General features: G+C 42.6%; 2 protein-coding genes and 1 long non-coding RNA gene across 3 annotated transcripts; 1 reads left to right on the forward strand and 2 right to left on the reverse strand.

Moving 5' to 3' along the window:
- Positions 1-2,041: 2,041 nt before the first annotated feature.
- On the reverse strand, positions 2,042-11,337 carry TMEM150A (transmembrane protein 150A). The gene is made up of 7 exons (XM_066323957.1): positions 11,146-11,337; positions 9,272-9,319; positions 7,067-7,138; positions 6,861-6,928; positions 6,613-6,740; positions 5,593-5,770; positions 2,042-3,827 (listed from the first exon to the last, which is right to left on the reverse strand). The coding sequence occupies exons 1-7, from the start codon at positions 11,223-11,225 to the stop codon at positions 3,583-3,585; spliced, it is 819 nt and encodes a 272-aa protein (XP_066180054.1). The 5' UTR covers positions 11,226-11,337; the 3' UTR covers positions 2,042-3,582.
- Positions 11,338-14,887: 3,550 nt separating this feature from the next.
- Positions 14,888-115,537, reverse strand: GBF1 (golgi brefeldin A resistant guanine nucleotide exchange factor 1). The gene is given in 53 exon segments (XM_066323958.1): positions 14,888-16,522; positions 16,839-16,976; positions 17,178-17,355; positions 17,588-17,701; positions 18,275-18,376; positions 18,729-18,859; positions 19,206-19,356; positions 20,306-20,500; positions 20,873-21,124; positions 21,444-21,607; positions 22,829-22,920; positions 22,922-23,049; positions 23,268-23,421; positions 23,865-23,959; positions 24,843-24,914; positions 25,477-25,580; positions 25,583-25,599; positions 25,696-25,760; positions 26,096-26,102; positions 26,261-26,364; positions 26,366-26,402; positions 26,404-26,429; positions 29,033-29,126; positions 30,038-30,274; positions 32,490-32,572; positions 33,157-33,282; positions 33,578-33,701; positions 34,112-34,314; positions 37,405-37,493; positions 38,051-38,203; positions 38,685-38,711; positions 38,714-38,801; positions 38,804-38,860; positions 39,178-39,263; positions 39,266-39,371; positions 39,773-39,871; positions 40,517-40,674; positions 40,677-40,720; positions 40,897-41,091; positions 41,497-41,649; positions 41,651-41,705; positions 42,923-43,016; positions 43,018-43,059; positions 46,855-46,890; positions 48,241-48,315; positions 49,762-49,816; positions 51,481-51,541; positions 51,903-52,011; positions 52,639-52,757; positions 57,761-57,892; positions 108,344-108,410; positions 109,712-109,817; positions 115,287-115,537. Coding segments are annotated over 53 exon segments (5,694 nt in total). The 5' UTR covers positions 115,295-115,537; the 3' UTR covers positions 14,888-16,235.
- Positions 38,808-52,766, forward strand: LOC136364233 (uncharacterized). The gene is made up of 3 exons (XR_010744115.1): positions 38,808-38,874; positions 50,580-50,639; positions 52,645-52,766. It is a non-coding gene; the product is annotated as an uncharacterized lncRNA (long non-coding RNA).
- Positions 115,538-115,865: the final 328 nt, after the last annotated feature.

Here is a 115,865-nt window from a genome sequence, read left to right on the forward strand (position 1 = left end):
ACCTCCCAGAAGGGAACACATCTCTCCTTCCTCCATCAGTAGCATGCCCTGCTCTGTTACCCAACACATCTGCCCTGCATCATGGGCTTGAACTGCAGACCTCATTTGCTTGGCTAATTCCTCCTCATCTTCACACATTCCTAGGGTTCAGGAAGGATCCTCTGAGCATCGCTGGGAATGGCAGAAAAGAGCCGCAATCCAGCTGCAAGGCACTGCCTAGGGCAGCACCAGCTTCCTGCCCTGGAGTGCAGCACTGCCACAGCACTCTTGCCAGATGGCACAGCCTCCCTGTGCCAGCCAGATGGCTTCAGTTAAGGGCCAGCTCTTGGCTAACAGTGTGAGTTAAAACCATTCTTCCATGCCTGCAGCTCCTTGAACGTGACCTAGTAATGCAGGTGCTATTTTCTTTCCTCCCATGACAGTCGGCTGACTTGCAGAGCTGATGCCCTGCAGGCAGGAGGGAAACATACGTCAACCTATCTGAGGTAGGAGTGTTTAGTAGCCATGGGAAAGGGTGCTCCACAAACGCAGGAGGCAGCATGAGTGCAGCTCTGAACTGCTCTAGTGTACAGCTGACATGTTCCAGCCACTCAGCTGGCTGCTCCGCTAATATACTCTTCCCGTCGCATTTTGATTTCCCTGGGGTCTGCTAACACCGGTAAACAATGGCCCTGAACACTTGGCCATGCTTTCTGCACAAATCCTGTGCTCTGCTTCATTCCTGGAGTCCCAACAGCTACTGGCAAGAGGCCACTGAGTCTCTCCCATATCACAGTCAAAGTTACTTTGCTCTGAGGCCCTTCCTGAAACCAAGTCCTTGACCAGCAAGTATGGCAGAGAGAAATCCCCTCTCCCTGAAAACCTTCTAAGCCTTCCCCTTCTGACAGCCTGCCTTTGAGCACTGAAGCCGTTTGTCTATCTCTGCGAAAAATGCCTTTACTCCCATTGTGGCTATCAAGTTGGTTTCGGCAAACCCCAGCCACCCACTGATCTTCTGGTTTTCTGCTCTAAGGACCTGTAAATCAGCTCCTCTGCCGTTATGAACTATTAATCCAGCTGTATGCCCTCAGAGAACCCCTCCCAGCGTCAGCCCTGCGTTTGCTGTCTCTCACTCTCGCCAGTTTCCACTCTGCCCACAGTACCGCTGCCGTGTTGGTGCTCACGGCTCCATTTGGGCTAGAGCTCGCCGAGCCGGCGGGCACGGATCTGCCTCGGAGCTGGCAGCGAGCCAGCCCTGCTCCAGCGCAGGCAGGGCTCAAGGACGAAAGAGGGAAAGCTGCAGGATGGGGCAGAACCCACTGGCAAAATAGAGAATACGGGACTTCCCCACCAGCAGGGAAAAGGGTGTAAACGCCAGCGCTGGGACTTGCTGTCTCCTCTCCCCTCCAAGACAGCAACTGCCTCAACCTGGATCTTCCCAACATCACCTACCCCAGCTGGCCTCATGGACGGCCCAGAGGCAACCGGGGACCGGCGCAGCTGCTGGAGCGACAGAGAGCCCAGGACCCTTGCGCTGGCACGGGTAGCCCAAGCACAGGAACTTTATACCTCTGAGCCGCTCAACTTCCCTTTCCCTGGGAACCGACCCCCGCTGGCGCGGGTAGCCCTGCCCGCCGCCGCTCGGGCGGGTCCCCCCGGCACCCCCAGGACCCACACCCGCCCCGGACACTTACCTTCATCCCAGCCTCAGGCCGCCCGCCGCGCCCCGGCCGCGGAACCGGGAAAGTCCCGACCCGACTCCGCCTCCCGGGGCTTCCCGGACCCGGCTCCGCCCGGCGGAGACTGCGGGAGGGCGGGCCAGGGGTCCCCCGAAGGGACGGGCATCTCCGGGCTGCTGCGTTCCGCCGACATGGCGTGTCCGCCACCTGGCTGGCAGTCGGGGCAGGGAAACGAGCCCCGGGCTCATGGCTGTCCTGGACATGGCTCATGGCTGTCACGGACAGCTCATGGCTGTCCTCCGAGGGGTGGACAGGACCCTTCATCCCATTCCCAAAGCCAGCTGCCACTCCAGTAGGGAAGGACCATGTGCCTCACCCATGGCTGATTTTCACTTTTATTATTGTAAATTCACTGTTGTCTTTATATATACTTTTTAAAAAATATATTAGATACAAAAATCAGAAAGGCTCCTCTTTGAACTACATATACTGGTGAACTTACAGGCCAGTTTGGAAAAGGTGGGCAAATAGGAAAGCCCAACTTGATCAATGCACACAGCAGCAGCAGCAGCAGCAGCAGCAAATGCCCCTCTCCAGTGACAAGGGGATTATATATATATACATATATATATATATATTTGTAGATCTATACATACACACACATGTATGCACACACAGCACTCATACTCCTCCACACCCCACCCCCTGCCCAGGACACTCTGGGCTGCACCTCAGCCCAGGATGCTGCGGCTGAACGGGGTGGGCTCCCTCCAGGCAGGCACTGGCCAAGGCACCAAAGGACGGATTCGGGAGTCCCAGAAGAACAGGGCACATGCTTCCTCTGTTCCTACAGAAGTGCTTCCCTTTTCCATGGCTGTACTCTCTGGGACAGCTTCAGCTGCAGTGGCGCAAGAGCAGAAGTCCACTGCTCTGCAGGCACAGTGCCTCAGGACACCCCCCATATGATGGTAAATTTGGAGACTCATTTCCCAAAAGAGCTGGAAGCAGGGGAATGCTGCGAGCAGGGAGGTGAAACCTGCCTCAGCAATTCTCAAAGCTGAAAAAATGTGGGGAAAGTCACTCACTGATGGCATAGAAGGCCCTGAGCAGTGAGAGCCCTGGTGCAGGGAGGTCAGCACAGTCCAGCTGGGACTGCTGGTGTCATCCTGCAGCAGAGTGACACACTACCCCCACTGGGAAGGCAGGCAGGGAGAGATCCCCTGCTGCCATCCTTACTGGGGCTGCAGACAGACTGGCAGTGCAGTCACTTCCCAAGGAAGGGAAAAGGCACTCGGCGTTTTTTGGCTGCTCTGACAGTCACAGTGGCCAGCTGGAAGGCTTGTTTCGCTGAACCTTACCCCTGTGGAGGAGGGAAGAAGAGAGAGCTCATCTCCACAAGCACATCAGGCTTGTGTGGTGAAGGAAGGGTGAGCCCCCTGTTTCCCCCATGGCCCTTACATGAGGAAGCCTCTGTATGATTGCCTTCAGCAGCCCAACTCAGACCAGGCTACCCCAGAGGCTCACTGACAGATCCTGGCTCTGCTGATAGCACCAGATTGGCATCCCCACACCGCAGCAGTGACCCCAAACCCTGTGGGCAGGGAGGGGACAGCTCTTGCAGGGGCAGCAGCTGCCAGAGGAGCACTGGACACAGCTCCTGCTGAGAGTAGAGGGCACCGCAGGCCCACATGGACACACACACACACACACACACAGACACAGACACATACACACAGACACACACAGACACACAAACACACACAGACACACACACACACACAAACACACACACACAGGACACATACATAGACACACACACACACAGACACACACACGGCAGCGGGGTTTTCAGAGATATTCAAGGTGGGGAGGAACTGTCAGAGCCCAATTTGGGGTCTCTGCTGTGGGCTGCCTCCTGTGGGGGTCAGGCCATAGCCAGGCCCTCCACGTGGCTGTGGATGTGGGCTGTACTGGACATGCTGCTCTCGCCTTTGTAACTTTTTGGGGCCCGGCTGGCTTTCAGCAGGACCAGGAAGGTGTCTGTGGAGATGGCCCCAAACTCAAAGGTGAACGTGCCGTAGAAAACCAGGACATCAATGATGAACATCCACTCACACAAGGCAGCCACGTGCTGTAGCACGAAGCTCTCCTGGATAAAGAACACACCACCTGAGGGTATCCCAGTCAAGGAAAGTACAGCTGAACCCCAACCACTGCATGAAGGACCACATCCCACTGTTACTACATGCTGGGGTGGACGTGAGTACCCATCCTCTGCAGGAAACACATCACCACTCCTAACACTGAAAAACCCCCCCATTCTCCCAGCACTAGGAGGGCCCTGGCATGGGTGAGACTGTGGCACACGTGCCCAAACCAGCCTTGGTAAATCATGGCGCTGGTGCCAGGCTGGGCTTATCTGAAGAGGCCAGGGCAGGAGGAGCTCAGGCTGCAGGTGTCAGTGCAAGCCAGGTACCCAGATGCCTCAACTTCCCCACACTCCCTGCTGCTTCCTCAAGCCCAGCTGGTGGTCCCCATGCTCCCCTTTGACAGGATGAAGTCAAAGATGATAAAACTCAACCTTGGAAACAGGGTTAGGACTGTTGCATCCCAGTCCTACAGCACCTCCTGTCCTTTTGTGCTGCAGGCTGGCCCACCCTAGAGAGAGGGCCTGCTCCCACTTCTCCAGATCCTATCACTACTGAAATGTCTTTATCCTCCGCTCATCCCCACCAAAAATCTCCAGGGAAACCTACTGCAAGAGCTACTGTGGGTGAGGGGAAGAGGCATGTATATCCCTCCAGCTGAAGCCTCCAGCAGTACCATGCCTTCTGCAAGTGAGACCAAGATCTGGGAGAGCTGCAAAAGCAGGGACCTGACCTGTACAGTGTAGAGCCCTCTGCTCCTTTCCCCCATCCCATCAGGAAAGATCCCAGCCTTTTCCCCACACTGCCCTCACCACAGCTCACTGCTTGGCCACTGCCAGTCCCCAGAGCTTACAGAGCATGATGGCCACAGCAGATGGACACCAGTCTTGTCTTCCCTGTCCTTACATGCCCTTCCTGTCCCTCCCAGCTGGCATGGCCCTGCAGCAGTCCTGCCCTTCCCAGCTCCCTGCCTGCTGTGGTGACAGAGCAGGACCCCCCTGATATGTGCCAGGCCCACCAGCACCCCCAGGCTCATCCTGGGCTGCTCACCTCAGCCAGACCCCAGCCAACCTCTTTGGGACCCATGAACACTGCATGCTTTTTCCCCTTCCTGTCCAATAACCATTACCTTGTTTCCCAATTTATCCCTAACTTCAGTCCCAAATAAGCTACTCACTCCCCAGCCACACACTTGGGACCATTCTTTGAGCTCCAGCCCACCTGATGCCATGCCCTCTCCCTGGTAAAGTATTTGCAGATCCCAGTACCTGCTCACGAAGCCCTTTCTTGTCCCATGAGCAGGTTGGCTGCCAAGTGGCTGGAAGTTCTGGCTGGCAGGAGTGCTACCATGCATCCACCTGGCACCTGCACACAGTGCTTTTGTATTCAGCTTCAGTCAGCTTCTGCATTGCCAAGGGCTCAAAATACCTTTGTCCCATTAACAAAACCCAACAATTAACCAGACCTGAGTGGTGTGTGACTGGAGCCCGCAGTGGTAGCTGGGCTGCAGCAGCCAGGGCGGGGCTGGTTTGGGGCATCCCAGCACCCGAAGAGACACCCACCAGCATCCCTTCCCCTGCTCAGCCCCTGCCCAGCCCTGGTACTGCTGCTCCTCCAGCCTACACCTGCAGGGAGCTGCTCACCCTCAGTGCCCTGCCCAGCTCCTCTCCTGGCACCATGCCTCACTGGCAGACCAAAGGGTAGAGAACATGGGGCACATACCCCACTGTGAGGACCACCTTTTACCAAGCCTCTTCCCAGTCTTCTTCCCACACCCTGCAGGATACTGAAGACAAGGGTGAAGAAGGCCACAGCGGTGAGGATGCTGCGTAAGTGGCCGGTCCAGTACTGCCCTCGGGTTTTGGCCATGCGGTAGGTGAGGATGGACTGCAGGAGCAGGAACAGCATGCTGGTGGGAAAGGCCACCCCTGCCCCAATGTAGTGTAGCACCTTGGCGTGGTCCACCTGTGGGGAAGAGACCATCAGTGCCAACACCCCGGGACACTGCCTATCACAGCATGACTCTGCCCCAGGAGTTGGACTCCTGCCCAGGAATGGGTGCAGACAGTGCTGGGAGCAGGTCCAGGCAACTCACCCTGTGCCTGACTCCTGGCTGAAGAGCAGACTTGGATCCAACATCTACTGCTGGGATCTCAAAGAATTCTGTTTCTTTTCTCCATGGGCCAGCAGCTCTGCTGGCCTCTGCCCTAAGCAACATCAGGGACTTCCTGCACCCCTCCCGAGGGTCACAGCCCAGCGCCACTCACCGCGGCTGGCGCACAAGGGGGATTGGGGCCTGCAAAGCTCCTCCCCGGGCTGGCGTGGGCAGCAGCCTCCTGCCAAGCAGGAGAGCCTGGCTGTCCCAGGAGCTGCTGGGAGGCCGATGCTGGCAGTGCAGGCAGGGGCTGAGCAGCGCCGTGTGCTGCCAAGCCCGGGCCCGCTCCGGTCCCTGTGAGCACAGGCTCTGCCCCAGCAGTTTCCTGGCGTCACCCCCTGGGCAGGGCCAGGAGCAGCCTCAACAGCATGTCCCTGCCCCTGCACGTGCCCATGGAGCAGCCAGACTGTACAGAGGGGGCTCGGCTCAGGCAAGGGTTAAACCAAACCAAAATGGACTCGAACCATGAATACACAAAGAAGACTTACAGCACCCTGGGAAGCACAGCACTGACTCAGGGGAAGGGAAGGCTGGGGCACTGGACCAAAACAACTACCCCAAACCCTACTCTGCTAAGCACAGCAATCCCTCTGCTTCAGCCAAGGCTCTCTCCTGCCCTCCTACCGCAGGGACTCCTGAGGAGATGCGTTACCTGAAAGTTGCCAACCATGGTGAGGCCAGCAGCGCAGACCCAGCCAGCGGCCAGCCCCAGGGTGTTGAGGAGGGATGGCCCCAGGCGCTCCAGGAGGTGGGCGTAGCGCAGCAGTCCCACCAGGATGACTGCGGGAGGGAAACACAGCCCGTCTGTGTCTTCAGCCCCCTCATCCCACTGCTGCCCCATGCCAGGCTGGGTGCAGGGCAGCCTCTCCCAGCCCTGCTTCCCCGACAGCAGGCACTTACCCATGAAGGAGCCCAGGCTGCAGATGAGGCTGAAGAAGCAGCTCTCGGGAGGCAGGGTGCCACACTTACTGTGGGGACAAACAAGACCCACGGAGTCCTCAGCGCGGGGGCACTGTGTGCTTGGCTCCCTGCTCAGGACACCCTCCTGGGTTGCCCTGCAGGGGTCAGAGCAGCTCTGCCCGTGCTCCCACCCTGAGGCCGCTCACCTGACGAGGGGGATGTGATCCAGCGTGCAGCAGGAGCTGGGGCCATCCACATCGCATGACTGGTTGTAACTCCTGCCAGCAGCAAAGGGACGGGTTAGGAGAGCTGAACTGCTGCCCGGGACCCTCCTGTCTCCTGCCCACAGGCCCTGCAAGGGCGGCCCAGTTGCTCTGCCGTGAGTGCCGCCCAGACCCAGAGATGTGCCCACACCGTCCAGGGAGTGACCCACTGCCCAACAGGTCGCATCACACCTGTGTTTCCACAGCCTGTTCCCTGCCTGCTGGCTCTGCTGCTCACCCAGAGCCCCAGCCTGTGAGGGAGAGACCATGGCAGGGCAGAGGTTGCACGGGCTGGGGTGTGGGCTCAGGGAGTTCGGGCAGCCCCACATCCAGAAAGGAGCAGGAGCACCCACCTACCAGCCCCCTCACAGATTCCTGGGATGGAAGCACCAGCAAAGCTAGGGACGCAGCCACTGACAGCTCCAGGTTTGCAGGGGATGGGTTGGAACGCTGAGCTGTGTAGGAAATGGCCCCCACAGCCACAGGCACCCCCGAGGCAGTGCCACCGAACCTGGGAGGGAGCTGGGAGGCACTGCCTGAGGGACAACATGACCAGAGCCAGCCCCCAGGCTGCCCTGGAGCCAGGCACACCAGCAGTGCACCTGGGGTAGTCCCAGCACAGCACAGCCGGGCAGGGCTCTGTGCCCTGGGAGCCCACAGACCCCATGAGTCCAGGCACCCCAAGCTCTTATCAACCCTTCCTGTACCACAGCTGCTCCTGCAACCCAAACCAACCCCCCACCACAGGGGCTCATGCACTCTCACCCTCACAGCTCTCCCAGGAGCTGGCACACATTGGAAGTGGGTTTTTGGCTGCCTCTTTGCTGCAGCATCACGCAGGCACAGAGTACCTCTGCCTGGCATGGCCTAGTGGGACCCGTGCTCACACTACAGGCAGTGAGTGCGAAGTTCTCTGCCCCAAAGGGCCTCCTCTGACACCCGCAGTCCCACGCTGTGGGGGGACTGAGGGGAGACAAGGCTGTGTGGGGAGCTGCGAGGGGACAGTGCTGCCCTGTCCCTCACCCAGGCTGTCCATCCACCACCTCTGGCTATACAGCAAGAAAATGGTTAAAAAAGCCGCTTTGGAAAGGGCTGGGCTCTAATGTTTTTTCAGTCTCCTCAGTTTACTGGTAGCTTTGTTTTCCAACCACTAAACCCAGGCGAGCTGTGGAGCCTCACGGCCTCCTCAAAGGCTGCTCTTGGGGTCGTGTTTGGTTTGGGAGGGGTTTTTTTATTATTATTTTGTTTAAAGCAAGCAGCCTAAGGCTGGGAAGCATTATTCGTCATTAAGGGCTGGCTGTGAGGCAGAGACAACCCGAGACACATATTCTTCCCAGGGCAGAATCAGCCATCAGGCAGGAAATGGCAGCACGGTTGTTTTTCTTTTTTTTTTCACTTCTTCAAACACTCCAGCAAGAATTAAACTAACATGGATCATTCTGGGCAGATTTTTAAGGCAACACTACAAGCCAAAATCCCTGCAGAAGGAGTTGCCAAGAGACCAAACAGTGTTTCTTTTCCCAGCCCTTGTCTCTTCCATGCCTCATCCCCCATCTGGGGGTGTTGCAGGCAGCTCTGCCCAAGGGTGTCTGGGTGCTGCAGGACCATCCCATTCCCCTGGCATTGCCAGATTTAGCCTCAAGCAAGCGAGTCACAACCTTTTCCATGGAGACACATAGCCCTCTGTAATTCCTGACCACTTATTTTCATACTTTCTTCATGCTGTGTTTTTTCAATGGCCTCCTTCTCCCTGCCTGGTTTGGAGTGAGGCTGGACTGTTCACCAGAGCAGCCCTTACCACAGGCGAGCCAGGGCAGGGGAGGGAGGGCAGCCCAGCCCTGACAGCAGCTCGTCCCCAAGCTGTTCTGCTCCCAAAATCGACTGGGCAGCCCTGTGGCATTTGCACCCCATCATCACCATGTCTGCTGGGGGAGAAGGTGTGTCTGTGCCCCTTTAATGCTTCCACCTCTCCCATCATCCTCAACCCCCTTTCAGCACAGTCATAGTGCAGGGAGTGCCTCAGCTGCTCAGTGGTCTGGCACAGCCTGGCATACTTCATGTGCCACAGGTGTGGAGAGACTTGGCATTATGAGGTGTTGAATCAAGCCAGGATGTTCCAAAAAGCCCCTGCTTCCCCCCAGGCCTTACCAGTTGTGGACAGGACAGATGTGGTTGTTGGACAGTGCCATGGCATATCTGGAGGTGAGACAACACAGGGTTACCATAGTCACCCGCCTCCCTGCATCCCCATTCCCTGCCAGCACCCAGAGCAGCCCCAGGGACTGGCTGCCAGAGCAGAGGATACAGGCCTTTACTGCCTGCCAGGGGCCAGCACTCATCCTGTGGCACCTCCCGGCTTTACAAAGCAGGAAAAAGTAAAACAAGTCCATGAGCACGTGCTCTGTGAAACTCTCACTGCTGGGGACCAGGTTCCCCTACCTTGTACCCTCATCCCTGCTGAGAGCCACCTCCTGCTCCAGTTCAGTGCAGCTGCTTCTGTGCAGCCTCTTCTCCATCGTGCTGCTGTGCTCCACAGGCTCTGGGGCACTGCTCTGTCACAGAGCCTCCTTGGCATGCCTTGGCATCGGAGCTGTCCGCCAGCCTACACCTGTGCCGGGTGCCACCCACGGGCACTGGCTCTGCCCGGCCGCCCCCGGCCCCTGGCTGGCCAGTATGGAGCTAAAAGGAGTCTGGAAAAGTAGCCAGAGCATTGGGAGGGCATTACGGGCAGATCAGCTCCACCAAGCAATTCCCTAACGAGTCACCCTTGCGTCTCAGTCAGTGTAACAAGGGGTTCATGACATGCATCCTGCTCCACTCCGATGGAGACGCAGCCTCATGGCCCCCACCCCAGCCGTGGAGGAGCCCTCCTGCCCGGCAGCCACAGCAGTGGGCAGCACCCTGCTGTTCAAATCACAGGCAGCTGTGAACAGCTCAGGTTAAAAATAGGCCTCAACACCAGTATGAAAACTCCTCTCCTTCCCGAGCTGGCCGAGTAAGAGCTGGGCTGCAAAAAGGATGATCCCAGAAGAGAGGCAAAGAGCAGGGCAGGTGGGGAAACCAAGGAACAGCACTCCCAGCCACCAAGGAGCAGACCCCTCACCGAGCCATCTCCCACCACAGGTCTCCAAAAGGGCCACTCAGGGTAGCTCAGGCTGTGAGACCATAAGCAACGACTCCCACTTGTGCTGCTTTGGTCTGGAAGGGCATCTGCCCCTCAGCATCACTCATAGGTGACAGCCCGTGCTTTGCAAGGTGTCTAAGGAAAAAACTTGGAGCATAAGTTCCTAGCACCAGGTTCAACATTCAGCTTTGTTGTGAAGTAGGACAGGCAATACCTCAGGGGGAAGCTCTTGGATGAACCCGCATGCATATGTGGTGTATTTGCTCCATCGCACTTCCCTAGGAAGTCCCACCAGCTACACTGAACTTCTTGGTGCCTTTGAGAAAAGTCCTTCATCCACTGCTCACCTGAGCTAAGGCCTGAGAAAGAGACTGCTGGGGTGGACTAGTACTGTTCACCCAAGTGACACAGTCACTCCTCACACAAGGCCTTTCCATCCATCCACCACATGGGATGGGTGCCCGTGTAGGGACTACAGTACCTGTAGTACTGTAGGTACGCTGCAGTACCTGGGCGGGTGGCGAGGCTCCCGATGCCGTTCCCGTGCCACCTGAGCGCCAGCCGCACTCACGCCGGGACAGGGGCACGCCATTCCGCAGCGTGTCAGGGATGTAAGGACAGGGAGGCACATGCCAGCGCTGCTGCAGGGGACGCGGGGACCACGCAGGGCGGCTTGAGGGTTTCAGGGAGGTGCGGGAGCCCCTGAGTGTCCAGAAGTACCCCAACACGACCGGGAACAGCGGCTCCCTGCAACCTCCTGCCCGCTGCATCCCACCTCGCAGCATTCCACTCTAGAGCATCCTCCAAGCCCCGGCCCTCCGTTATCCCGCAGCATCCGGCCCGGCCCCGGCCCCAGCGCCCGTGGGTGGGGGGCAGGCGGCGACCCCGCGGCACTCACACGATCCACATGCCGGTGATGGTGAAGGCAGGCAGCGTGACGGGCAGGATCCCCCAGGCCGGCATCCTGGGGCCGGGCATGCCCCGCCGGGCTACGGGCGAGCGGGGCCGCCAGGGAAACCCCCCCGCTGCCTCCTGTTGCCGGGCCGCCGCCGGGCCGCGCTCTCCATGGGCGACGGGGCCGGGGCCGGGCGGGCGGAGCGGGTCCGGCCGTGCCGAGCGGCGCCGGGACAGCGCAGGCCGGCCCCGCCCCGGGGCAGCGCGGGTCCCGCTCGGCGGCAGGGCCGGGCCCGCCCCGTCCGGCGGCGGCGGGGAGCGGGACGGGCCCGGCGCGGCCCCCGGCGCCACGTGGCGGCCGCGCTGCCGGCCCGGGGCAGCGGACGGTGCCGGGGAGGGCAGCCGCGGAGCGGGACGGCACGGAGCCGGGAACGCCGGGCCCCGCGGGGCGGCCGGCCCCACAGCGCGCACAGGGTCCCGCAGAGCGCAGGGGAGGGCAGGCACAGCTCAGCAGCGAACACCCTTCCCGGGAGCTGGGGACACGAACAGCCTTTGCCAAGGCATCGACAGCCGGCTGCCGGGCTGGGGGCCTCACCGCCCTCGGCTCCGGGCGATGCTGTCTCTGCCCGAACACCAGCTCTGGGCCCACGTCTCCAGAAGTGTGGGCTCCTGTAAGCGTGGCCCAGACGGCACTGTCAGTAGACGAGGCAGGAGCTACTACGACAGGGAGGGGCCAGGCAGAGAGGACCTTGTTCAGTTCACTCTTCTTCCATGGGGCTCAGCGCTCCGTCCTGAGGACAAGGCTCTGGTTTGCACCCCAGGAGTGACTGACCCTGTGCTCTCACTAAATGGCTGCAGCCACACTGCCAGCCACTGCCTGCTCATGCTCCTGACCCCGTTACCTTGTTCTCTGATGCCAGACGCTTTCTACAACTAGGGATTAAGTTTAGCAGCCAACCACCAACCCTGCTGCGCAAAGAAATTTCCATTTTTCCTTTACAGAAAATGTGAGGAAAGGAAGCACAACTTCCCCTGGCAGAGAAGCAGGGCTGTGGTAAGGCCACAGCCGTCCTGTTTTCCTATTGGGAACTCAGCAGTAACTTGCCCTCTTGCCCCCTGGCTGCTTGTAGGGATCCCAATGTGTTTTCAATTCCCAACACATCCTGTGTCACCAACGGGTGTGCACATCCCTCGAGCATCTGGTGCTCATAAAGCCTGCACTTTGCCTCTGCCTTCTGCACAGAGGAGATGCCGGGCACAGCTCTGACCCTGGCCCGTGTCGGGGAGAAGCCCTGGCTGCCCACCACCTCCGCCGGGCCAGGGTGCTGGTTACACAACCGCAGGAGCAGTACTGCACACTGGGACGTGTAGTCTTGGGGGATCTCATCATCCTCTGCGTTGAATCGCGCTCCAAGCAGCCTCCTCACAGGCCCGGGTCTCTCCTTGCTGTTCGGGCAAGAGTTGCACTCCAGAACTTGGCTCCCGAGGCGGTCGCGCTCCCAAAGCTGCCCCCGTGCATTCCTGTCCGCCAGCAGGCAGCCGGCCTGGCCCTCCCTCTCCCGGCAGCCTCCACAGCGCACGGACAGTGGGAACAGTGCCCGCCGCGCCGGGACTGCTGCCCCCAGCAGCCTCGGCAGGGCTCGGAGCGCTCCACGGCCACCGGCCAGAAGCACAAGCTCCGCCGGGCTGCCTTCCGCGCAGCTGGGCAGAAAATGTCGGGCACAGGCGCTTCAGAACACATCAGCCTCTGTCACAGGTAAAATATTTTCCGGAGGAATTCAACAGCTGGCATTTATAGGACTGAGGGTAACTTCTAAAAAGCCAGCTCACTGTTGATGCTTCCTGGAAATCTTTCTTACAGACCTTTTGAGGTTCAATTTTTAAATTGAAACTAAAAGCAGCAGTGCTTCTGTTTCACAAGTTTCAGTGCCAAATCTATGTTTTCCAGCCAGGGCTTATCATTCCATAGGACTTCTGACACTAGTAAGCTTCATACCAACAAGGAAAACACCAGCTCCACAGTAAAGTGTTCTACAGGCACATGCTAAATCCCAGTACATATTTTCATTCTGTTTTAACAGTAGAAGTCCTTGATGTAAATGGGAACAGAAGAGGCAGGTAAATCCAAAACACAGTGATGTCTGTTCAGCCTCCTCTGAATACTTAGTCAGACCCTGAGTAAAAATGAGAGAGTCCAAGACTAGGAAAAGTATATGCTAGGACAGATCTAAGGGGTACTGTTGTAAACACCACTCCTCACCAGCAGCCATTAGTATGACCTGCTACCTGTCACTTGATTATGATCTCCTTTCAATTCAATACTTTCCCTGATTTTTTTTTTCCTCTGTAACACTAAACCTCACTCCTGCAAAATCCAAACATACAAAAAAATTCTTTTTCTGGTTTTCCAGTCCATTCCTATTTACAGTCTGGTGAAAACTGTTTAAAAGTGCAATTCTGTGTTTCCAGTCAACATTCCTTCCATTCTAGTCCCACTTCCTGGAGTTCTCTTGGGTGGCTTTTGCTTTGCACCGTAATTGTCTGAGTTAAGACGTATTGCTCTCAGTAGAAGCTGGGTTTGCACACACAGGTTAAAATACAACATATGCCCAAAACAGCCATCTAAAGGCAGCTGGCAAAATGGAGCTTTGCTATTAGCCGACACCACCCCCAAAAGTCAGAGGACCATCTGGGGATCGCCTGACATTGAGGCCCTTGACAACTGAGCAATGGTTTACAAAGAGTTAATAATCTAAAGCTTTCAACAAGTAGAAAAACAGAGCTGTAAATAGAAGTGAATGCTCAGAAAGAAAAGACAGAGAGGAGGCTGGATACAGAAGCACTATGAGAAGTGCAAGGACTCAAATACATTAATGAAAATATCTAAGGGCTGGAAAGACACAATCTACAGGCAGTGGAGTGTGAGGAAGAACAGCTGCAGCAAAATATTCCAGGAATGGTACAAATGGGCTTAGGGAACCAGGATTTATTAACAGGACTTTCCTACTATGCACATTACTTTTCCATTATGCAATATTTAGACCTTTTCTCACGCAATTCAAACAAACTCCCAAGTTTTTAAACCCCTTACCAAATCTGTAGGAGTTGCTTGGAACAGAGAAGGCACTGGTGTCTCTCACAGCTCTGAGGACACTGTGGCACTGTGATCTCGCCATGAAACAAAGCAGAGAATACCAGGAAGTGTAGTCGTTCAAATCCATAGCAAGCATTAGCCCTGGAAGAGCCCACCATCTCTATTGCACTTTCCAACTCTTAAATCCTGTTCATGGAAATGGATTTCTTCTCCGTCAGGGAATCATCCGGGGTCAGCTGAGTTGTCACTGAGGTCTATGTTCTGCCACCATGACCACATGAACAGAGCGCCCGCTCCTCAGCCCTCATCTCTGCCCTCAGTCCTGGTAGTGCATGAGCATACACTAATGTAACACCAGAAATTTTGTAGCCCAGGTGAAACTATCACCTTCTGAAAGATCCAATCTCACTATTACAGTTCTGGTTCTCCTTTGTCCATGATGGGAACCATTACTGGTTAGCCCTTGACAGCTAACCACCATTGCAGACCCCTCCCTGAGCTGACAAGTCCCCCTGTGCTCCCTCCAGACAGAACATTCTCTTGAAGGATCTTGGTGTATGAAGCCAGGGCTCAACACCTTGATGAGCAAGCTCCCTTTTCCAAAGCTCTGAGCCACATTTCCATAACAGAAAAGGAGTGCAACACCAGAACATTCATTTACAGGATGTATTTATTACACTGTAAAAAGTCCATTGGATTTGTAGCCATTTACTCTGTATGTACACTGGTTGTATTCCCACAACAACTGCAGATTCCTCTCCATACAGGATACACTGGGTTGGAGTCCCACCCATGCCCTCCCAGTCACCAGGGGGATTTCCAAGATTGAAATTATTGAGAATCTAGCCAACTAGTTGAGGGAGGAGGAGGATCAGCGATGCAGCACTTGCCAGGCAGCCAGCTCTGCTCTGGACATGAGCAGCAGGAAGAGTGGGATCTCCTTGCGGCAAGATGGAAGCACAAGAATCACTGCCAGGGCCTCAGCTGCAGGGGCCTTCTGGGGGTAGGAGATGGGGTCCCAACAAGAAGATGCAGAAGGGTGTGATCTCTTCAGAGCTTCCAAGAGAAACCACTGCAGACCTGCTGGGCATCTGTCTGCAGGTGCCACAGACCCCTACATCTGTAGCTGAAGAGGATGCTCCCCTAAGGAAGGGGCTGGTCACCAAGAGACCAATGTGTAGCGAGTGGCAAACAACACAACGCACAGTGGCCCCACAAGTGCTGTGTGAGACATGGCCATGGTGTTCTGTTCTCAGCATTTCCTTCTCATCTACTCAGCTACGCAGAGCCTTCTGGATTTGTCTTCTTCAAACAGAAAGCCTGATTACATTTACAGGAACAGGGATGAAAGCCCCTATCAGACTTGCCTGTTGCTTAATCTGTATCTGGCTTAGGGATTGCTGTCATCCGTGTTGCAGGAAGGAAAGCATGTGCCAGCAGGCAAGAAGCCCTATGTAGCAATCTGGGAGCTGCACTGTAAGCAATCCACGCTTCTAATAAAATACTCTACCTGCTGAACCCAGGTGCGTCCAGATCTTAAAGAAAGCAGTGCAACCAGAAGAGTCAGCATGAAAGCTAGGGAATGGCTGGGGAATTGCCCAGGGACTGGACTGAGTAATCTTGAGAGGCAGTCCTGTACTGCAGCACTCTCTGGTGTCACATCAACAAGTCTTCCCTCTTTACCAAATGAACTGGTGGCAGCTTGGTCCCAGGCTGCTGGGCACGGGCATTGCCTGGCCCCTGAGATTGCAAAGGCAGGAAGGAGACTGGTCAGTGGAACTGGGCACTCCTCCATGGACACAAGGATTTTTGGGCAGATTTCTAGGTGATGCCACAAGAAGGGAGCAGGATGGGACATGCTCCAGAGGACTGTAGCAACAGCCCTTCTGCTCAGGTTAGGATCACCTTTTAAAACAAACATGCCTGCTACCAGAGAACATTTGGCCAGCATCCTCCACCCACAGAGCCTCCTCAGCAGACAGTTCTCTGACACCCTCCAACTAGTTGACTTCAGAGCTTGTCATAGGGTCAGTGGGCCGTGGAGTAGCTAAGAGGGGAACAGGAGAGGTGGCTTCAATTAGGGCTGGGTTGAGAATGATTGGAAGAGTCATAGGTGGCACCCCAACCTGCAGGGGAGAGGCAAGAGGCTGCAGAATGAGTGGTGGCTGTGCTGTCGTAGGAGGTATGTCTGTAACAGGGCTTGACTTTGTTGAAGCTGATGCTGGGAAGGAAGGAGAGGCAGAGGTGCTGATGGTGGGTGAGGCAGGTGCACTGGGTCTCTCAGAATCTAGAAGAAGGAAGAGACAAAATAGATCCTTACACAGGTCCTGACAAAGTCACCTATTAGCTCAAAACTAAGCAGGGCTGAAAATGAACTCAGGGGGCTTTTCAGACTTGCTCCTTCATTACAAGGCCCTGAAGACCAGGGGTCCATAGGCATTCTGCCCACCCCAATAACCTCAGCAACAACTTATCCATATGGAAGCACAATATTTTACAACACTAGAGGCCTGGTCACCAGAGATCATGCTAAAGCAAGGAAAAGAAGATCTATGCCACCATGCTGGGAAAGTGATTCCAGAAAAAAGGAAAACAGGACTCACCACTGACACCCAGTTCACAAGGCTTCTCCAAAGAAGCCACATGGGTGGATGGTCTCACATCCCCCACAGGAGAAGGCGGCAGGGCAGACACTATTGTTTTCTGATGCTGCTGCTCCATTGGTATGTTGGGTACAGGATCTGGGAAGACAAAACATGTAGTGAGACCGCACACCAGTTTGCTCACTCCTTTCACCCTCCCTCAATTTGCCCTTGTGCCAAGTTCCCACAGCCTCCTACAACTCTTTTCATCAGCATCAAGGCGTTATGGCAGCTGGGTGCTGGACAAGATGCGAGCACTGGTCCAAACCTGTGTTCTTAAGGTTTCCCAGGCTCTTGTACCTTGGATGACGGTCTGTTTGAAGAGCTCATCCCGCAGCCGAGGTAAGAAACAGTCAATGCGCTCCCAGGTGATCTCCCAGAGATCTGAGTATCCTGTCCGTGAGTCAGCACTGTGGAATATCCCAGCTGTATCCATTACGAGCAGCATATTCTTCAGAGACTCTGGAATGGCTTCCAGCTATAATCACAGACAGGACACAGAATGAACAGATAGCAATGAACCAAAGCTCAAAACAGCTGATGGGCTGCCTTGGAAACTGTGGCCAGGGCAAGAAACCATGCAACAAAATGGTTTGGAAAGGAATAAAATTTAACAACTCCCAAAACCCACACTAAATCAAATACCTTTCAACTTTAGAAGGTTAAAATGCAATGAATGGTTGTCCAAAGGACTGCATCCAGCACCTTACCAGTAAGTCACTGGAGCCAGCATGCATGTATTTGTCCATAAAATCCAGGATTGTGAGCCACAGGGCAGCAAAGGTGGTCAGTGAGAGCAGTGGGGACAGATGCTGTAGGAACACCTGGGGAAAAACACAACTACTGTGAACAAGTAGTATGAGGGCTGCTGTTCACTGACAAGCCAGTCTCACAAATCTGGATTCCCCCTCCTTGTGGCAAGCTGGGAACATGCACAGGACTGGCCTGAGGATGCCACAGCCCTCTACTCTTCTGAATTGCATATGTGAAAGAGTGGATCTTGTCTCCTTTGTGGAAGGCCTCTGCAGTCTGCATCACCATGTCTTCTAGACCTTCCAGACCTCTGCTTCAGGTCAAGACTATCAGCTTGTGACACACATCATTTCGCCCAAAGAACAGATTATCTTCAACTGATGTTAAGTGAAATACTTTCCTCTGTCATGAAGCCACAAACCTCTTCCTGACAACTTTCCCACTAGAATCATGGAGACAATTCTGGAAAGAAGGCATGTCCCAGCAGCAGAAGCTGGTGGAGAAGCCCAGCATTGAAGACAGTCAAACTAGCACCCCGACACCTGTCCAGGTCAGAGATGCCGAGAAGCGAATACAGCAAACAGTTTGGTTTTCTTGAGGAACATGGTTTCCTCTAAGCTTTCAGGCAGCAGAGGTGTGCTCACCTTGGAGAGTAGTGTTGAGGCTCTCATCCTAGTTTCTTCCATCCCACCAACATCAGCTGGACTGATGTTCTCAAGTAGCTTAGTTAGCAGAGGGAACAGCACCTGTTGGATCAGACACATGGATATTTTAGAGCTGAAAAATGACATAATATTTCCACACACAGCCTTACAAAAAGGCACTGGCTTTTGGGACTGGTGGCTTCTAGGCAAAGGACATGACAGAAGCAATGGGACGTGCATATGAGTGGATTCACTTCAATACTCCAAAAGGCCCTGTCAGAAGCCTAAGGAGAGAGTAGCTTTTCACAGCACCAGGATAGGGAACATCTTGTCTGTTGCAGTGAACATGCTGCTCAAGAAGACAGTGCTGCAGTAGGACAACACTCCTGCACACAGCTTTGCCCTTCATGACAATGCTGCCCTGCTCTCATGCCTATCCCAGCCAGGTGGTTACCTTGTTGAAGCAGGACTCCCATTCCAGGGCATCCAGGGCCTGCAGGTCGTGTACTAGGAGGGCCCGCTGCAAGTAAGTGAGTGCCTGCATTCGTATCTGGCGTCGGGCATCACAGCACAGCCAGGCAATACCTGCAAGAGAAGAATTCAGGGCTAAGCCCACAGGGAGAGTGTCACATCCCTTCTTCCCCAGTCTAGAATAAAAAGTCTAGTGAAGATCAAAAACTCTCAGTAAAAGGAAAGGATTATACTTGTTCCAGGCCACAGACTGGCAGTCTACTACCAGATCCAGAAAAATGCTGGCAGCTAACTCATCCTAAAGATGTTTTTCCAAATCTGATACCAGTTCTTTTTCAATTACAACAGACCCTAAAAACAACCTATGCCTGCTTTCTGCAGTTAATTCTTGGCTCCTCAAATTTCCTGCCACTACATTAGGAGTGTCTCTGCTCATTCTCATCACCAGGGATGGCTTTACCCTGTAGCAAAGGACACCAGCAGTTGGACCACAGCGTTCGGGAATCCGCTGTGATTTTCCTGGCCGCTGTCTCCAGGTGTCGCTGCTCCTCCGCCCAGGAGCTGTAGATGCCAGCTGCTCGCGTGTGCAAGGTATGCATGAGGTCCAGGAGCTGCAAGTACACGGCACAGTAAGAAACGCACAGGACTTTAATTTTGAAGCAGCTCTGATCTCTGGTGTTCTCCAAACGAGGCTAAAAGCTTCAAGCTACTCAAGCCCGTTTTCTATATATACACAGCCATGCGCAGTTATAGAGATGGTGTCAGGCCCTGCTGTCTATGGCCTCCTTAAGTGGTAAAGTCCCAGGTATCTTCAACAAGATTTTTGTCAGTTCAGTAGCCATGCAAATCCCATCTTTGAGGAACACCATTCCAGTTCTGTCTAAAGGAAGAATGGGCTCTTTCCTGCACAGAGCATTGACTCTCCCAGGCAGAGGGATAAACCCAATGATTCAGCTCTGCCATCCAGAACAACTCTACATCTTTTTTTTCTTAACAAAAAAAGCATGTGAAGCACGTGTCAAGTTCCCTTGCTGTATGGGCACATGACAGCACTCTAGTCAGTTTACCACTGAACTGAGACCCAACATCCTGGCAGTCAGCAGGCCTGTGCCTTCCCACCTTTGAAGTACCAGCTGGGGAGAAATTACTCCCTTAGCCCAGTCCTTGGTACTTGAAATTCCAGTGCCTCAGCCAAGAGGGCTTTCCCCTTTCCTCAAGCTCAGATGCCCTGTCACACTCCTTGCTAATCCTACAGGAACCTCATGTCTCCAAATGACCTTAATCCATTTTACCTACTATAGTGACTCACAGCTTCCAACCTCCTCCTTGCTTTTCAGAGGACCTCTCTCTCCATTGCTATTCTGCTTTTGCCAGTACAAATTGCAGCCTTCCTCTTTCGCTCTTGAACCACATACTGCCTGCCCCCCACAGACACCCTCTGTCATCCAGTGCCCACTTATCCAGGATGCAGCTCTCCCTTGCCCCATAAAGAATTCCAGTGATTACCTAGCCAGACCCTAAGAATGGGAAAGGAGAGGAGGAAATCCGTGCTATACTTACGTCCTGACTAACCTGTAAAGACACAGTGTGGTAGCTGGCAGGGATGCTCTCGTCCTCGTCCTCATCACTGTGTGTGTGCGCCTGGTGCTGGCTCAAGACCCGGGATCGCCGTGTGGAACTGTCTTTTGGCTTTTTTTTTAACCGACTGGATTTACTGTCATACCTGTGGCTCTTCCCCCTCTTCTCCTGGGACTTGTAGCCTAGAACGTAAAAGACAACAGTCCACTACAAAATGTTCTGCTTTTCAACACATGGGCAGCCACCTTTTGATATCCCCATTGAAGAGCTCTGTCCTCTGAAATGACCACTACCTGCTTGAAGGGGACCCAGGGCCCCTCAAGAACAACTTTCTACAAAGGGCTGATACTGCTGTCTCCATATCAACTCCGGACCTCTCCTTCATTCCAGGGAGGAGGATAAGAATAAGATCCCTGCTGCTCGCAGGAGACAGGACGCTTTTCTCCTAGTAGACCTTTTTCTTTGGGCTGGGGACTCAATATATGACAGTATACTTCACACTGCTTGATGACTGGCCACCCCAAGCCGAATCCTGGTTGCCAAGTGAAGTCTTACCCCATTCAAGCTGGCCTCCACGAAGATACGTATTGTTTTGACACAGAGCTCAAAGTTCTCAGGTGTAACATGGGCAGCATCTCGCACGATGAAGGACAGAGACTCGACACATTTCATGAGAGACTTTGTGTCATGTGGGCCCAAATCCAGCCCCACTGTCAGGCTGTACTGGTTGACGAGAGGTGATGGACCCAGCCTGCTGAGCCCAGCAGTGGATCTGGAGTTGTCGATGTCATCTTTCCCCACCTGCAGGCCACAGCAAGCAGGTAAGCAGGAGAGGGTAGCATAAAAAGAAGCATGTCATACACACACTGAAAGAGCCTTTCTTCAGAAGCCAACAGGTAATGCTTCTGTATGGTCCATTGCCCTTTCTTCCTCATTTGCCTCAAAGATTTTTCTTTCCATCTGTGTCTCTCCCCATCCTGCTTTTACATTATCAGCTCATCTTAGCTGTCTTTTCTACTGTCTTATTCTTTCTCCTGCTACCACACCCTCTGCTCACTCACTACCACAACCATAGTAGGAATAGTCTTCTTTGGGCACTGGAAGCCCACTGGCTACTCACCACTAGCCAGCCACTGTTCATGACGTCCACATCTGTGACCGAGCGGTGCATCTTGCCTGGCTTCCCGTGGTCTGCGTACACCTCCGAGTCAGAGGTGTAGCCGCGGTCCAGGCTCATGTCACTTGGATGGTAGGAGGACGACACCTCGCTGTCTGATTGAGCACCTTTAAGACAAAACACATGGGTTTAGATCAAGGCAAATTGAGAATTTGCAAGAGTAGATGTGGATAATGGAGAAACAATCCAGATTAGTCAGATTAGCATCAACCAGAAACCACAAGTGGTTATTAGTATGTTCTACACCTGTCAGATCTACTTGCCCTGACATTTAGGATAACCTTAAATTTCACATATCCCAAGAGATTCCTTGCGAAATTTAAGTTACTGATACGTTATTAGAGGTAAAAACTTGTTCTCTCGTTGTTCAACACCATCTAGAAACTCATCAACAGACAGGCAAACTTGCTATGAACAGAGTGCACCAAACATTTTCAGAAGGAGATGGAGAACTAATGTTTGATGTGTCAAGTGAAGCAGTTTGCTCTATCAGCAAAGACAGAAGCAGTAAAAGAAAAAAGAAAGGAGATAGATAAGAGGACACAGCTCAGCATTAATCCAGAGGGCAAAGTCCATAAGTGTTAAAAAAAAATGATACTTCTCCCATCTGTCTAGCACAAAGCATCAGGACCAATCAAAGAAATTCTAAAAAAGCAAAGAGAAAAACAAAGCTTTCTGGAAAAGACCTTTATTGCTCTTTGCTTTAGAAGTCTGAAGACATCAGCCTCATATATATTGACAGCTGGCTAAAGCAAAACAGAGCAATTTGGTGAAAAGATCACCTTTCTAACACAGCCAAGAGAAGTGAGAAATAGTGCATTGGTCTTGTGGGAAGGGACTATCCCCAAGCGGATCTGGGAATATAATTTTAAAGAACAACTCATTTTATGAGAACCTTAAAATGGGGACAGAGAAGAACCACTCCCACAAAAGAAGCAAGTATGACAGGAGCAGCAGCTGGGTTTATATTACGTGCCCAGATAAGAGATTACGGTACCCAAGGCACCGAACCACAACCAGCAGAAAATGCTTCTTGGGTAGAGCAAAGACCTCCTACAGCTGCCAGAACTGATATCAGTTTTCCTCCCACTGCTCCCCAGGGACTAGCACCTGGATTGCTGCTCACTGAGTAGGAAGAGATGGCAGAATAGAGACAGGAACAGACCATGAGGAGTGAACAGCAGGTGCTGGTCTTTAATCTTGCTAATGTAGTTTAATATCAGCTTTGTTTTCTTGCAGTCCCCTTTGCTAATTGAAAAGCTTTAGGAAGCAGCTGCTTATCTGGCAGGCTGGCATCAGATTTCCTAGCAAAAGCTGGCCTGTCTTACCTGTGTCGTTATCTGCCCTTGCTGTAACCTGCAGGGCAGCGGGCGGCTTCACCCCAGACCCAATGCACTCCAGGAGAGTGAAGAGCGTTACCAGTCATCCCAGAGTGAATGTTGGCAGCATTGGTCTTCAGGAGTTCATGGAGGCCATAGGCAACCTCATGGCTAACTCTGGACAGCACATTTGGCTTCATCATAAGTAAGATACGTAATGAGAGGAGAACCTGGCCAGAGCAGGAGACAAGAATAACAGACCCAATTACTTACACTCTATTCTCTGGCGATGTACTCCCTTCATCTATTAGAGCTGGTTTAAAACTGCTGTTTGTTGTTACCTGCAGCACAGACAGGTTAAATATGGGTCCATCCAACAGTAACTGGTTTTCTATGTCACTGGGTATAGTCACAAAATCCCAGTAATTGCCTGTCCAAACTCCTTTACCTGTGCACTGATCTCATCTCGACGGAGCAGTCGAATGGCCAGTCTCAGCAGCCCCACCACTGCCCTCTCCACCAAGAAGCAGAACTCCATTGCATGGACACAGAGATGATAAAGGTGGTCTCGGACAGTTTGCCAGACACAGGTCACACGGTCCCTAGCCACAACAAGGATGAGAGAAAGGACACAATGAAAGGATGTGAGACAAGCAGGATCCAGCCACCTCTCCCGAAACTCCAGACAATCATTACTTCTTAACTTCAATTAAAAATTCCAGTTGGGATATACAAGAACAGACACATAGAAACAACAAAGCCATCAAACTTCTTACTCATTACTTGCAAAGCAATCAGGTGGGAGAATTCTCCCTCTGGAGTTTAGTTTATATTTTTCAGATTTCAGGGTATCAAGTACTAATTCATGAGCTAATAGCCTTTCTGTTTGCACATGCCAGAGTGGAATTGTTAAGCCTTGAAATTACAGCCACGTGCTGCTTCAGCGGGCAAATCCCAGACATAAGGAAGACATTCCCTGGACCAGGCAGCAGCTGCAGTAAAGCAGGGACATTGCAGTGAACGTGCATATATTTCAAGGTCATACCTATTCTCTAGGACAATCCGCAGAAGCATCTCCAAGCAGAAGGCTGCATCTTCTTCATCGTAAGTCTCTTCATCAGGAGTCACAGAGATTAGAGCCTGGAAGAACCATGATATTTTTATGAATCACAAGGTCCCAAAAATGGGGAAGCAACAGAATGCTTTGAGTCTGGCCAAAACTGTTCTCCACAGCCTAGTGAGGTCATGCATGATCAAAGGCATTGGATAGGGAGGCCAAGCTGAATCTATGGGAAAAATAATATTTTTTTATTATGCAAATGCAATATGAACTTAGAAGATGTTAAACTCTGTCAAAGTGTCTCAGATGAAGAGGAACTCAGATATCCAGCAGCTTCTTACTAATAATATGTGAAGTACAGAAAAAGCAAGCATACCTAAGAATGACTACACATACTGGAGTTTTCTTCTCAAGCCATCAGCTTGCACATGAAGGGAGAAGTCCTGACATAATGGAGTACGAGCACAATGTTTTCCTGGAACTGAGATGACACTTCCCCAGGGAGATGAGCTTTTCTAGCCCCAAAGCTAATGAGTCCAGCCTTATTATATCTCCCACAGCAGCCAGGTACCATACCACTTAGGGACACACTGTCAAATATTCTGTACAGCCCTTGCCTCTATAGTAGCCTCTTAGAATGCATACTCAGCACGCCTGAAATGATGAAAATCTTTAAACTCTGACACAGAACTATAAGTACTTTCAAACGTTTGCTAAGAGTTTTCAAGGCTTTTAGAATGCATTCCTCAATTTAATGTTATCTTCTACTGCCAGAGCAATTTGTGTCTGCCAGCACAGAAGTTACTTTTAACAGGTGAACTAAAGAATAGCTTCACATCCCAAATTGTTCCAAGATCTCCTCTGAGGACAGAGGAGTTACGTGAGTACACAGCACATATCCACTATTATGCATAGCATATTTGTTCCACTACCATCCAGTCCCTTGCCCAATATCTCTCTCACCTTCATAAGCTCCTGGAGGGATTCGAGTTGGAGAAATTTGCTTTCTGTGATCAGCTTCTCAGGATCACATTGCTGCAAAATACAGAAGAGAGAACTGTGTATCTGGAGGCTGTGGAAGGCATACAACAGATCCTCCAGAAACCCATCATGTTCAAAGGAAAGACACAGATGTTATTATCTGGAGAAAAATGCCTTCCAACTACTTCGCTCTTAAAACATCAATTACTTCTAATAGACCTGATCTGTGCTAGACAGATTTATCAGATAACTCCAGATAGCAGTGATCAAACCCCAGGTTCAGAATTTGTTGGCACCATATACCTTTACACTGTCTTGGAAAGATTAGTTGTTTGAGAATTCATTAATGTGTCTTTAAATATAGGACTGTGACACCCAGGGCAGATCCTAGCCTGAGGAATCATTCCTGTTTTGATGTGTAGTTGTGCACAGCAGCACAAAAGACTGTTTAGCTGTCAATCCAGATAGGCTCCTCTGTAGTTTCTTTCAGTTCTCAAGTCTCCTGTTACCTGCAATACTGCCAAAGTAGCATGCATATATATGCTTCTGTTGCCTGTTACCCACACAGTATTGTCACCAAGAAAAAAAACAGGTTCTTCTACAGCCTGTAGGTTACCTTTATGCATTCCAAAGCCGCTCGCTTTGCCTCCTGTGTTTCCGTAGATGGTCCTCTCATACCAGATTGCTCTGTCCCACTGAGGGTAAGCCAACTAACAAACTCAGTACTGTTGATTCACCACTGCAATCAGAAGACACCAGCATCAGTAGAAAACAAGAAATCATGTTATTTTCCAGCCTTAGTATTCAAGAGTGCTGGGACATCTATGCCACTCACCGGTTAGATGGTGTCTCCTCACGCTGCAGATAGATTTTGCCATTTGGATCCACAAAGTCTTCAACCTGGAACACAGACCAGGACATGCATATGACCAATTGTCCACTTCTTTACAGCCCCCTTCCCCAGCCCCATTATATTGTCTTAGTGATGAAACACTACACCAAACAGCCCATATGTGTGCAGTCAAATCCAGCTCTTCACCCCACAATCCTGTCAGCAAAGTGCCATTCTCATCTGGTAACACCAATGTGCTCTAGTACTTCCATGCCCTTAAGCATGTCCCTCTTCTGCACAACATTCAAATCTGTCAAGTAAAATAAATGCTGCAATTCCTCATATCTAACAAGAAATAAAATGAGACAAAATGAAACAAGCTACAAAAGAAGCTGCACATAACTTGAACACTATACCTTTCACAGGCTTCTAAGTTCTGTATACACTTATCCAAAGCCAGGCCTTTGCAAGAGAGCTCTCTTACTTTTGGAGCTGGATCTAGGAAAAGCCAGCTTCTCACTCCCCTAACTCATCAGTTATCCACCAGACAGCTAATTATTACCTCCACCATGGCCTGGGCAGCAGCTCTGCTCGGAAAAGCTGTAGCATGGCCTCCATGATGTTTTTCCAGCCCTCTCGCAGAATGTCACCATGGCGATGGGCCAAGTGAAACCACTGTCTTTGCTGCAATATGGGCCTTGGGATTACTTCAAAACAGTGGGCAGGTTCTCAATAGACTGCAAGAAAGAAGAGGCGGTGGCAATCAGTCAGAAAGAAATGTTTTCTTTTCAACAGAAATTAGGCGATGCTTCAGAACTGGTTATGGGAAAGATAACAATTCTCTGTACAATGCTTGGATAACTCCTCAGCTCACATTCACTTTGCACAACAACAAGGAAAAGGTAGCTTACCTGATACAAGCTGAATCACTGAACACCTAGATATGAACTCCCAAGAATGACAACTCAACATTTGAAAGTGCATGCTGAAAACCCACTAATTTATCCTGCTACAGGAACTCAGCTCAGGATCAAAGCCTTCTACAAAAAGTACACTTCTCCTCTGGAAACAGCAATTAACTCTGCCATGCCGTTAGAGAGAAGGAAACTATGGCCAAAACCATTACTGACATGTAAAATTACTCCTACCACTACCTACAACAAGATTCAAAGTAATTTAATCCTACGTGAAGTCTCTGCCAATGATTGCTGGATCTCAAACCCTCATAACCCATTCAACGCACTCACAGCTTTTCAAAACATAAAAAGTGTGCTAAGTCATCGAAACCAACCAAACATATGCTGCCCAAAACAAGGAAAAAACCAGCAACTGTGTGAGCTAATAGCAAACAGTGTAACATGTTCCACGATTCTGCACTTACTTAAGGTCATTGCAGTCTTCCTTTTGTGAAGAGATGGGCTTTACCATTCTTTGGTTTATGTGGACAAAATCCATACTTAGCCTTCACCAAGAATGGAAGAGAAGACAAGGGATTGAAGGAGGCAGTGTATCCTATCTCAGATTTGAAGTTCAGAAAATTGTCCCCTGCTTCCGCCAAACTGATGGCAAAACTGTTATCAAAATGGGTCACTGATTTAGAAGCAAACTCCATTAGAAGTGCCAATCTGAAATCTGGCAGAAATGCAACTACCAATTTGGGTTTTTTCTGTTGCTATGTTGTTGCTATGGGGAAACTACATGAATACATGCATCTCTGAAGTGTTATGGTGCAAACAGCAATATGCCTGATACTGCTCTGTGGCAAGAAGCCACATCACTGAAAACCACACACACAGGTTTTGCTACTACATACTGAGTCAGTATGAGTCTTGACTATGGATCATGAAGTAGGCACCCATTCCTCTAATCACTTAATGCCCCTCCATGTTCCATTCCATCCCTTCTTTCAATCAAAGTGGCCATGCATAGCATTGCAGTGCATGGAGAGGACGCCTGCTTTGACCTCTTCAGTCCTCTGAAGATGGCCCCACCTTCTCTCCTTCCTCCAGATATTAAGTATTTGTTCAGTTGTCTTATTCCACTACTGTCTCCAAGCCTTACAGGAATTTCGGACAGCAGAAAGTAATCTATGTGCTTGGAATCTGGCCAAAGGTAAGAATTCAGCCTTCTTCAAATCTGTAAGTCCTGATTCTATGTCCTCACCAAGAGACATGCTACTTAATTAACTCAGACCTCAGACTGCTCCAGATTCCAGGCTCACAACTAGATGGGATGCAGCTGGCAATAGCTGGTGCATCTGAGGGCTTAGTCTAGTCTAGCTGCTTCTGCTGTGTAAATCTGTGTCGAACTGTTTCATGGCAGACATTCCTCTGCTTGTGTTTCCTACTGGCAGTCTCGAGCTCTGGTGGTGCCTGAGAACGATCAAATACTGCATCTTTACTGTTATGAGCTGTGGAGGAAGAGGGAATCTAAGCAAACCCTCTGCTTGGTATTTCTTCATCTTTTAAAAATTAGTGGGTTTTCAACCTGTCTTGGCTCTTCTACTCCCATGCTTTCAGTCTTGAATCATCTTGTTTCCCTTGCCTGTATGTGTGACAATTCTGTTCTGCTCACTGTGGGTCTTGCACTGGTTCTGAGATCAATACTGTGAGATTCTCTGGGAGTTCTGACCCTTTACAGGAATTGCTGTCAACTATCCTTAATACACAGCATAGTCTGCCACACACTGCCTATCAAACACTTTGAGGAGAAACAGGCAGATGCTGTAACACACAGATAGATTTTGGGCAATAAAGCTTAAACTAAGCACAGCACCTTGAATTTATTCTCATGGTACACCCCAAAGAAAGTCTTCAGGGCTTGTCAAATGTGGGGCTAAAAGCTGATCTTATTACCAGACTCCACACCCCAACTGACAACTCAAAGCATTTGTTTTTCTAACCCCTTTATGCTTAGGCTGTGCATCTACATAGCTCCTACACTTCAGAAGTACATCTCACAAAACAGATTCCCTTGGCACGGCATAAACTCTGTAATAGAATATTCAGTATCTGAAATGTATGCACTTGCTAGGGATCACAGAGATCTAAGTCTCTTCAGATCAAACAGGTGAATAAACAATTTTACATCAAGGCATTCTGCACAAACTGATACTTGTGAGTAAAAGAAAATTTGCATATTTTCTAACTAATGAATCTAACTGATGGAAGTCCCACTCCACTACACATTTCCCATTACTTCCTCCAGAAAACTCTGGGCAGGGGCTGGTAGATATCTCAGATACAATGATAACTAAAATAAGCAAATATTGCTGCTTAACAGAGGAAGAGAACTCCAGTGTAGCAGAAGTCATGCTTTTTTCCCCTCTTTGCAAACTTACCTCACTGCTGAGAGCTGTAAACTTGCAGAGAGAAATTATGAGATTGTCAAACACATCACTAAGGCCATAGTGAGCAGAAATCATTGCACATTTTCTGGGAAAAGAAGAAACAGAAAATAATGTACTAAGTCAGCACAGACAAGCCTGTCTACAGAACAGCAAATCTGAGACCCTCTCTGTTGACATTTTAGACCTTTTTTCTCCACCCATCATAACGAATGCTTATGTATAGAAGTCTACTATTATTGCTTAATAAACTCAATCCTTATCCACAGATACTGATATTTTTTTTTATGCTGATGCAAAGATCAATTTAAAGGAGTGGGTCTAAACAGACAGATCACTTGCACCTGAACATTATATCCAGCCTCCTGTCCTGACATAAGAGAGTTGCCGAGATTGGTGGTAGTGTTGAAGTCCAGTTCCAGGACATCGTGGCTAAGGCAGTGTACTGACAAAGTTTTAAAACTATGCTCTAAGCATCATTTGGTCTGATCTAAGCATGACCAAAGATCATTCCAGTAGAGTTGCTCACAGATGGCAAGTTTTTTAACTACCGGCCATCTGGGAAGGAATAAAAAAAACCCCCATCCCATTCAGTCACATCCATGGACTCATACACATGAAAGGTTTTGTTCCTACGTGCAGATTTTGCCAGCATCACTGTACAAGCTGAGTGACTTTTCCCCCTCACTTCTAAATAGCCTAGCTATGTCAGTAGGTCCTTTAAATGTAACCAGGTTGGAATTTAAAAATATGTACCCTGGGCACTTTGATTTATTAAAACAGCAGTCAAGCTGAACAGTGACTGACAAGCCAGAGGGGCCAAGATGGGATGAATTGATACAAATGACAGAACACTAGAGGATTGTAGGTGATAAAAAGTGCTTTTCAATTGCTATGAAAAGAAACATTTGATATTGACTGTGATGCCTCTCTAGCAGATAAACAGGAGCCAATGGTCCCACTTTTACTCTTCTGGGTCTTTATGAAGGTAAGAGTTACCTGAAGCCAGAGATGGCTTTCTGGATTATTGTTTCCTCTAAGCTTTTGTCAAACACATAAGAAAGTGCTGCAATGGTGGGCCCCCATGTCATGGTGAAGAGGTCATGGTCATAGCTTCCAGGAGGCACGTGGAGAAATATTCCCTCGTCAGTGGCACCACGATGCAGCAGGACATTCCAGATATAGTTTTCCTTCACCAGACCCGTCTGTTCTTCTGGCATCACTATCTCATCATTTCTACAAGGGAGGAAAGTGAAAAGATTGAATTTTTCATTCTGAGCCAAACCTAACATTTACACAGTGCCTTTCATTACGTAGTCCCAGAGCTATGCAATACCTGTTCTGGAATGATTTTGCCAGCTCCTGAAACATTCTGTTTTCCTAGGCCTCCCTGCTTCGCTTGCCCTTCTTAGATATCCTGAATATAAAGTCTGGTGGTTCTCAGAATTACACAGCAGCAGCTGTGTAAGGTCAGTATTGAAGAAGCAGGTACCTACTGCTACAAGTGCAAAATACAACACATACTGCCATTAAATGATGGGAAATTCTGGACAGCACACTGGCAAAGCTTCAACCTCCATTCAGCTCTCAACCTGTTAGAGTACTCTCTTTGTCTCATTATTCCCAGTTAAATTTAAATAGTTACATTGCTGCAGTCACCAGTAGGCAAGAGTATCTTTGCGTAAGAATAATCGAAATATTCATATTATGCCAAAATCAAATATTAGAAAGGATAGTATTATAAAATTAAAACAAGAAACCAAAAGTATGATGGGTGATTTATAACCAGGGTACCATAGCTCCTACTCTAACTTGGATGAAGCTATACAGTATAAAACAATTATGATTAATGTCAAGTACTGCTTGCAATCCTAGACTAAAACATATAAGCCTGAGTACATACTCTCTAGACTTGAGTATCAATGCACAAGAGAAAATCCTCTGCAAATGACAACTAAATGAACAAGAGCCTCAAAGTCACTACGAACAGCAGATACAGCCAATCTGAAGAGTTCTTTCTGCAACAATCAAGAACAACATACTTCAATTGCCAAAGAGACAATTTTCATGTGCTAACAACAACTGTAAAAACTGCTCTTGATTCATGAATAAGAAATAAGCTCTTCTCAGTTTCAGGTGCTGGCATATTTTGACAAGAGCTGTTATTACTGGGATAATATAGGAAAGTAAGTTTGCAGTAAACAGTGCATTATTTTTAAAATTTCATATATGATTGAAATTAACAGAAGCAAATGAATGGGTTTACTTGGAAGGTTTCAGGAAATGAACATGTGGTCAAAAGTGAAATGCTAAACCCTGAAGAGGATCATATACTACTTCATACAGATTGCAGTCTTATTTTTTTTTTCCCATAATAAGACAAATAAACAAATAGTTCCTCAATCTCACCTATGACACTGGGGCAATCTATCTGACATGGAGCAGTACTGAAATGATACATCAATTATTCTAATCCTAGAACATACTGGAAAAGCTGAAATATCTGGTGAAGGGGGGGAGAAAGGGAAATTGACTGAGGGGCACTGGGTAACAAAGGTATGTGTATATTTGTACTCAGCTGTACTATTCAAACATTAAGAGCACCTTCAGGGGAGAAGGCCCAATCAAAACTAGAGCTCTGTTTGAAAGGTAGAGCTATGCCTTGAAGAGCTTCCAGATATTCAGACAGGTATCACCCCACCTTCCGGAGAAGGCTCAGAAGGGAGGGTCAGCCTAATCACAGTGCCCTGCTTCCAGCACCAGCTATTGCCTGTCACTGCAGATGGAAATCAGCTGAGACTCAGTTACATCCTGTCTCCTCAGAGATGTAATGCTCTCAGCTTCAAATTGGCTGGACCTGGATTTTTCCGATTTTTTTTAGCTATTATTAAAATTCCCCACCCAAACCTAGCTTGTGCACTCAAGGGACTCAGCCACCAGGAACTCTCCTCAAATACTGTCTGTGTTCCACGAGTTTCAATGCTAGCAGAAGAGGCTGGTACAGACAGCAGCTTCATCTGAAGAGCTCAAAAACAAAATACATTAAACAGAGACCTGGACACATTGTGTCAGGGCACCAGTGCTGCTGTGTGGATGAGATTATCTCTTGAACTACATAAAAGTTCAAAAAAGTTTAAAGGCCTGGTCTAGAGAACAGAGCCTTCTTAAATACAGCATTTCACATGTGCTGGTCTTGCTCAGCCATATTCACAGAAATAACATATTTTTCAAAATTTAAGATCTGAATTAAACTACCATAGCAAAAATCCAAGATACAAATCCAATGTAACTACTGTGACAGGCTTGTTTACTACAGCTCCACAAGATGGAATTTGGTCTGAGGCAAACAGGCACATGGTGATGAGTCTCTCTCCATATTCTCCAGATATCTCACTGACCCAACAACTCTACTTTGCTCTCTGAATACATGGAGATGGCAGGTGAGTCTTACTTGATGGCATGATACATGTCTTCCAGGATGTCCTGTTCAAAGTCTTTGCCTCCATTCACACCTTTCAGGTTCTTCCGAAACTCCTGCAAAAAGTTACACCAACATTAATTCCTATTATCTCCAACTTCAGCTATTTGGCTAGGATCAGTACTCCACTGTTTTCATGGGGCCAGAAGGAGATTTTCCTACATTCCTCAACATGCAGACTCAAAATTCAAAGGTAACTGCTATTCTTAGTGGAAGTAGTGTGCACCGTCTCCTGTCTACACTACACAGAAAGAGCAGAGACATGACACGTGCGTAGCTGAGGCTGGACATCAGAATGGCAGCCTGTACCTCTGCACTGGCACTCACATAACCTGAACTCTCTAGAAGCCCACAGCATTACAACAGTCTTCTCCATGTCACTGGGTCTGAGGATACAGATTGCTCACACACACACAAGCCACTTTAAGAATTTGCTACGTTTTCTGGCAAGCTCCTATTTCTTCTGTCTCTTGCCTACAGCTACTCTCTCAAATTGTACTCAGCTGTGGTGCTGCACTCCAGCCTACTGTGTACATGAGTGAAGAAGGCCAAAGGAAAGAGACAATGCCATTGAGATAAAAGAGGTACTACATCATTTTCACAACCACAGAAGACAGATGCCTGCACTGGAAACACCCACCTCCAGAGTCATGGGGACATTCTGCTTGCGGACATTGTGGTTGTGCTGGTCAGTGTTCAGCATAATAACTGCATAGGCCAGGGCAAAGCAGGCATCACTATTAGCAAACGGAGACCCATTTGATTTCTGAAGGCAAATACATGCACAAATTAATCCTACAGGAACAGTGATAGCAGTGCCAAAAAAGCCATTTTCCTAACCACAGTACTGAATCATCTCTGGGACAAACAAAACCCCAGGTTCTGGCTCTGGCTTCTAAAAAGCAGCCCAAGGAATCTATTTACCACTGCCAGCTCCTACAAAACAACAGCTGCTGCTTGCAGAGCACAGTTATATAGGCCATTTGATCTGACATGTCCGTCATGGCAAGCAGATGGACAAGAAAGAACACAGTTTAGAGCTTTCTGCCACAAATACACACCCTCCAATGTTCTGTGAAAGCTTCTAACAATCTCTGAATTACAGGTGCCTCTCCTGGTAATCTGAAGGCCTCTAGATAAAGTCGTAAAGCTTCATCCAGCCTTAAACCTTGGAAGCTGAAAGTCCTGCAAAAACAATGAAATGCAAAGAGAAGCTGAAACAGGATGGAAAGGCAGGATAAACTTAATAACTACAATCTTGTTTGCTTAGACAGTACAGAGGAGGGTGAGAAGAAAAGAAATACACCATGAACAGCCAAGAAACAATAAAAGAGAGTCAATAATCTTAGAAGTGATATGTATGTAATTATCTCTCCAGTCTTCATGGAGTCAGGCCCTGCTGAAAGGCGCTTGAGTATCATACATCTAAGGTGTTACCATATCCAAGAGATGCACAGAATTAAGGCATGGCAGTACAGAGAGAACCAAGTGATAGAAATCCAATGCCTCAGGAATTACCATTCTACTGCATTTTTAATTACTAAACTCTTAACTTTCACTGTTTCTCGACTAAAGAGATACAGAAACACACTCACCCAACAAAGCTTTCCAGCAGGTCTATGTTCTTACGGTCACTCACAAATTCCCCAATCATCTTTTTGTCCAGGCGAGGATTTTCCCGTAACCACCTGGCCACTTCATTGTTGTCAATGGGTGTGGCAAGAAGGTTTTTCTCCTGCAGAAATTGTATCCCTTTCTTTGGCTTTTGGTTGAACTGCTCTGTGCCCGTTATCAGGAGCTGTAGGAGACATTCAGATAATTACAGCTTGAAGTGTATTTCTTACTTTAGATTGGTCCTTGGCATTTGAACCAAAAAGAAAACAGAAGAAAGATCAACCTCAGCATAATCAAGTTTACTGTACTGTGTAATCCAGGAAAAAGGCTAATGAAGGACAGAAAACCTGCATTCATCTGATGGTTTCACCATCAAATAGTACTGGACAGAGTAAGCATGAGCTGCCATCTCTGAAAAGTTTTAATGTCTAACCAAGCAATAAGCTCTGCTGCTTCAAATTCCTCACCTGCTCTCATTTGTAAACAGAGCAGATAAACCCCAGGCATGTGGCAAGATCAGCCTTACCAATTACAACAGCAGCACTGCTGCTCTGTTGTCCTCTTCCGTCCCTTTGGCTCCAGGTCTCCTAACTACCTCACCATCAGGCGACAGGCAGCAAGAATCCTCAGCACTTATTCAGCAGGTGTAAGGAAGTAATGCTGCAAAAGCTAAAACTAAGAACGAGCAAACATTCTCCTAGTGAGAGATGGTCCCAGGAACATCTGGTATTCCAGCCTGACAAGGTTACCTGTAGGCTGGGAAGAGCAGCTACCTATTTGGTTCTGAAAGGAGGTGTTGAAATGCATGAAGTCACCTAATCTGCCCTCCTAGAAAACTAGACGGTACCAGTCACAGCGTAATAAAACAATAAGAAAGGGTTAACTGAATGTTCTTGGTGGTGTTCAGAAAAACCAAAAGCACAAACAGTGGTATGAACTTTACTAAGGAACCAGAATAAATGTCAGTTCCCTGTTAGCTCCTATCACGATCAGACTGCTAGCAATGACCTAGTGAACTAAATTCGTGACCATCATGATTACTAGCTCCCCTGGGTTTCTCAGTATCTCAGAAGCCACCAGCCCTCTGGTCTCTGCTTCCCCTGCCTGTGTGAGCATCCTCAAAATTGCAGTGAAACAAAGAACCCTAAAATAGGACGGAGTGTACACAGACTCAGTGAGGCCAGAACAAAAGAATAGCCATGCACTGCCCTGGTCAACAGCCATGAAGGGCCGGTATACACTAGCAACATTTTATTAGCTGTAAATCCTGAAACCCAAAAGGAAGGATATTCTATGGACTAGTTGAGTCCACAGACTTCTTAAAAACCACTTGAAAGGAGACTGGACTGCTAGCAGTTTGCACGGCATTTACAATCATGTCAGTCTTGTGCTTCTGAACTTCTGGTCACCGCCTTTGGAAACATCAAAGGAAACTTCTGTTTGATGCACAATTTGTTTCTGCTTTTTATTTAGCTTTTTTCCTTCCGTCCAACTGTGGTAATATTTAGTACTTCAGAGGTTAAAGGAAGTAGAACGTGCTGGTGGCCAGATTAGCATCAACAAAACTAAAGCTGAATGTTTGGTATGCCCTTTTTATGTGATTAGGATGAAACCACTAGGAGATTTAGAGTCAGAAAACAATTTTCCCTGGGCAAACCCAGAGATCTATGAACATCTTCCTGGCCTCTACTCTTGATTTCTTCTAAACTTGTTTTCAGCAGAGCAAAGCCAGCGCATTACCAAAGGTTTTCAGTTAGAACAGACAAAGCACTATGCAAGCTCCCTTCTCAACAATGGACTTTCACAGAGTCCATCAAGCAAGCTGCTATGAAAGCAAGATTTAAGGTCAAACTTGGCGGTTCCTTTGAAGACTGTGCTGATGATCACTTCCCCCCACTGTCCTTGTGGCTGGAGAAGCCAGTTACCATTACCCCACTGCAGCACTGTGGTTCCAGGTAAAGAAAAAAGTTTCCAAGTACTGCAATAAACTTCCTAGAGAGAAACCAATGCTATGAATTACACTCAGATTCAGAGACTGCCAGAGTGGATCACAAGGCACAGATTAGTATGGCAGTGGAAAGAGATGTACTGTATTTTCTTCTATTTTGATTAGTAAGTTTAAACAAATATGACCATCAATTCCTTATAAAATGTAAAATAAAACCACCTATGCTGGAGAGAGAAGCCAGAAGCCTTTTAGTCAGATACAAATAAAAAACCCAACCTTTCTCTTTTACCACCAGTGAATCCTTCAAAGACATTAATTACTTTTCCAATATACCATCTCCTTACACAACAAAGCCAGCGCATTACCAAAGGTTTTCAGTTAGAACAGACAAAGCACAGCCACTGGTGTTTCATCCAGAACATGCATTATTTTCATATTGAAATTTAGTAATCTCTCACATCTGAAATGAGCCTACTTCATGCATGTGTTGTGCAAAGAGAACAAAATGCGTACAAAGAACACAAGTGAATGGAAATATTCTCAAGAAACCCACAACAAAAAAACCCGAACAGTCCCATGTAACCCCTGGGGACTTAAGATATATTCATCCACTGTCTCTGGAGGTGAAAGAGCAGGTCAGTACCAGATATCTGACACAAGACAGCAGATAAATACAAAGCCATTACATGGAGTACCTTTATCAACACTGGGCCTAGACCAGACCCACTCAGGGAATGGAAAAGTTGTATAAACTTTAGACTATAACTTGGATTAATGAAGTTCAGGAAACAGACTCTGAAAACAAAGAATGGCTTTACCACAATCAAGACAATCTTTCTGGTCATCCTTATGACAAAGCAAACATATGATTACCAAATCAGAATAACAGACCAGCTAGTTTCTACTACAGGCCTCTTGGTATGCTCCCCAATTTACATCTTTGATAAGATGTAAATTTACATCTTCCTTATCTTTGATAAGAGTAGGGAAGCTACCCTTTTTGATCAAAGTACCTGATTATCTCTATAAACTAAAAACTAATCCAGAGATTTTCCCACCCAGAAATCCAATGGACCTAGTTTACAGACTGTACTACAAAATTTCCCCAACACCTGTTGCAACCTTCAGCACAACTAAGCCAGAACAGGTAATAATCACTGCTATCTCTGCAGTGTAGCAGGATTTTCAGTGGCTGACTTTTTTAATTCTGATCAGCAGAAACGAGAACTCAAAATTTCTGAGGTAAGACCAGTCATGCAAAGCCCATATGGGATGGGAAATGAGGAGAACACTCAAAAACTAGCTGTAGCATATTTCAAACCATACCTTCTTTTTGTTCTTAATCTGCATAAGTTCCTGAGGACTTGGAAGGATACAAGAAAATCGAGTGGGTTTCCTGGGGATCCTCTTCTCAGCTAGAATGACAAAGCATCATTACAGTCAAACCTATCCCCAGAGTAGCACTCAGGCATGAGAGTGTCCCATAATAACTTTCAGTCATGGAGTTTTTGCTGCAATATGCTGTCCTGCAAATGGCAGTCACACTTCAGTTGAATTACTACATTCCTCCCACCCACATTTTCTTCAAGCATAATTGCATAGTAGCTTCTTGTCCCCAGAGAATTTCACACAGCCACAAGATTTGGTTTTCTGGCAATTTTGGCTACGTACATTACTGATTCCCTGAAGAGTCCCAAACTTCCTTCAAAAACTCTAAGCACTGCTATGAATTCACACACTTTTGACCCAAAGTGACCCACCAGATCTAATTGCTCCCAGAAGCAATGAGACACCTAGTAGGCATAAACAGCACACATAAAATAAACATACATTCACCATATACCTCCTTCCAATTTTGAATGCAGTACCTACAGTGGTCCACACTGTAGCAGGACCTGTCAGCAAATGTCAGGACATTTCTTAGGATATAGACACCCGAGATACTGTGTCAGGGTACTGCCAAGGCCCTTACCTGCTTCACTTCCTCCTTCCAATTCCACGCAGCTCTCCTTCATTTGGTCAGCCATAAGGCATCCACTGGTGGGAGGACATGCTCCAGCTGGCTCTGAGACTACACTGGAAGATTTTCCCTCACTGAATACTCTCTCAGCATCTGTAGAAGTTTAAAACAAACAAGAAGCTAACGAAACCACAAAAAATCCCAACCAAACAACTACATGGAGACAAACCCCTAAGCAAGAAAAAAAGGCACAACAGAGAAATAATGAACTGATCACACTAAATTGAACTTGTTTATTCAATTGAATGTGCTTATTCAAGGAGCTCCTTCTAGGAACCATGATTTTGCAGTATCCTCAGTATTTTGTCTACATGAATTCCATGGTATACCCTCATTCTGTTGTGATTGCCAGTCTTCACAAGGCCTTTATATAAAGCTTTATGTAAGACAAATTTTAATATCTGCAAATTTTACAAATAGCAGGTTATTAACATCAGTGTGTAGTTATAAAACATGCAACAAAAAGACTGAAAACATTTATTTAAGGAGTTTACTGTGTCAGCAACCAAAACGAGATCTCCAAGTTTAGCACAAGACTAAGTTTAATATTAAAATATCAAAGAAAGGGGTCTTACTATTGCTTGTTTCTTTGTGCTGTTGATGGTTTCTGGCTGGGTTTGACAACTTCCTTCTCTTGTTGATGCATGTTACTCAGCACTTTGGCCTGGCAGTGTGCCTCAGTGCTATCTATCACTGTGCAGCAGTGCTGTCCAGAGACAGCAGATGGACAGTGTACAGCTGTCCAGAAACTGGAAAGGCATTCTGGGAAGTAACATGTAAGTATTAGTCAACTTCACGTGTCTCTTGTCATAACAGGGGAAGTAAATTTTTTCCCCCAGAGCTCAGGGAAGGCAAGAAACTAGAATAGAACGCCCTAAGCTTTCTAGCTTATATTTAAGTTTATTTGCTCTGATTTATTAAAGCATTATGACTGCTCTTTTTCTCTTCTGCTTCCAAGTGTTAAATGGCCTTCCTCATCTCTACAGCACACTCAACCCGGACCCCTTTAACCGCTCCCCCCTTTAAGTTCTGCCCTGAGTCACTGGCTGCCCCTCCACGTCCCCGCCACGGTTCAGCACCTTGGAGAGCAGCTTGGTGAGCTCCTCGAAGAGGTTGGCACAGTAGTAGTCACAGTCGTAGTTTATGTACAGCTCGGTCACAAAACTGGAATCCTCCACAGCTGAACAATGGCTTCCAAAGCCATCTCCTTCATTTCATAGGGCATCTTTGGGTTTTCCACAGTGATTATTTCCATCAGCTTCTTGATATACATCTGGCAGAAACACAGGGTAGCTCAGTTTAAGGAAAGAAAAAAAGCAGGAAAGTGAATAGCTTTGAGGACTGCAGAGCGAGATTTAAGCTTCACCTTCCCCCATAATATTTCATCTTTAATGATGGCTCATTCTGAAGGAGGCTGTAAAAAGTTTTCAAATAGTTCTACCGTTTGGTGCACCTGGATCTACAGTTCTAAAAAAACAGTCTGAAGGCAGGCAGCATAGTACACCAGTCTCAAAGACATTTGATTTTCCAACAGAAAAAGGCCTACACAGGCTACCCATAACACTGAGTCATTCATACAAACATAATTTGACACTTAGACTCTATTTTACTGTCCAGATATATGCATTTAACTGAAGGCCAATGAGGCACCTAGTGATACTCAAAAAACCTCACCTCCAGCTGGAATTTCAGATGCTCCCTCATGCTCTCAAAGAGAAGAAAACACACCCTGAGGGAGGCTGCATACAGATTGAGCCGTTCAACACTCAGTAGCTGAACAAGAAACAAAAAACCCTTTAAGAATTACAAAGGCAAGTCATTATGTGCTATAAGTAGCAGTACTATGGCACTACAACCAACCAAAGAGCCACACGCTGCCCTCCATAGCAATATTTTAAAAAACAATCCCTTGTTGAACCTCCTGGTCCCTATTTTTGCTAGTGAGGATGAATATACTTAATTCTCATCTGTATGTGGTAACACTTTACCTGCTACAACTTCGTTCTTTCACCAAGTCCACAGAGGCTCTTAGTGGTGAAGGGAACATAGGAAAAAGACCTGCCTCTGAGATGATCCCAGTGCAATTAACAACTTGATATCCCTCAAAGGTTCTGTCTACTATGAAGCTGGTAACTTGCATGCATAATTTCCTCAAAACCAATTATATCAAACCAATGTTACCAGTTCATTCAAATCATGCTCAGCCTTCTTGGCCCTGGTCTGCTGAAAACAGCATGACAACCTCTCTGGCTTTGCAATCACACTATTTGGTGCAATACAGCATTTTCACTGCAGTGCAGGAGAGAGTTTGTTTGCAGACCGGCAACCTCATAATACTAAAATTCAATACACTCTTCAATAGAAATTCATATCTGACTCCCCAGTGCCATATTCCATGTGAGCATAAGCCAGACTCACTTGAAATAGGTGCCGGCACAACTCCTCCTTCACGAGTCCCAAGAGGGACTGACAGTTTGCAATGGGTGCTGACTCCAGGGCAACAGTCAGCAGCTGCAGTCCCATGTGGATCATCACCTCAGAGTTGTGGCGGTCATGAGGGTTGGTGAGTGAGATGAGAAGCGGAACAGTTCTCTAATACACGGCAACCCATATGGGACAGAGCTGCTCCTAAAGAAAAAAGAGATTAGTGATCTCAATTTTCTTTTTGCAGGTGCCTAGCAAAGGTTAAAAATTTAATTGTTACAGACCCGCTAAGGAATATGAGCTTATCAGCCTCTTAGCAAGAAGTGAAACAAAACAATAGACATGAGACAGGAACTTTGAGCAGCATTGCCCACCTCTCACCTTCTTTTTGAGAAGACTGAGTAAAACGTACTCCCCGGGGATTTACATAGTCCATGTCATGAACTGAGGCAGAGTCAGAATGTTCTGCTACAGATGTGCACTCCTCTAGGCCCTCAGGGATAGACTCAACAGAGGCTGACTGAACCTTCTCCTCCCTCAGAGTTTCATTCTTCATTGAAATGTCATTTGAGAATGAAGAAGCAAAGAAGAGTTAACAAACGCCAGACAAGTGGAAAGAAAGTCTCATCTGTTTGCAGTTAATCTGTAACTATTAAAACAACACAGGTCCTAACGGATGAGTATCAGGAAAACAAAATTTAAGAGAAAAGAGAGCTTCTACATAAGCTTTCTATAACTCTAGGTTGTGAGACTAAGGACTTTACCTCAAAATACTCCTATAACTAGTTCTTACTGCCTCTGAGGGCAAAATTTGCCTTTTTTTTGTTAGTTTTAAATGCTACCAACTTCCGCACGCTACTTCTGTTTAAGTCTTCCTTACCATTCAAATATCTGCAGCTCTATGATCCTCTCAATAGCATTACTGTCGGAACTTTTCTTTGCAATATATTCATGTACCTGGAGTTCAGCTGATTTGATTTTCAGTGACTTTGGCCTCATTTGAAGGTGCGACTGCATTAAGTCCCAAAGAAGTGACTTGGTCCAAATCTGTCAGGTCTTCCTTGGATGTTGTCTGTGAGGACAACTCCAACCCACTGTCTGTAACAGGGCTGACTGCTGATGAACATTTTCTGAGCTCCCAGGGAGGTGGGAGAAGGAGCATCTATGAAAGCAACTCCGCTTGCTGAGGAGAAACAGAAGCAAAATTATTAGGTATTGCTCTGTCCCTCACCACAATTCTACATTAAACAGAGCAAATTCTTTCATTACTACTTCACACAACAAATAGTCCTCAGTGGTACGCTAACATGAGAGAACATAAGTAAACTAAGATCTCTCCTGCTAGGGGATAATGAATTAAACAGATGAACACCGGAGATACTAGCAGTTCTCCAAATTTAACAACAGTTGGAGTCTAACTGACTCAGCAATTAGGTAACTTATATAATTAGATAAAGTGCAGAGGATTTACATAAGAAGGAATCTGAAAAGAGTATAAAAGGTGTATTTACTCTTAATACAATGGCACAACCACTTTAAATACTTGCATCAAGAATTAATCATTCATTCAAAGTGAGAATTTTGACTTGATTCTAAAGCAGGACTGATTTCTTTATTCTCCCTAAACAAATGAAATAGCATTACAATTCAAATGGATCTGAAATATGAGCAGCAAAGAATTTTTACTATTTCTATATATGAGACAGTGCTCCAAGAATCTAAGCATTCCTTACAGAATCACCGAATCAGTAGGTTGGAAAAGACCTCTGAGATCGAGTCCAGCCTATGACCCTAACACCACCATGTCAGCCAGACCATGGCACTGAGTGCCACATCCAGTCTTCCCCTTAAAACCACTAGGGACTGTGACTCCATCACCTCCTGGGAAATACATTTCAACGTTTAATCACCCTTTCTGTGAAGAAATTCTTCCTAATGTCAAAGCCAGCGCTCCCCTGGAGCAGCTTAAGACTATGTCCCTTTGTCCTGTCACTAGCTGCCCTTGGCTCTCCTCTTGTCAGTGTTCCTGTCTCAGTCTTCTCTATCTTATCTGCTGCATCCTCCAGCTCCTTATACACCACATGGCTGTCCATAACCCCAACCACTTCTCCAGGTGTCGATTCTCCTTTGTCCAAACTACCCCTATGAGGCATGCTGAAGGCAGAGGAATGCTGTCAAGTTATCTGCAGGACCATGCCTTTCTCATCAACATGTATTCCATTTCCTGAAAACTCATTCCCTGGACCTGAAAGCTATGACATCTTTTATTGTTACAGTCACTGAGAACTAATATGAAAAGAATTAATGCAAAATAATATATTAGGAGAAATTAAATAAAGACATATTCAAATAGCTCTAGCATGGATGCTGTCTGGTCTCTTGAAACAGATTTCAACTTACCTGTGGTATTAGTAGCATTGCCTGCTGACTGTTCTGTCCCAGGAGAGACCTTAGTTACATGTCGAGGAGGCCTAGGTGATCTCTTCTGCTTTTTTCCATTTTGATGATTCACTCATTCCTCCAGCTCTCATTTTCAACTGAAAACCAATAATCATTAATATCAGTATTGCCAAAACCATACAGCATAATGGATTACACAAGCCAACTCACAAAGGCTACCTCAAAAACTTTAAAGTCAGGCAATAGCACTTAAATACATCACACCAATTAATCAGCATCTCAAAATCATGCAAACTATCCCTTGACTCCCCACATATTAGCCCAACACTCCACACCTAAATCAAAGGACAATTAATTGCAGTTATTCTGCTATAATATATACTTAACAGTTCAATTATCTCAGCACTCTCTATTCCTATCCATACCTCCGAACTTTAAATTAGGATTAAAATTCTCTTAGAACCTACACATCTCAAATCTCTTTGCTTTTACCAAAGCTCCTGGACTTCCAAAGGCCATCAATTAAAGTATCTAAGTAAGCATTAGTTAGGTTTGACATGAAACTAAAATTTCACCATCTATCAAGCTGGGAATGAAGCGTGAGCATGCTGCAGCTCTGTCACTGATCTCTCGCCTCAATTCACTCTTCACCTTTGTAGCAATGCCATGCTCACTTTCCTCCATGCCCACTAGTAACAAGGATTTCAAACACTGCACTTGCTACTGATGCATGTTCCATTGCAAATACCACCCTGGTGATTTAGAAACAAACTTCATTCTCCTTTCACCTGCCTTCTGTCATTACTTCTCCTCAGATCTAAATCTAACCTTAACTCTTCATAACCTTGTTGACCAAGACTCTACTTCTAGTTTGTACACAGGACTTCGTTTGGGAAAACAAGAACAAAGTGGGAGCAGGGCAGACTGTGTGGCACTTGCTGCACAGCACTGCTATTTCAGGCATGCAGAAATGCTCCAAAACTTCCTAAAAACAGTATGAGATATAGTCACGTAGCTAATGGCCCTGGCCAGCATGAAAACCAGTTCCTTACAACCTAAGTTTCTCCAGGTGCAGGATTGCATCTACTCTGGTGCTTGCTGGCTGCAGTCAGCTTTTCTGATGTTGCCACCTCCTCAGTTGGGTGCAAAATTTAAGCACCGAACAGGTACCTTATATGTCATGGAAACTATTCAGCAAGTTTCAGTACCAGCCCCTATTCAGTATTCTTCTTTGTAAATTTATCACAGTTAAGTAATATTCCTTAGTTCTTATATAGCAATGGATTTAACTTATGTAGAAGACAGCTATATTCTTTAGTCTCTTCCTCTTTCTGCAACTTACCTCCTTCCAGATACTGCTACTCTTAAATACCAATAAATCATCTAGGTTCCACCACTGGTTTTCCTTCTCTTTCCATTTTCCAGGTAGAATTCTAACTCCCTGTATATAGCCTCAGCCTGTACTTCTTCCCATTTAAACAAAGCTTGTGAAAATGTTATATCCCAGTGCAAGTAAACCATTTTGTGTAACTTTTCTTCACACCGCAAGTTGCATTTGTTGATGATGAATCCCCAGGTTTTAGCTGTGCTACAGTTTCCTTGAGTGTGTTAATGAATAGATTCAGAATTACTTTGCTCCTTGTTATTTCTTTCAAATGTTGCAGCAAGGATCTTCTAAATCACAGCTTCTGGCAAGTACTTACATGACAAGCACACAGCTAAAAATAAAATTTTGCAGATTTCAAAATGTTTAACAATGTTTATGGATCAGGATTCTTTCATGTCAAAATTATCAGCTCTCATCTTTCCTATCTACTGTTTCATAGGGCTATATAAAATATGTGTTATTTTGATTCTTGCCAATTTCTAAAATCTGACCCTTAAATACTACCAATAGGTGCATTTATTAAAGGCTTAAGCTACAAATTAGATCAGATAATTTTACCTACCAGCTATTATAGAAATAGCTGTATTTTTTTCCTCCTTTTTCAGTAACTTATTGTATAAGATCCAAAGACTTATGGTTCATTGTAGTGAACTACTTTCATTAGGAAGGAAACGTGGAAGCATTAAACCAAATAAAGTCTGTTTCACACAATTTTGAAATAGACTTTACTTCTGGCTAATAAATCCAGTTGTTATTATTTGCCAGGTTAAAAGTTACTTGCAGCAGGATGCAAAATTGAATTAGCAAAATAGAGCTGAGACACTGATACAGGCTAATCATGTACCACTCCTTTTGCCCTTAGTCACGCTCCTGAGAAACACTTAACGTTTGAAACATTCTATCGGACAATGCAATCTGACAATTGAATTACTATTTCTAATCTCCCCTTTCATACAACACCAAATATCACCTCAATTCAACACTAGCCCTTTCAACAAAGCACTTTTCCTCAGGCACAAAATCTACCCTCTGCAACTGTCCTCTGTTTCGTTTTGACTTGGAAGATTCTATCTTGAGGGTCATGAGATACAGGCCCATACGTAATCATTTTATGAACCTGTGCCATCTTTCAGAGACTGAGTCACAACAGCTTCATATGGATGGGAAACAGTGTAGTCAGGCAAGCAAGAAGACTTACTTGACTTTTAAAGATTCTAAACATTTAATCAGACTATAAATCATTTAGACCTGAATCTAAATTTATTTGAGATTTTAGGGGGCTTTTTGTTGCCGTATTTTTTAGGATTTTGGTTGGGGTGGCTTTTTGTGGGTTTTATTTTTTGTGGTTTTCGTTTTGGTTTGATTTTTTTATGGTTTGTTCGGGGGATGGTTGAGGCAGGGGGTTGTGGGTTTTGTGCTTTGTTTGGTTGGTTTTGGTTTTTTTAGGGGAGGTGTTTGGGGCAGGGGAGGTTTTTCTGTTTGGTTTATTTTTTGCAGGAAGTGGAGGGGTGGTTGGGGTGAGATGAAATTACCCAGTAGGTCTTTTCCATCTCATACCATCCAATCTCCACATCCTACACAAACAGGTGTCCTTTTATTAGAATTACCCAGTAGGACTACATAGGACTATTTCCCACATAATTTTGCCCTCTCTTATTTTCTTTTGGTATCTCCTTTGCTTCAATGAAGCAAACTATTGCACAGCTTTTCAAATTTGCAGAAGCAAACAGAAATGCTTAACAAAAACGTTCACCAGAGTCAAGAGACTAAATGCTGTTTTAATAAACAAACACTGTTCGGGAATTCTAAAACAATACATGTATCAAAGGACAGCAAAGTAACATCATTCCTTCTGGATTTTCTTTGAATTAGAAAGTAACAACCTCACAACTCCTTGCTTTTAATGTTAGTATAAAAAAATGTAAAAACACTTGTACAGTTTGCCTTTGACTAAAGGAACTATTTCTAAATCTTGTTTTTACCTCCAATTCCAAGGCATTTCCCAGTTTCTCTAGAAAGCTTCATTGTATGTTAACACACTGATATTTTAACCCTAACGTTGCCTTTTTGACTAAATGCAGTGGCTAAATGGCATTTAATAGATCATTAATATATCCTGAATCTTACACATTACCTAAAACTCTCCTTCCCTCTTCCACGCTCAGTGATATTACAGTTACATTAGTTTTCTAATTATCAACATCCTTGAGACTACATTAAGCTTGTACTTTTGACGGTAAAAACCATTTAATGTTAGTATTTAAGAAAATATTCTTTAGAAATGAGAGAGAGCTCAGAGGTACTGTTCATTCATCTGGGAGTTCTGTACAGATTCAATTACATTTATCTGAGTTACCTTTGCATAAAAAAAAGTCCACTAAATTATAGAAGAAAAAAAGCTACCAGACTCCAAATGCTTCCTTTGATAGATGAGGTTTTATGAATAAAACCCTAGCTAAGGTCTAGGAAGGTGAAGAAAAATGTAATACTACAAGATTCTTTTTAAAGGGTCCATGAGATCTCATTTTTCTACAAGCCACCTTACCTGTACTCGTTTGTTTTTCCATAAGATACTGTAAGCCTCAAGAGAAAAGGGCAGGGGCCAATGATTAGTAATTAAAGTGATTGTACTAAACACGAGCTCATTCTAGATGCAGCATGGAACTGGTCAGCACACCAAGTAGCGTTCAAGACACAAAAGCATGCAGAGAGAACGCAGTCCACGATCCGAGTCCTGGAGACACCGAGGCAATCCAGTCATCTCATTTACGTACCTGCCTGTGCTGCAACAACTGATGAAGGTTATTTGGTGAAATGCATTTATGCATCTTAGGCAACTATGAACAAAATCCACCCCAAAAATCTGTGAAAATTCAGATTTATCTTCCTCCTAACTCCCACAGCAGAACCCAACATTTACCTAGAACACTTTCTATTGCAAAAGGAAACATTTCTTAGTCTTCTTTTCTGTGTACCTCTGCATAAATCTGCAAGTCTTGAGCCACTGCCTTTCAAACTATCCTCTTTGTATAACTATTTTGTCTTAGACACAGGACAAAAGAGTGGCATTTCTAAATGTTCCGTTCAGCTCTGTTTGGACTAAGTAATGGCAGACAAAAAATAAAACTACATTAAGTTTATGAACCAACATGGAAAACTGAGAACAGTCCTGTCTAAGTTAGTTTTTCAGGGTTACTATGATTGATCAAACCAAATAATCTGCATGCCTACAGTGTTTCTTTAGAAATATCTTCTAGGGGAATTAGCAGGGACTAACATGTTTTATAAATCAGGTTTGGCCCCACTGATCTCTCATTAGCATATACTGTGCTGGACACCTAATTAATTTCAGTAGAACATGAACAAAGATGTTGAAAATATACAGCAGTCTCCTTCAAAAAGACTTAGAAAGCATTGAACTCTGTGCCCCTGTACCAAGTAACAAAGCTCAGAAATTCACCTTGACTATAAAAAATTTAAGGCGTGCTGAGTCAAAAGACTCCTCAGATATAAAGAGGAGCTATGTCTATAATTGAGATCAACAGGCAAGACACACAACACTTCAGAGACAAATCTACACTTTTTATATTTCTTTTTGGGTTTTCACTGTCAAATCTTACTCATGCTCTCCCACTCCCTTCCTCCAGAGGATGCTGTGATGGTGTCTTAGGCAGCACTGACCAAGACACTCAGTACTGCAGTAAAACAAGGGTCTCTCCCTCCCAAGCCTGCCCCAGCTGCAGCCACAACACTGCAAAGCAACCATGGCATGCACTGTCTCCAAAAGCCATGCTGTGTCAAATGAGTGGAGGGAGATTCGCTGCACACAACATAACTATCTCTCAGGTGGTGTTTACAAGAGAAGGAAGAGGGGAGTAAGGTAAGAAGGGAGAAGGGAGAGAGAGACCTTCAGGTTCTTAAAGATCAATACCCTCTCTAATTGGTTCAGGGCTTTGGGCTGTTCCCCACTACTTAGCTCCAGTTTGTTGAGGAGACCTGAAGAAATCTGTGAAAGATAGGCAAATGCACGGTTTAAAACAAAGCAAAATAAACCCAAAGAGAAGAATAACCTGGCAGAGTGCAATGCTGCAGGGCACACTCCTGGCATGCACAGCAGAGAGACAGTACAGGGTAACTGCACAGATTGGACACAAGACAGAGCATCACTTAACCCAGCTGGGAGCAGCCATCACTTGGTAAGGGCAGCCTTCCTAAATTCAGTCACCTTCACTTTACACCTTCTGTACACAGACCATGACAAAACCTCACACCTGCCATACATTAGCCTGATCTCTTTTAGCTTTCCATACACCAGCCTACCATCATCACAAATCCTGTGACTTCTCCCACAGCAAGGGAAACAAGCAGTAATTAGTTTACTATACAAAAAGTAAAGCCCTAAGCTTTACTAGGTTTCAGATTCCTACAACCAAGCATTCAGTCTCTCAAAACACTGCTATACTGGCTCTGAAATGTATGCTTGCTTACCCTATACTGTTCCTTCTCTCAACTCATTGAAATAATAATGAAGTGGAAGTTATAAATTGTATATTTAGTGTTAAGTTGAAAGGTGGTTATTTCTTCTCTAGCACTTTTCCCCATCCTGTTGCTCTTTACAGCAGACTCTATTACCTTTATTGACAATCCTCATATGGAATATAAGAACATAGAAGTATATATGCAGTTCCTCAATAGGATATCTCTTTTATAAAAAATTACTAGATTAATAATCATATAAGGTCACATCATGGTATTTGAAATACTAAATCCAGCTGCTAAAAACTTTACTGTATTGATCAGGATGGTGGCATTGAACAATTCCAGAATTTCCATGCTCAGAAAACTGTACATTTAGGGAAAGGGAGATTAAAAAAAACTCTACTTTGATTTGACTGCTAATAGAGATGGCATTGATCATGTGAGCTAAGGTGTTCACCACAGAATGACGTCCCTTCTAGAAGTCAACAAAGCTTTTTCTACAGAAACCAATTTCATGCTTTCATGCTGTTTCACCAGCCTCAAAAAGTTTCCCTTCTACACAGGAGGAACTGGACAAAAATATATCCAAAGAGCTCAGTATTAGACTTGTGGTGAATAAAAAATGATGAAAAAGAAGCTGGAGAAAGAGCAGGAGACAGCAAATTACCAGACAATGACACCATCAGGTCCCAGAACTTGCTGGGGTTTTCTAGCCCACAGCAGCTGATGGCTGTTCCCAGAATCCAGACTGTCTCATTTAGGCAGCAGTATCATCAAAAAGACTTGCTACTGGACCATGTGGACTTAGATTCATTAATTCTGTGGGACTATGTCCACTTATGCGGTTAAACATGCTCTTTCAGTGAACCGGGACTTGTAGAAACGAAGAAATACAAGTGTGAAAACAAACAAAATAGAAATGAACACAAGCCAAAGACAGTAGCAGAACAGTCAACACGGTGCTGAGTCTTACCTTCTTCATGTTCGTTCCCATGTAGCTTTTAGGCTCTTCTTTAAACTGAGGCAACCTGAAATACAAAGAACAAGCCAAAATACATAAGCTTACATGGATTAACAAGAAGGGGAAAGAAACAGGCTGCTCTTTCCAGTCATGCTGCAGATACCAAAAACCCAAATTAGGTTTTCTTCACAAAGAGAGACTCTTCTAATTTCTTTTCCTGGCAAAATCTGCCACAGGAAAAAACCCGTACAAGTATAGATGAGAGGTGCTTTGCATGCTATTACTACAAATGGCTATTTTTCTATAATGATTTTCCTGCCATGTAAAGACCATCTCTTCTCCTTCAGTGTATGTTTTCAGCAGTGGACTATTTACATTTGTTCAAAACAGGTTTCTCTGATGCTGCTAAAAACAGCTGCTGAGTCAGTGTCCACACCAGGACTCTTGCAGTGTACTTATTATTACTAGTCATGGCAATTCTTCTCTTTGAATTTGTAGAAACCACAGCAGTTATCCTGTGTTCTGCATCATATAAACAGAATCGTGGAGGGCAGCAGAGGTACATTAAGTTGAATCTTTGGAGAAATGCAGTTCCTGTCTCAGAATGAGGTAGACTGCTCTCACCTGTGCTACCAAACGAGAGCAGGTACAGCTCTACAATTCCACACACCCTGCTCTCCTGTTTCTTTACTACAGTTCTGTCTTTACTTGATGAGGGTATAAAAGCCTTGGAGCACAGCTTTGGCTGTTTCTTTTTCTGGAAAACAAGACGGCCGAACCACCCCAGCCGTTGCTGCCTTTGCCTTGCCCCTCTATCCCAATGTCCACAGGCACAGATGGTGATGGTGTCTCTAAGTCTTATCAAGAAGGACAGAGGAGAGGATTACACAGTAAGTAATGAAAAAGCACCAAGTAAAATTCACACATGCATATGCACATATGCATTTGGAGAAAAAGTAACGTGATCGCTCCTCCTTGAGGAGATTGATTCTGACTTTGCCCACTGCACGATGCAGGGCACAGAGAGGAGAAAAAACTGAGATCCCACTGGAACTGTGACAAATGATGCAAAATGTGATGCAACTGTGTTTCATAAGCTGTCAGTTTTACCAAATCCTTTTCTACTAGAAGTATATCAGTACCTATAAAAAACTTCCTTTTTACAATACCCAGAGAAAGTCTGTGATTACTTCACTATTCGGAGAAACAGTTCTGAAGTTAATTAACTTACTTGAGTTTTAAAGAAGTCATCTTAATCACCTGAAGGCGCTGAAAAGGGCAGGACATTTGTCCAAGACACACGATTTCCAGAGTTTTAAATGTTCCTTGATGTGTGAGGTCAAAGCTCTCAGCTTGAAATCAATGTGTGGCTATTCAACACCATTTCTGTTCTCTCTGCTAAAGAGAGCTATATTTTTCAGAGCACCTATTTTACAGTGAAGTTTGCATTCTCTGTCCTGAAACTGGTTCTCTATCCTAAAGCTCTTCATTACTTGGCTGTCCATCTCTCCTCAAAGGACACCTTAAACCAGGCAACCTCCCCTACCTCTGTCTCCTTGCAGTCTGACAGGGTCAGCCCTAGAGAAAAGTGCCAAATCCTTCACCCCCTTCCACTTCTAAATAATGACCATTTTGGATGATTTTTCTGAAGGCCCTTAAGTGGAAGTGTGGAATCTTTCTGTCCTTAGAGGGCCATCTCAGCAGTGCTGAGGCAAACACAAGCAGGTTTACCTTGTGAAGAGCAGCTGCACCATGTCGACCAGAGTGTGCTCTGCAGATTTTCTCAATAACTCTGCGAAGACAAAAACAAATAACACAGGTGTCATTACTCAGTGTGATATTATCAAGAGGCTTCTTCAAGCAGACTCCCCTCCGAGTCTTGTTTACAGAGATTACGGCAAATTTATTAAAACCAGCTCCAACCTCGCGTTACTGCAAACGGTCACAGCATCACACGGTGGCGCTACACAGCTGGGGAAAACAGCAGTCCAAACTTGTACAGTGAACACCCAACAAATTTTCCATGAAGTTGTAGAAAGACACAGTAATATAAAGCTCAGCAGCTTTCCATGGATGCATGCTCTACAACAGAACTAGGTAATGCTGAGGAAACCGGATCAGTTCCTTAACGGGAGAAGTATGAACAAACCTACCACTGAGCCTCATCTCGAAGCATATGCGGAAACAAGACTGCATGATCTCACACACCGATTCATTGGTGAGGTGGGCTCCCACTGGGGTGAGCAGCAACGTCCTCAACACCTGCAAACAACAGCACCCATATGTACCACACTGCAATGATACTTGCATGCATTCCCAAGAGGAGGTTGGTTTCCTCAAGAAAGACTGCCATGAACAGAAAACCTAAGGAGGTTTCTCCTGGAGTCATTTCAAACTGAATGCTGTGCTCAAGAAGCCAATTAGGAGACAAGAAAGATCTCTTGATACACTTCTAAAAGAGGCCTGATACACTGCATGCTACCCAATATTCAATAATTATTCAGGAACTAGATATCTGCTTAGAAGTACACAGACCAAAGAGGTATACACTGCATAGTTTTGTCTCTATGAAGAATTTTTCTCAAAAAGAAGTTTGAGAGCTCCATATTGTTAATTAACCCCCCAACACAGATCATGCACAATGTAGGCTTATCAACATTACCACATTATCAAGTTCATTTTTTTAAAATCATTTAATTTAAGCTTTTAACTATTTTCATTTGGAAAAGCTTTTACCACAGGTATATGAGCCATCTGTTTAAAAATACAGTCTATCACTAAGCTCCTACAGAGTCAAAACATTGCTCCCTCCTCTTCATCTCTATGTAACAAGATATGTTTCACAACAGGCAGCAACCATTATGGTAATTACCATTTCTCTCCTCTTACCTGTAGGATTTTCATCAAGACAACCTCATCGCTCGCATGATCTGTGCCCACAAATCGAGCATGAGTGACAGCATCTGCCATGTTCTCCATCCCCTCTGCTGTGCCCTCATGGCTGGGATCTGAGTAACAGAATAAAAATATGTGTCAGGGAACAGCCATCTACAGTCTACCACCTCTGTGGGGAGACATCTACATGGAGATTGTGTGACCTTCAGCTTCCTCCATTTATGTGACTTGCAGTGAGTTGACCCAACAAGAACGTAACTCACCTCCCACTAACATAAAAGCTCTATAGCTGGGAACTTTCAGAAAGATGTATCAAGAATCTACTTACATTTGCAAAAATATATAACTTAATGAAGAAAATAATTACGTTGTCACCAGTTCTCTGTGTTTTAGAAGTTAACTTCTAAGACTGTGTCTGTTCCCTGCAATACAGCATCATCAGCTATTAAATGCATTGAGTTCCTCCTTGGGAATAAAGAAAAAAACAGCTCTTAAACATTGGGAACCTAAAACTTACTCTCATGAGAAGAAAATGCCAAACAGGTTCCACTAAATTGAGAAGGTAAAATTGTCTCTTGTTCTACATCTCTCTCAAGGAACGAGAGCCGGGAAGGAAAAGACCAGTAGCTTTCCCCAGAGAAAACAGCAGACAGACATGATCACAGTTTAAGTATCAGAGTTGCAGGCCTCCCACTCCAATCATTCATCAAGGCTCCTTCTCTCTATTTCAGTCTTTTGCAGCTACAAACAATGGTGCAGTTGAGAGAATGTTTAGGATGAGATTGTTGCTAGTAACTGTATCTCATGCTACATTACAGTGGCTTCAGAAAAGCTGCCTCTGGCTTTGATTTCATTCTCACTTAGACAATATGGCACTGGGCAAGAATCTTGATACCCTTCTACCTAAACAGTCATTAGGAAAGAAAGGAGACAACCTAAACATTGCTTAATACCTCATTAATTGGCAATGGGGCCTCTTGAACTCCTGCAAGAATGATGCTGACAGAGGAACCACACAAGACCTTGTATGTTTTGCAGAGAAGCTTCACAGATTCCCTCTTTGACTCCAGTAATGCTCACATCTAGGAAGGGCTATAAGCCTTTGGTGTTAAAGAAAGCTGCCCTTATTGTGGCCCAGAGACAGCAGCCTCTACCACACTCTTATCCTGAGTGGCTGAAGGACAAGAAATTTCTCATAGCTGCATAAAACTGAAATGGCATCAGTGTACTTTGGAATCACATAAATTTGCACAGAAACAGCCCTTTGCCATTGTCATCTCTTACACATTCCTATTAAGAACAGAACTTGCTTACTTTTGACATTGTTCTTACACACACACAGAAATCTTGCATAGTTTAGAGCAAGTTCCTCTCCTGGTTTGCCAGGGAAACTTCACTGAGCTATCCAGAAGGCTGTTCTAAAACCAGTCAGTCACTTTTCACCTAGTTTAGCAGCAGCACACAACAGGATACAAAACTGATAAAGGGAAGCATTAGGTAAGAGGCCTGGCTGTCAAAAGCAGTCCTCTGTATACTTCCAATAATGGCTTATAATCCAGGGAGAAGCTACTACTCTTCTACCAGAAGCAATAAAATCAGTAGGTTTGTGTCTCATGCACTCTTATTCATGGAGGTAATAGCTTAAATCACGATTGGTGATGTAGGCTCATTCTGAATTTTCTTAATTAAATTAGGCAAAGACCAGTGGTGTTATAATGCCAGCACTTACATTAGCATTACTGTTAACCAACCTCAATAACCACAATGGAAAGCAGCCCAGTGGGAATCAACACAAAAAAGCAACTTGTTGCAGAAAAGGCTCCCACAGGCAGGACACAATGAAGATTCACTTCATTGTTACCTTTTCCAGTAGATGTGAGTTACTCTAGTCTTAGGGATATATTTAATTATAGTTACAGATAAACAGTCTGTGTGAAAAGGAAATGCAAGCAAGCTGTGCACATGCTTTTTTAACAGATCTAAGAGTAGTGCTTCGCTGTTCTAGCCCCTACCTTCAACACCTCTCTTCCAACACACATCACGCCTGACTACTTCAGTTCTGGCTCCCTGGAACAGCACTACAAATTCAGGTCAATTTATAAAGCCTCTTGAGTTCAATTAAAAGCACAGATATTCCTACTTTGCAGAAACAAGATACAGGAAAAAAAATCTTTGTTCCCTTGTGAGAAAACAGTACAGAAAGATGTATCCATGCCTGCTCAGAATCACTAACAAGAAGTTTGAGTGAGCACAATAACACTTTGAAAATTGCCATCTACAATGCAAAGATCTAGATACTCCATCTAGAGACACATATTTCATACTGGGTACAGTCTTACAACAGGTGGGCAAAAGAACAAACAGAAATCAGAAACTCCAGGCTCTGAACCAGAGGGAATTCAGGAAAGGCAGAAGCCTGCTCAGTAACACCTTTAATGGAACTGAAATCACCAAGGAGACAGAAAACGTAGAGGAGAGAACAAGCTTTAAACTCCTTAAACAGCAAGTCCTCTCACTGGAAGCTGAGCAACAGTTACTTACAGATATGTAGTTTTGAAGAACATCAGGGAAAGCTAACTTTAGAAATGGAGCCAGAAGCTGCTGTGGACAATGAAAAGAGCACATACTTTTTCTGAGGGGAAAACCCAATTCTGAAATTTAGCCACTAGCCTTCCTACAGCTAAGGTTTGAGCTCATCTAGTAGGCTGACAGCTCACTAGCTACTGCAAAACTGCTGAGCAAGGAAATAACTAATCTGAGGGATAAAAATCAATGCGAGTTTAGTATTGTCACACAGTTTTCTAGTACTTTAAAAGTTATTGTGTAATTTATCAACTAAAACTTTTGTAGAAGTACTTACAGCAAAGGATAATCACTGTTAGGCTAACTCTTCCTGCTAAAATACACACATGGTGGATATCAAGTAATTTTATCTGAGCTGTGATTGCACACTATACCATTAGTGAATTTGTGATTCCAACTAATAAAGATCAGAAGTCTTAAACTCTACTCAAGAATTATTCTTTTCTAACTGGTTTTAAAACATACTCCTCAGCAATACTGGCTGAAAAAAGAGACAGATAACCACCTTCTGACATGTGACAGAATAAAAAAACAATGAGACTGCACAAGGATTAGCAATGAAATACTTTGGAAATGGGAAAAGAAAGCCATTTTAAACAAAGATATTTATCAGAGGAGTTTGGCCCTTTCACTGCACCCTGGTTTTCAACCCAGTGTGTACAGCAAAAACCAACCACTCACAGGACAGACAAAGCTAATGTCACTTTTTTAAAAAGTGTTGGCTTCACCTGTCATTATGCATCCCCAAAACACGCTATAAATATCTGTCACACTGCCATTTCCCTACCATGGTTACGCCAGCATCCTTCTCTCTTGCTCTGTATAGTTTGAAACATTTGTACATTAAGAACAGTTTTAAGCATTTCCTATGTTTAGGGAAACAGTCTTCAGACAACCTTTAGTCTCATATTACAAAAAGAAATTATAATACCAAAAAGCTTTCATTTAACAACACGACCCAGCCAGATGTTCAGCCAGCACCACTAATCCCAGTCTAACTGGTATCTGGAGCAGCACAAAGGACAAGGCTGCTCTGAATGTCACCTGAAGCAACAACTAAGGTCTTAGATTACAGGTTCTGCCCCAGAAAAAAAGCCAGGCAGAGAGTCTTCCAATGTCTACTACAAAGACACACAATCACTAACAGTTACAGGGATACACTCTTGTTGGAGTGACCCAATTAATATTCTAAACAAGTAGCTAGAGAAAGGCTACAGATTCTTAACCCCATTTTTTCCTCTTTCTGCCTCAAATGAAGTGTTTGTAGTCAAGTTGCCTGTACAGACATTTGCCTGGACACGTGACAGAGATCATAAAAGCTCAGAAGAAGAGTGCACCCCTCACTATAATGCTGAAAGTCATATATTTTGCATTATTGCCTGATTCATCAGGGGCACATGTTTTACAGGCTGATTTTTTAAGATTTCTTTATTGTCCTAGAAATTTATGTCATTATGGCATCATTCTAGTTATATTTTTGCCACTTAATTATATCAAATACTACCCACTAACTGAAGTCTTCATACGCTAGATTTTCATCCAACACTTAAATCTTTTTTCCTGCAAGTCTCTATTTTTGCTCATTTTAGTTTTGTCTTTCCCACAAAAGTGATTTGCACCGACATAAAGCCCGCTTTCTCTAACTGCCTTCATGCTATCTCCAAAGAACTAAATATTTAAAACAACAGTACCAAAAATTAAAAGCGTTCCCTTACAATGCAAAGGAGAAAGAACTGAAAAATCTGAACTCAGGGAGAGGGAAGACTGATAAAATTATTTTCCTCAAGTGAGACTTTGTATAAATGAACACAGATAACAGGTTTTGTAATTTGCACAGGTACGATCACAAAGTACTTACAGAACTTACAGAGAAAACCCGAGTACCACTAACAGCGAGATGACACATTGATGGCAGACAGAAAGCCAGCTAATGAGTTACAAGCCAGCTGAGCCACGGGAACTGACCACATGCACATTATTAGTTTTTCACAGATACAAAGTGAATGTGCAAATTTGAAAGTTTGGGCAGCAGCAGTATGGTCTCTGCCATGACAGCTGTGGAAAGTGAAGATTACTGGCACACCACTGGACAAGGGCTGGGACTGGGCAAAAAATCATCCCCGCTCTAGCGCAGAAATATTAGTCCACAAAACTAAATAAATCCTGCTGTATTTCTACATGTTACAACATTGTAATCCAAGCTTGTATTCTTCCCTCTCTGGCCCTTTTGCTTGGAGGGCATTAAAAAGCAGATGGTGACCAGCACAGTCCTCCAGCAGGCCCTAAGCACACACAGCAGTCAGAGCAGACCAGAGGCTTTGGCTCTGTCTCCACACACTGCTGTAGTGCCATCAAAGATCAGCCAGTAAGATATTAAGAAACTGCAGATGCTGATTTCCCCAGTGTTAAAGACAATTTTCTTATTTCCCCAATCTCCACATTAAGACTGCAAGCATGTATCTTGGCCAAAGACAGCTCACAGAGATGCATTTGGCTGGCATTTTGGTAAATCCCACCAAGTCACATAACATACCTATTAGTGCATATGAGAGGAACTTATTCACAGAGGTGAGTGCCAATCCAGTTATGGGGCCGGTAGTGTCTTCAGAACGGATTACTTCCAGAAAAGGTCGAAGAAAGACATTAGGTTCAATTTCAGATAGCTCTGTAAAATAAAAAGAATTTCAAAAAGACAATTAGACAGGATTCATTAGGATTCATTTTCTCTTTAAGAATATACAGCAGGTTTCATCTCAGAGGAAAAAAAGCCTGCTCTAGGTTAGTTTCAGAAGGCTGGCTGGAAGGTCAGGGTTGCTTTTACATACACACACACACACATACACACAGAGGTATATGTGTATATTTTAAAAGCAATGCTTTGTAAAGTTCACTTTCTTGCAATCTTCAAAACAGCTTTCTGGAGCCTTCTAAAATCTGACTGTAGAAACACTCTGTAAACACCACAGAGGCCACTGCTGCCTAAATTAATGCTTTAACACACTGGCAGATTTAGTTGCATTTTTCTATTACTCTTGGAATTATGTGACCCCATGAACTGTCCCACCTTACAGACCCTGTCCCACCTTCTGCCACCCCTGTAACATCCTACTACAGATAAAACACCATGCTAATCACATGCAGAGTACAAACATACAATCAGGTTCATTGGACCTCTTGCAGCTCTTTGCCTGAATACAAATTGCATTTCTGCAACACTAAATGTTTGTTTGGCAAAGACACAAACCCCACAAGATAGTCTAACTTTAAAACTCCTCTGTCTTGCTCTCAAAACAACTGTATAAGCCTCTCAACCAAACAATTAAAAAAGGGCACTCTTCTCTACTTGCTGTTTTGGTCAGCAAGGATCCCCTCTAAAGCTGCAGTACAAGAAGGCACCGAGCTATTGAGCTGGAGAAAAAACAACTAACAAGCTTCCTGAACTTTCCAAAATGATCAAGGGACGCTTTGGGAATGGAAAAGAAATACAAAAGAGAATAACCAGAACTAGGGAAATTGACCAAGAAAAACAAACAAAAAACCCAAACCAAAACAAAAACCAAACGCAACCAAATAAAACAGGAGGAATCAAGAAAAGAAGAGCCCTGAGGGGGATTTAGGAGAAAAAGCATTAAAAAGCAGGTGAAGGCAACCACAACACAGCCAGTACATAGGCACAGAAGAATGCATCAAAAGTAACTTGAATAATTTTGAGACCAGAAATATTTAAGTACAACACTTGGCTCAACTTGCTGAAACCTACTTTTTAGTCCTAATAGAAGTTAAGAAGTCTAATGGCCAATAGTGTCACAGGATCACTGGCATTTATACCCTTAATCAAATAATCAAATATTCAACTGATGTGTCATATGAGCTTCTTTGAGGCAGGGAGAAAAAAAGACTGCAATTCCTGAATCCTTAGACAAGCTGCTGCTTTTCTATTTACCAACATAATTCAATTATTTTGCTGAGGGAAAAAACCCAAGCCCCTTACTCTGAGATAAGTGAAATTCCATTTTATCACAGCTCCTATTGAGAAGCCTTAAGTATCAGAGCAAAAAAGTCTGTCAGAAAGTATGTTAACATAACTGTCAAATTATGGCAAGGAAGCAAAGGAGGAAAAACTATACAGAGGCTGATGTTTTAAAAGTTAAGAGCATAGAGAAAAACACCACAATTCTGTTAACTAAAGCAAAACTGCAATTAAAAAGGGACTTTGGGAATCATTATGCCATCTCTCACATTTCAGCCACCAGTTCAAATAAGGCCAACACCACTAACTTGTGAGGGGTTAAAAGGAACATGATGATTCAACCTTTTTGGCCTAAGAACAACTCCCCCAATTTGTCAGATAATACGCTGGTGTAACATTACAATTGTGTCACCTCTCAATAGCACATGGAAATCCAGATGATCATAAGACATCCCTGCATTAATGCTTATTTTAAGTGTGCTTTATAGAACACTTGACGGGTTACAAGCACTTGGACAGCATTACATATAGCAAGACTACTAGGGATCAAAACTCAAATTCTTCTTTCCCTAAACTGATCCCTTCTACAGACCAGACTATCATCCTGTCAATTCCTCCAGCCTCATTCACACCAGTGGGTTCCAGGAGGAAAACACTGCACTTGATTAGTAAGAAAAATGGGACTTCAGCAGATGCACATTACTGCGCAATAGAATGAGACTATGCAAACACACTTGGTAGCAGAGGGTGTATAGGGCATCACACTTTCCATCAATACATCTTTTGGGACAACAAATAGATATTTTCTTTACAAGAGATGGGGAAGTATCAAGTTTTCCCTTTCAATTAGAATTGTTAATCTTAATGTTGTTCAAGATCAGATACTCTTGCAGTCTAACTGAAATTCACAACTTACATGAAGATCACAAAACACCTTGTCATAATTAGGTTTTAACTTAGGCACATATTGTTGATTACAGAGCAACTTCGGCCAGTTTCCCTAACATTTAGAGATTCCAGACTTTACAGTAACAAAGCACTTTACATTAAGCTCTCTGAAACTGAGAGTTTATGATGTAAAACTCTTTATACTGGGTAGTTGTACTGTGGTATTAAAAAAAAATAAAAGCATGCCAGTCAAAAAGAGAGCATGTTCAGTGCAGGGTTCACCCACTGTCTGAAATATCTAAATGTCAGTGAAACACCAATTTCATTGCTCACACCTGAGGAGTATTCAGTTAATCACTACAATGAGCTCTTCTTATCATTTGCAAGCATTGAGAACTTACAAGAGTCATCAGCTCCCTTTTCAAGGCAGAACATAACCTTGGTACAGGTCCTTTGCTTCAATAGGAACCTTGGGAGCAAGAAAAACACTCACACTGTAGCTATTCTTTCTGCATCCTGTCTTGAAACTGATTACTTTCACGGGCTAAAGAAGATTCAGCATCTGAAAGTGCCACTAAAGCTACCTGATTTTTAAATCCACCTACCTACTGAAGCTACTGGGTTTTTAACACAGTGACAATTTTGCAAACAAGCCAGTAAATCAAATATATATCTTCTCTTAACTCACTCCTGTTGAGGTCAATGAAGCTAGTTCAGAAGCTCTTTCCTCAACAGGTTTTCTCAGCCTTGTACACTAAAGGTGGCAATATCCAGAACAAACCTGCCAGCCCTTTTGGATGGATAGCTACAAGTGCAAAGTACATACACCGCATGCCAAGTACATACATCGCTTTTCCACTACAGCTCAGGTTTGATCTAGAGCACAGAACAGTAGGAAATTAACAGTATTCTTTTCACAATACTTTGGTAAGGTGGGACCATAGTCTTTAGAGGGAATTGTTCTGCCCAACAAGTTAAAACTTCATGAAAGAGAGACTACAGACATCTCACCATCACCTATCTGTAAAAGCAATCCTGTGCTCTCCTGAAAATACCTAGGAACCCCAGAAAATGTACCAAAATCATTTACTACTTTAATAATTTTCTGTGACAAAACAACGGCTACACAAGGTATATACTAAATGTTTAGTATATACTAAATATTTGATGTTTGTAACAACATTTCAAAAAAAAAAGTAGCTCTGAATTTTCAACTCTCATTCTTATTCTGCCAGATTCAGGTTCAGGCATTAAAAGTGAGGTAACTATAACCAGCGAGAGAATTGAGAACTGCTTATATAGATGTTTCTCTAAGTATATTCTCTAGCAAGAGACATTTCTCAGTGTTTTAAATAGAAAATACAGGATGGTTCCCTGCTAAAGTAGCCAGTTTCAGCTCTGGGGAAAAAACCAACCAAACAAAAAACCCAGCGGAAAACGCACCAAATCCGCAAGCATAACTTCACCCAAGGGTATTACAAAAGGAAAAACTAAATAACTATCCACAAAGAGAACAAAATTTCACATGGGACTCCTTCAAGCAGCCTTCCTTTGAAATCCACTCAAGGCAGGGAAAAATTATATTAAAACATGACTTAGGCTTAAATGAAGAGCCTGGTCTGCTTTGGGGACCAGCTGGGAAGCACTTCCCATTGTTTTCACACAGGTCCTTCTAATAAAATTTCAGAGAAGCAAGTGGACATCAGCATAACATTCAGAAATGCTCAGCATTTCTGCTAAAGCAGTGCATGGAAATGGAGAAGGAAAATAGTATCTTAAGTAATGTACCAAAATCCAACTCTTCAAGCTGGCGATTTTAATGAGGACACAATTCCTTTGATACCACAATGCTTTCCTTCATTCTTCCTATGGATTATTTGCACTTAGACATGCATGTCTATAATGATATTTAATCAACTAATTCATGTTTAAGCACCTAACTCCCATTTCAGCAATCCCATCCAGCCATTCTGGCACTTCAGCAAACAAACTGCATCAGACCTCTGGCGTCCCTTTTCTCCTGAAGTGCAGGAGCAGGTCCCTCTCGGACGAGTTTTCTTATTGTTAGCACACTGTTGGCACATTCCTGATCTAAAACGCTCACATAAGCTGCTTTCTCTGGCAGTTCAACTCTTCACTCCTGAATGACTCTTATCAGGATCGGCTATGCGTTCCGAATCAGAGTAAATGAACAAGAAAAAATTGTTTATGACAAGTTATTTCAACATCATTTGTCCCGAGGACAGGCAACTGCAACCCAAACCACATGACCTGGACTCCTCTTATGCAGCAGCTGTTGGCCTTTGACGCCCAGCCTTCAGAAAGGCTGTCTCAGTTGTATCCCACGCACCTCTCCAGTGCAGACGAGCTCAGACAGCAGCAATGCTTTGAGCATGCACTGTTATGTTCCCTGCTTACAAACAGAACTGTACAATGAACAGGCATTCTCTTCTCTTAAGGTGAGAAAAAGAAAAAGATAACACTGCAACGAGCAGAAATCCAGCTTTTCAGGACTCTTGCATTTGGGCTCAATCTGTTTATGCCACAGAAAACTGACGTATCAGCAAGTGCTTCCTGGGTCATCCTCAAAAACCACTTTCTGCAAACACTGCCATTCCATTCTGGCTTACATGACATGTACTTTATTCTCAGTTCACCCAACAAACACCAGAACATTTTGTCTTTTCACTCAAAGGATAAGAAGTCCCTGCAGTCTGAATCAGCAAGTCAGACTGAGTAAGTTACAAGGAAAAAGGACAAAATTACACCTGCCTTTTAAAATCGTCTAAAAGTATGGAGTGGTCACACTTCCTGGATTTTCATAAACATTTTAACTGCTGAAATAAGTACTCGCTTAATCCCAGCCAGGTAAAAATGCAGGATTGCAGGGAAATGAAAAATTTTTTTGACTTAGTCCTGCGATTATCAGCTGTTTAATTTAGAATTTAATAAATCTAGCAAAGAGAATTATAGTAACTTCTTCCTCTAAAAATCTGCAGAGCTTGAATTTGTTTTACATAAAGTCCCTAGGTAACAGGCACAGAACAGTATATGCATACTGGTTCTAGGTGCCCTGGCGAAACTGCAACGACAGCAGCTCTACAGCTGACAAACAGAGGAGGAGCATGTTTTTTACCACACCAAAAACAAGTTCTCCAAACTGGAACACATGCCACTCTGCACCTGAGCTAAAAGACATACCCTGACTTCCAGCTAGCAAACTGACTCTGACATTTAACCCCAGATCAACAATGGCCAATTAATGTTGGATAAGAAGTGTAAGAAAGCTATGCTATAGATGATCTGCACTCATTTGTTCCTGAGCATATGTTCTGCTCCAAACAGCCCTGATACAGACAGCGTTTCAAGTGAAAAGAACCCTCTGCCATCTCTCTCCTACAAGGGGGTTTTAGTTGTTGTCTTCACCTTGTTTTCTTGAAAGTTCTAGACTAGTCCTTGTAACGCAGGGCAATTGATAGCAGCATATTTGTAGATATTTTCTGATCTGAGAAGAGAACAGATTGCCACCTATACAGTCTGACTTAGCAGCTAGTGTTATGAGAGAAAGCTCTAGTTCTCCTCCCTGAAAATAATGGCAATGTCCACTACACTTCATACACTAGAAGTCATCAAAAGCCACCGGATATTCTCTCTGGGTTCCCCAAAATATCATTGTCTTATCCTAATCTAAGCTCTTAATAGATAAAAAAACCCAGGATTTTGCCAGCTAAGAAGCTGAGGAGCCAGAAGCTTACGTCTTAGTTTCTAGAACACATAAATACTGTGAGGATTGGACGACATGGTATACACATCATGGAGATGTGTGGAAGCAAGCTTTATGCACCTCTAAAATCAATGCTTCATTATAATACATGGTATCAAAAACTTTGCATACAATAAACACTGTATGCAGGCTGAAAACCAAGGATATTCAAACCAGTGAGGGAGAAGCGTGAATTAACTGCAATCCTTTTCTAAGGATGTCCATAAAATATACTCTTCAAAGCTAATGCCCTGTGAATTAAAGTGGTCATTCAAAGGCCCCAACCCACCAAATCAAGAGGGAAACAGTGCCATTCACAGCCACACATGAATGCAAAGCTGGAATTACAAATGCAGTTTGACAAGGGGAACCCAGAGATGTCAAGCCTGTTCTGTTTGCCTAATTTCATTACAATGGCACAAATGCTTTCATTTGTCACACTCCAGCTTCATGTGTTTATCTCTCTTTCATTAAACATGACTTTTAACAAACAATTGTTCCATAGTGCCAAGATCTCAAGTACCCCTCAGAACTGAGATTTTTATTTTGGGGAAGCATGACAGAATCCATAGTGAGTATTTGACTCTTCATATCCTTTGGTTAGGGCAGCATAAACTCAACTTAAATACTGTCATCCATGGAATTACTTATATCTACCAGTGAAGCAGAAGCACTGACAACGCCACCAAGGTAAGCCACTAGTCCTAAAGAGTTTAATCTGATGCTGTGCTTCAAATTCAGTTGTTTTGACTGACCATTAAAATTTCCTGGGCATTTTTTCATAAGCAGGTACTTGTTAAGGTACTTGGTACTTTCAGCCAAAACTATGCTGTAAACTCCAGTTCTATCTCCACTGTTAGTTAAGTGCTTCTCACCCAACTGTAGTATTCTGTTCTAGAGTGGTATTACAAGAAGCAAAAGACACTCACTTCAATCACAAGGAAAGGAAATGCCATCAAAAGAAGCATGGAACTACACAGGAGGCAAACTTCCATGGTTTCTACTTGGATGAAATTAACAGTACAGACATGACTACTTGCTCCACCCTGAATTTCTAAAGCCATGAAGACTGACACACATGAGTGCCTGGATATGAGGTTTCAAAAGCTGAAGTTGTTTAATTCTGATTTTATTTCTTAGTACTGAGGAGACAAGCAGAGATGGGCATAATTGCATCTTGACAAACTTTTTTCTGAGCTATTCTGGAGACATACTAGTCAGAGGTTGTAAGCAAAAGACTGTTTCAAAATAAGAACAACTCTTAAAGGGAATTGAAGGGTAATTTAGCACAGCAAGGTTGAAGGTCATCAGTAGACCTTGCTACAAATCCTGGGCTATTTCTTCCCATCCTGTGACCTGAACACCTCTGAAAGGACATGACTAATTCTGATGAAAAGCAAAAAAATCAAGTAACTATATAGTAAAAGCCTCCCATCTCCAAGCTGCTCTCTCATGAGTGGCTTTTGCCAGTGTGAAGAGTAATAAGGATAATTTCAACACTAATCTTGTTTTCATGAAACCCTTCCTCCTACATCACAGTAGGGGATAAGCATTGGAGCACCACTTGACTTTCCTAGCACATTTCACAGTAAGACTATTTACATACGATAGAAATAAGCAAATTCAGAACTGCTTAAATAGGTTTTTATCTCCCTTACAGGAAGGCTGATTGCTCTGAGGGAAAGGTGATGGGGTAATACAGCTGATCCAAGCCTCTCATAGGTTTTGGAATATACCACTAGTTTTGTGGCTTTTACAGACACAAGCTCTAAACTGTTAATGCCAATTTTAACGGCACTTAATTCCGTACTCCAGAAAACTGAAGTCCCCAATGACTCCACAAAAACTGATTTGAGATTTTACCCATTTTTGAAGCATTTTTCTCCCATGGGTGGAAGTTACTTAACCTGAAGCTCAGTAAGCCATATTGATTACAAGTTCACAGGTAACTGAAGCTTAACATCCACTCTTAAAAACTCCAACAAAACAAAACCATCCCATTAAAAACAGGCAAGTAAAATGAAGGCAAGCTTCACCTTTCATCTGTTTAGAACCAGATGAAACTGTTTCAAAAGATTCTTGCAGAAAATCACCATGCATGTGACAACAGCCAGTTTTTGTGATGAACCTGCACCAGGTCTGAAGTTCAGAACCCACAGGCACTCTCCCAAACCCATGACACTCAACTCTAAATGAAATTACTAAACCAAAATAAACCAAATCAAAAAGCAGCCATCCCATGACAAATTCATCTGCCCTTGAACAAATGCTGATAGTTATTGATCTTGCTGCAGTTATGAATTAGAGCCAGGTTTCCCAAGGTTCCCTCCTAATACGAGGAAGAGAGCGTGGCCAGTCTAACAAGACAGACTAAGCTAAATGAAACCTGTAGGGAATTGCACACTGCCAAGTCCAGAGGATGGACTTAGCTGCTCATCTTACTGACAGTACAAGTTTGATGTATGTCAAGTTTAAGCACTCTTTTTCCTCTCTGAAAGAAATTGGCACATGTGGAAGAAAGAGCAATTAGATTGTGACACTCTACAGAACCCTATTCAGTCACTGGACTTGCTTCACCATGATGTTTTACACATCTTGCACGGTACCAGGCCCAAGCTAAGTAGGCAATTTAAAAGCCCAGGAGAAATTAAAACTTCTTCCCTGGTATTTTAAAGCACAGTAATTCTCCACAGCTTTGTGTGCCTACCATGCTATGAATAGAGCTCTCATTGCAAATTCACCATGTTGTGAAAGGGAAAGCTTCACTGTTTCTAGGAGGCTGGAGAAAAAGATTACAGTTTTATCATCAATTAGCTGTCTCAATGTTACTCCGTTCTGTTTACTCTTTCCTCAAGGGAAGCCGATGAGTGCCAAGGGGAAAAATTAAGAGAAATTGAAGAACAACAAATCCCAAACAAGCCAAGACATTTCTTGTGTTGCTAGAGAATCAAAAATGCATCAGTGAGACAGACAAAATCCAAAGAATGAAATTAAGAAAAGCCTGATGAACCAAGAGGAAAGAATCTTTTAATGACAAAAATCTCTCAAAGGTTTAATGTACCTTGCTATTATGATTTGCACAAATTCTTCTATTCAACCTGAACTAATCTAGGAGACATGGTGCTTTGCCATATTACCATAAAGTAAAATTCCCAGTGCTAATGGCAAAATACAATGGCCCAGAGCTCAAGAACCCACACACCAAGTTACCACAAAACAAAATAGGAGACTTGTGGAGAGCAGAATGCAAAACATCATGGGGATATTAGTTTCAAACCTAGAGGAGTGGAACAGAAGCAAAAGGAAGAAGAGCCCAGCCTGCTGGTAGCCAACACAACCAGTACCTTAAGACATTCAAACAGTAAAAACATTAAGCAACCTTTTTCTAACCCCCCCCCCCCAGCAATAATTGAAGCAATCAGTAATCCATGCACACACATGTGCCAAAATTTTGATGCTACCAGCATTAAAAGACATCACAATTCCTATAATAATAACAAGTGAGCATCATGTTCTTGCAAATGGAGTGGGGGGAAAGAAGTTTCTGCATACTGCAATGTGCTAGAGAAAATCACTGATACAAGGTCCTGAAGATACATGAAAAGAAACAGAATTCTGAGTTGTAACACTTTTAATTATTTTTTTTTTTTTTTTGCACCTGAAGAGATCTGTGAATGCTACCCAACTTCAGTGATCACCAAGTAGGATGTATCTCAAGACAAGGATCATGGAAACAATATTATATCAATCCCCAACTCCATTAAATACTTTTTTATCCATGTTCTGGAATCATGAATCAGCTGTAAAACAATAAAATATCTGTGAAATATCAAAATGGCCTAAAATCTATGTAAAGAAATAGAATACTGGTTACAATCTCTAAGAAGTGTCAAACAGATCTATTTTATTCTATTACTAATGATTTTGATCAAGTACATGCCCATGACAAAAGAAATCACATCTGAGTGGCTCTGAAGTTCAACAGAGTGATCCTGCTAAAGGCCATCATTGGTTACATGCTGCCCAGATGTAAAACAGCACAGTGCAGAACTTCAACTCGTTCAGACAAACACGGCTGTTTGCTCAAGGCAGCCCCCAGCTCACACACTTAGGCAGCCTTCTTCCCTCCCTCTCTTCTTCCCCTAGGGCACAACACAGCCCAGCTCTCCAACTGGAATACACAACACACACTGAACAGGTCAGCGGACACAACTCTGCTTTAACCTCTCACCCCTAGCATTTCTGCTGCCATGACCTCTGCGATGGAACCATTATACTTCCACAGCACTTATTCCCAAGACTTGGTAAAAAGCCAAAGACAGAAGAATTTCCTTTTGATTTCCTTTCAAGCCTAGACCTACAGAATTTGCTCTGACAGGATGTAAGCACATATACAAATAACGAGACCATCAACTGCTAGAAAGGCCCTTGATCCCAGAAAGGCAAATCAGTCTACTCAGTCTCTGCCACTCATCTCCCCTTCATGCTCTTGGGCAAGTCACTCAATCTCTGCTTGAACTCCTCATATGAAAAGGGAACATATTAGTGCTGTACCATAAGATTGCCTGGAAATATCCAAAAAAGCAGCAATAGCAATCCAATAAAAACTTCCTGCCCTATCCCCACAAAATCCAAAGTTAACTAAGACTCTTAGTTAAAACAGCTATTTTTCAAGTTAATATTTAAGTTAGGGGTATATGACATGCACTGTATAACACAAGTTAAATCAAAATGATCTTTATAGTTTATCACACAGAAGAAGAGCAGGTGAACTTTTGAAATATCAAGGAGATTTACAGGGACAAACTGGAGAAAAAAAACTGGCAGTGCTTGGCCACTCACTTTTGGGGTGTTAGTGTTAAGGAACTTGATTTTTTTTTTAAAGAAAAGCTACCTAATCTTCAGAAGAGCTAAGGAATGAGGGGAAGAAAATATACATATTTTTCTAAAGAGCAGCAGTTAAACAGCCAGTAAATTCTCACGGCCTTGTCAGAATGAAACCATTTGACATACCCCAGCATTTTCAGCTTTGAGACCACTGCTTAAAACCAAAGAGTGACTCTAGGTAACAGAAGGACTTCGAGCGCCCTTCCAAAAACTTGGGATGAAATCCCAAAGCCCTGGGAGAGCAAGGCAAGCACCTGTTTTCCTGAACAGTCGATTTTTTTATGCTGCATACTTTACACAGAAGCTGCATTATTCTGGAGAAGCTGCATTCCAGCCAAAAGTGCACAGTTAATGTTTTTTGCAGCCCCCAGCTTCCAGTGATGGATGACCATTTTATAATGAAATACTTTATGCTCAATCAACTTACAAATAACGGATGTTTTATCACACTGAATTAAAAAGAATGTTTTTAACAAAAAAAAAAAAAAAAAAAAAAAAAAAAAAAGGCGGGCGGAGGGGACCAGTGATGAGCAGGGGCAAAAGTTATTCCTAATATGGGTGGGTAAAAACACCCAGATGATAGTTCACTTAAATTTTTCCATGGCTCTCCAATAACATGTGGAAGTGATGCACAAGGTAATAGTTGCCCTGAAAACACCTACACCTAAGTTCTATTCCAGCCCATTGAGACATGAGACTTTTCTGCTTCTACAAAAATTATTTGATTGCATAACATCTCAATTAGGCTTCCAAAAACCTAAGGCTAATAAGTAAGCACTGTCTGAAGATAAACCTTTCAAAATACTCTAATCTCTCATGTCCAGTCAGCATTATCAAATTCATTCCTCAGACAACTCCTAATCAGCTGTGGGGCTTTCTCCTCCTGCATTTCCACCTGTCAATGCTGAGCAACAACCACAAAAGAAAATGCCTTGTACTCAAAAGGCTATTGCAATTTCTAGTTCAAGTTTTGGAATCAAACATCCAAACTTAACTGATAATCATGACTCAGTGCTACACTTTTATACCAAAAGTGCTACTGTTTTTGCACACTACAAGTGAAGAAACCCCAGACTTGCAGGGCCATATGTGAATCAACACAAGTTCTTTAGAATGCCAGCAGCAGAAGCATCCCTTATCCCTTTTCTCCCAAATAGCACAACAAAAAGTCTCTAAGCTAGTCCAAATCACATGAGAACGGAAGGAAAGACAACCTTATACGTTTGCGAGAAACATCTCTTCTAATAAGAATTAAGTAATTCAAGAGTGCAGAATAGTATGAGATGCAGTGACAGAAGCTACATGGGGAATTCCAATCAGGTATTGGAAAGATCTTTTCTAAAAAAGAGTGGTCAAGCACCAGAACAGTTTGCTCAGAGAAGGAATAGAAGCTCTATCTCTGGAAACAATCAGAATTCAGCAGGCTTTAACCCTGCACACAATCTCACAAGTTGGTCCTGTATTCAGCAGGGTATCAGAGCAGATGAACTCCAGAGATCTCTTCCTACTTAAATTATTTAAATTCGGACTTGGGCTTACCAGGAACAAAAATCCCCTCTGTAACTGTACATGCAGGCTCCCCAACATCCACTGAGTAGGAGAGTTTCCCCTCCCCAGGTCTTCCATTGGTTAGTAGCAGCAATCAATAAATACCTTAAGCTCACTCAAGCTTAAGCTCACTCCAGAACTATACCTAGAAAACATTCTTGATTTTATCAATCAGTTTTCTAAACAGAAACTGCAAACGCAGGCTGTAACCGAACTGAAAAAAGCAAATCAAGCCAAACACAAACAAAATCCCCCTAAACCAAACCCTCCATAGTTTACCAAATTTGGAAACTTTAAGAAAACTAGCAGAAATAGAGCATGTTCCTTTGGTCTGGTAAAAAGATACTACATCTGCTGCAGATACTAATGTCAACAAATAAACAGCACCCTGGGCCAGAGTCATAACTTCAGCTCTAAAACAAGTCCCACTGCAACCACCTGAAGCTCCTCTAAATTCAGATTTAATTTATGCCACTTCCACACTACTATTTGAAGAAATGCAAATATTAATCAGAGATTTTAGTCACCAAATCAATTCTCCTCCCTTCTCCATTCCTCAGCTGAAGGCTGGCATTCAATGAACCCAACCAAAGTGAGGGACAGTTTCCAGCACCTGCTTCAGCTTTTAAGTTTCCAATTGAAACTGCTGTGATCTGGCAGCAGGCAGTCTGGAGATGTCATTTTGCTGCACTGTGAACGACCGAATCTCAGTACAAAAAGAATCCAAAGAGAGAAATGAGTGAAAAGAGCAGCAGTGGGCAAAGGAAGCCACAACATAATTTAATATGGCCAAAGAGAAAGAGCAGCTGAAGACTGTGTGCTACAAAGTACAGTGTCCTCTACAAGCAGTACGTCCTTTCCCTCAGTCTGCCTCCTCATGGTTACTGTGGGCACTGTTAAGCAGGCATTACTTTCCACATTTGTGACAATGCTCTTTCAAAAAATGGTATAAAATATGACTCAAAACTGATGTATCACTTGGAAACACTTTATTACTAGACTATGGTTGTTTACCACAGTAACACAAGAATTTAAAATCTAGAAAGATATATTCCTGCTGACATGAAGTTTCCCTTCTTTTATAGAAGGGCACACAGATAACTCAAAATATAATTCCAAATATGCTTTTCTAGCGCAGAGAAAGAATGTCAACCACATTTATTCCTCACTATAATAGGCTTCAAGAAGTGGTAGCAAAACCGTAACAATATACCTGCAAGCAAATTCCTTCCACAGAGGAAGTGCTCTCATGCTTACCATGTCTGCTTGGGAAAAAAAAAAAAGACACTCCCTTTAGTCCTGGTCAATATAGCACCTGCACCACCTCCCTTAAAAATCCAATTTAAGCCTATGAGTTAGAATAGCAAAACTCCTGAAATGAATGCAGCTTTACTGGGCTCAGAACCTTTACAACATTATGGCAGCATTACACTAGGTAAGCTGCACCTTCAGACTGATGGCAGCAGTGTAACTTCAGTTTAGTTTTGTCATAGCATAGGAGAAAAATGGAGAGGTGCAAAAATACAGTTGTTTCAACTGTTAATAAACCCCAAAATCAAATCTCCTGCACACATCCCATCAACACCTATTATTATTTAATCTTATTCCCATTACAACCACTGAGAACTAATTCTTCTTCCAGCTCTCAAGGCTTCGTTGGTCACAGAAACTGCTCACTGAACGTTCCCAAAAGCTGGAGAGGCAGAAAGAAGAGTAGAGAAAGGGTTAACCCACAGCTGGGAGAAAGTTTCCCCGGAAAATTAGAACACATGCTGTGGCTGTGACTAAATTTCACACTGGTTCTGTTGAGTACAAACATCCACAACTGTGTGCATTTGAGAGAGCAGGAGAAAATGAAATGCTCCTTATATATTAGCTTCACCTGCTAGGTTCCTTCAAATGGATAATGACATGCTCAAGGGACCAGCAGAATCCTTCACAGTCACTTCACATTTCAAGCAGAGAAGAGGCACTGGGAGAAATGGCAGGAAGTACTCCTTCCCTTTCCTGCTCCCACATTTTTTGGATCATACTGGAAAGCCAAGCCAGAGATTATCTGGCAGAAATCATTTGCTGTTTAAGACTAGATGCTTCAGCATGGAAGTCACCTGAGGTGACACTTAAGACATTTGTGCCATCCAAGTACATAAAAAGAGCAACTGTATAGAGCAAACAAGGAAGAGTATGTGCACTTTAAAGATGATCTGATTATGTTTTAAAAAACAGGCAACATTCGCCTGATCAGACAAATACAAAGTGGAGATCACAAATTACTAAGATAACCAGCACAGAACCACAGAAAGGTTTGGACTGGAAGAGTTCTCTAGAGGTCACCTACTTCAATCAGCATTCAAAGACTGCTCTGGAGTTCTAACAGGTTGCTTCAAGGCCTTGTTCAGTCAAACTTTAAAAATCTCCATGGATGGAGATTCCATTCTCTCTTCCCATGTCCCAGCATTTAACTCTTTTACAACCTTTTCCCCCTAGGTCCAATGGAATGAATGCAGAATTAATCCACATTCATGACTGTGGATCTCCTGGCCCATGTAAGTAGCTCTGCCTTTTTTGTGATCCTTCTTTAGGCAGAAGACAACCACTATTAGGTCCTGCTCACCAAAGATTGTTCCATTACAGAATGGGAGGAAAGGCATTTAAGAAAAAGGCGGGGGGGGGGGGGGGGAGAAAAAAAGATGTATCTTCCCTGAGTTGAGAGAATCTCAGGAGGGGTCATCAATACAAAATGGCACAGAAAGGCTAGCACTTATCATCCCGAGATAATTAGTAAATAGCAATAGATTATTACAGAAAAACATTTCCTTTTCCTCACAGCATTTTTTCACCAAACTACACACAAATATTAGGAATTTGTTACTATTACTCAGTAAAATCCAAAATCTAGATAAAATAACATAAATTTATTTGATAAATCATTAACAGGACAATTATTTTGACAATCTTACCATTTTGTATCAAACAATGTTATTTCAGAACCAATGACAATCTATAACTAAAACCCCCAAATGTAAAAGATCAAAACATACAATTCAGCAAGTCTCATATTTAGCATACTTTGAATTTCCTTAGCTACAACCAGATTTATTCCATCAGAAATTGTATATGGTCTCTGAAGAGTTAGTGCATGACCTTGCATCCCTTATGAGAAGTCACAGCTGTATTCCCACATTGACTGATAAAGACAACTGAAGAGGCAAGCAGAGTCCTGTCTTCTCTTTAAAACAGGCCAGACATTTAAACTCATCTCACAAAAAATTATTTGCTTACAATTTGTTCATAATTAAATATTTCTGGCTTTCTATTACATGGTTCGAAATAAAACAAATCACACTTAAAGCATCAGACAACCTCATACTCAGATCCCAAGTGACAAAAGGTAAGAAAAAAATTATGACACGTCCTATGTCCCCCTTTTAAAGGCTAACAACCTATCAACACAGATCTCAGTCTGGTCTGAATTGGGTTACATCTCAAAGAAAATTCAATTCAAAAGCAGACATCTTCCAAGAAGGGCAGAAATGACAAGTACAGAGCTTTAAAAAAAAAAAAAAAAAAAAAAAAAAAAAAAAAAAAAAGAAAGAAAGAAAAGTAAGAGTATGTAGGAGTTGTGGAAGCAGCACAGCTGATTAAAAGAGATTTGATTAATAAAGCTCAAGAGGAGAAGGAAGCAAAAAATGGAAAAACTACAGTTAACATGAGCAATGTATCAGACTGATACTTGGAACAACAGGCTGGTTCACAGTTGGTCAACGGTATCTGTCCTGTTGCAAGAACAACTCATCTCTCCAACACTAGTGTGATCCTAAACAGGATCTTTGAAACCTCTGCCTGGGTAAGCATTTCAACTTGAAATGCAGCTTTCTGTTCTTACATCTTACATTCTTACATTCTTAATATTGAGGAAGTCAGTAGAACAAACTGCAAGTCCTCTTTCCACAGATATAATTCCTCTTCAGTTGAAGTAGCCTTCAAACACAGAAACCCATTCCTTTTTCTGAAAATTTAAGTTAAAAATAAAATACACTAATAAATAATTTCTGCATTTGTGTCAGGTACAGCTCAGCAAGCGCTGTCCCTCACACTTGTCTCTGCCTCTCCAGCCTGCAGGTCTGGTTTAAAAAATTTGCCCCTCTGGACCACATTCTGGAAAGGATAACCTGGCCACCACCCAGTTCACTCCCCAACCTGTTCAGAGCTACTGGTTCAGTCATACTGAGTCTGTATTTTCACCCTTTCTCCATGAGTGAGCTAGTGAAAGCATCTCAAAAGAAGAAATCTCACGAAAAGCTTCATATTTTGTGGCTTTAACTAAAAGGATTTAAAGTGCAAAGAGCATATGATAGACATAAAGAGCTTAAAATTTTTGCATACAGATTTTAATCTTTCCTTGCCAGCTCTTACATGGCTAATTCAGCTCACACAAAGGTTTCTTAGATGATAAGCAAAGAAACCCGTGCTGCTCACAGTGCAGTGTCTTGTAGCCTGTCAGCTCTCATAGTCACTGTTTGGACTGAACTTAAATCATTTCCTAAACTCTCACGATTTTCTACCTCCAGCATCTAGAAAGAGATCAACTTTACCTTTGATCTCTCTTCCCTACCATGTCAAAATGGGTATGTCACTAGGGCTGAGGTCAGGAAGTCATCCCTTCAGAGCTATATACACAGATGCTACTCACCCAGACCGTTTTCTGCTCAGTTGCTTTAAACAATCCATTCTTAATCAAAACTAGTAAATAGCCCATCAAAAACAATTCCATAGAAACCTCTATCATGCACATAAGGAAAAAAGACTAGCTATTTTTCCAAACTGTTGCAACAGAAGCCTCTATTATTTTGAAATAGCAGGTTAATGCTCATTAGCTCAGTACTAATTAACTGTCTTCCTGTTCTACACCTTGAATGTTTGCAGAGGGAATGTTAAGGGGTGCCCTGCATTGGGACGATCAGGCAGGCAATAAAGACAACCTGCTGTCTCCTCACAGTACAGCCAGGAAGTTGAGCAATTTCTTCTACTGAGTGCAGCATATAAATGTATTGTGCGTTCCCCATTCCATTAATTCTACTTTTTAAGCCTTATTTCGGCTGCAGTTACCTTTTCGGCACATGGTGTGTCCAGCCAGAAAAATCATTACTGCTAATCCAAAAAAGGTAAACTCCATTGAACCATATGACAAGTATCCCTTGCACTCCTGTTTCTTCCTAGCCTGTCCTGCAATTGTGCCCCAATCTGCCAGCATTAACACAGATACACAGCGGTATTTATTTGATGCCTATTCCACCAAGCTGTATTCACACTAAATCCTCCATGTGTATTTAATAAATCACACTAGTTAGGTGGGCAGGATTAGTTCCAAGTCACCTAATGACTATATCATGAGCTGCAGTATTAAAGGGATTAATATTAATCTTAGCCATTTCAATTCACTGCGAGAGGCCAGTCCCCGCTCCAACAGAAGCTGCAGCAGGCAGCACAAGAAATTCTAAACAAGAGCATGAAGATTAATGAGGGCTTCCTCATTCTGCCTGTGAGTCTTCTCTACCAGGATACAGGGCAGCGAATCGCCAGCAAAGACAGGCTCATAAATAAACACACAACACCACAAATACTTGGAGCAGCTGAGCCCAGCATAGAGTTGTTTTCACTCGCTATCTGCTCCTGTAACCCACACCTCCAAGCACACTCAGGAATTTGAAAGGCTTGCACAGCAGCCAATTTGTTTTCTTTCACTTAAAAGCACACACCTCATTACTCATAATAAATTACTCGTTTTAAACGAGCTTGTGGAACTAACAGCTAAAATGAGCAGCGTTCAGAGAGGATGAGAGCAGCAGGGGAATTTGAAAGGATAATGCACTGCACCGAGGTTAAAAAGATGTCAGACTCCAACAGATTTGACTGCTTTATTCTTGGCAAGAATAATCATTACAAGCAGAAAGAGTTCTTAAAAATGGAGAGAAAGTCCTTTCCTAAAGCTTTCATGCTAAACTAAAGCATAAAAATGGACTGATACAAACTGATTTTCTGACAAAGTCCTGCACTCTGTAGCCCCAGCAAAGACCCCATGTAAGGGTCCTGCCCTCGACTTCATTGATATTAAGGAATATCAACACTAATCATTTGCATAAAATTCCAGAAGTTCAGTTTTGGTTTACTGCAGATTTAGATGCAGTTACGTGTTGAAAAAGGAGTAGCTTTTTACAGCTCACAGTTAATTCAGAGCACCACAGAACAAGTAAGAGTCAGTCAAACAGCTGCATTCTGGAGACTAGTTGGTAAAAATGTCAGATTGAAAAGGGGGAGTTGAGTCAGCAGTATTTTCTGCCTTCAATGAAAAACTCTAGACCCTCAAAAAAAAAAAAAGACAGATCAGTGTAAACTGGAGCACAGGCCTGTCACAAGCTATTAACAGCTCAGCAGGTCCTCCAGGCGCAACAGCAGCCTCAAACTCAGTGCAGATACAGCGCAGAGCTGAATACAGTACAGCCACTGAAGCAAGCGGCTCACAATCGATGGAACAGAAAAGGATCACTACATTAAATATGACAGAGAAAAAGCCTTGAATCTGTGCTACACTAACACCTGAGTGATGCAAGAGACTGGTGCCAGTTTATTCAAGTTTATAAACTAACCACAAGCAAACAAAGTGGAGTCGCTTCACATGCGGCTGAGCAGATGGGAAGGGCTCCATTAAGGGCACTGTCCAACCCTTCCAGAGGCAGAATGGACCAGAGATGGAGTTGACATTTTCTATATTCATAAACAATCTGCTGCTTTTTTCATACGAGAAATATGTGACAGCAAGGAAGTGTTCAGCTCACATTCTTACACCTGTTTGTCTTGTTTGGTTTGGGAGTTGCTTGTTTTAAAGGAAAGGATGAAGAAGAAAAAATCAAGACTTAACAAGATGCAACGTTCACAGGTTTCAATACTCCATTAGCCCTCAGCAGTCAATGAGCTGAAGTTCCAAAGCACCTTTTAAAAGGTAAAGGTAAGCAACAGGCCATGCATCTAAAACTATTCCAGATGGTCAAGGAAGGGTTTTGTATGGTGGGCCAGCTATTTTGGAATGGATAAAACATTTTACATTCCAAATGCACATTCAGACATAGGCAGACCACAGAATGTATTTTTTTGGACAAGTAATCAGACAGACAATACATCCACATAAATGTTTAGACGTTTTAAACTCTAGAATGGCTGATTTAAAAACTGATGTATATTAAGTTTGATACTTAAAACTCCACAAAACTGAATTGTGAATCTCACAATTCAAAATTATTATTAAAAACAGCAAAACAAAAATGCCTGAAGATTTTAAGCTATCCACAAACACCATCATAGTTTGTCCAACAACAAACTAGTATCTGCCAAACTTCTAACACTGCAAGAGGCTAGAGCACTTGACATATTTTCATCTATGCACACCCTTAATACTGAATGTGCAACCTCAAGTACCAGCCAAAAGAAACAAAGTAGTAACCCTTACAGTCTTGTGACCAAGTGGAAGTCATTAGTCATCTTTTAACATTCACTCTACTCCAATCAGAAATAGGTACTCAAAACCCGTAGTAGCTAGCTCACTCACAAATTCCATTTCTGATTCTCTTAAACTTGGCAGTCTTCATCAAATTTACTTTTAACACCGGGTTTCAGTGGAAGTCAGCCATCCAGCCTGCACCTTCCTGTTTGACCTGTGAAAGCTCTAACTGGTAACTTAGCTGACACAATGTTGTGAGAAAAAAAAAATCTACTCTTCTTCTACCTCTTAAGTTTCATTTCCAGGAGTGTTGGGTCTTCATAGACCAAGAACAACTGGGTATTATTAATTTTAAGACACCTCTTCAGTTGATTTATTTTCTGAGTTTCTACGGTTTGGGGGCAGGGGTACCTTCTAAAAGCAGAAAGGCAGAAATGGAAAACAGAGCGTTCTATACCCAAGGTCCACTTACTGCTGTTGAGAACACGATTTGTAACTTTTGCCATATTTTACAAAATCAGTAGAAGTAAACCCTGCTTACAGCTTCAGAAACAGGATAGATGGAAGGGTATTTTTAGTGCTTTGGCAGGGACAGAGACAGTCCCAGTACCAGACATTCTTGTAGTGCTAACAGGCTGCAAAACCCTCATACGAAAGATGCTATTCAGACCTGTGGACACTGTATAAATATAGGCGTATGTGAGAACTATTTCTGTGCACGATAGCAAATTTTTCCTCCCCATGAAGTCCTCTATAGATGAAGCCATTCTGCCTGCTGCTGTGTCCACAGTCCATTCTGCACACAAGGTCAGGCCCATCCAGTGGAGCTGCATCAGTCTCCTGGAATGCTGAAGTCCACATATTTGCCATTCAACATGAAAACTGCTTTTCAAGTTCAATCAGCTATAAATGTTGCTTTGTTTTAATTTTCCACTGAACTTCCTGGAACCCATTATCAGACTGTCAGGGATGTATATTTAGCAATGGCAACACGGCCTCTTTGCCACTGCCCCACTGCTCATGTCACCTCCAATAAACAGAAAAACAATCCACCAGCAAATGACATTTTTTGCAGACTATTTACCACCAGCATGAGGTAGTGGGTGAAACTGGAAGTGCATGGGGAAGCCTTTACCCATTTAATAATAATAAAAAAAAAGTTTAAAAAAAAATATCAAGGGATCCCTAAGGAGAGAAACAAAAGGGAACATTGATTTACTGTTTACACATTAAGTCTCATCTGCTGCCCCAAGCTAGTACTCACAAGGCTTAGTCTAAGCGAAAAATGTTTGCAGAGAAAACCTCACTCAGTGGAAATACTTGCCCCCAACACCTCTAATGGTTTAAGTTTCAGAGCACTTTTAAATAGTCAGGTATGAAATGACTGCATTTGCACACATGATTATTCTTACACAGTATAGCTCAAGTACTAGAGCTTAAAAAAATAAAACCATAGAATCATCTGAGTTTGAAGAGACCTGAAAGATCACCTAGTTTCGACCCCTCTGTCATGGGCAGGAACTCTTCAACTAGACCAGGTTGCTCAAAGCACCATCCAACCTGACCCTGAACAATTCCAGGAACCAAGCATCTGCAATTTCTCTGGGTAACTTGTACCAGTGCCTCACCACCCTCATAATGAAGAATTTCTTCCTTATAACTAATCTAAACCTTCCCTCTTTTGGTTGGATGTCAATTCCCCCTTATCCTACAGCCTCTGTCAAAAGTCCCCCAGAGCTGCATGCAGCACTCCAGGTGGGGTTTCACAGAGTAGTGGGGCAGAATCCCCTCCCTCAACCTGATGGCCACACTGCTTTTGGGACAGCCCAGGACAGGGGCTCTGGGCGGCAGGTGCACATTCTCCAGGTCATGTCAAGCTTCTCATCAACCAATACCCCAAGTCCTTCTCCTCAGGGCTGCCCTCTATCCATTCTCCTCCCAGCCTGTATGTGTGTTTGTATTGCCCCAGTCCAGGTGCAGGACCTTGCACTTGGCTTTGTCGAACTTCATGAGGCTCACATCACCCCACATCTGAAGGTCTGTCAGGGTCCCTTTGGATGGCATCCCTTCCCTCCAGTGTGTTGCCTACATCACGGAGTTTGGTGCCATCCACAAACTTGCTGAGGGTGCACTTGATCCCACCATCCACATTACCAACAAAAATGTTAAACAGCACTAGTCCCAATACCAGTCCCTAAGGGCTTTGTCACTGGCAACTGAGCCACTTGTCACCAATCTCCACTTGGACAGTGACCTGCTGGTCACAACTCTTTGAGAGCAACCATCTAGCCAATTCCTGAGTGGTCCATCCATCAAATCCATGTTTTTCCAGATGAGAGACAAGGATGTTGTGTGGGACAGTGTCAAACACTTTGCACAAATACAGGTAGATTACATCAGTTGCTCTTCCCTTATCCCTGTAACCCCCTTAACACTGTAAACCCCTTGTAGAAGACCATTACATTTGTCAAGCATGATTTGCCTTTAGTACAGCCATACTGCAACCAAACAGATCCTTTTTTATCATGTGCCTTAGTTTAAGTTCTGGAAGGATCTGCTTCATGATCTTGCTGGACACAGAGGTAGGACTGACTGGCTTGTAGTTCTCTGGGTCTTCCTTTTAAAATTTTTTAAAAATGGAGGTTCAAGACCATCTAAGGAAGATGGTGAAGTGTGGTTCTCCTCACTGTTGATACATGGCCTTATGGAGAAGGGTTCTCACTCCTGTTACGCAAAATAAATTTAACAACATCAACTTCTCTCAAAAAAAGGAAGACATCAGCAACTGAGAAAGAAACACAGATACAAAACTCCAACAGTTAATGGGATAGAGTATACCTTTAGCATCCTTTATGATAGATGGCAATTTACATGAGTAAATAAGAAAAATAACAGTAATTCTGAAGAATTTCACATGGAAAAGGAAGTACTCTTCAAGACATCAAAATCACCCAGATAAAGTATTGCAAACCCTTGATACAACATCTGCATACAACTAACTCTAGAGTGTGAACTATTATCTGAGCCTTCCATTCTTCTATTTATGGCAATCTTTACATGAGACTTGAAAGCAAATACTGCTTTAAGCCTGTGGAGATGCATAATGCCAAGCTCTGAGATTTCAGCTGTCTGTAAATCTAACCATTAGGCCCTGCATAGGAAACATATATAGGACATACACATGCTGGTGATTTCTAACTTCTACTCTGAACAGGTTAAGGTTAAGATAACGGGTTAAAGGTTTAGATAAACAATAACTGAAAAGCACTAAATGACAAATTCCAATCTTTTCCAACAATTTGGAGTACCTTGAATACCGTATTAGCCAGAAATGTATCAAAAATCTCTCTAAAATTCGGTACATCAACTTCAGAATTACAATTGTTGCATGCTGAAACATACAAATTTCTAAACTGGTTTATTAAAAAACTATTCACCAGTACTATGAGCACAGATAAATCAAATACATAGAGTAAGAAAGTGCCATCAGTCCACTGTAAGCACAGCCAGACTCTTTTCCTTTCTCTCCTATTTGGTTGCTCCATGAGACTTCTCAAGCATTTTCACTCAAACTAATGGGCATCCTTCAAAATACACACATGAAATTAAAACAATGTGAAATGTGGTATGACAAAAGGGCAAGAAAGACTTGCAACAAAAGAGAGAAATGTAAAAGAAAAACAGCTTTCCAGCAACCCCAAATCCAAATCCATCAGTTGCCAGCTGTAAGATAGTGACCATCAAACCAGTCTCTTTTCAGCCACAAAACCCTTGCAATATAAAAGGCCAGCCAAAGTTTGCAGAAAAATACACTAATTCCTTCTCCTAAGGACAACTTTAAACAGGAATTGTGGCTGCACTATTACTAAACAATTGACAAAGCAGCCATATACGACAGCTTAAAGCAAAATTTGCATAACATTTTAATACAACAAGCTAAGCTTCCTTCTACAAACAGCAATGGGTAGAAATCAACTAACAAAACACCTTTTTATTAAAGCTAACAGTTATTTTATATTTACTCCCTTTTCTTCAGAGACAAGAATATTTCCCCACTATTTTCCATCAGACCTAATTACGGACTAATGAAAAAAAATAAAAAATTTTATTGTCTGAGGTAATTAAAAAAAAATAACCTATTAGACAAGAAAAAAAAAAAAAAAAGCCTAAACTTGTGAATTGCATAAAGGTGAACTAAGAGGCAAAAGTCCATTTACAACTGGACAAAGAAAATTGTCATCATATAGGGATTGTGACAAACATCTTCCTGAAATCAAGTTCTTGTGACACCTAGATGGTAGCTCTGCTATACTTGCTTTACATACTTCATCTAAGAGGAATAAGTAATGACTGACATCTGCTGAGAAAGCAGGCTGAGTATTAGGAACAGAACTCCTCAAGACTCAAACTGAGGTCTCTGATAATTTCATTAACAGATGAAGAATGACTCAGTGCTTAAATGAATTTTTTATGAGCAGGTATCAGACACTGAAGAGGTGAACACAGCACCAGTGGCCATCTGTCTTCTCTTCAAAGAGTTGAGCATGGCAGACTGTTTTCCACCTCTGAAAAATCACTTAAGAATGACTGTAACAAACGTGTGGCTGCAAATACTTTAAAGACAGAAAAATTGGATAAAACAGCCATTAAACACTAAAGTATTAATAAAAGGAAACTCCACAACCCGAAACATGAACACCCAAAAGTCTAATTTTAAGCAAATACTTGGCTGCTCTCACAACAAGGGTAATACAATATAAGCTTCTCAGAGCTTAAATTTATGACTTTACACAGCACCTGGTATGCCCAAGCCTGATTTCTAACTGGGTTCTTTGAATGTTGTAACAAATTTAAGTACCGAGAACATCCATCAAAAACATATACAACATGGTAAAGGAAGACCCTTATAAATATTCAGACTCAGTGCAGCCAGATTAGTAAATGGAAATTCTACATGAACTCTGAGTGGAATTTCTTTCCACCTTTCAGATAATTTATAGCTTAATGTCAGCTAAACATAGTAACTAATCCCATTTGTCCACTGAAAGTAAATTCTTGGCTGCTCTTCCAACGTCATTGCAGACATTGCTGTCAATCCCCAAACTGTGGCCTGACCAATCAAAGTGTCAGCACTTACCTGCTGCTCAACACTTCAGACACACGGGCTGTCATATCAGTCAGTGACTGATCAGGCGCAGAAATCAGATAGAGCTTTCTCTTGACAACCAGATATGATGAGAGCCCAAGTTACACATCAGTCTCCAAAGCCTAACCAATGTGAGCTCACGTCAGTAGGAGGCAGCTTTACTGTTTATGACAAAGCTGCCACCATCTCTGCAAATCCTTGGTGAGAATAGGCCGGGGAGAATAGGTGCAAAAAACAGCAATAGGTGCAAAAAACAAAGCCTCTCCTCCTTTTCTGTGTGTAAGTGATTAAGTTTAAAAAAGCCAAATAATCAGTCCAAGGAGCAGAAGTCTTCTGTAGACTCACAGAAGAAGGAAAAAAAAAAAAAGCCAAGAAAGAATGACCACCTTGAGCCTGAATTTCCACTGCAAAGTTTAAACCCAGTGAAGAAAGGAGGCATTCTTGAAACAACACTGGTCTCTCTCGAAACACACTTCAACTTTTAAATCAAGTGCAATACATCAGCTAAAAAGTGATAGCAGAAACAAAACGGTATCATAAATCTTACAAAGGCTACTGAGTAGCTGCGAAAGAATTTTAGTTTATACCTGTGCTTTTGGATGCTGAGAAGGTAGGCCTGAAATTTAAATCCTGCACATGCATCTTTTTTCAGCCTTTCCCTGACCATCGCTGCATAAAAATCAATGAATGAAAAGTATTCTAGAATTCATATTTAGAATTGTAAATGCTTCCAGCTTTCTGTCTTTGCAAGGTAGGACTTCATACCAGTCATCTGCACGTTCATCTATCGGGAAGAAGACACAATCACCTCACCAAGACGCCATTCCCTCAGTGAACCCACAGCCCCAAGGCAACAGAGAGCAAATGCGGGTGAGGTGTGACACTGCGCTATTTCTAGCTTACACCAATCACTTCAGCACAAGCAACTCAGCCCCAGTAAAACAGGTCCAGCCATTCCAGTACTAAGTTTATCAGTAATAATGTCAAAGCTCCACAAAACTTTTCTTCCCATCACAAGTGCAAAAAGCCTATGCCAGGATGACCTTAGATTGTTTTTAGCTCATGAGTCAAGTTTGCCCAGTGCTGTCATCTTCTAATAGAGAGCATGAGCCAGAGAGCATGAGCCAGACAGCAGGAAATTACTGCAGAAGCCACAGCTGTTGCAGAGACCAGTCTTCATCTTCCAGCCACGAGAACTGCTTCATTTGCTTCTTTAATCAACATGTCCAACGACTAAGAATGAACAGTACCCCAAACCTGCTACTAGTAAAGAAATTTCCACCATTCAAATCTCTGTTTGCTCAAAGGCTAAGAACGTCTGTGAAAGAACTTTTACTTCTCTACCATCTACATAGTAACTCAAGTACTTAGAGACTTGCTTCTATAGCACTGTGCACTCACAGTGTTACACCAACAAACCATGTTCAAAAGGTTCAGAAAAATTCTGTACAGTCCAACAGAATATAATACAGAATAATAACTGTCCCTTATAACAGAAATACTTCAAAATAGAAGCACTGACTTCTGCAAGTGACTGACTTCAAATCCACACTGCCACGAAGACCTCACATCTTTAAGAATAATAATATTATTAAAGGCTCTCTAGACAATATTTTTAAAAAAAGTTACTAAATTCCTCTGCCCAGAACTCTCTTCCAGTTTCTTTCTCCATAAAAAGGAAAATTATAATCTCAGAGAAAGAGAGGATTGGAGAAGCACATGTGTCTGAATTTGATTTTAATCTCCTGTTTTTAGTTCTCTAAATTTGGCTAAGTAAACACCTAAAACCAAAATGAAAACTAAAAACTGCCAGTAAGAAAATCTCTCATTTCAATTTACTTCAACAAGCCGCACAGAAAAAGGTAGCATTGCAGTTTGACACCACATTAGCTCTAAAAGAAAGACAGATATAAATCCTCAAGGTGTGTTCAGCAGAGGTCCTAAGAAACCCTGGAAAGTTAATTTCTGTTCTTCAATACCCATACCTGTAAAGCAGCAGCAATGTTTCTTCTCTCTGCTGTGTCCCTTTAAGTGGAAATATTGATGCATGCTCAGTGCTTAAAAACCACTGGCTTAACCATATGTGGAGCTTCTCTGAGCCATCAAAGTATGGATAATATTAAAATGAATGTGCTAAAGCAGTAGCTCACACTTTGATTTAATCAACAAAGTACAACTACTCACCAGATTCCTATGAACTATTTTCACTGAACTCACTGAAATACAGTTCTGCATTTGTTATAAACCTGTAACTGTTGCTTTTCAGATTCCAAATGTACTATAACCTAAACCTTGAGAACAAATGGACTCCATTATACTGGAGCTGATTGTAACTCCATAACTTGAATAGCATAAGGGAGGACTTTTGCCCAACTTCTTTTCCGTATAATTCCTTTCTTTAAATGCATAAATGGAGGAATTTTTTGATTAAGGAAATCAACTGCCTCACAGTTTAAGTAATTACTTTGAAAAGCTAGGAAAAAAAAAAAAAAACAAACCCTACCCACTCCATGTGCATTATTTTTATCCAAGCATACTCTCCAGTAACAGGAAATAGGGACTGTCAAAATTCTTCCCAAATGTTCTGCTCCCATTAGCCTATAAAAATCTGCAGCTGAACCATGGTATGAGTGGTAATTACTCCTAAAAATCAAAGCAATACTACTTCATGATTCAGAAGCAGAACTGCTTGGATGTATGCTGAGGAAGTAGAATATCAGTTTCCCAGTTCCAGTTAAATCCCTCTAGTATTCAAGAAGAGGAGGCATTCAGTCCTCTTTGCAAACAAAGTGGTCATCAGAGGAAAGCATTAATGTACAATTTGATGACCCACCAATACCTACTCAATCACCTCTTTTCTAAGCGAGAGGAAGGGATACAACCTAATGAATAAGAATGAGACATTCATTAGGGTTTTGTTTACACATTACTATTCAATACTAACTTTCAAAATGAACTATGATAAACAGAAGAAAGATAATCTTGACATGGTATTATGCAGAAAAGCTGCTGTGCTTTAAAATCACCTTCTCCCTTGAAACAAATTAACATTTAAAGTATGGATAAATTTTTAGTGGGGAGTAAAGTGATTGCTTACAGAAGGGGCTCAGGGTGGGGGGAATTACTTGCACAAAATACAATAGTGCAAAGATAACAGAAAACTGGGTATTTTCATGCATAAATAAACATATTATTGTAGTACCCTCTGCATGACTTGCATTTGAACATCTAATTTAACAATAATCTTTAGAAACTCTAGGAAGAGTGGAAAAAACAACACCTGTAGAATTCTAATTTGAGGGCAAAAGTACATACTCATCTTTACTTTTACATGTTGTCCTTCATCTCACACTTTTCCTTTCATTACTTAGTCTCCCTACCAATACATGCCCAGTGCTACAAAATAGCTTACTGACACTCAAGACTAGAATGAAAACTTATTTCTATTGCCTGCAGGCTGTACACAGGGAAATCACTGATTCTGTCTAGCAAAATTAATTAAGTAATTAATTTAATTAAATTAGGAAGGTACCCTTAATCAGTACCAGGACTGCTGGCCTCAGTCTCTCTTCTCTCTCCTCCACTTCATAATGCCTATTATCTAACTGAAAAGGAAAACTTTGATCCTAATGGTTTCCGACACCTGATGAGAATAAAGAAACACAAAGGGACCTGGTGATGTGTTATTTAACGCATGACTGTTTTAATAGAGCTGTCTAATTTTTAGAGGCACAGGGCCCATATCCAATGCCCCTCAGAGCAACCCATCAGCTATTTGCCACATTCCATTCACCACATCACATGATGGCGTTATTGGCAGTTCCTGAAGGTTAGTTTAATCAACTTTTGTATACTATGATAATTTCCTGGGTTAGAAAAGGTTAATGAAAGGCAGAGCAAAAAGAGCAGAACAATTTGCTATATTTCAACATTGCAAAATTTTTACTGTTCATAAAAATCTGAGTTAAGTATGAATTACAACCAGGTACACAGTTACAGTACCACTGTATTTTTCAACCTTGTATCACTCGATGTGTTATGCATTGGTGTCCTTAGCTTTATATTCTCAAAAGTGAAATTTAAGACACTGACAAGGTGATTTTTCCGTCTTCCATTCCTTTAAATATGAATTTACCTAAGTATCCTGTTGGTGGCTATATGCAAGTCCTTTAAAAGAACATGAAATTTCTGCACAGAAGTTGGCTGCTCAGGGAGAGCAACTGTTATCTCCATTGCTGTATCCATCCACAGCTCATACTGCAGAAGTTTAAGGTCAATAAAGGACAACTTTTAAAAAGTCTTTATGTCTAGGTTAGCTAGATTTCCTATTACCAAGTTTGAAAAAGTAATCTTCTATTAAAATTCAACTCAGCTCAAGACAAAACCCCTACATCTCCATTTTCAATCAATTCCAGTGTAAAGAAGCTTACTGATAAATTGTCAGAAACCCATTCTATACTTGTTACCCCTCACATTCACAGAGAACATAGTGAATTTCTTGTCACAAAGGAAAGTAATTAAATCCTAGCCTTTGTTTTTTTAAACTTAGACTTAGGGAAGAAATGGCAGATAGTATTTGTCCTGACAAAGCTGGCATGCTACAATTATTTGGTGTTGAAGAGGAAGGAAGCACTACTAGATCAGACAATTTTTTTACGTGCAAATGTAAGGTAGTAAAGTAAGTACTCTTCTGACACAAACAGGTCCCATATATCAGCCTTCAGACTGGATTTTCCTATGAAGAAAAAGTCCCTCCCATCACTTCTCCCTCCTCAAGGTAGCTTTTTTAAAAGCTTCAAAAAATTTAACCGCCAAACTGTGAAGAGAAAACTCTCCGTTCTGTAAAAGAAGTAATTCTCCAGGCAGCCAGTAGAGTACTTCTTCTTACCATCAAGTCTAACTCCATCATATCATGATAAAAAACAAAATCTACCACCAAGTAACCTCCCTGATAAATTCCATGCCTCCTATTTCAAATACTGACTGCTCAGATGCCACCAACCACTCTAAACACAAGCAATGAAACTAAAAATTGTGAGAAAAGACCCTCAGCATGAACAAAGAATGGTGAGGCTAGATTGGGTTATCCTAGAAATTAGTAGGCTCCAAGAATGCTAGAAGTTGTTTGCTATAGCTAACAGCAGATGAAATAAAAGTGCCATCCAGGGGATACACAATACAGTAGAGTGTCACATCTCCCTTCTGATGCAGGGAAGTAGCCACCTAAGTTTCCAACGAGTTACTGAAGAACCAAGTTCCTGTTTCACCACTGCCTCACCCAGCACAATCAGAATTACCATCACTGATTTATACCATCACCAAAGCCCCACATAGCAGAATCCAATTGCCAAGTAATTGCCACTCAGATCTTGCAAACCCTACAGGTTGGAGTTAATCCAGCTATCCGGTGGCTGCAGTTCAGAAGTTGGTTTTGTATCCTACACAGTGCTTCTGTCAACACTCCAGAGACCTCAAACCTGATTAATTAGATTCGGCTGGGACCCTCCATCCACCCAGCATATTGTTGAAAGCTGTTGAAGCAGGACAACAGTTGCAACCTTCTTCACACCAGGCATAAACCAAACTTGTCATTCCCTGTTTAAAGTGCCATTAACCGGCCAGATTTACAGCTCCTAGCCACCAGCTCAGGAGCAGTACATTGTAATGGCTCCCACTAATCACTACAATTTGCCTTAAGTCTCGTAGAAACTTGGGAATCTTTTAGTCCTTCCAGTCCGGGTTACACAGATAAAAGCATTTCATCCCAAAAGACTACCTCTTTGCTCCCAGCCACAAGTACTTCAAACCCCACAAACGGATCAGAATTGTACATTTGACTCTGATTCAGGTAACCTGAGCTGCAGCAAGAATTATGCTATCATTTCAATAGTTTGATTTACGTACAGAAATCAAATGCTCACTTATTAAAAAGCCTAAAGTAAAAAAACCAAACAAATCCACAAAATCAACAAACCCACCAACAGCCCCCTGAAAAAACCCCCAAAACCTAAAACAAACCAAAAAACACCACAATATATCCCAAACTTTTAAAATTTAAACCTTCAGTGTTACCTGACTGGCTACAAGAAAATTTACTACTATCCTTTCTACACCTGGTTATCGATCAGTCAATGAATCCTGGAACAACATCCTTTAAAAAACAATTTACACCACATTTTTCTTTACACACATCTATTAGTAACAATTGAAGGGATTCATTAATGTGATTCAACATTCAAAAAGCAAGAGAAAATTACAAGATGTTCTTTAAACACCTTCAGTAGATGCAAGATATCGTCAAACAGGTAAGAGACGTGATCAGGAGGAATGCGGTAAGTCACATCAAGCAGCCTCTGAAGTTACTTAAAACACCAAGGAAACCTTCCCATTGGTATTTCAGAGAGCAGTGGGTTGGGGGTCTCATCCCAAACATTTTTCAAGAAAAACAACAGGAAGAAGTTACCCCAAAGAGAAAAATTATGTATCTCATTAAAATAAATTGTATCCTACTTTCTAACACATTAACAGATTAATCCTTTATGCTCTCAGACAGCTCATTATCCATGTAGAAATCATCTTTTCTACCATGGCTTATTTCAAGTCACATCTAGCCTATATTATCAGCATAATCAAGACTCTGCAGGCCAGGTTATCTATACAAAAGCCAATTACATCTTGTTTTTTTTTTTTTAATTTTATTCACGCCTTTTTAGTTAGCTGTTACCTTAATGCCTGCCAAATGGCCTTCCCCACCATTTTTCTGAGACTACAGAAAGTTGAGTGGACTGCATTTAAACTGATCATTGAAAAGAAAAAAGGAAAGTCTCTGAGATACCAAAGTATCTTAATGCAATCACCGAGGATGACAAGCTTTATGCACTTTACTTCCCTTCCCTCTCATTCTGACTGACTAACCATGACCTTATGTTTAAAATTGCTACTCGGGTCAAACCCTTCTGAAGGCCTGGCTCGTCTATAAAGCACCAAGGTTAATCTTCAACAGATTCCATTACAGTCCCTTCAGCTATTCTAGCCATGCTGTTCGAACATGCTTCCTCCACAAATCAGGTCTTTTTCCAAGGTGGTGTTAGCTGTCTTGTTATTTTGAGAAAGTAGACTACGTCCTTTTCTTCGGCCTCCATACACAACCCTTCTCATCTTGGACAATATGGAACACAAAGCAGGCTTTGCCCACTCTAGGAATGAGGGTTTAAACACAGCTGTACAGTCACTAAGCACAGGAACAAGCAGGCTTGCTTTTGCTAGTGTCCGTCTTAAGTCATCCTTGCCTACCCCATGGTTCCACTGAGCAGCCAAAAGCCATGTGCAGAGGAGACATGATGAGTTAACCCATTATTTAACTAGTTGCCAAAATGCTTCTTCATTAGCCAGCCTTTAAGCACTCTCACTTGGCTAGCAGACAGCATAATGAAATACTTTTGACCATCACCCTTCTGCTTCAGAACACCAAGCTCAAGGATGAAAAAGTACTCTAGCGTTGAGGTCAGTCAGAATCAAGATCATTTTTCTAAACAGTAGCAACAGGCACAGCCTCAGAGGTCAATCCTACAGGCTCCAAAACAACCGTCTGCCACTCTCATCATGACACTGAGAACTTTGCAAGAAGCAACCAGGTAAGTTTGCATGCACTAGACAATTTAAATTTAACCCAGTACAGAAACTCTTGGCTAGCTGCAGAAGATGTCCAGAGAAGTGTCTTTACAGTAGCTTTTAAAAAAAAAAAAAAAAAAAAAAACATTAATATTAAAGCAAGCTAACAACGATCTGTGCTAAAATATTTGACATTTTTCTTAATTCTTCCCCAGAACCTAGCCTAACTATTTCTGCTGTCTCAGGTACGTTAAATCCAGTTATCGTGCTCAAGTCATAAAAATAGCTCTGTAAACTCTCTCCCAGTCCTAGAAAAAGCACACAGGAAAAGCATCCTTGAAATTATCTATGCTGTGTCACTAGCTGTGATGGAAAGGAACTGTAAGATACAGATTGTGAATATACTGAGTATCTGCACCATGTGAGGGTGGATATTGTATTGGCAGGACCAAAGCTAACAAAACTGCTTTGCACATAACTCTACACAAACAAACATGCTATGTGAGCTGAACGACTTCTGGGAATCCAACAACAGATATCATACATGTATATAAATACAGTGACAGTGGTTAGGATCATGGTTCTTATTCCCAGCTAGCACAGATGTGCTGACAGATGTAAAAGGCATAGGTAAAATTGAGGAGCAGATGCACTCATTCTGGAGAATCCTGCTGTGATGAAACAAGCACTAAAGATTCTACCCAGCCGTTGCAGGTGTCTGTTCCACTTTGCTCCAAAATCATCAACTGCTACAAGAGACTTAAACAACACAAGCATATGGCCACTCCGCAGCCACTATGAAATCCGACAGATTATAAAAATGTGCAACTCCTGACCATTGTCCCAGAGTTAAGAGATTATTTTTTTAATGGGTAATTACACAACAGGAACTCCTCCCTGCCAGCATAGCAATTTGCTTATCAGAATGTTTTATAATATTGTATAAAACACCACAGTATGACCTGCCAGATCTCATCTGTCAATTGCTTTCATCTATAGAAGCTATTCTGGCTAAGAAAAGGAACTTCTCACTCCTAAACCTCTTCTCTTCACCCACACTGAAGAAAGGTAAGGATGAGGACTCCAGAGCTACTGATGATGCTCCATGACTAGATCTCCAAGAGGCAAAAAACTGTCAGTCATCCCTATACAAAGGCAATAGGATACCTAGTCTTCATTCACATCCCAAAGATCAACAGCCCATCACATAACTTTTTCAAAGCTGAGTTGCATGTAAAACCAAAAAATAAATAGTTTCAAGAGGATTTAACACTGGGGACTCAATTACTTCATTGACTGGATCAGAACAGCAAAGGCTCAAAAATTTTGCTGTTTCACCAGAAAGGACTAGTGCTAGATGAGCATGACCAGACATGCAGCTCTTCAGCCTTGAGCCCTAAGCCCAGGAGCACCCAGGACAAGATGCAGGACACTGCCCTGCAGCTCAGAGGACATCGGTGAGCCTGTGAAGCCTGCCCACTGAGTGACACAAAGAGATGAAATTTCTACCATGCATTCCCTGTGCAGTGCCAAGGGTTAATATTCAGATGGCAGATTGAGTTTCGAGAGATGTATCTCTGAACTGAATTTAGGTTCAGAAGGCTTGTACTGAGCTTTATGTGCTTCTGAATTCTGAGGTAACTCTTGCTCACCAAACACTGGTATTTGTATGAATAAAAATGAAGGGATTTAACAAATCTTGTTCCTGCACACAGTTGTCAAAAAAATCTGACCTTTAGAACAGGAAAAAGAGGGGGGATTTAAAGGTTTAAAGAGGAGGCAGTGGCTGCCTGATGTATAAAAAACCTTAGAAAAATTATGAACCACTGAAAATCCCCTATAGCTCCCAACAAAATGTGTCCAATTTGCATTCCTGCAAGTCTTCCATACACACCACACTTTGCCTGTGTGTACACAGGCAAATAAATCCCTGGGAATAATACAACTGGGACCTGAATCTGATCTCTTATATATTATTGCTCCAGAGTTCCATTCCAACCTTCGCAAATGGCTTTTTTTTTGTTCCAGATAACTAAATCAAAGCAGTCCTGATAAGCTTTCAAAGCAGGGAATGTGAGGAATGATTTAATGAATGTAACAACTCAACCTATTACAGACTAACAGCATTACAGAAGACAGGAGGGAAAAAAAGCACATATGACACTAATGTCTGGAAGACTCATAAATTCAAATCTAGAAGCACCTGCCTTTCTAAGTCCCTTTATATTAAGCCCAACAAAAACTTAGTGCTGACTGTACAAAGGAACATAAAGAATGTGAAGAACATAAAGAGTAAGAAGAACTGTGTCAAACAAATAGAGAGGGTGTTTCCTACTGAAAAGTTACATTACTTGTAAGTTTAACACACAAACACCTTACATGGGAACAGACTGAAAGAAAAAAGGCATGAACAGAAAGTAACAACAAAAGAGAAAAAGGGAACAGGAGTGTCATGGAAGAAAAATTTTGGAAAAGCACACTGTTTTTGCAAAGCAGCATCTGGAGGATTTACGTGGGCCTTGAGCGCTGTTTGTGCCCTACAAGAAACTCAGGCACTCTCTTCACATATCAAACTTCAGCTATGCATGCACAACATACATATGAAAGGTCTGTATGCTGTTCCCAAGTTTGGCCTGTTTTCACTGCTTTTTTCATTTTTAATCACTAAATGATTATTTTCTCAGAACCAAAAATAAGGTTGCAGCAGAAGTATTTTACAGCATCCTGTTGTAGCTAATAAGGTTCTGTGAAGCTAAAGGTCACGGTCTCAGACCAGAAGACTAAGTTAAGCTAATATTTCAGGTGATTTTCATGAAGAGAAATTTCAGCTCAGAACATACCAGACAATAAGGTATCACATGAAAGAAATTATCAATTCCCTTCCCACAAAGTTACCACCTAAAAGGTGTTCTTGAGGACATTAAGAACAAAGTAACTACACTCCTATATAGATTCCATATACCTTCATTTTCCTGTTTACTTCTTTCATCACCTAATGATGTGCATTCTTGTCCCAGAATTAGTAGTTACAAGAGTGTAACAGTTTAAAGGCTTCAAATGAAACAGTTATCTTCTTCATACAATTAAACAGCAGAGATTATGAGAACAGATTAACAACTCAGTGTTTCTATCACAAAAAAGGCTTAAATACCATATGTTTTAGTATTACCTAGACAGCTGCAACTGAACTGTAAAATGCAGAATAGTTACACTTACAGAGATTAAATGTTTCCTATTTACATGTCAACACCTAGCAACACAGCTAGATCACAGTTAAAAGTAATTCTACAGCCATCTTGAATAAATCTCATGCAGACACATCTAGAGCAAAGCCACATGGAACAGTGGTCCCAGAAGAAATCCCTGCAGAAAAAGCTCCAGTGGAAGAGTCTGAAGTATTCTAGTCGCTTTCTCAGAACAGCCAGGTCCAAAACTTTCTCTCATATACCTCCCAATACTACTGCACTGTTCTTGCACATAACACTTTACCATTTCAAAGCCCTTTACAAATAATCCCCTTGTGCTTTGGTCCTCCTTGATTTCTTTCAAATTTAAGTAACTGCAGCTCTTTTTAATACCACAGTCTGACTCTTTTAATACACTTTCAGTGCACTGTAGACAATTTCAGCTTCTTGCCTTTGGTTCAGAAAAGAATTTTGCTATTTTAAAAAAAGATGTAAATGTCGGGGGAAGGAACAACAGATTATATATTCTGAACATATGTTATACTTGATTTAATTTCTGCTGCTAGACACCTGATTAAAAAGGTCTTTTGTTGTCATACATATCGACAGCTGATGCAGTAAAACAAACAACAATGTACTCGTACCCGATGATCACAGAACACAGGTGTCTTTTGATGTGAAATTTCACCTGAAACATGAAGTTTAGCCCTTTCACTTTTATTCCCCAGAGGAATAAAAAAAAAAAATCAAATGGAATAAAGAACTAGATTTAAAGGGCATTGAAGAACAGCAGCGAAGAGAAACAGAAGTTTCTACAGAGCAGACTTCAAATCTCAATTGCTGGAAGCTGGAACACCTAGAATAAGAGGCATGCATGCAGACAATAGAGTAACAGTAAGTTAAACACTGATCATCTGTTTTCTCTTAATGAACTGTTCCTGTTGCTGAAGCTTACATTGCAAAAGGCCTAGGGAAGCCAGGCGTGCTATGTAACACAGCTAGTAAATGGTAACAAGTCTTGAGTTGGCACTGTGAATGAGAAATGGCAAGGCTTTATCCCTGCCTATGTCATGACATGCAGTATTTGGACCTGGTGCATTCAGAAGAAATAACAAATTAATCTTGAGGGCTTGCAAATATTTTTGAAGAACACTGTACACTGACAAAATAGCTAACTTAAGCAAGTTTTACTCAAAAAACACAGAATCCTCTCTCTTATCCTACTGCTTGTAACTAAAGAAAGTTTTTGGACAACCTCCAGTCTGAATGAGTTGCATCCTCCAGCAAACTATCCATTTTTTCCTAAAAGCCAAAGAAAATTCAACATCGGTTAAGCTCTTCAGGCTTCTGAGAATAGAAATTGAAGCTTATTATATGGAAGTTTGTGAGATAGTTTTTAGAACAGACTTATAGCTCAGTGAAAATGTTAGCATTCATGTAACACTTTTTACAACTACAGTTATTTACGCCCAATGCCCTTGGACACAAATTCCCTGCCTCCACATTTGCGTGGTATGCTTTGCACCTGTTGGCTGCTCACCCCACCCCAGACACAGCCACATCACAAGGCACCAGACTGAGCTCACTATGGTGGGAAGCAGCATGCAACCCCTCAGGAAAGGCAACAGAATGAGCAACTAAACACAGACAGCTACTGCACACCGAATTGTCAGGTTTTTTATCTTCAATATATTCTTGAGCAAGCTGATGAAAAAAATAGCCCACTGTGCCAGGAAAAGTCTGCAAATAGCACCAACTCCAATCTGTAGTCATCAACTCCCCTTGATAAACTGCAAAATATCTGTAATTTACTGTTATATTTGATACTGCCTGCATCTGTTACAATTTTCATTGTCATTGCCCATGATTATGCCCTTCTGCACAGAATACAGTTTATACTGATATGCCTGCATAGACTTTTGTAAGCCACCCTCTAAAACAGTCGGTTCAATTTTCTCCCCAAACAATATGATTTGTGTTGAGACTTTAACCAATATCAGAATACTTCAAGAGGCTTTATGGCTTTGCCAATCAGCTTTTGCTGGAGAAAAGCTTTGTGATTAGCTTTTTCTATCCCTGCTCACTACCTACATTTTAACTGTCAATAAAGACAGGAATTTTAGAATACAAGCTCTCAGCCCATTTTCAAGGGAGGAGTTGGTGGGGTTTTTTTTGCTTGCTTGCTTACTATGTGGCCTAGAAACAATTTGGCACCTAAGCAGAAGTCAGGTTTCTTCAATATAATCATATCCTGAAACTCTAAGGGTTACTTCTCACATTTTATGTGTGCCTTTTCAAAGACAGCTTAAACTAGTCAACAGTGTGTGGCATTACTATTTAAACACCAAAGAAAATATTGGTATCAGTTCTCCACAGCTGTTCCTACCAATTTTACCATTTCTGATAGCACTTCCACCATAAGAACATACTACAGAACATAGCAAGTATGTCAGAGCCTGCTGTTACCTTAGTTACATTACACTGAAAGAAATAGGTATGTCTCAGAAATATAGGAAATTGTTATCTAGACAACAGACAGACAGCACTTCCTTTCCCAGAACAATCTGTCTCCTGCCCTGACAACCCATTCCTGCTATATTTACCCGACCAAATTTTGCCAGTGATATATTTCCAGATGCACTTGAGCCACATGCCCCTGTCAGTCAGACCAAGCACAGAGGAATCTGAGCTCCTAGAAATCACTAGATGTTAATCCATGCTTCCTCTCTTGTTTGCCTGTAGAGTTAAAGGAGACAAAATGTGTAAAGCATTATTCCCAGTTTATTTTGGAAGCGAGGACAAGAGGTACTTCATTTGATACAGCGATTTATTTCAATTGCTTTCTTTATAGCTTGCAGAGATACCTGAACAGTTAAAAAAAATTTAAAATGTGAAACATGAAGTTAAAAATAACTGGCTGTTTCAACCAATTAATACTGGGTGTACAGCAAGAAATTCTTAAGACTCTCTTAAAAATTCTCGATGATTAACAAGGAGTTACTGCCTAATCTGCCATGGGAGAGCCAATTCCTCACCCAAAAAAAAAACCCCTATGCCATCTTTGCTGGAGAAAAGCAACACACATCAGTTCTAGATTATGAATAACTCGATATAAGAATGCTGGCTAGCTGAAATTAGTTGAGTTTTGGAGCAGTAAGTACAAGGTCTAATGAATGATCTGAGCTTCACTGTATCAGCAGTTATAGTCTTCCTATATTCTATCATATACATATATCCCATGCTATCTTCTTCCAACCCTAACTACACAGCTAGGTTCTCTTATTTTCATAATTTTATAAAATACTTAACACCCAATATTCCTGATCATTATCTTCCCTTTTGCTGAATGAGATCCTTTGAGCAAAGGAACAAATAAACACTCTTTCCACCTCCACATTGCTAAAAGATGATCTTCACAGCTCCTACATCAATATTTCTTTAATTCCAAAGTGCATTTTTTGAGATTACAGCAATGGGAGGAAAAAGACACCAATCCACTCCACCACAAAAAATCCAACCAACCAAAAAAACACCTCAAAAAAAAACAAAAAAACAAAAAAACAAAAAAAAAAAAAAAAAAAAAAACAAAAAAAAAAAAAAAAAAAAAATAAAAAAACAACCCACCCCAAACCCACAAATGCAACACCACAACAAAACCAAGGGAAAAAGAAACCATTAAAAAATCCTCTTTAAAAATTGCTACAAACCAGTAAAGTCACCTCTCAGAATTTCATTAGCAAGAAGAGACTGGCATGATGTTGGTGGCCTCTCAGTGTGACCAACCAAGGTATTTCTCAGCTCTAGGTACCATGACTCTTCCAGAGAGGGCAGTGGGAGGCTAAACCACTGATGCTTTAAAATAGTAAATATCCTTCCTTTGGCTGCCTCCACCCCTTTTCTGGAAAGCACAGACAGGCAGTTTCAACTTTTCCACCCTTTATTTAACAGGCTTAACAGAGCGTCCTAACAGGTCACAAACAAGATTTTATTTTTTAAATAAAAAGCACAAGCTGAAATCAACTGTGGCTACATCAAAACTCACTGCCAGACCAATTTTGTTACTCAAGCTGGAATTAAAAACCCCTGTAGCCTTCTTTCAATAGCAGACTCACATAACAAGACCTCTTCAACTAGCTGGATGCAGGCAGATTCTTCAGAACAAAAGCACTTTTGACCCATTCTTCTCAAACAAACTAACACACACACCTAGGGGCTTATCCCCAAAAGTAGTACAGTTTAAGGACAAGAACATCCTTTAGAACAGTCTAGATTAATTTCATTACAGCATTAAGTCTTTAAAATTCTAAAATGCTTTTGCTAGAGAGATTTGTACAGTTTGCAGGTTTTCTGGTACCTTTTCCTTTTCAAATCTGCAACACTGGAACACTTTTTAAGCATCTGACTAACACATCATACACTAAAACATCAAGAGGAGTGGAAACAAGTACAAGGAAGAAAAGGAGCACCTTACAACTGGAATTGAAAGATGTTAAAAAAAAATAGTGGCCAGGGCTGAGTACAATCAAGTGAAATGTGGGCAAGATACGAACTGCATAACATGAGAGAGTTTATTAGCAGCCTCATACAGCTGCTCAAATTCAGGCATCTAAAACAAGGATGTGAACAGCTGGGACCATCACCTGCTGTTCCTGCAGAGTGAAAGGCAGTGTGTGACCTTCCGCTGCAGCACATGGGCCTTGTGCATGTGAACCAGGACCAGTACGGGCAGCGAAACTCTACAGTATTAACAAACTACAAGAAGAAAAAAGCTACAGTTTAAAGGCATCTGAACAAGAAAGAACTGCCCTTTCAGATTTTTAATGGATTGTTAATAAAAGTCTCTTTCTGTTGACCACATTTTAACAGACTATTAAATATTTGAGCCCATATATTTCCTATACCTTTGTGTTCATCATCAACAATGCCACCAAAGTAAATATTCCCGGGACTGTGCTCTCCTACTCCCTGTACCAGCCTGATCACATCTGAAGTGCTAACCTCATGCTGAGGCAGAATGTATCTAATAGAGGGAAGCACAACAGTAAAATCTGACTGTGCTTGTTAGATTTTAAATCTGACTGAATATATTTGCACTTCAGATAGTCAATTTTTTTTTTCAGTAAGAGCTGAGTATGTAAAGAAAAACATGATGTTTCTAAAAGAAAAACACAAAAACCTCAGACTGAAGTGAAAAGCAGCTACTGATGGCTCCTGGATGCTATCATGACAGTAATTTTCATTATTATAAAACTATTACAGGCCACTATAAACCGTCTAATCTCACTCTGAAGAACATCTAAGCTGTTATGTGCAGTAACTAACGATGCTTACACAAGCAACCATATTTTACTACTGCCACTCATTTTATTTCTACAACAAAACTCCTCCTGTAGGCTATAGCCAGACCACTCTCTTTCAGTACCCCATGGTCAAGGTAATAATCACATCTTTCTTTATTTCAACAATTCCTCATCTTTACAACTTGACCCTTGAATTATTTAGGCAGTTAATCAAGCTTTATGTGGAATTGAATTCACTTTGCAGACTTTGTCACTGTATCAAGAATAATTATAATTTCAAGAAAAGTAACAGGGCACAAAGACACATCTGAACAAAAAAAAATTCTCCCAGAATCAAGCTAAATGTGATTAAAAGAGAAGAGCACTGTTTTGAAGTATCTCATCTTATTTAAGTAGCACAAGCTTTGAGAGTTATTTACAGTCATGCAAGCACTTAGGCTCATGCACCAGCTTACACTTTCTGAAAGATTCTCTATTTTCCTACTTCAGTATGTCTAGGAGCAAGCTTCAATTTACTGCTACCAAGACAGAACTGGAAAACAGAATTCCTTAAGTGCTCGTATTAGGATATAGCTAGAGGCTCAAATAATCAAAGAACTACCATCAGTCGAGAATTTAACATACTCAGCTAAAAAGCATTAATGAAGTACACCCCTTGAGTCCTGTAATTGTGTAACTGCAATTACTGTGCAAAATACATTAGAATTAGCTGTTTATCAACCTGTTCATTTTAACAGGCTAGCTAAAGCCAGTCTCACCCCGAACTTTAGTTCTGTGGCATAGATGTGCAAATTCTCATTAAGAAATTTTACTTTTTCATTTTTACTCATCTCACACTGGGGTGTTTTTGTAATGTCTCGCCTATTCCTCAACTGTCACTAAACTATACACCTGCTTTTTCTTTTACAACATGTTGAATACAACAGCGGTTTGAACTGACAAGTTTTAACTTCACAACTGAACCGTGCAAAAAGAACAGATATATTAACTTCAGAAAGTTCAACAGATGAGGATTCTATGTCTATCCATGCCCTTTAACTTAAGAAGAAATATCTACCAACTAGAAGTTCAAAGCAAGAGCAGGTTGCTTTAACACTTCCAGTACCATTTCCAAGTCACATGGATACAGTACATCACACAACATCAGTGTAGATCTATCCATTTTCTACAATGACCACTTGAAAAATGTTCCTTCTCAATATGCATTTTTATCTCCTATAATTTTGTGATGACGTGTACTGATTTACTGTCCCTGAAACAATTACATATATTTAATTCATTATTCAGCCTTCCTCACTCTTTAAACAAAACAACAGATTTCCATTCACTCACAAAGCTCTTACTCAGAATGAATCTGTTGATACCAACAAGAGCTCATCCATGACACTTTCATCTCTCACCTCAGAATCCATCACATCACAAAACCTCAGACCCTATCGTCAAGCCACTTTATTGTAGACTTTATACATCAAATTTTGTCTTTTTTTGTAACTTTGAGAAGTGCTGAAAAGCAAGCTAAAATCGTGTCATCTAAAAGATGACCAGTTTTCCTAGGACTGTATGCATCAGTTTTATGTCTTTCCTGGACACATCTGCTGTCTTTTATCATTTTCTAGGGACAAATTACAAAAGCAAGATAACAGATCACAGAATATTCTGGGTTGAAAGGGACCCACAAGAAGCATCAAGTCCAGCTCTTGAGCGAACGGCCCATATGGACCCACGACCTTGGTGTTACCAGCACCATGCTCTGACCAACTCAGTTAATATCATCTTGACTGTCCCATCCAACATTTTTTTAAGAACTTACCATGAGGAGGTCCATAACACATCAGATGATTTTTTTTTCCTGATTGCAAAGAAAACCCCCCCAAACCAACCAAGTACAAATAAAAAAAGAACCCTTCAACAAAAGTCTAATCTACAACACTCTAAAAATGGCTAAAAACCTAGATAATTACCTTAAAAATAAAAAGCTCCTGCAAGTTTACCTCAAACAGGCAAGCCACCAAGTACACATCCCTCACTATCAATGTTCCTTAACCAACCAATCTGCTATTTTATTAACAACGTTCTCCATTAGTCTGCTACTTTTATACTTACCTTTTAATCCCTGCCATTCTACCTCTTTTCTTCCTGACTTTTTTATTCCACATTAATCATTGAGAGAAGTGGCACTTCATCACAGATCCCTGCACTACTCCTGAAGGAAAGGACATTTTGCCCAATTGTATCTTCTTTCAAACCTCTCCTCCAAACTCACATCTTGGTATGAACCATATTAGGGATCAGCCAACAACAGCCTGTTTGAAGGACAAATTGAGGTAACAATTAAGAAAAACCCTCAAGTGTTTAACAACTTTGTATACTTAATGATTTCTCTCTGCTGCTACCCTCTTAAGCTACAGACTTTGAGATGAATACTTCAGTATGCTTCTTGTGTATGCATAATCAACACTTCTTGGAAGTCCTATTACATATTATGCAACTATATAAATATGTGCCTGCACTTTCTGACACAAGTTATTGCTTCTTTGAAGTAAATACCCTTTGTGACAATATTTTTAACAGGTTAGATGGCAAGTATTGAGTGAGGAAAGAAGACAGCTAAAAGAAGGAAGCTAACAAAACAGAAGAGCTACATACTTAGTAAACCACTAGCAGAATTAAGCCATTTGATGTATACTCCTACTTCCAGAGGGTTTGTGCAAATGCACATAATTCCTTTTCACTACTCTTGAACATCAACCAAAAACATCAGTATTAAAAAATCTTGATATAAAACCTCAATGGCCGACTTAGCTTCTATGCAGCATCTGGTACTGCCTGTCCAGCAAATCAAACTGCAATTTATTGCCCCCTAATGTACATCCATTATGCCATTTCCTTCATGGCTCCACTTCACACAGAAGCAGTAACTGGAGGAAATAATGGAGTGCCCAACAAGTGGGAAAGTAATTGCTCAACAAGCGTGGAACAAGAGAGAGTCAGTTGCACACCATGCACATGTGGCAGCTCTTCAGAGCCCAGCCCTGCAGCGGTAACAGAAGGCTGGTATTACAGAACAAGCTCACTGTGGGAACTCTTCCAAGCAACAGCCAGGAGTGCTTGTCCATCTAAGGTCCTTAAGGATTAGGGGTCAGGAAACAATTTCTTCCAACAGCACCACTTCCTGCCTGTACCTGCCAGTCATTAGCACTCAGAGAACTGTGTTGAAAGGATGCTTAAGAGGTATCACAAAGGTTGTGGGGCTGAACTGTTTAAGGGATTTCAGGAGACACGCAGAAATACCTAGTGTGAAGATCACCTTACTGGTTTGGTTAGGGTTTTTTTTTTTTTCTCTAAATATTCTGAGATTCACTCCACTTCTTTTAATTTTATTTATTAAGTTTCTTCCTATTCAGAAACACAAAACAGAAGATTAACACAAGAGCTAAAAAGGTATCAGATTAAGAATTCTACACAACCACAGTCTATCTCTTTCTGTTTGTCAGTATTAGTTATAAATATCTCAATGACAAGCTTCTCCTTCTCAGGGGTTCTAATTTCATTCAGTAACCTGTGTTGAAGGCCTCAATGTACAGTTCAACAGAACCTATCAGCACTCAGAGTAACACCACCACTCCTCACACATTCTCCATAAATGCTGTCCTGCACACAAGAAAAACGCCTTGAAAAAGGTTATGGTGCTTGTCTTGGTGCATCTGTAAATCATTCTTCATCAAGGAAATTTCTCCTCCTTCCTTTATATAGAAAGTAAACAAAATCTTAAGTGAAATGGTGACAATGCTTGTGTTCACTTTGGGCTTGAGAAGTTCCCATCCCAGCTGCAGTGCAGCTAGCACTCTTAGAGCACATCAGGGTCACTCTGGGAAAATCATTCAGAAAGTAAAGCACAAGGTTAGCAAAAGCACCAGGGAAAAGTCTGTTTTATTATTTCTTCAAGAAAACACCAAGAAAATCTATACCAAAATATTAATATCTATGCTACAAGTATCTCTGAGGAAAATTCAAAGACCTCAGCCATAAGACAGTGATTTGATAAATTTGATGCAACAATGAGATTAAAAAGATTAAGCTCACTCAAAGTATTTGGAGCTACCTGCAGATTCAAAGCAAAAATACTGCATTGGTTTACATTCTCTGTGCAGTTGGGAAAATGTCTACATTCATTTAGACTAGAAACTTGTTTTTAAAATGACAATTTTTACTGTATTGTCTGAACACAGTTGGCAAAAATCTGGATTCAGCCTGCAAATGAAGCATCAAATTTAATTTGGCACCTTAATATTCGTATTTCTTACAGTAAGAAAATATGAAGAGAAACAAATTACCACTTCTGTACACAGTATCAGGTCATCCAATATGGACTAAAATTGTATCGTCATCCACTAACTAGAGTGAGGCCAGGTCACAGCCATGGAAGAAGCCTTATTCTATCAGTTTCCTAACCTTCCTTATACCCTTTCCATTCTTCTTTAAAAACAGAGAATGCAACAAAAGTTAAATGTTAACCGGAATTTCTTGGTATTCAAAAATACCAAGTTAACACATACGGATACCTGTTATTCTAAAAAAAAATTCCTTTTCTTTTTTTTTTTTTTTTTTTTTTTTTTTAAATTATCACAGGAACAGACATGATCTATAAGATCAGTGAATGCTCTAGATCTTTGATAGGAAGCTGACATAAAACAGAAAAAGAAAAATATATTTTTTATGGTTGATCTAGATAACATTTCTATACTTCAATGAAAGCGATGGGAGAAGTATCACAGTATGCAGTTCATCATATTTGCTATTTACCAGTAAGTTCAGGCCCTTCCAGCAGAAACTCAAGATCTAAATAATAAATAAAAAGGTATTGCTGTTACCTGCAAAGTAATAAGCATCACAGCACTTTTTATATCACATATTCATAGAGCCTTATTCCTACACTTCTTTACAAAAAACCCTAACACTATTTTTTCTGACTTCTTAACTTCAATGAACATCCCATATTCTAACCAACAGCATTGAGAAGGGGCAACATATTTATATTTATTACCAATTCAGCACTTCTTAAAACTAGATCTTTCAGAAAAAGTTCAGACGTGAATCCAAAATCAGGATAAAATTCCGGTATTGTTTTATACAATACAGGACAAGTTTTCCATAAAAACAGTTTCCAGAGCTCAGACATGAGAAAATGAGTGTGCTATCAAGTCTACATACCAGAAAACTGATGGCTACAGTAACAAGTATATTAAGTCAGTACACTGGGCAAAGCTTCTCCTACGGTTACAGTCATTTGACCTTTAGCCAGCTCTTAATGCCCCAGCCAACCCTCTAAAGATGGAGATTTGCAGCAGCTTCTTGTCTGAAATAAGCCATGAAAAGATTCTTCTGAACCCACTGTACAAGCATTCATTTGAAATGTCATGAATGTGCATGAAATCAGAGTGCTTCTAACAGCTTACTTTGCAGCTTCTGTTTAAATGCACTAACTCTAAACCACCAGAGGATAAAAGGACTCAAACCTTGCAGTCTGGCACTCATGGACCTAAAATATACACAAGCACCTCTTCACAGGTGTGTTTACCTAGTTTAAACCTTATTTAAATAGACTCTCAATGCACACACTTTCCACAAACACCTACTTCTCCCACTGCAGCCATGACTTGTACAAGGCAGTTGTACCCAGTCATTCCTGTCCTAAAGCCATCCTACACACCAGCAGGCAGCACCTCAGGCATGAAAATCCTGGTTTACTGACTCATCTCCCCGGTCAGAGCAAAGCACAAATTCTGTAATGAGAAGAATGACTACAGAAGTATCTACTTCTACATCATATCAGAATGGTCTGAAGACTTCAACAGCCAGAGAAGCATTTAAGGAAACCAAATCCTCATGAAATCACAGAAAAGTAGGCTTATAAATACTTCATATTTCCAATTATTTGTGGTTATAAAACCTTTCTCTGCTGACCTAGAGAGCATCCTAAGTTGGAACAACTCATGAAAGAGACAGCACTCAGTTATCACTGGAGGTTAAAAAGAAGCTTCCCTTTGGTGACCTAAATCCGTAACAAAACTGAAAAAATGAACAAATATTTCAACACCCAGACATATCTTTCACGGTACTCAGCTCACTTTAAAAAGCAGTCAAATGGAAGCTGCGGTGAAAGCAGCCCTAGATCCAAACTTGTATCAATACAGGTTTTCATCAGTTTTAAAATAACCTTTGAAAATGTAGCTATTATTTCAATTTTGCATGCGTGGACAAAGCTTCACAGTCACTGCTTCCATATGGTCATAATCCAGGACACTGACTTCTGCTTTTTCTAAGCACTAGAAATATGAGTCACACCATCAAACTTAAGCTTATTGTGGTCATCTTAGCATTGCAAGCATTCAGCTATTAAATTTATCTTGGATTAACTTACACAACACCCAAGACAACAGTACCTCTATGTTTCCCTTCTGCTTTTCAGGCAACCACTATCAAAAACCACTAGCTAAAATACATGCAGCCCATAAACATGTACAAATGGCATCCAATACATCAACTGACAGTGGATCAGAGTGGACATGCTGTTCATTTTCAAATTATTAAAAGCTTTTTATAAATCTACATAAAATTCCCACAAAAATTAAGTTTCTCTATCAGAACTTTGAAGAGAAACTTCAAAATACAATTCAGGTTCAAGGCCCTTAGCTAGGTATGTTGAATTGTAGAAGTGAAGGTACTCTTACTATGATCATAGGACTGTTTGTGCTGAGGAACACATCTTCCCTATATGCTTCCTCCAAGAGCACAGGTAGATGTTACAACAGGATGGGATACCATACTTAGTTGCAGGCAGGCTTTCCAGAATGTAATTTAGTTACTCTTGAGGAGCAATACTTTGAAGCAGGGATCTTTAGCTGCTGGGGGCATACAGTGCATCTTTATACCCTTGACCAGGGTATTTCAGCATCACAGCCATGACAGAGTTAATACCCACTAGCTCAGAGGAGAACAAAAGGTACTCCACTGCAACATGCCTAACATTTACATTGCCTCTCTTTGCTCATTAAACAGGTTTTGGTTAAATAATGAACAAACTGTATTACAGACTCCGATGAGAATTCCAAAATTATAAATCAACTGGTAAAGCCCAGAGGAGAATGAAGGGAGTGGGAGGGAAGGAAGGATAATATTGACTAATATAAAGGGCGCAGCTTGACAGTGGATATTCCTGCCACACCTGATCAAACATGCTCCATGGGGGAGGGGAAGGGAAGGAGAGAGCAAGAGGGGAGATGGGACAAGGCAGCCTGAAATTTGCATCCGGAACAGATTAAAATGGGTTCTTGGGGGATTGAGAAAATACATAATATATATTACTATAAATGCAAAATTGTACTAAAAGCTAACTCAAATGTCAAAGATTACAGCTTGAATAAATTTAAATATAAAAGCAATGCGTTTCTATGAGCTAATGAAAGAGACATGAAAGGAAGGTCTAGATGAAAAAAAAAAAAAAATCACCAAAAACCCCCTATGCTGGGGACTGGGCTTTTGATTGCCTGGAAGATGATGCAGGAGACTCTGTATCATTCAAAGTATTGCTTGGGAACAAGTTCATGTCTAAAATGGAAGAAGGATGGAGCCGAGCAATGATGCCCTATCTCAAGACACAAGTCAGCAAATAGCAGTCTCTGCAGCTGAAATTACCCATATAAAAGAATTCCATGTAGTCAAACAAACATGCTATCATCCCCATATATCATCTCAGTAATTATCATCTCAGCAGGAACCACACTTACATGATGACTAATACAAAGGGAGTCTCTGAATCTCTCAGTACATTAAACTTTGCTTTCTCTAACATAAGCAGATAGTGAACTTGCATTTTTTCCCCAACAAGTCAACAGCACGTTTTACCTAGCTGCTCTAGATAAACGGCCAGTCCCTGACATTTACTTATACTGCATTTATTTGAGCATCCTGACAATCCCTGCTCTTGTTGATTATGAGAGATATTTGCAATAATGGCAAAGAACTTCAGGAAGCTTATTTAAGAAAAAAAAAATTATCTCATAGAAGGGAGAAAAGTAAAATTTCTTTCCAATACACTTTTGGTGACTGCACACATATCTTACAGAAGGTGAGTGAGCTTACATGAAACACCACAAACCCAGACTGTTATATAGTCCAGGTACAAACATAACATCCAGAAGAAAGAGACTATCCAGAAATGCAAACTGTTCAGGAGTTCCTAAGATGTCATGATCTGACAGAAAAATCCTGCTTGTAATGACAGGAAGTTAAACTGGCAAAGAAAAGCAAAGCATTGCCCTTACAGGCAGACACAAGATAGGAAGGAATAAAGGCATAGAACTGACACATGTCCTTAGCACTTCTTGTCACCATCACCTGGAAGCAGCACTACTGTGCTTCTAGGGAACACACTTTTTATGGAATTCCAGATTCAGCACTGATACAGGAATAAGCATGTTTCACAGTAACAAATGCAAAACGTCCATCTCAAACTAAGGTTGAGTGCAGTTCTGAACACTCACTGTAATAAAGGGACCAGAAATGAAGTTCACTTTCAAATACTACAAACAGTAAGAAAAATCTTGGGAAGAGCATGCAGAATGCCATATGGAGTTTAGGATTAGCTTCACCCTCAGACTCTCAACATATATTTGGGTTACTGAAACTACAAAACCAGAAAATGCGTTGTGAGAAAAACAACAGTCAGAATACACACCACAGCCCTGTGTTCTGCTTCTCTAATCAATACAGATTTCCGGTTTCTTTCAGTGCAGGTGACCACAAAGTAAGTCTTCCACGTAAAATCCAAGAGACCCAAATAGAAACAGAGGTCTGTGCTTCACTTGTTACATGAAAACACATGATGAAAGCTACCAAACTGAAGAATGTGAGGAAAAAACAGACAGAAAACACTTTCTAAGCAGATTTTTTCCATCACTCACAGATCAGAAAGCATAAATAAACCACAAAAAAGCTATGCATGATAATACACCACATTTCATATATTACTACAAGCTTCAGTATATCAAAGAAACATGCATCTTAACAAAAATACATGTGTGCATACACACACTAAAATATATATACATACACAAATATATATCCCTATAGACAGTGGCAGCAGTGGCATTTCTGTGCTAGTTTACATTGGTATCATTTAAAAAGTATATGCATATTTCCCCTTTTCTTGTTCTTCAATAAATGACTTCTGGATAGTAAATAAGACAAATAAGTACACCTGTACATTTGTTTGCACATACCCTAGCAGATGCATATACCTGCTGATTTCTGCAGAAGCTTACCTGTTATATTATTCAGCACTTCTTTTAGGTGGCTAAAGCTATGCAGCAGGGGATCCCTTTCTTCATCCTATAGGTGATATATAGGTAATAAGTAATTAATAAGGCAAACATATTCCTGAAGACAAATCTTAATAATGAGTCTGTTAAAGACCTCACCATCACATTCACAGAAGTGCTGTGGTTAGAGTTTATCACTGTCAGCATATTTACATCATCAGATCCAAGAGAAGCATTTTTATTTTCCTGCCAGTGCTCCCCAATATCATACAGCTCAAACATCAAAGCATAGGTCCAAGGATTGAGCATTCTGGTTTGGTTTTATTGTCCTTAGCAGTACTTCTGATTAGCCTTCTGCTGTTCAATAAATTTCACTGCAAATCTAACTCATACCATATTGAAATGGCTCATCTGGATTTGCTATAATGTTAATCTATGCAGATTGTAATGGGAACAGAAATACAATGACATTTTATGCCATTAAAATAACTTAGAGAAAGAATCACAGTGCAATATTTATTTGAATTAGCTGCATCCTTTAGCCTTAGCCTATCTTTACGATATTAAAATAAGGAGGAGCAGCAGTTTCTCCAAGCCGAGTGCAGCCGCACCCACACCTCAAAGGGAGAGGCCGGGAGCTCTAATCAAGAAATGCCTGTCAGAAAGAAAAAGGTCCCTGCCCTTTGACAAACTGACACCACTTGTGCTGGATGACAGCCATCTGCTACTCATGTGACATTCTGAAATGGACCACTGACAGTGTGCCACATCCACACCTTTACACTGTGACAGCCACAAACACACCAAAGCATGGTTAGACTCAGAAACACTGTGGGGTTTTTACCAAAGCAGGTTTGAAACTATTAATACATTTTAGTCAAAATTATAGATAGCAGCAACAAAACTGCTGAAAACAGACAGTATGCCATATGAAAAATTTAAAAATACTCTCTATATAATGACTTCCCCAACTTTAATTTTGTGGCTTTTGTGGTGAAGACTGTCTTCTCCAAGAGGGTACAAAAGATACGTAAAAACATTGTGCTAAATAAAATAAAACCATATATGCAAATTCCCTGACATCTCTGGTGATAAAAGTCTAAATGAGATGGTTCCCACATAGAATACAATGAGGGGTTTTCAGATTTACACGATACAAAAGTAGAAGACATCCAGCTTTGTACCTTTTGCAGTAACTGGCACATGAGAAGCCCAGAACAATGTAAACAATGCAAACTTATTCCAACTCTATCTACAAAAGTACTATAACAAGTGTTACAAAAAACTGAAGTATTTTTCTAAAGCCAGGTGGTTTCTGCCATAGGTGTTTCTACCTACTGCTACAGATGGCAACAATTCAAGGCAACTTACCAGATGTGTGTGAGTGCTCCATCGGGCATTACGCTTTATGGCTCCCACCACTGCGTTGATTTCACCTTGTACAATGTAAATGTTCTTATCCACCATCCTGACAATTCTGAAAATAAAGGTAATACAAATTAATCTCTAGCCTCTCAGAGTAATTGTCTTCCTCAGACGAAATGAAGTTGACTCTAACCAGGAGAAACCTGGTGATCTAACCAGTGATTCAAGAAACTCTTTCACATTTGTTTAGTGCGTGCACAAAATACAAGTTACTATATGTAACAAATATAAATACTTCATTAAAAGAAGACACTTTTCCACAGTGTGTTTTCAAAACCGTGAGAGCAGACAGTTAGTTCTAAGAAGGTCTTTGCAGTGCAAGAGATCACTTTGCCAAGGCCCATTCCTCATTTTTTTCCTGTCTATGTAAGTTCATGAGAAGATAAAGTGTTTGGGTATCAGGACAGACATCCATGGCAATGCAATAACACATGCATCTCCAGCATTTATACAAATTCCAGCAGCCCTACATGGAACACAAAGCTAACATTATACTCTCTTAAATACGCACCAGTGGGTTGAATAAGATGGCCAGAGCAAACCTCTTTGGGACTTAAAATGTTGACAAAATAAAGCAAATTATAATAGATGTTGATTTCACACTTGCTTCACAAAACAAAGCTTTCAAGAAAGCAGGAAAGTAAAAAAACACGTGAATAAAACCCCACAAAGAAATAAACAATACTAGAGACAAAACTGGATGGAACACAGGGAGCAAAAGTGAGAAAGCTAAAGGCAGACACAGCCTCCTGTAGTCTGAGATCTTTCAGGGAAAAACCTTAAACTGATGCACCCTGAAAGAGGCATTAGAGGGGTAAAGAAATTTAAAAGCAAGAAAGATTTGTAATAGTCTGAGAAAAACAGAAGAGGAAACTACTGTTCTCCTTATACTAGCTGTAGCCCAGATACAGTCAAGCACCAAGAAGTAAGAATGAAGGGGAATGAACAGACAGAGATGTTTATAAATAATAAACAGGACTTATAAAGAGGCCAAAGAGTCAGATGACACCATGTCTGTAAATGAGAAGATTTAGTGATATGGTAGCCAAATAATGAGACTTTTTCAGAAGAATGAAAGGAAAACGAGGACTGCAGTTTGAAATCACAACAGGTCATCCACAGGGAAGCAAAAGGTTGGAAACAGATGAAACACTGATTGTAACACCTCAAATCTGACAGGCTCATTTAAAGGACTCAGCTGGGAAGGGGAGGCAGGGGGTAATAAAGCACAGAGAATATGAGAAGGACTTGCCCACGTAACAAAAGCAAAGCTGGAAAGAAATGGTTTTGGTGGATTACTCAAGACCTCAGAAAGATCACCACAAAAATTTCAGAACATACATCCTGGATCTGCCAGGCTTCACATTAATTAACATCTGAATTATCAACAACGCCTGAAATACACAAATATCCTCTGAATGAAAGAGACTAATTTGCTTCAGGACTCCATAAATAATGGAAAGAAAGTAAAGCATTATAAAAGGACAGCATCAGATTTGTTGCTTTATTTTTTCATTTTTGCAATAAAATTAATAGTCTTATGGCAAAATTGTTCATTTCATTAAATGAATTTTACATAAGGGTATTCCCAGGTATAAGACAATAATTTAAGAGCAAAGACAAAAGTATTTTGTAAGAACAGTCATGACAGACAAATAGTGCTTCCAAGTAATTTGCTTGTGCCCTGAAGAACAAAGGTTTAAATCCTTCCTCCACAGCCGTATATACAAGAACCACCAATACACTTCCTACTCATGTGGCTAATGCTTGAGAGATGTTCCCATCCTCAACACTAAATTATTCCATACATTATTCATATAATTGCACTGAAATACAATTGATCACAATTTTGCTATTTCATTTGTTGTCCTTGTTTTACTACATGCTATGAATGGGAAATTTCTCCTTCATGTAAAATTCCTTGCTTATTTATTTTTTTCTTTCAGTAATTCCATTATTTTCTGTATTTCTACATCAGCAGTTTCAGGGCTCAACATTCTAGTCCAAGGAAGTAATTCTGAGGAAATACTTCATATATTCATATTTGTTAAACCTAAGTTTTTCCAATCTTCACTTTTTCAGAACAGTATTGAACATGTAAACTGTGTAGCACCCTTCCAGGCATTGAGCATGGAAACATAATTTCAAAAAGCATGCAAATACCAGACAGATATATTACAAACCTTGCACACATATAGATACTCAATAGTTTTGACAGTATTTAAAGTGATGCTAAAGCTTAAATGCTGTTCTGCATACTATTGAATCTGCTTGTAAGACTTCTATTTCTTCTCCACTATTTTTAACATATAATAATTCAATAAAAAGTTTCTTAAACTCCATCTCTCCTGAATGTAGAAGACTTAAAATGCCCAGCTAAATGCAAATGGCAAAAGATGAAGAAAACAGACAAAAACCTCCAACACACACCTTTTCCTTTTCACCTGATCCCTTCAAGCAAGGGTGCAAAAACTCCTCGTTACTTGGCAGGGCTCTCCCAACATACTAAAACCCTGCAAAACTCAGGGCACTATTTCATTGCTAACAGTCTGAGAAGACTCAATGAAAATGCACTCCTTTCCTTATTGCAGATTCCATTAAATATAACTTTATTTGAAAGTACAAAAATTCACTTTATGCACGCCAGCAAACCTACTCGACCAGTGCAACTGAAACAATCTGTGGTGCTGGGGATGCAAATTCACACTCAGACTCTGAACATCAGACACAGAGCTCATTTCCCCACCAACACTGGGTAGAGATGGAGGCAAATATTGCTTTATATTTAAGCTTGCAGCTAACTAAGCAATAGCATACACACACTCCAAAGTAAACCATTAAGCTAAATATCCTCACTTTGCAAAGGACCTTTGCAACTGCATGCTGGAGAAGGAAACAGAAAATGCTCACTACAGAGCGAGCAGGAAAGACAGACAACTGTTTTTACAGAGATGCACCTTGTAAGCTAAGCCCACCAAAAGAATCATCCACCCCTGTAAAAACTTAAAAGTTTCTTTTTACTTATGGCTGTAGTTTCACTAAATTCCAAACTTCCCAAAGGCTACCCCCTTTAAAATGATTAGATAATTTCTGTATGTGTTCCTTCAACTGTAGCATCACAACAAGCAATAAGTGATCACACTTGAGAGCTCAGTATACATGTCCCGTATCTAAAGAAGTTTTAAAGATTGAAACAAATGCTGTGAAGCAGCACACAAAAGAGATACATGATTTACCAGACCAGCACTGAATGATCAGCTGGGTTTACAAGAGCATGGTGGGAGTCAAGCAAAACCACAAGACATTCATTCAACTTAGAGAAGAAAAAAATGTTAACGTGAATTCAGGCTTAATGTTACAAAGGTATGGTCTGAAGAATAGGATATTGTAGAAGTGTTGAACAGGTTAACAGAACTAATACTGAAGATCATTAAAAAATTCGAAACAACCTCCCTAGTAAAGGCTTTGTTTCAATACCTCTTGATCGCAAATCAAGAATAAATATCTTTCTTGCAAGCAATCTTTAATCTAACACAAAAAGATAGCAGGCTCAATACAGAAACAAGTGGATTCAGCTCTGTGGTCTTAAGTTAGGGAAAAGAATAAAAGAAAGGTACCTACTAAATTTTGAATGCTTTTTAGCTCCTTAATCCTTCAGTTAGTTGTATATAAGCTCCTGTTTCTTTGTCAAGACAGATTCACATATCTGCTTAAAACTGCAGACTAGTCCTCAAACATGCTCCTGGACAGAATTCAACAGGCAGCACAGTGAAAATGACAGCTCCAAACTAAGGCAACTAGGCCCCCAGGCCACCAGGAGAAGGGAGGCTGTTAGCGTTCCAAATGGTGTTATCAATGCGAAAGTTAAGTGGGAAAAGGTTGATACCTAATCATGTCATAAAAGAACAAAAGCTCATATTCATAATGTCAAAACCTTCAACAGTGTTCTGTGGATAATAATAATAATCACTATTCTGAGACTTCTGAAATAGCATCATAGGTAAAATCTTCATATGAAAACACTGATAAGATGTACACCTGCAAATGTTATTTCACACACGCACTGAACACTCCATTTCTCAACCTTGGAACATGTTACTCCTATACATCCCAATAGACAGCAAGCCAAATTATTCCTAGTATTACCACAGGAAGTCTTGGGTATGCTTTTAGGCAACACTCCCTCTTCTGCAACAAAATGTCTGAAATTCTTCTTGAAACAAGCAAGAGTTAGCATCAGAAGCAACAGGGTCTGGCAGACTTCCATCAGGTCACTTCTTCCTATCATCAACTTTAGCCTTCAGCTATGGCAGCTGATGTAAACCCAGTGACACTACTCAAAGAAACAGCAGTGAAAAACAGTAGTGAAAAACAACATAACCGCAACATAGAAAGGTAGTATTTCAAAGCAAGCTTCTGTTGACCTAAATTTTTACTGTTTATTACAACGCAAGAATAATCTAGATAGCCTCTGCCCTAGATTTGGCCACCAGAGTCCTGATACAATATACTGCTACCAAAACTGAGCACACAACCCCATGAATCACAAACAACTCCTGTCAATCTCACAGCCAGCTTCCCAGAAGCCCAACTGGCAATCAGAAAGCTCCTTTTTTTCCTCCTAAACCTCACATAGAAGGTACATGTACTTTTATACAGAAATATAACTTGCTTGGGTTTTTCAAGTAGTAACTGTTCTGCAAAAAGCATCGCAGTCAGCAAAAGTCCAGAGAAGTCAGAATGTTTCTCCAAAGGCTAGCTCCTAATGCCTAGACAAAAGTGATATAAAGCAATAATTCATAAGTATGGAAAGGAACTGTGCAGTCCTGGGCATTTAATGCAATTCTGGCCATTTAAGAATGCTCGTTAAAAGATAAGCAGCAGCAACATGGTAGAGGTGGCACATCAGAAAGGAAGGGAGGGACAAGCTTCTCTGCAAGCCTCCACATTCAGCTGTAACAGTGAGGTTGGGCCTGGGAATCAAGAAGAGAAAGGCAACTCGCATTTACCTGTCAAAACTGCATAGTAAAAACGAAACCTAAGGTTATTATGGTCAGGGGCATTTTCTTTCTTCCAATTATTTCATACTGTTGAAACTATGAAACATGCCACGGATGAACTCATAACACGGACGCTAAGTGAGCTCTGAGCTTTCCCCCGCAACAGCCATATGCCAGGAAAAGCCTATCTCCGCCGATTTCAAACAGCAAGCCACCGTGGCGCCTGTGCAGGTGCAGCGCCCACCCTGCAGCTCCCTCCGGGCCTGACCCCGCTTTCCCCGGTGCCCACAGCCCGCGGCGGTCGTTGCCAGGCGCCCTCCGCCCCGTGGGCACCGTCACTCGTGTCAGTCCCGGCCGGCCGGAGGGGCGGCCGCCGCCCCCACCCGCGCCCGGCCCCCGGGGCTGCCCCGGTCCCGTCCCCGCCCCCGCGGGTCCCGCAGGATTCCCCCGCCGCCGCTTCCCTCCCGTCCGCCCCCACGTCGCCACAGTATCGCGACAGGCGGTCGCTGCCCGGCACTGACCCCCGCATCCAAAATGGCGGCGCCAGCTCCCCGCGGCGGCGGCCGCTTCACATAACCGGGCGGGCGGGCGGCACCGCGGGCGGGAGGGTTCGGCTCGCCCCCTGTCCGCCCCTCCCTGCCGGCGGCGGCGGAGGCGAGGCCGCGGAGCGCGGGGTCCGCGGGGCACGGGCAGGGACACCGGCCCCGCTCCCTGGCACTGACGTGGAAACCGGCGCACCGTGACCCGCTGCCTGGTTACTGCGCAGACAGACAGCCCGGACAGCCAACCCGCGCACGATGCGCCGCGCAGCTCCCCCGCGGAGCCCAATGGGCACACGGTCTGCGACCGGAGGAGGCGGGCCCTGCAGTGACAGCGGCGGAAAGCCAATGAGAGGCGAGAAGGTAGAACCAGCAAAGCCGCCGGCCAATCGCGATGCGGTGCGGCGCCGCAGCCGCGCCTGAGCGGGCGCCGCGGGGCGGCCGGGCGGAAGGCGGCGGGAGGGCTGTCCTCGCAAAGCATTGTGGGCCGGGCCGCTCCGAGCCGCTCCCTGGGGCGTGTGGGGAGCCGGGGCCGAGCCCGGCCGGGGCTGTGCTGCTGTG

This window comes from Sylvia atricapilla, chromosome 8 (assembly GCF_009819655.1).
Source record: "Sylvia atricapilla isolate bSylAtr1 chromosome 8, bSylAtr1.pri, whole genome shotgun sequence".
NCBI lineage: Eukaryota > Metazoa > Chordata > Aves > Passeriformes > Sylviidae > Sylvia > Sylvia atricapilla.

Coding starts and splice junctions, on each gene's coding strand:
- TMEM150A (XM_066323957.1), bottom strand. CDS start 11,225: ATGCCCGGCCCCAGGATGCCGGCCTGGGGGATCCTGCCCGTCACGCTG. Junction 7,139..9,271: donor ATCTGTCCTGTCCACAACTG/GTAAGGCCTGGG, acceptor TGCTGCTGGCAG/GAGTTACAACCAGTCATGCG. Junction 6,741..6,860: donor CAGCCTGGGCTCCTTCATGG/GTAAGTGCCTGC, acceptor TCCCTCCCGCAG/TCATCCTGGTGGGACTGCTG.